This window comes from Gopherus evgoodei, chromosome 1, assembly GCF_007399415.2.
Source record: "Gopherus evgoodei ecotype Sinaloan lineage chromosome 1, rGopEvg1_v1.p, whole genome shotgun sequence".
NCBI classification, from domain to species: Eukaryota; Metazoa; Chordata; order Testudines; family Testudinidae; genus Gopherus; species Gopherus evgoodei.
The window spans coordinates 308,609,343-308,753,521 of record NC_044322.1 but is presented as its reverse complement, the minus strand read 5'-3'; the positions used below and the strand labels follow the sequence as shown (position 1 = coordinate 308,753,521).

The following is a 144,179-nucleotide window of genomic DNA, read 5'->3' as shown; positions in this document are numbered from 1 at the left end:
TTATGGTTGTGAAATAAGTTGCTAAACGTGAACCAATTCCGTGCTGTCTTCCCAAGTCTGCAAGAAAACTCTTGTGTACACTTAAATATTATGTCAACATGGACCAGGGATGTGAAAAAAAACCACACCCCATAGCCCTCTAGCTGAACGAACACCCAGTGTGAATGCAACCATGTTGATGGAAGAATGCACCCATTGATCTAGCTACCATTGCTTGCGTACATGGTATTCCTACACCCTGGGAGCTGCCCAAGCAGTGGCTGCTCCGGCCACTCGCCAACCAGTGACCGGGGCTGCCCAGAATCCGTGACAGGCACAGAGCCCTACACACAATACAGAGAGCTCCATACGCGGCCACAATGGTAAATAGGTTGAGAACCGCTGAACTACACTAATAAGAAACCCAGTGGACATGGCCCAAGTGCATCTACCACACTTTCTGCAAAGCTATTGCACTCCCTCCCGTCCTCAGAGAAAATGAAACCTCTCTTGAGGGAGGATTAAAAAAAACAACACAAGATTGAGTGAAATAGAGCTTATTTTATTTAAAATTACACATCAAATTAATTGTTGGATAAATTATCTTTAAATATTTTCATACACTTGGAATGATTTCTTTAAAAATTCCAGTCTTCTCAAAATTTCCCATAGAATACTGAAGGTGAATTCTTCATAATGTATAATTTTCCATGTACCTCCAGACATCCTTGTAACAACTAAATATGGTGGTCTGTAACCAGACATATCCTGAGCAGAAATTACTTACTGCCTTTCTAAAACAAATGAATAGAAGTCTATGCTCAAAATGTATTGGTCTAAAAACACAATGAATATGAAGTCACATTTCTGATGCACACAGGTACCATGATAACCACTGCCCTATAAACGCAGATTGTGAAGACACTATATAAATATTAGATTAACATTCATCTAACAAGTTTCAATGTTTAGTTTTAGACTAACGGGATACACTCCTAATACATTGCGCCTGAAAATGTTCAAGTAGTAAATAAAATGACAGTCCTGAGAACATTTGAAAAGTTTCTGAAGAAGTTTTGAATGAACTGGCTCTCAGCCTTAAAGATACCTCACACAAGAATAAAAATGGATGACTATGTTTACTTCTTTATAATGTCTAAAGGGTTTTGTTTCTTACTTTTAAGACCACTTGGGAGTAGGGATTTAGGGGAATTTTCTGTTTTAACACATACATACACAGGAAATTCAGATCTTGTCATCCTATTTTTTTCCTGGAAGACTATGTATATCCGGATAACTTTTAAGATAACATTACAAGTACCAAATGAGTGAAACCTGAGCCGCTGAAAAGGGAAGAACTTTTATTCAGGCTCTTTAAAAAAAATTGTGATGTGTATTAACAAAAACAAACAACTGAGAAGAAAGATATCTTTGCTAAAGATTTAACACTATGACCTCTTTAAGTAAAAGACTGTGGAAGCCCCCAATCCACTTCCAGGATCTCCTCCAAGGAGACGATCAGTAAAAAAAAAAGAAAGACAAAACTTGTTTCATGGTATTTCTAAGGTAAAAGACAAGTGGAAAAAGAATTTGAAAAATATTTTTCAAGGCTTCTTTATACTTCATAAAGCAACCAAAGAGGGCACAAACTAACTTTTGCATTTTTAGGCTTCCAAATATAACTTCACAAGAATTAGTACAAGATGAGTTAGAACACTTCATATCCCTACAAAATAAAATTCAAGTATATTTTAGTTAGTGATATTAATTTGTCATTTCATCTCAAGATCCTGATATTTTAATTAATGTTGCCAAGGTTATTACTTAGATATGAAGGGCTGGGCAGGTAAGAATTTACTCCACTCTTCGTCCTGACAGTAAGCTTGAACTCTTTTAGTGTATGTCTGTAATATAGCAGCATAGCCACAGCACTGCAGCAATAGCACAGACATTTCGTACATCGATGGGAGGGATTTTTCTGTTTCTGTTTCCACCTCTTCAGCCGACCTAGTTGCATCTACAAAGGCACTGGCAGTGAGGGGGAAAAAGTATGGCAGTCTGTCTAGGTCTGACAGGGTGTGAAATTTCTCGCAACTGTGAGCTATGCAGTTAAGATGACCTAAGTTTTAGGTGTAGGCATCAAACAGTACCACTTTGATAAAGGTTTGTCTACACTACCGCTTAAGCGATGCAAGTTACATTGCTCGGAGTGTGAAAAAGCCACTTCCCGAGTGACATAAGTTTCATCCACTTAAAGCAGTACCCTACACCATGCTATGTTGGTGGGAAATGCTCTCCTGCCTACAAAGCTTCCCTCTCTCATTTCTCCTGTGGGCATAGCAAGTCTTCGAGAGACACGCTAGAGCGGTGCAGCTGCACTGATGTGGCCCGGTAGTATATGTTTGCCCTAAGCTAGGTGTCTTTCCCTTAAAAGCTAAATCCCCTTAAGAAAAAGTTGTGTTAAAAGCCAAATGGATTAATGATCCCATGAATGATGCTGTGGTTGTGCAAAAAATAAAGGAGTTAGTCCCCTGGGCTCTTTTTAGACTTACTGAATATCAACTCACTGGTATAAAAGTCCTAAAAAGTTATAAAACTGATGAGAGAACCTTTAAATAAAGTTCTGTTGACTTTATATAATTTTTATCTTGACTTTATATAATTTTTATCTATCTTTAAAGTGAAACTGCGTAGAATATCACGGACACAATTCTGTAGTCAAATCAGATAATTAGAAGATAAAAGAAATACAATAATGCTATCTTATATTTAGGCGTTTACACAAAAAAGTTAGGAAATATGTAAGTTCTAGTTCCTTACAGGAACCACATTTAAGCTACTTATACACGTGATATATTTTCATTTCATGTTGCATATGCATTACACCAACAATAATGGATTATAAATTTATTTACATATGCAATTCTATACATGTAATTGGTTATTTCAGTGTGCAGATAACCAAGTATATGTATAAGCTAGCAAAACAATACTCCCAAGCGTTGCAGCTGAATCTGTGAGGATGTATATACAGGATCAGGGCTTTCATTACTAGTAAGAAAAGAGCCATACCATGTATGAGAGTTACACTAATTCTCTTCTCTGGCAAAAACACCAAGGAATCCTTGTGGCACCCCTTGTTGTTTTTGCTGATTCAGACTAACAAAGCTACCCTGCTGAAATCTCTCTTCTCTGGAGAATTCACTCCTCACTGAGTACTACACATACAAGGCTGAACTTCTAAAATGAAAAAGTTCAAAGAAAAAAAAGTTTCTGAAATTTGTTTTTTTTAAATGGTAAAAATCCCAAAACGATAAGAACCCAAAGGCTAATCTTTTCAGAAAGTCCCAAGAACCTAGAAAACAGCATAATATAAGTATTTTTCAACTTCAACTGTAAAGCAACTACTGGACTGCTATACCTGATATCAAAGTTTGCACTGTGCTACATTCCACTTAAAATTTCAGTTGAATCTTTAAATTTTAACTTAAATATAAAGTTTTATTGCTGCAATTAAGAATCTTATATTTAGCATAAAGCTTTAAGAAAAAAAGTCAAGTTGCACTGGACCCTCCATCCCAGATAATTCTTAGAAAGTAAACTCTTTGGGGGTAGGTGCTGTCATATATATCATATCTGTACAATGGCACCCAGCCTTTGGGCACTATAGTAATATAAATATTAATGACAATCTATATAAAGCACAAAAACCTGCATTCCAATAAGTAGTGAAGCAGTACAGAAAATAAATTCACAAACTATGTCTATTTATATTTTAAAAGAAGCTTCCTTACCAATTACATTAACACCACATAAGATTACCAAACACAAAAGAGTTACCTTGCTTTTCACTATTTACTTTCTGTATTTTGCTCTTCTTGGATATTTAGTTTCACAGCACTTGTAGTACAAACACTGCAGATTTTAAAGTCTCTGAAAATTACTCTCAATTCTAAATAAGTAGTGCTGTTACTTTTATTAATATGCAGAAATGTGAAATAGATATATATGTACATTTAAACCTGGGGCCTTTTCTGTCCAACAACATTCTTTTAATAGATATCAAGCAAAAAAAAAAAATAAAATATAGGACACTGGCTGACCATCACTACACTCCCTCCAAAATTTAAGAAGTCTCACTGATTTAAGGGTCAAATTTTCCTCTCACTACCATTTTTCCCCCAGTGTAATTCCAATAACAAATTACTCCTGATTTACTCCAGCATAAAGGCAATCAGACCTAGGCTAAATCCCATATCCCTCCCTTTAATTTTACTACAGTTTCAGGTTTTAATCTAATTCTTGGTGTCTGAATGCAATGTGCTGACATGTTGATGCCAATACAGAAAGCTTGTAGCCACAGTTTATTACAAAAGTGGTTTAAGTAAGATTTTGACCGACTCGAACGGGAGCAACGTTTAGCTCATGGCACGGGACTGCTGTACACAAGCATTTTAACAAACTTTGGTCCGTGCCTATCTCGATTACGTATAGTAGGGATTTGTTTTGGTGGTTTGGTTTTGTGTAACAAAAGCTTTCCCCGGATGCTGGCGGAGCGGGGAGTAGGGACGACGACGAGAAGAAGTGCTCAGGGGCAGGCTCAGAGGCCGGCGCTGGCCCGGGGACTTGGGAGCTCAGTTATTCCAGCCGCTGGTTCCCTTTGTTTTCCCTCTTGCCCCGGGGAGATGCGCAGCCAGCCGGCAAGGGCCCAAGCAGCGCACCGCGCCCGAGCCCAGCGCCTGCGGGGCAACGGCCTGTCACGTTTGGGTTTAAACCCTCGATCCGATCGTCTCGCGTCAGTCTCCTGGCACGGGGCTAGGCACCAAATCCCGCCTGCGGCCCCGGCGAGGGGGAAGTAGAGACCGTAACTCTCCGGTGGGCTCCAAGTTGAGGTGAAGGCCCCGCGGAGCCAGGTTGCCGGCTCCGACACGGGACTGGGGAGTCGCCCCGCAGCCCCACCGGGAGGCCCGGCTCAAACTACTTTCACTTGTAACATGGGAGCTGCCGAGAGTCCCCCCCGCCTGCTCCCCAGGAAACGCGACACGGCCCAAGCGCTCCCCAGAGGGACCCCAAGAGGCCCCCAGCGCCTCCTCGGGCTGCCGCCCCCTGGGCGTACCTGGCGCCAAGGATCGGAGGTTCCGGCCGTAGAGGCCCCGCGTCCCCACAGGGCTCGGTCACTGCCGCGCTGCCAGCTTCCCCAACATGGAGGCTCCGCCTCGGGCTTCCGGGAGCCGCCGCCTAGGTCGCTTCTCCGCGGCTGAAGCCCGAAACGCGTCCCCGGCCTAAAGGCTCCGCGGGGGGAGGAGCGGGCTCCAAGCGCGCTGCGCCACCGCCGCCCGCTCCGCTCGCTCCTCAGCGGCTGCCCGGCCACATGTCAGTGCGCGGCAGCGACTGCGCAGCACTCACGGAAACCGCGCGGCGGCGCTGCCCAACCGCCTTTTGCGACGGAGGAACAGCGTGGCGGCGGGCGGCGCAACCTGACAACGAGACGCCTCTAGCCCGGCCCGCGCGCTGCGCCTACAAGGGCATTCTGGGAAAGGTCCTCCGGCTCCGAGCTCCGGAGGGCGGGGGGGATCAGATGCCGCCGCGATAGGAGGGCGCTAGCAGAGGAGCGAGGCCACTGAGCTGGGCTGAAACCTGCGGTGGGGGCGCTGGCCCTGCGCGTGGTGCCGAGCTGCGGGGGCATGAAGGGGCTGCAGTGACGCGGCTGGCAGCAGTGGCGAGAGGCGCGTGCTCGCCTCGTGCAGAACGTGAGCTGCTCCCAGCGCTGCGGGGTTGATGGCAACAGGTGCCCCCAGTGGAGCGGGGCGTTTCCCCCTTGGCCGTGGGCGCTGCTGACGGGGGCCCCGCAGCTGGTTCCATAGGGGCGCACAAAACGGCTGAGCGGCATGTGCAGGGCGGGCGGCCTCGCCTAGGGCGTTCGGGAGCCCGAACAGCGGTGTTCGTGCCAGTGAGTAGTTGTGGTGTTCGGCTGCTTCCCCTTGTGTGAGCAGCAGGGCTTGTGAGGAGAGATTTTACAAAGCAGATTGGACAGGGCAGAGGTTTACCCAGGTTCTTCGTTTCCAAGTTAAGAGAGGAGCCGTGTGATGATCTACTCCAGGGGTTCTCAGCCTTCATCATGCTGCAACCGCCTTCTGACAACAAAAATTACTATGTGACCCCAGGAAGGGGGACAGAAATATGAGCCAGCCTGAGCCTCACTGCCGCCTATGGTGTGGGGGGACCTAAGCCAAAGCCCAAGGGCTTCAGCCCCAGGCTTGTAACTTGAGCCCCACGACCTAGGATAGTGTGGAACAGGCTTTTGCCCTGGCTCCATGCCCCAGCCAGTCTAACACCAACCCTGGCAATCCAATTAAAATGGGGTTGTGACCCACTTTGGGGTCCTCACCCACAGTTTCAGAACCATTCCTCTACTCTCAACTCTTGTAATTAGAACACGGATCTCAAACTCAAATCACCACGACGACCATCTGAGGACTCGTACATTGGCCCAAGAGCTGCATCACTGACACTTCCCCCTAGTGGCCCCGCCCCAATTCCACCCCTTCCATAAGGCCCTGCTCCATTTCCATTCCAACCCCTTCCCCAAAGACCCCACACCAACTCTGCCCCTATTTCAACCCCTGCCCCACCTCTCCTCCGCCTCCTCCCCTGAGCAAGCGGCTCCCTGCTCCTCCCCACTCCATCCTGGAAAGTGTTAAGTGCCTGGAGGTAGGCAGAGGAGCGTGGACGTGGCACACTGGGGAGGAGGGGGTGGCGGGTGAGGGGAGCATGACCACTGCAGGAAATAACTCCACAGGCCATATGTTTTGAGACCCCTGCTTTAGAATTTCCCTTAAATAATTCCTGCAGCAGAGCTTTTAAAAAAAATCGCTTGATTTAAAAATTATGAGTGATGGAGGGTCCCCCACACACCTTACTCAGTTGTTTCAATGGTTAATTACTCTCACTGTTAAAAATATATGCCTTATTTCCAGTCTGAATTTGTCTAGTTTTAACTTCCAGCTGTTGGATTGTGTTGTACCTGTGTCTGCTAGTGTGAAGAGTCCATTACTAAATATTTCTTCCCCATACAGGTACTTATAGACTGTAATCACATCATTCTTAACTTTCTATTTGTTAAACGAAAGAGTTTGACCTCTTTGAATCTATCACTAAAAGGCATGTTTTCTAATTCTTTAATCATTCTTATGGCTCTTTTCTGAACTGTCATAAACAGATGGTTAAGGGTAAATGTTTCTTTTACCTGTAAAGGGTTAAGAAGCTCAGTAAACCTGGCTGACACCTGACCAGAGGACCAATAGGGGGACAAGATACTTTCAAATCTTGGTGGAGGGAAGTCTTTGTTTGTGCTTTTTGTTTTATTCGTTGTTCATTCTCAGGACTGAGAGGGACGGGACATCATTCCAGGCTTTCCCAATCTTTCTGAATCAGTCTTTCATGTTTCAAAATTGTAAGTAATAGCCAGGCAGGGCAGATTAGGCTTATGTTTGTTTTCTCCTCTTGTAAATGTGTCTTTTTGCTGGAAGGATTTTTACCTCTGTTTGCTGAAACTTTGAATCTAAGGCTGGGGGGTGAATCCCTCTGGTCTATATGAATCTGAATACCCTGTAAAGCATTTTCCATCCTGATTTTACAGTGATAATTTTTACTTTTTCTTTCTTTTATTAAAAGCTTTCTTTTTAAGAACCTGATTGATTTTTCCTTGTTTTAAGATCCAAGGAGTTTGGCTCTTTGTGAAGCCTCTCAAGGCAACCCAGAGAGGGGAAAGTCTGGGGGGAAAGGGAAGGGGATGGTTAATTTCTCCTTGTTTTAAGACCCAAAGGGTTTGGGTCTGGGTTCCCCAGGGAAGGCTTTGGGGGAACAGAAGGTGTGCCAGACACTAAATTCTGGCTGGTGGCAGCGTACCAGACCTAAGCTAGTTATTAAGCTTAGAAGTGTTCATGCAGGTCCCCACTTCTTGTACTCTAAAGTTCAAAGTGGGGAAAAGCCTTGACATGAACTCTCTCCAATTTATCAATGTCCTTCTTAAATTGTGGAGGCAGAACTGGAGGCAGTATTACAGCAATTGTTGCACCAGTGCCAAATATAGATTTAAAATAACCACTCTACTCCTACTTGAGATTTCCCTTTTTATGCATCTCCAGATCACTTTAGCTCTTTTGGCCACAGCATCACACTGAAAGCCCATGTTCAGCTGATTATCGACTGTGAGCCCCAAATCTTTTTCAGAGTCACTGCTTCCCAGAACAGAGTCACCCATCCTGTAAGTATGGCCCATATTCTTTGTTCCTATATGTATACATTTACATGTATCTATATTAAAAGGTAATATTATTTGCGTGCCTCCAGTTTGCCAAGTGATCCAGATGGCTCTGAATCAGAGATCTGTCCTTTTCATTATTTACCACTCCTCCAATTTTTGTGTCAGCTGCAAACTATATCAATGAACATTTGTTCCAGGTCACTGATGAAAATGTAAAATAGCATGGGTCCGAGCACCAATCCCTGCAGGACTCCACTGGAAACACACTGGCTTGATGGCGATTTCCTTTTTACAATTACATTTTGAGACCTATTAGCCAGTTTTTAATCGACTTAATGTGTGCCATGTTTATTTTATGTCATTCTAGTTTTTTAATCAAAATGTCAGTGTAATATCAAGTCAAATGGCTTACAGAAGTCTTAAGTATATTATGTTCACACTATTACCTTTTATTAACCAAACGTGTAATCACCTCAAAATAAGATATCAAGTTAGTTTGACAGGATCTATTTTCTACAAACCCATGTTGATTTCTATTAATTTACATTACTCTCCTTTACTTTATTAAATTTTATTCGGTTCCTGTGTGATTCCAATCCTCACAGTTTGCACAGCATAAGAATTTGCTGCAGATATAGGGACAAAGTCATAGCCAGCATTTTGGGCCTTGCAGAATTGGGCCTTAATAGTCTAGGAAACACACAAGAGTCTTAGTTATGTGCGCCTAACATATTTCCTCATTGTAACAATGTTTATTATTATATTATTTGTTGAGCACCAACAGTTAAGTGTGTGGTGCTTTGCAAGGTGTAAAAAAGACAGTTCCTGCTGCAAGGGGCTTACGGATTAAAAATACACGTAGAGTAATTGCACACACAAGACACCGAGAATTGTGCTAATTTGGGGAATTTTTTAGTTTGTTTAAAATGGAGTGGTGACATCAATTACTGGTTTGGGTTAATATTTGTGGGTCTTGTGGAAGAAGCAAGGTTTAGTCCATACCTGTGCTACAGGTACCCGGCTAGTTATACTGTCATCTGAACTGTTCACAATAAACATAAAGTTGGGGAATTCAACAGCTTTTTTTTTTCACAACACGTGCATTTTTGTCCATCTACACTGTGTTTTCGGGTGACCAGATGTTCCGATATTTTGGGCTTTTTCTTATATAGGCTCCTATTACCCCCCATCCCAATTTTTCACATTTGCTGTCTGGTTACCCTAGCTGTGTTTGAATCAGTTAATTTTGGGTAGCTTTTTCCATACTGCCTCGATAGGAGTGAAAGAGCTCAGAGGACATGCGTGCAGAGTGGTACCAACAGCACACATAGGGCAATGCACTCTGATGTAGCAAAGAGAGCTGGGAGTTAGGCCTCGCTATCCTAATTATAGAGACATGGTTGGGTCCTGACCCATGCAAAATGACTGTTACAACCATGGGCAATGGGTATAATAGGCCAGGGGAGGCTAAGCCTCCCCAAACAGCTTCTGACCCGGTGCCTTTGAGAGCACAGATGCCTGGGCCAGGGCCCCTCCTGTACTCCGTCCCAAAGCCTTGCTCCTGCTCTTCCCCTGTGACCCCACCCAAGCTGCGTCTCTTCCTGCCCCCGCTACTTCTCTTCCCCCCACCCCGGTCTGTCCTGGCTCCGCCCCTTCTTCCAAGCTCTCCCAACCTGCTGCTCACCAAGTTGCACCTCTCCTCCACTCCCCCACATGCACTCCCAAGGCCCCTCACTCACTCCTCTTCTCCTCCATGGAGGAGAGGAGCGATGGCAGGTGGGGGGCTGAGTGTGGGTTAGGGCCAAGTGAGGGTGGAACATGGGTGGGCTCTGGGATGGAGTGGGGGTGGAGTGAGAGCGGAGCCACAGGCCAGGCACAGGAGAGCTTCCGTTGCTCATGCCAGCCTCCCCAAATGCCGGAGCCATACGTTGCCCCTGGTTGCAACCTGGTTAGACTAAGACAACTATGTGCCAGCCTTGGCTGCTGGCAAGGGCAATGATACATCATAATGATACTAAGAGAGTATTAACTTGTGGTGTGTGGATACCAGCAGTTGTAACTGATCCCACTGTAGGGTGTTGCTGTGAGTAAGACTGGGATTTCTCAGCTTGGAAAAGAGATTATTAAGGGGAGACATGATAGAGGTCTATGAAAGGACTGGTGTGAGGAGTGTTATTTACTCTTTGTAACACAAGAACTAGGGGGCACCAAATGAAATTAATAGGCAGCAGGTTTAAAACAAACAAAAATAATTATTTCTTAACACAATGCACAGTCAACCTGTGGAACTCTTTGCCAGAGTATGTTGTGAAGGCTAAGACTAAATTCATGGAGGATAGGTCCATTATTGGCTGTTAGCTGTGATGGGCATGATGGTGTTCCTAGCCTCTCTTTGACAGAACTGAGAATGGGTGACAGGGGATGGATCATTTGATGATTACCTCTTCTGTTCATTCTCTCTGAAGCACCTCGCATTGGCCACTGTTGGAAGACTGGATACTGGTCTAGATGGACCTTTGGTCTGAGCTAGTATGGCTGTTCCTATGTTCCTATGAGTGTTGTGGTACCCACACATTTGGTAGTGTGTTTTGTGTACTGCATGCTTGTGGTAAGCTGGCCCAAATGCTTTCCAGGCTTTTACCTTCCCTGAATTCCCATAAACACTCACACACTTTGAATAACATAGGATTCCTTGGCTAGCTGCCAAAACTAAAAGGTGCAACTGCCCTAGGTACAGTGACTGCAAGGTACAATAAAAGATAAACCAGCAGTTCCTAATCCAGCTCCTAAGAGCAGTCCAGTACAGGAGTTTAAGGGTAACTGTCTTGTAACTCCTGCACACTGCCCTTCTGCCGGAAGATCACTGCCCTGTATTCTGCTGCTGTGGTTACTGCTGGCACACTGCTAGCAAAGGGGCATAATTGCCTGGATCTCACCCCCAGTACCCAGGCTTCCTGCTGCCCTGCCTTCCCTCTGCAGCCAACTCCCAGGCCTGTTGCCGACACAAAGTGCCTGAGGGGGTCAACAGTGGGGTTTGTCGCCCAGTGTGCACAGCACCAATGAACACACCAAGGTGGAGAAGCAAACAAAGTTTATTTGAGATCTCAAAGCGGTGCAAGGAGACTGATGCCTCAAATCAAGCACACCTACACAAGCGACTTTTCCCTTTTTATGTTTTTTTTCTCTTTCTTCTTTCTCCACCCCCTCCCCCTTCCTACCCCTGTAGCAGTTATGTAAGCGCAGGTGCATTAAGTAATCTTGGCCACGGCAGCTCGTTAGTAAGTTTTCCTTCTGCAAGTTATCTTGTCCTTCTGCTAAAGGTGCACAGGCCTTATCACTACTGCTTTAGACTGGTTTGAGCTGTGCTGCAACTGATAACTTACTGTTACACATTTAATTTCACAGCTGCTAGCTTTCTAGATCAAGTAGAGTTCAATATGGAGGAGCTTTGGTTCACTGAGGCCTAGATTTATGCCTAGTGACACCAACAGGCTGATACCTCCAGCCTGGTACTCCTGCTTCCCTGTATTCTTCCCTGTATCCCTCTGATCTCAGCATATATATTACTTCCTTTTCCTGTATGGTGGGGGGTTATGGAGCCCATCTACATGTTGAACTGGCTCAGAGTGATCTTCACTGGCTAGAAGGTACTCGGTAATGAGCTAGCAAGTGGATTATGTTAGTGGCCCAAGAGGAACTTAAATAAAGTGAGTATGGGTGCTTGTTGCACTGAGATAGGAAGGTGTTCCTGTTACAGGAGACAACATGGAAGAAGGGTGATACGTGAAATTAGTTTCACTGGCAGGGTGAAGGGAAATAGTGAGAAACAAGAGTAAAACCATAAGTGGGGGTGTAGTTGTGCATAGTCTTAAAAGTGAAGGAAATAATCTTAATTTAGAGCTTGACCCAAAGCTCATAGAGATCAATGGACTGTTGTGTCCTCAATGGGCTATGTCTCAGCCCTTATTACAGATAAGAGGAAACTATTGTTTGTATGAGTGTGTGGGAGGCAGCAGGCAATTAAAAGGTCCATGCAGTAGGTGAGGAAGATGATTGTCAGTGCTGCATTCTGAATAGGCTGCACTTTAGGAAAGAGAGAGGCCAGAAATGAGGATGCTGCGGTAGTCAGGATGGGAGATAATATGAAGAAAAAGCTGCTGCATGTTTGGCTGCCCAGCCTCCTAGGTGAAGCTTTACAACCTGCAGGGCACATTATAAAGTTATTTACTCTTCCTATATTATTGTGAGTCTTGCCATTTTAGATCATTATAATGCTCTTGTGATGCAATGCTGGGATAAATTTGTGGCAGTGTTGCCAACTCCCACAAATTTATGATAAGTAGTGCTATTGTGGCCTCTGATGAAACTAAGCTGCCAATAACTGAGAAACTCAAGTCCTCACAGATTTTCACCCCCGCCCAGGGGAGAACCCCTCCTCTGATTGGTTGCCTTCCCCACCTCCTGGGGGGAAGAGCAGCCAATCAGAACTGCAGCAGAAGGCAGACACAGCTCACCCCACACCACTCAGGATCCCAGGTGAGCTTTTGGGTAGGGGAGGATCAGAAAAAGGAGCAGACAGAACCATTTTTACATGATGGGAGTCTGGAGGGGGTGTGACAAAAGATTTTGCCTCAGTTGTCTGAATTGCCTTAAATTGAAGGTCTGCAGAAAAACCTCAGGAAGGAAAAATTATAACTTGCTTAATTGGATATAAAAGGAGTGGTGGCGGAGTCAGGACCCTTTGGGATGCTTAGACAGTGATTAGTTTTAAGAATAGAGCTTTGATTAAATAGAAATTAATAGTAGTTTGAATTAGAAAATCCAGAAATGGCAGCTATAAGGTGATGTAGTGGAAGAGTCCATTTCTAAGAAATATAGGGGTCCATTACCTATGATAAAATAATTTCACTTCCTGTGATGAAATGGTAAACTCCACTTCCTGTAGGAATGACTCAGCAAAATCCCATAGGGATACATTGTAGCCCATAGAAATACATATGGCTTCCAAATAGGATGTAACTAGGGGTCATCCACAGGTCACCTGAAAAAAAAAACCATAGGAATATATTGTGGCCCTTAGGAATACATAGGGACTTCCGGTGAGGAGGAGAGCTATTAGTCACATGTAGGTATATGTGACTGGGCAGAGACAGCAGAAAGCTCAAAGCTGATTGGCTGAGGCTGGGTGACCAGCCAGTGTATAAAGGCGACAGCTGACAGTCTAAACACTGTAGAGGGATCAGGACCTTGAAGAGAGAAGGAGCTGAAAGACAGCTGTCTAGGAAGAGGGTTCTTAGGCAGTTTTGGGTGGAGTCTTGTTAGGCTTTTGGATGGAGTTGCCTGGGGATTCTGAACAGCTGCTGCGCACAAGAGGCATCGAGACACAGCAAGTAAGACTAACTAGGTTTTGGGTGGAGTCCTATTAGAGTTTGGGGGGGACTTGCATTGGGGTGCCAGAAAATCTCTACCATTAAGAAGCAGAGCAGCAGATACCGAAAGATTCTAAGGTTGCCTGGACAATGGCAGAGGGCTACTGCAGCAGCTGCCCCAGGAGTGAGGCAGGCTACCACCTCTGCTACCTGAGAAGCTGTTTTACCTCCGGAGCAGGTGGCCACCCAACACAGCTACCAAAGCAGCCCATGGTTTATCATCAATGCACAATGCTCCGCACATTTGTGACAGAGCAGAAGGATCTTTTTAGACAGTCTCAGAGGGATTTTAAGGAAATCTTTGTAAGTTAAATATTACTTTTTACCCTTTTACTCCTAGAATATATGGGTTTTGTTTGTAAATAAACCTGGGTGTCTGTGGTGTGAGTGAGATCTTCCCCTACCCATCTAGGAGCTGCCTGACCAGCGCTTACTGGATGTTTAGTGCTAAGTATTGCTTGTTTAATTATTAGTCATCTAGTGATTATTGTTATAGAGATACATGTTATAGAGAGTTAAGTATATTGTTATATGTTATACAGTATTGAGTTTGTTTTGAGTCTGTATCTTTCATTTACCGTGCCACTTCATTCTTCTATTATTGTATTGCTTTCATTATTTCTAGCGGTGCCGCTTAGCTATGATAAGGCATCTCTATTCTTTTATTGCAACCACTCACTTCTATATAAATATTATTGCTGTTTTCAAAGCATTACTGCTTGTGTGGCTATTCTTGATCAGAGGGCTGTATCTGTGTCCTTTCAAGAAAAGAGCAAGCTAGCTGCAGTTTTCTCCAGCAATTCCTTTAGGGCAGCCCACAACCTTGGTTACCAGTTTAGATAGTTATAAAGGAAAAGCTTTTAAATTAAAAGCAGTGGTTTTTAGGCAGCATCATTGGTACAATGTAATTGAATACAAATCTTCCAGTAATGAGGGAGCTGAAAGAGCTCAGTTCCTCAAGATGGTTATGGACTGTCCTCCTCTCCTGTGAAGAATGGCTTATTCTGCTCCACCTTTAATGCACTCCACCCATGCAACAACAGGCCAGGGAAAGGGGAGAGGAGGTGAAGAAGCCATGGAGTTCCCCCTACCCCTTCTGCATTCCTGGGAAGGGGTAGAGGGAGTAAAAGACTCCTGGAATTGTTCTCTTCCTCCCCAGGACCAGAAAGGAGGAGACAGGAACCCCACTGCAGCTGCCTCCCAGTCTGGGGGGGGTGTGTGAAGAGCTCCTGGAGGAGCAGAGGTGCACTGAGGGGCAAGGGGCAGATGAGAGAGGTTGGGACAGAATTAATGTGGGAGCTGGTATGGTACATAATTAATTTAATGGGCTGGGGAATGGTCAGATGTGGGATGGAGGGGCACAGAATTTGTATAACAATTTTGGGGTTTGGGGAGAAGATGGAAACTCAGCACCATGAGGCAGCATTTTCTATAACTCTGTGTATTGTGAACCCAGTTGTGGCTTCCAGTGAAAAGAATCAACATATTACTCTAAAATCTCAAGATTTGGGGCTAATCTCACGTGGTTTTTTTTGTTTGTTTTTGTTTCTGAAGTTTGGGGTTGGTAATAGTGGGACTTGACGGAAGCTGCAGAGTGCCCTGAACTAAGATGGCCACTATTCCCATAAAATCCTTTGTAGAGGAGGTGAGACTGCCACCTGTAAAGATGGGTACTGTTTCCCATTGTTTCCAAAGGGACTAAATCGAGACCACCCTCAGATAAGATGGTGACTAGCTTGACCATCTCTCTCTTATTTTAAGGGATTATCCCTTATTTCATGGATTTGTCCCTCTAGGTGACCACTCATCCCTTATTTTAAAATTTATTGAAATACAATAAAACTGATAATCGTTTTAAACATTAAATTGAAGCTTATAGTAATTGTTTTATATATATGAGAGGAAAAAATACATGATGTACTAAGGGAAATGGTGTTTCCTTAAAATGTCCTTTAAAATAAAGCATTATCCCTTATTTTTCATGTGGTTTTCTCTTATTTCCATCCAACAAAGGTGGTGACCCCTCTGATCTTTGTGTGAGAACAGTAAGGAGACAAGATGGGACATGTGGAACTGTAGAGAATAGGACTGGAATCAGGTGGAACAGAGAAGCATGGGATAGGAGCAAGTAAGGAGACTGGGACAAAGGAAATGTGGAGGGCAACAATATGGGAGAGTGTGAAGGGGAGAGTTGGACAAAAAATTCTAGTTTGGAAATTGTTCAGTGAAAACCAGGGACAATTTTTTCAACAAGCTCTAATGGACAAGAGCAGAAGTAGATAGTCTGGGGGCAAAGGAATGTCTGAATTGCCTGCAACAGATATTCAGAGATCATCAGCCAGGCCCCTGAAAATCATGAGGTTGGCTTAAAACATCACAAGGTGTTTTTATTTAAAAAATAAAATAAAATTTGGGTTTTTTTAATTTGTCTTCTAGTCTGAGCCTTTAAGATGCATTCATATCACACTTTCAAACTTTTCTGTGCAACCATGAGGGCTAGAAACTTAATGGAAGCTGAGTTTCACACCTAATAATTTGTCTCCAGAAGCATCGTTTCCTGTAAAAGTTTAGATATCACAGACTTGAGATAAAATTGTGCAAGTTGGCTACACTGGAGTATGGAGGTGAGGCAGGGAAATGGAAAGACACAGAAAAGGAGATAATGGAAACATGGAAATATTAAACAGATAAGAAGAGGGGACTTGGAAATGTGACTGTAAAGAGGGTAGAGAAATGGAGAAACACTATCAGGCAGGACAGGATGGGAGACTGGGAAGGGGCTGGGGCAGCAGGTTTGTATCTTTTTTGGTGTTGCCCAGAATGGGTCCAACGCGCCCCTGCATAAGGCTCTGGGAGGGAGTTTGGGTGTGAGAGAGGTTTGGAGGGTTCTGGGACAGAGTTTGGGTGCAGGCTCTGGGCTGGGACAGGGGGTTGGGGTGCAGGAGGGTGTGTGCTCTGGGAGGGAGTTTGAGTGTGGACTCTGGGCTGGGACAGGGAGTTAGGGTATGGGCCTGGACCGGGGATGAGGAGTTTGGGGTGCAGCAGGCAGGCTGCCCTGGGACTGGGGGGCCAGAGATGAGGACTCCCCAATCCCCACCCTAGCCCTCTCCCTGCTGGCAGCAGTGAGCTCCAGGGGAGGAAGGGTGCTGGCATGACACTCACCCAAGCTCTCCAGACTGCTGCTCAGGAGGTCCAGCCAGGATAAGCCTCGCCCTCCATCCCAGAGTCAACTCAGAGTCCGCTGCCAGGGGAGAGGGGCTGCCATGTACCACCTCCCCTCGTTCCTCTGCAGGTGCAGCAGTTGCCTTAGCCTGCCTCTGGAGCCGGTCCCTTGTAGCTGGCAGTGGCTGGTGAGGGAGCGCAGCGCGGAGCTGCTTAGGGCAGCCATCCACTGCCCTTAGCAGGGCATCCAGGACAGGCAGGGATGCTCCGGGGAAGGCGCATGGGGCCAAGGGAGAGATCCATCCCTGAACGTTGGTGGAGCCAGGCACCATGGGCCCATACAGCTCACTGCCTCTGGGAAGGGGACATGAGGAGAGGGGAGGGCTGAAAAACATAGGAAAGGGGCAGGATAATGCTAAAGGGTGGAGAAGGACAAAATAACAGCCTTTCCCACCTCAAAGGTTAGGATAGTTTAAACTTTAGGCTCTGAGCAGTTGAGAGTGAGGGGATGGGGGAAGCCCATTTGTCTGTGCATTTAAATGTGAATCATCAACCTGAATTTATCACATTCAAATTGGGGTGGAGCTTCCCCAAAAAGGTCAACAAAAATTAGGAGACTGGCAAAAATGATTTTTTAACATGATTTCAAGGATCTGAATCACGATTTTTGGACTCTTGAGGCTAGCAGTATTGCACTGTGTCTTTTAGGAAGATACAGAAAAATACGCTTCAGAATACTGGGTAGTGCTTCCTAGAACAACAGTTGTGGAGTTGAGTGATGTTGACCACCAACTAATGTATCTATCAGCCAGTGAACAGAGGGACCATTCATGAATGATTTCTCTCCCCTCTCAATTTTTGCTACTTATTTAAGCAATGAACAATTAATCTATTTTTGCTGTTGGCATTTCTAATAGTCCTGAATGTCTTTAACTTCAAAATAATTTACATGTATTGGCAATGAACACTTCCAGGTTCAGCTTTGGCTTGTGTCTACATTTTAAACAAAAATTGAAACTCGCGCTCTATATGTTGTTTATAGCTATAGATCTAAAGATCTGAGACCTGATTTCTGCAGGCATTTGTGTAAGCATAGCTTTTTAGACAATTTTGAAGACCTAAAAGTTGTTTGCCAACATGCATGAGTAACTAGTCCTAGATTGTGAACTTTATATTCCAACCCATCTTGCACCGTATTAGTCAAATTATTTTAGAGTTAAAGCATTTTCCATAAGCTCCTCCTTTCATAAGTCCTTTGGTTGATAAAGAGATCATGGTATTTATTTTTGTGCAGCATGTCTTTGTTGGATATTTCATGATTTTAATAACTCAAAATTACTAATACGTGTTTGATGAACAAAAGTAAGTAGAGTTGCTAAGTCTGAGTCAACAGATATTCAAATGATGAGGAACGCAAGCATTGTGCTATTTAGGAGCAGCTAAGACCTGCATACAAGAATTTTGGTTAAAATGTGTGCAAAATATATTCCAAGACTAGAACCACCTCAGTGAACTGGTTTCTTCAGTTCTTGCAAATATTTTGATATGTGCTAATGGCTATGTTTCAGATGTTTAGTTGTAAATTGACAGTTTTCTTCTGCTTTGTCTCAGTGCTTTGTAAAAGCCCTCTCCAATCTCACCTCATCTTTTTTTGTCTTAGGACTTTTTTCCAGCAGAAACATTTCATTTTTATTTTTTCCTTGTGACTTATAAAAACACACTAGAAGATGCTCAGCTGCTACTTTGGGTACCTTGACATTGATTAAAACAACAGTACAATAGGGGAAAAAAAAAAGCCCTGTAACAAAACACCGGGAAAGCATCTGCAAAACTCCCAACTCCAATAGAATCAAATGGACAGGACCACCTCCACCAAAATTAGATCTCTTATAAATTGTTGCTTCCCTCTATTTCCAACCTCTTCACTGCCCTGGTGAAAAGATGCCCTTTTTCTAGGGTGACCAGATAGCAACTGTGGAAAAAAAATGGGACGGGGGTCAGGGGTAATAGGTGCCTATATAAGAAAAAGTCCCCTCAAAACAGGACTTTCCATATAAAAACAGGACATCTGGTCACCCTAGCATTTTCTGGTCTCTAGAAGTGCTTGTGTATGTAGTACAGATATTAACAAGCCAAGGGAAAAATGTTGAGAGAAGGAGTAAGGAAAACAAAGAGCTGTATTAAATATATACAGAGCAGCCTGCAAAAGTACTGTCAGCACCAATTTATGCTATAAGCTAAGTTGTGTCCAGGAATCAGATCTTAGTTACATTATTAGTAAAACAAGGAAAGAATTATATTTTCTATCTGGGGATCCAACAAATACTTAAGCATGATCTACTATTTCTCTCTTCTTCTGGAACAGTGTCATTCCTATTATTCATCTCCTGATTCTCCCTCCGCACATAGCATGACAATTTTCCTCTAGCTGGGAGGATGAAAGGCCGATCTCCATTCTAGTCTCCCCCTTTTTGTGCTGCAGATGAATCCAGCCTTACCCCCTTCCTGACCCCACTGGTCACAGGCAACACAAGCACTCCCCTCTAGGCCTCCGCAGGCTCTGCTGTCTCTCTACAGGCACACTCCAACCCCTGAGTCCTCCAGGCATCCCCTGGAGTGTTCAATCCCTGATCCACTGCACGCTCCCAAAGGAACAACATACCCCAGCTTACTAGTTACATCACAGATCACTGCCCTACTTAACTCACAGCCCTCAGATATGTTTATATTGAAATTCTGTATAAGATTATTTCACAAAGTATAAAAATGCAAGTGCAAATATTGGAAACAAATGGTTACATATAATTAAAACCATAACACTCATTCTGGCACCTAGACTTAGCTGGTTCCTGTCATGTCTTATAAAAAGCAGATCTGACTCCCAAATCCTTCCAATGTTTTACAGCCAGACTTGGCTGTGATTTTCTGTTCATGAGACAAGTCACACAGTTTGCCCCATCAGTGAAAAGATCTTGGATGTACCTCTGCATGCGCATTTATACCCCCCCAAACATCCATTGTCTTTACTCATAAACAGGATCCGCTCATGCTGTTTACAATGTGCAGTGGCAGTCAAAAAAGCTGTCAGAATGTTGGGAATCATTAGGAAAAAGATAAGACAGAAAATATATTGCCTCTGTATAAATCCATGGTACACCCACATCTTGAATACTGCGTGCAGATGTCATCGCCTCATCTCACAAAAGATATATTGGAAAAGGTACAGAAAAGGGCAACAAAAATGATTAGGGGTATGGAATGGCTGCCATTTGAGGAGAGATTCATAAAACTAGGATTTTTTTAAGCATAGAAAAGGGATGACTAAGGGGGGATATGATAGAGGTCTATAAAATCATAACTGGAGTGGAAAAAGCAAATAATGAAGTGTTATTTACTCCTCATAACATAAGAGCTAGGGGTCACCAAATGAAATTAATAGGCAGCAGGCTTAAAACAACAAAAGGAAGTATTTCTTCACACAACACGCAGTCTTTTAGAAAGACTAAACCCGCAAGGTAGGCTAGGCAATAACAGCTCTGGTCCTAGGGGCAGAGATACTTACCTGCATGCAAGGATAGCAGTCCATTGGCTGTTCTTAAGATCCGGAACACAGACACAGACAGACACCAACGCAGGGAACGAAGACTAGAGTGGGAGAAGACTGATATACCTGTTCAGAGCAACTGTCTTCATGAGGAAGGCCAGCCAGGGAAAGAGCAGCTACCTGTCTGTGGTCCTGTCTTCAGGATCCTGTTGCCTCCTGTCCTGCTGTGTCTGTGAGCATCCATCATCCCTGTCATCTGAAATGGTATAGTGACATTTTAGTAATTCTTGCCACTTACCTTTGTAATCAGGGTGGGTCTGAGATTCATGTTCTTGTTTATGTTAACTGCTGAGTCTGTTTATAATTGGTCCTGTAAGTTTGGGGGTCCTCTTCTATGTTAACTTACCTTAGTTTAATAAATCTTTTCAACTGTTTTTTACCTTACTCCCATTGTATGTTTTCATTTGGGACTGTAACAACCAGATGACAGATGCGGGATTAAGGGGACAAATTTTATCTTTTGCCAGGTGAATAATCTCAGCTGACCCCGTCCGCTGCCGGGACCCAGGAGCAGCAACATTTGAATTTTTAGGCATCCCTAAAATGCTGGTGCCCCATGGTCCATGCCTACTGTGCCTAATGGGAGATCTGACCCTGCATAACATGATTGTTTCTGGGTGTCAGGAAGAAACCTTTTCATTCTGTCCACCACAGAAAGGCACAGTTGTGAAGGTCCTTTCATTATAACCCTTTTTAACCTTTGAAGCATCAGCCTATTGGTCTGAAACAGAACGGTCACATCAGAAATAATAGCCAGCCTCATTCCAGCCTATACATGAAAATTTTGGATTGCACAGTTGAAATAATTGAGCACTCAACTGTCTAGTTTGCACCTGCAAATAACTTGTTTCAAAGTCCCTTTTCTTTCCCAAATAGGAAAAGTATAGGTATGACACCATTTTTTTTTTAGCCTACTCTATCCATAAGCACAGATTTCCCAAATAGCAAGTCAAAAGGTTAGCTTTAAAATTCACTTATGCTGTCACTTATTGAGGCACCCTTATTTGACTATTCAGTCAGGGTTAATGTCAGCTGCCTTTTTATACATCACAATCTACTTCCCACTGTAGTTTAAGAGGACAAATGTACAGTTTATCTACAATGCAGCCCCTTGATTGTTGACTTCAAAAAGGCCAAGGCCATATGGGAATTTGCTTCAGTAGTAGGCTATTACCTCAAATTCAACCCCCCCTCTCTCTGTCTATCTTAGGCACCCATCACTCTATTATCTAAATGCTAATGAGGCTTCATAGATATAACTGAGAGAAGGTTATGGTCTATGAGACCTTTTTTATTGGTGATAATGCCTGAGAGGGAAAGAATCCAGCTTGACGGTCAGTTTCTTGGGTGAGTCTGCAGGAGATGGCAGTTGTAAAAAGCAATGTTTTGCCTTGTGAGCTGAATAAATTTGATGTGGGGTAATGGAAAAACAATAAGGCTGAAGCAAACCCCACAATACTCTTTTACAGTGTTACTTTTCAGAGGAAATACAACTGCACTTTAATGGACAATGTTTGAATGAGCAATCAGGTCAGAGATAGGGTTGCCAACCATCCCGGTTTGGCTGGGAGTCTCCTGGGCTCGATTCCCGGAGACTATTGAAGCCAATCCAGGAGATTTTAGGCTGCTAAAAGTCCACCAGCGCAGTGGGGCTGAGGCAGGCTCCCTTCCTCCCCTAGCTCTGTGCCACCCCTGGTAGTGGCCAGCATGTCCATAAGTGGCTACTAGGCAGAGGCACGGCTACGGGGTCTGCATGCACTGTCCTCACCCTGAATGCTGACTCTGCAGCACCCATTGGCCAGCAACTGGGAGCTGCAGGGGCAGTGCCTGCAGGGAGGGGCAGCATGCAGTTCCACTTGGCTTCCCCTGAGACTAAGAGCTGCTGCCAGAAGAGATAAGCACTGCCTGGCTGGAGCCTGCACCCCAAACCTCATCTCACACCCCTGCCCTAGCCCAGTGAAAATGAGTGGGGGAGAGCGAGCGACGGAGGGATGGGGGCTGAAGTGAGCAGGGCCTCGGAGAAGGGCTGGGCAAGGGTGTTTAGGTTTGTGTGATGAGACAGTTCACAGCCCTAGTCAGAAAAGAGAAATTTCAGGTTCATAACATCTAGATTTCCTGGAACTAAAGTATCAATTCCTGGCAATCCTTCATATATTCAAAGTATACAAACTGTGTGGCAGGCTCTTAGATAAGACCATCAAAAATGAGACTCCCTCTGCTCTTTGTGAGTAGCAAAGTTCCTTTTATATAACGTTTTCATATGATCAGGGGACTTATGCAGTGGCCTTGGACGACATTTCTTTTATTCCTAACCAGGCTAGTTAGAGGCTGCATTCCAGTTGTGCTGAACGAATATAGTTCTGACTCCTTCAGGATGAAAGGCACTATAGAAATCAAAGATGCTATTAATAACGAGATTGAATATCATGGAGAAGAAAAGGGTTTTTCTGTCTTTAGAGCACAGGGGAAACAGGATGTGAGATAATTAACAATAATTTAGGTTATATAACCATGTTGTCTCCTCAGGAAGAAATGGGATTGGTGTCTGCATGAAGGGGTGACACCCTTCTCCAGTTATTTCCACAGGAGTTGCCATTAGCACTTTGGTGTTGTTCTAGCACTAAGCTAAGAGATATTACATTCATTTATAGTATACTAAAATTACAAGTACTAAAGGGGAAATGCTTGGAGCTTTTAACACTGATGGCCAGAATGTGCATAGTATGCAAATACTGAATACAAAAGCACTAGTTTTCTAAGTAGGAATACTCTGCACTCTTTTTCCCCCCATTTTCATATATTTATCCATTTTATATTTATTTACATTTATAAATATGTGCCTCATCAAGGCCCAACCTTTGATGCCTCAATTTCACGCTCCTTTGAAAATGTTTTTTGTATCCAGTTACAACTTATGCCTGTTGTTACAGATTCCGTTGGCTGATTTAGTGAACTATGGACTGAAATAAAACATTAGTTCATTAATGTTCCTCTTGGTGGCACCAAAGAAAAGCAGTGCTTGAATAATAGCAAATTGTGACATTAGTAGAATCTGGACATGGTAGGAAAAATTCTGTTTCCTCCTAGTGTATGTAAATGAAAATAATTTACATTTTTCTCCTGTGACCCCAATGAAAATACTGTTTTAAAAATGGCATGCCAGTTTTAAATGGCTGGTCCCTACAACAGTTCATTTAAAAAATCATAGAATCATAGAATATTAGGGCTGGAAGAGACATCAGGAGGTCATCTAGTCCAACCCCCTGCTCAAAGCAAGACCAACCCCAATTAAATCATCCCAGCCAGAGCTTTGTCAAGCCAGGCCTTAAAAACCTCTAAGGATGGAGATTTTGCCACTTCCCCAGGTAACCCATTCCTATGCTTCAACATCCTCCTCATGAAATAGTTTTTCTTAATATCCAATCTAGACCTCCCCCACTGCAACTTGAGACCATTTCTCCTTGTTCTGTCATCTTCCACCACTGAGAACAGCTGAGCTCCATCCTCTTTGGAACCTCCCCTCAGGTAGTTGAAGGCTGCTATCAAATCCCCGCTTACTCTTCTTTTCTGCAGACTAAATAAGCCCAGTTCCCTCAGCCTCTCCTCATAAGTTATGTGCTCCAGCCTCCTAATCATTTTTGTTGCCCTCCATTGGACTCTTTCCAATTTTTCCACACCCTTCTTGTAGTGTGGGGCCCAAAACTGGACACAGTACTCTAGATGAGGCCTCACCAATGCCGAATAGACGGGAATGATCATGTACCTCGATCTGCTGGCAATGCTCCTACTAATGCAGCCCAATATGCTGTTAGCCTTCTTGGCAACAAGTATCAGAGGGGTAGCTGTGTTAGTCTGGATCTGTAAAAGCAGCAAAGAATCCTGTGGCACCTTATAGACTAACAGACGTTTTGGAGCATGAGCTTTCGTGGGTGAATACCCACTTCTTCAGATGCATGTGGTGGAAATATCCAGGGGCAGGTATATATATGGTAGCAAGCAAGCTAGAGATAACGAGGTCAGTTCAATCAGGGAGGATGAGGCCCTGTTCTAGCAGTTGAGGTGTGAAAACCAAGAGAGGAGAAACTGGTTCTGTAGTTGGCAAGCCATTCACAGTCTTTGTTCAATCCTGAGCTGATGGTGTCAAATTTGCAGATGAACTGAAGCTCAGCGGTTTCTCTTTGAAGTCTGGTCCTGAAGCTTTTTGGTGCAGGATGGCCACCTTAAGGTCTGCTATAGTGTGGCCAGGGAGGTTGAAGTGCTCTCCTATAGGTTTTTGTATATTGCCATTCCTAATGTCTGATTTGCGTCCATTTATCCTTTTCCGTAGAGACTGTCCAGTTTGGCCGATGTACATAGCAGAGGGGCATTGCTGGCATATGATGGCGTATATTACATTGGTGGATGTGCAGGTGAATGAACCAGTGATGGTGTGGCTGATCAGGTTAGGTCCTGTGATGGTGTCGCTGGTGTAGATATGTGGGCAGAGTTGGCATCGAGGTTTGTTGCATGGATTGGTTCCTGAGCTAGAGTTATTATGGTGCGGTGTGCAGTTACTGGTGAGAATATGTTTCAGGTTGGCAGGTTGTCTGTGGGCAAGGACTGGCCTGCCACCCAAGGCCTGTGAAACTGTGGGATCATTGTCCAGGATGGGTTGTAGATCCTTGGTGATGCGTTGGAGGGGTTTTAGCTGGGGGCTGTATGTGATGGCCAGTGGAGTCCTGTTGGTTTCTTTCTTGGGTTTGTCTTCCAGTAGGAGGCTTCTGGGTACACGTCTGGCTCTGTTGATCTGTTTCCTTATTTCCTCGTGCGGGTATTGTAGTTTTGAAAATGCTTGGTGGAGATTTTGTAGGTGTTGGTCTCTGTCTGAGGGGTTAGAGCAGATGCGGTTGTACCTCAGTGCTTGGCTGTAGACAATGGATCGTGTGATGTGTCCGGGAAGGAATCTGGAGGCATGAAGGTAGGCATAGCGGTCGGTAGGTTTTCGATATAGGGTAGTGTTAATGTGACCATCACTTATTTGCACCGTGGTGTCAAGAACGTGGACCTCCCGTGTAGATTGGTCCAGGCTGAGGTTGATGGTGGGGTGGAAGCTGTTGAAATCATGGTGGAATTTTTCCAGAGTCTCCTTCCCATGGGTCCAGATGATGAAGATGTCATCAATATAGCGTAGGTAGAGAAGAGGCGTGAGTGGACGAGAGCTGAGGAAGCGTTGTTCCAGGTCGGCCATAAAGATATTGGCATATTGTGGGGCCATGCGGGTGCCCATAGCAGTGCCACTGATCTGGAGATATATATTGTCATCAAATTTGAAATAGTTGTGTGTAAGTATAAAGGCACAGAGCTCAGCAGCCAGTTGTGCTGTGGCATCATCAGGGATAGTGTTCCTGACAGCTTGTATTCCATCTGTATGTGGGATGTTTGTGTGGAGAGCCTCTACTTCCATGGTGGCTAGGATGGTGTTTTCTGGGAGGTGACCAATGCATTGTAGTTTCCTCAGGAAATCAGTGGTGTCACGGAGATAGCTGGGAGTGCTGGTGGCATAGGATCTGAGTAGAGAGTCCATATATCCAGACAGTCCTTCAGTGAGAGTGCCAATGCTCGAGATGATGGGGCGTCCAGGATTTCCAGGTTTGTGGATCTTGGGTAGTAGATAGAATAACCCTGGTCGGGGCTCTAGGGGTATATTGATTTCTTCTGGTGTTAGTGTAGGGAGTGTCCTGAGTAGATGCTGTAGTTTCTTAGTGTATTCCTCAGTGGGATCTGAGGGAAGTGGCCTGTAGAATTTGGTATTGGAGAGTTGTCTGGCGGCCTCCTTTTGGTAGTCAGACCTGTTCATGATGACAACGGCACCTCCTTTATCAGCCTCTTTGATGATAATGTCAGGGTGGTTTCTGAGGCTGTGGATGGCATTGCGTTCTGCATGACTTAGGTTGTGAGGCAAGCGATGTTGTTGTTCCACGATTTCTGCCTGTGCACGCCGGCGGAAGCATTCAATGTATAGGTCCAGACTGTCATTTCGACCCTCAGGAGGAGTCCATGTGGAGTTCTTCTTCTTGTGCTGTTGGTGGGAGGGCACCTGTGTATCAGTGCACTGTTCAGTGTTGTCCTGGAAGTATTCTTTGAGTCGGAGACGGCGAAAGTAGGCTTCCAGATCGCCACAGAACTGTATCATGTTGGTGGGGGTGGCAGGGCAAAAAAGAGAGTCCCCGAGATAGGACAGACTTTTCTTCTGGGCTGAGTGTGTAGTTGGATAGATTGACGATATTGCTGGGTGGGTTGGGGGTACCACGGTTGTGGCCCCATGTGGCAGGTAGGAGTTTAGACAGCTTACAGTCCTTTTTCCTTTGTAGAGAGGTGAAGTGAGTAATGTAGATCTCCTGTCTTATTCTAGTGAAGTCCGTTTGTATAGAAGTTTGGTTATTAATGAGAGTCTCCAGGTTGGAGAGCTCTTTTTTGATGTTTTCCTGTTTGCTGTATAGGATGCTGATCAGGTGGTTCCTCAGTTTTTTTGATAGAGTATGGCATAATCTCTCACTGTGGTCTGTGTAGTAAGTAGATAGCAGTGGATTTTTTACCTTTAGTCCATTTGGTATGATGTCCATCTGTTTGCATTTGGAAAGGAAGATGATATCTGTCTGTATTTGTGCAAGTTTCTTCATGAGGTTGATGGATTTCCACTCCATACGGCTAAATGCAGTGCCTTGCATGGTGTCAAGTATCAGAGGGGTAGCCGTGTTAGTCTGGATCTGTAAAAGCAGCAAAGAATCCTGTGGCACCTTATAGACTAACAGACGTTTTGGAGCATGAGCTTTCGTGGGTGAATACCCACTTCTTCAGATGCATGTGGTGGAAATATCCAGGGGCAGGTATATATATGCTAGCAAGCAAGCTAGAGATAATGAGGTCAGTTCAATCAGGGAGGATGAGGCCCTGTTCTAGCAGTTGAGGTGTGAAAACCAAGAGAGGAGAAACTGGTTCTGTAGTTGGCAACCAATCCATGCAACAAACCTCGATGCCAACTCTGCCCACATATCTACACCAGCGACACCATCACAGGACCTAACCTGATCAGCCACACCATCACTGGTTCATTCACCTGCACATCCACCAATGTAATATACGCCATCATATGCCAGCAATGCCCCTCTGCTATGTACATCGGCCAAACTGGACAGTCTCTACGGAAAAGGATAAATGGACGCAAATCAGACATTAGGAATGGCAATATACAAAAACCTGTAGGAGAGCACTTCAACCTCCCTGGCCACACTATAGCAGACCTTAAGGTGGCCATCCTGCAGCAAAAAAACTTCAGGACCAGACTTCAAAGAGAAACCGCTGAGCTTCAGTTCATCTGCAAATTTGACACCATCAGCTCAGGATTGAACAAAGACTGTGAATGGCTTGCCAACTACAGAACCAGTTTTTCTCCTCTCTTGGTTTTCACACCTCAACTGCTAGAACAGGGCCTCATCCTCCCTGATTGAACTGACCTCGTTATCTCTAGCTTGCTTGCTACCATATATATACCTACCCCTGGATATTTCCACCACATGCATCTGAAGAAGTGGGTATTCACCCACGAAAGCTCATGCTCCAAAACCTCTGTTAGTCTATAAGGTGCCACAGGATTCTTTGCTGCTTGGCAACAAGGGCACACTGTTGAATCATATCCAGCTTCTCATCCACTGTGATCCCTAGGTCCTTTTCTGCAGAACTGTTGCTTAGCCAGTCGGTCCCAAGACTCTAGCAGTGCATAGGATTCATCCATCCTAAGTGCAGGACTCTGCACTTGTCCTTGTTGAACCTCATCAGATATCTTTTGGCCCAATCCTCCAATTTGTCTAGGTGATTCTGAACACTATCCCTACCCTCCAGTGTATCTACCTCTCCCCTACATCTTAATGTCATCTGAAAACTTGCTGAGGTTGCAAACTATCCCACCATCCAGATCATAAATGAAGATGAACAAAACCGGCCCCAGGACTCACCCTTGGGTCACTCCACTTGATACTGGCTGCCAACTAGACATCGAGCCATTGATCACTGCCCGTGGAGCCCGACGAAGAAGTTGTGTTGTTTTTGATATAGAAATACACCTGTTTCAGTCTGGGCACTACTTGACCAGTGGTAGATAGATCCGTAAGTGGAAATCTACCTATTTTAAAGTAATTCAATTGGATAAAGTAGTTATTCTCTAGCCCTTGTCTCTATTACAGACATGGTAGAGATAATAAATTAGGCATGTCCAGAGGTTATAGTGGAAACGATGGAGTCCTGTGCAATTAATCCTTTATGAGGCCAGCTGGATTATAATAGTAGGTGAGAAGTTGACTACAAACACTTTTTTTTTTTGTGACAGGAGTTGTATCAGCTTGAGCCCCTGACTTTCATTGCTGTTTTGGTCCTTGTAGGATGGAACTGCTATAAAAATTAGAATGCAGCAGCCTCCTATATGAATATACTTTTAGAATGGAAACATCCCTTGCTTATCAAACATATGTCTTTTTTTTTTTAAGTGATGGACCAAAACATAATTGCTTACAATGGTTTTATGGCATTTTGAACCACTGGGGTAAACTATTGTAACACTGTAATGTAATTTAATAATATATCTTTTTTTCTTTTGAATCAATATTGGTTTATTCATCTGAGCGTCTAAAACAGTGGTTCTCAAACTTTGGGTCAGGACCCTAAAGTGGGTTGCTATTCCATTTTAATTGGGTCGCCAGGGCTGTCTTAGACTTGCTGGGGCCCGGGGCTGAAGCCTGAGCCCACCATGCAGGGCCGAAGTCCTGGGCAGTAGGGTTCAGGTTACAGACCCCCTGCTTGGGGCAGAAGCCCTTGTGCTTTGGGCCTCCCACCTGGGGTGATGGAGTGCAGGCAGGCTCAGGCTTTGGTCCCCCCTCCTAGGGTTGTGTAGTAATTTTGTTGTCAGGAGGGGTTGCGATGCAATGACGTTTGAGAACCTGTGGTCTGAAAGCTGATGTGCAGTGGATTTTTTTTAAATTTAGCTTTGTGCTCCTTTTTGACTTATAAAGTAGGCCAGAATGTTTTTTCTTCTTTTTTTCCAGTATTTTATTTCCTTAAAAATATTGGGAATTTAAAATTTGACCTTCTCTGATTTTACTCCAGGAATGCTTCTCACGCCTTATTTGAAGGGCTGGGAAGGCTGGATCTTTACAAAGACATCTTTTTTCCAAAACATTATTTAGTCATTGCAGTTAAATGGTATTAACAAAAAATGAAGTTTTAAACAGTCCAACTAAAAATCCCTCCCCATCTCCACTGATCAACATTCACTCTCTCGGTTCTTTTGAAGTCATCATCTCATGAGTTCTCCACTTACTACAACCCTTGTCTATGCTAGAGTTTTTTCTCAGACTTTCTTATTGTAATTCCACTACCAGCTGTGAAACTTTACTTCTAACTCGATCGGTTAGAAATAGCAGGCGCTGAAGTGCAAATAGGAATCACTGGCATTTTAATTACCTTATCATGTAGACCTGTTCTGAACCAGGTTGCACAACTTGGTAGTTAACTTAAGATGTCAGGAGTAGGTCCACTTTCACTGTTGTTAGCACCGGTGTAGCTGCAGAAGTGGTAATAACTGAGAGAGATTCTGCTAGAGTATTTCTCTATTTTTTTCAGCTTGTTTGTATATTTGGCAGGCCTATTTTTATCTAGTCAGTTTGACTGTTTCCCCTGTACAGTAAGTTTCTTCTATTATTTTTCTGAATCTTTTCTGAATGAAGAGTGGCAAAATATAGTTTTAAAACAAAACCCAAACAACAGGAAAATGTGATTGCTGATGTACAGCCATTATCTGGGGGACCCAAGGAGAGGCGTAGTGCCTAAAAGTACTTTTAACGTATATCTCTTTAAATGAATTAGATTTCAAGTTAAGTAGGCCACTTTAGATAAATATATAACAATAATTTCAGCACACATAGGGCCAAATCCCAGTTACAATGCGCAAAACTCCTAATGATTAGACCAGAGCCAAAAGTTGGCGATAATGTTAAATAAAAAATTGTTAAAGTCACACATCAACATGTTTTCATAAAAGCTCATGTGAGTTACATCAGAGCCAAAAACAGATTTTCCCTTTTGTAGGCAGTTTCTTCTAATTGTATTGTATTTTTATATTCAAATACAAGTTTAGATTGATGATGAACTTTGAATATCAACAAATTCACTGCAGCAAAACTTGGTTGCATTATTATAGTTCCTTGGCAATAATCCCTAAACAACCACACAATGATAGCTTTAGAGTCAACAGTGAGGTTGTTAGCTAATGGTCCAATGCAAAGTGAACTAATGTTAGTAATCTAACAAACTAATTTTCGTAGCAGTAATGACAGATTTACATGACACAAACATTCATCAGTGATTTATATAATCAATGGTATGTTTTTAGTGCCTAATAATCAGTCTCCTCTTTAACAAGAACTAAATATTCACTCCATTAAATTAAAAGTGTAATCCACTTAATATACTTTAAGAATTACAATACATTGTGTATTTGTCTGGTTAGAAAATAATTGTTGGCACAGACCCAAAAATATCATTTCAACAGGCCTCCTAAATTCATAAAAATACATTTGTCTCCTTGTTTGTATTTGTGTTGGCTTTATGGAGAAACCATGTGGGTAAAAGGATTGGAAATGAAACATGGTATGCATCCTGAATGTGTGCCCAATCCTAAAAAGACTTGTGCTTAACTTTACACACCATGAGTTCCAATGAAGCCACTGGGACTACTTGCAGTGCATGACAATGAAGCATGTAAATAATTGTTTCCTGTATTGGGGCCTATATTTGTGGGACTCAAAGCTTTTCTTGATTGTTTTATTTTGTTCTCTCTTGGCTAAATAATAATAAAAATCCCATTCAAGTGGACAATCAAGAATACTTTCCAATAGAGGCTCATAATTTTTCATTGTTTGAATTTCACCAGTATTGCTGAAAATTATTAGTACTATTTGATTTATTTAGATTTAAAATAATAAAAAGGACGTCTATCCAATGTCCTAGGTGCCCTGTCACATTAATTAATTATACAATACAGTGAAATCCCAGCGACATTAAAATAATAATTCCAGCAGGAATTCAGCCAGCCATAAGCCTATAGAAGCTCTTTCCCACCCTTTCATTGGTTTGGGAAGTACACTCCCAAGCTGTCATGGGATAAAAGGGAAGGTCCTTTCATGGATTGAGAACTGGTTAAAAGACAGGGAACAAAGTATAGGAATTAATGGTAAATTCTCAGAATGGAGAGGGGTAACTAGTGGTGTTCCCGAAGGGTCAGTCCTAGGACCAATCCTATTCAATTTATTCATAAATGATCTGGAGAAAGGGGTAAACAGTGAGGTGGCAAAGTTTGCAGATGATACTAAACTACTCAAGATAGTTAAGACCAAAGCAGATTGTGAAGAATGTCAAAAAGATCTCACAAAACTAAGTGATTGGGCAACAAAATGGCAAATGAAATTTAATGTGGATAAATGTAAAGTAATGCACATTGGAAAAAAAAACCCAACTATACATACAATATGATGGGGGCTAATTTAGCTGCAATGAGTCAGGAAAAAGATCTTGATGTCATCGTGGATAGTTCTCTGAAGATGTGCAGTGCACAGAGGTGGTCAAAAAAGCAAACAGGATGTTAGGAATCATTAAAAAGGGGATAGAGAATAAGACTGAGAATATATTATTGCTCTTATATAAATCCATAGTACGCCTCTGTGTACACACGAATACTGTGTACAAATGTGCTCTTCTCACCTCAAAAAAGTTATTTTAGCACTAGAAAAGGTTCAGAAAAGGGCAACTAAAATGATTAGGGGTTTGGAGAGGGTCCCATATGAGGAAAGATTAAAGAGGCTAGGCCTCTTCAGCTTGGAAAAGAGGAGACTAAGGGGCATATGATAGAGGTATATAAAATCATGAGTTATGTGGAGAAAGTCGATAAGGAAAAGTTATTTACTTATTCCCATAATACAAGAACTAGGGGTCACCAAGTGAAATTAAAAGGTAGCAGGTTTAAAACAAATATAAGGAAGTTCTTCACACAGCGCACAGTCAACTTGTGGAACTCCTTACCTGAGGAGGTTGTGAAGGCTGGGACTATAACAATGTTTAAAAGGAAACTGGATAAATTCATGGTGGCTAAGTCCATAAATGGCTATTAGCCAGGATGGGTAAAGAATGGTGTCCCTAGCCTCTGTTCATCAGAGGATGGAGATGGATGGCAGGAGAGAGATCACTTGATCATTGCCTGTTAGCTTCACTCCCTCTGGGGCACCTGGCATTGGCCACTGTCGGTAGACAGATACTGGGCTAGATGGACCTTTGGTCTGACCTGGTACGGCCATTCTTATGCTCACTCCCAGCTCTCTCCAAAAACCTCATCAAAAAAATGTATTATGCAGTAGCCCGGAATTCGACAGCTAATTCAGCATCATCAAATTCAGGCTATTTCTGACTCAGAGAGCAACACCTTGCCAGCCACCCTCTCTCTTTTGTAGTGAGGGGATCCAGCTCAGTCTCCCCTGCTGACTGCATTTTTGGCAGTAGGCAGAGGGTGAGATGCAGTCCTGAGGTAGGCCAGTCCCAGGTCATTTAGAGCATTATAGATCATAACCAACACCTTAAACTCTATCTTGAGACCAGTAGCAGCCAGTGCAGATCATGGAACACTAGGATTATATGATCCCAGAAGATGTCCTGCTCACAGTAGTGGATTATCCAATGGGCCAATGGGGCCCATGTGCAGGGGCCCTTGCTAATTGGTGGCCCCTGGAAAGGGAACTGCAGCCAATGGGAGCTGCGGGGACAGTGCCTGCAGATGGGGGAAGTGCACAAAGCCACCTGGCCACACTTCTGCCTAGGAGCCACCTTGAGGGACATGTTGGCTGCTTCCAGAAGCTCCCTGACTAAAGTGCTGCCTGGCTGGAGCCCTCAACCTGAATCCCCTCCTGCACCCCAACCTCCTGCTCCAGGTCAGAACCCCCTCCCACACTATAACTCCCTCACAGATCTCGCACCCCAACCCCAGCCCTGAGCCCCCTTCTGCACCCCTGCCCCAGCCTGGTGAAAGTGAATGAGGGTGGGGGAGAGTGAACAACGAAGGGAGAGGGGATGCAGTGAATGTGGGGCAGGGTCTCAGAAGAGTCGGGGAAAGGGTGTTTGGTTTTTTGTGATTAGAAGGTTGGCAACCCTATGGCGGAAGCCCCTGCGCACCAACCCCGGTCCCCAGCAAAAGCGCTGGGTGGTGGGGGAAGCCCCAGCACCCAGACCCCCGCTGCAGCCCTGGGACTGGAGGCACTCTCACTCCCTGCTGTGGCCTCAGGGCTGGGGGCCACAGCGAGGGGACAGAGCTTCTCTGGTCTTAGGGCCACAGTGGGAGGGTGGAATAGGGTGGGGCTGCAGGCGGAAGGGTCAGAACGGGGTGGGGCTGTAGGTGAAAGGGGTGGCGAGGGGCCCCCCACTTGCTCAGGGTCCCAGGAAACCTTAATCCACCTCTGCCTGCTCAATAATGATCTGCTGCATTCTGCACCAGCTTCAATCTCTGAATGGCTGTAAGGTATAGCCCCATGTAGAGCACATTGCAATAGTCCAATCTTGAGATAACAAAGGCATGGTTAAAGTGGCAAGGTGAACACCCCAAAGGAAAGTGTGCAACTTCCAAGCCAGATGCAAATTGTAAAAAGCTGATTGGGTCACTGTAATATGATTGTCAAACAGCATCTGCAGGTCTAAAATCATCTGTGAGTCATGAATCCAACCAACAAATAGTGGACATACTCCCTCAGTCAAAGGGACAGATATAACCTCCACCATCTCCTCTGATTGCTTCCCCCACTCCCACCATTATCAGTCTTCTCTGGGTTGAACTTCAGCCAGCTCGCTCTTATCCATGCTCCAGTTTTAACTAGACATTGGCTCAGGCACTGAACTAAGTTGGACGAGATGAAGACATAGAGCTGGTTGTCATCAGCATACTCTAAACCAGGGGTTGGCAACCTTTCAGCAGTGGTGTGCCGAGTCTTCATTTATTCACTCTAATTTAAGGCTTCGAGTGCTGGTAATACATTTTAACGCTTTTTAGAAGGTCTCTCTCTAAGTCTATAATATAGAACCAAACTACTGTTATATGTAAAGTGAACAAGGTTTTCAAAATGTTTCAGAAGCTTTATTTAAAATTAAATTAAAATGCAGATCTTATCAGTTTAATGTGATCCTTGTCCTTGCTTTTCCTTGCTGAGTTTTCCAATGTCTGGCACGTATTTGGATAGTTTAAGCTGCACACAGGCTTCTAAGTGATCAGTTGTTAACTGCTCCGAGAGGGACAGAGGACAGATTTCATGTGTGAAAATACCTATTCACACAGGTATGTGGAGCCAAATGCTGAAAGCATTGCAAACGCAATTTTCTTCAAACAGTTAAATTTCACTGGCAGGGACATCCAGCCGGTCAGAATAGAGGCCCCATGATCTCTCTCAGTAGCTTCAGGTGTGCTCTGCAGATCCACAAACTTTGATGATCACAATTCTGAGCTTTTTAACTGAATGAGTTGCATTTCAAAATCTTCAACACCCATCCACTGAAATATAGACAAATCCAAGTCACTTTCATTGAACTTTTCAGGTTTAATTAGAAAAGAAAGCATTGGGCCAAATTGCTGGCAATCTTGAAATCTATCAGAAAATTCTGATTCCAGTTCTTGCATGTACTTTCCAATCTCATCGACTTTGACAGTGCAATGTGTCAATAGCTCTTTTATGAGCTGGAAGTAGCGGAAAGTAGAAATTTGAATATCCCTGGAAAAAACTGCTAGTTTCACAACAAATGCTTTCCAGGCTTCATAAAGATCCAGAGCTGTTTGCACCCTGGAGACAGAGGCTGAGTTCGTTTAGGTGAGCGGTGATAATCAGTTAGGAACATGAGCTTACACAGCCATTTGTCATCATCCAGTTCGGGGTAGTTTTGTTCTTTTTCCAACAAAAAGGCCTTGATTGCATCAAAACAGTTTACAAAGCGCACCAAAACCTTGCCACGACTTAGTCACCGAATGTTGCTGTGAAGTGGAGTGTCATTATAAGCACTGTCCATCTCTTCTAGCAGTGCTTGAAATTGTCTGTGAGTCAAAGCAGATTGAGCAACAAGGAAATTCACAATTCAAATCACTGTATTCACCACATTATTAAGCTCTGAATTAGAAATTTTAGCACATAGGTTTTCTTGATGGATGATGCAGTGAAATTTGACTGTTGGACAGCCAATTTGATCTTCAAGTAACTTTACAAATCCCTTCTGTTTTCCGACCATGGCAGGAGCACCATCTGTTGTCACACAAAATATTTTTCTGATGTCAACTCATTCTTCAAAATGGTTTACAAAACTTTCCAATATATCTTCCCCCTTTGTTGTGCCATGCAGGGGTTTTAGGCAACAAAATTCCTCATGGATTTCATTGGAAGCACAATATCTTGTAACAACTGCCAAACGTGGAACGTTGTTTGTATCCTGCTCTCATCAACTGCAACACTAAACACTACTGTGTCTTTCAATGCAGTCATCTGCTTTTCCTTAATATTTTCTGCCATTTCACTTATGCGTCTCTCAACTGTTCTGGCAGATTTGGGCAGTTTTTTATTCTAGATATGATTGTATCTGTATTTGGCAAATCATTGAACAAAATCTCCGAACTGCTGAGAACAGCTTCTTTTATGTATTCCCCATCTGTAAATGGCTTTCCATTTTTTTGCAATGCACTGCGCAATCTTGTAACTTCCTTCTGTAGCTTGATTTTTACTTACATTTAAGCTTTTAAAAACACTGCTTTGATTCTCATAGGCTGCTACTGCCTTTTTGATTGATTCAGTCTTGTCTGCTTCGCCAAGAAAGGTTTTCTCATGCTTTGTTTCAAAATGTCATCGAACGCATGATGTGTGCCAAACAACACTTTCATAACAGAAAGCACAAATAGCACGGTCCTTCTTTTCAATAAATCCAAATGTGTCTGTCCAAGCAGGCTGAAATGATCGGACGTCTATCTTCACTTTCTTAGGAGCTGCCATTTTGTCAAATGTTCCCTTCAACTCTCAGTGGGGAAAAAAACGGTGATAGAAGGCAGGCACAAGGTCAAATGCAGTGTGGTCTGATATAAGCAATTTTAAGATGAAGGTGCTGAGCCGCATCCCCTCTTGCCTCATGTGCAACCCTCGCTGTCCCAGGCTGGGGACAGTGGGCTGCAGCAGGGAGGCTGCAGAGCACTGATCCAAGGCCAGGAGCAGAGCCCAGGGTGGCCTGCTGGGACTCCAGGCTGGAAAGCAGGCTGAGCAAGGATGGAGATCCAGACCCCGGCTGGCAGGAGGTCAGCGGCTGGAACCCCAGATCGGCAGCTGAGGTGAGTGGAGCTGGTGGCTGGTAGGGCTGAGCAGGGCCGGAGGCCTGGACCCTGTCTGGCAGGGGGCCTGCACTGGAACTCCAACTGGAAGCAAGGTGAGTGGGGCTGCGGAGGTGGGGACCCCGGCTGGAAAGGTGCCAGCAGCAAGAACCCCAGAGCAATGAGTCAGCTGCTCAGCCTGCCGCCGCTCTGGGATTTTGGCCACTGGCTTCTGCAAGCTGGGGTCTCGGCCCGCTGCCAGCCTAGGGTCACTTCACCCAGGTCAGCAGCGGGCGCTGAGTGGGACCAGTGGTGGAATCCCAGCTGGCAGGAGCCAGCAGCAGAAACCCCAGAGCAGGGGCGGGCTGAGCGGCTAAGCCCACACCGCATACCATAAAAAATCAGCTCGCGTGCTACCTTTGCCATAGGTTGCCGACCCCTGCTCTAAACTTTGCACAGCATGCCTCCTTACTAACCCTCCTAACAGCCCCATACGCACATTAAATAGGCAGGGTGATAGAATGGCTATGACTTCATTTGTTGTACAGAATTAGAGTAAGCAATAAAAGGAAAAGAAAATAATAGGTGCATCTCTATAAAGTCCACAGCTGTAAGCTGGAGATATGGGTTGATAATATAAATGTCACCCCAATAAATTATGAAGTAGAAAATATAAAGTTTTAAAAAAATATAAAGCTGTGTTTCTGTGAAGTGAACATATATATTGTAGTCATTATTAATCACGGGTGCTGATTTTTGTTTTTGCCCATTCATCCTGGCCTCCATTTTGAGAAAATGCTATTGAAATGCTTTTCCAAGGAGCTATGGGCTTTTATACCTTTTCCCACAATTCCCTTGGATTCCTTGCAATTAAAACTGGTAGAAATATGCAAAATACTTTTAGCAAAAATGTACATTTTTAATCTAAATTTTTAATTTTCAAAAAAATTCAACTGCTCGTTAAGTTGACTGAAAAACAGCAATTATTTTCATGATGTCCAATATGGATTCAAAAATTTGTCAGTGATAGAGAATCGACTATGACTGTTGGTAAATTGTTCCAATAGTTTAAATAGGAAAAAAAATCAGCAGGTTATAAGTGATTAAAATGAGTGGGTTAAAATGCAAGCACTTATGTCACCTGAACCATTGGTGGTTGCTATTGCTCCAACTAGAACAAAAAAAAAATGAACAATCTTAATTTTTCTGGCTTGGCAGACACTTTAATTTAGTGGCATATTTCAGTACTGAAAATTTATTTCAGCTGGGTTAGGAAAGCCTAAATATAAGACAATAAAAAAATCTTACCCATAATAATAATTATATAAATAAAGAATATGATTAAACTGCACTATTGTGTGTTTTTATCTAAAGTGATTGCTAAATAACAACATTAATTTTCATTATGATAAAACTGGCTAAAACTGGTTTTATGCCTCAACGTTTTCATCTAGGTGAACTGATTAAAAAATCCTACAGATTATAGAGGAATTTTAGTTATGTTTGTTTTACCAATATTTCCTACAAATAGAAAGTATACACCTAGTCCTGCAATCCTTACTCAGGCAAGCTTCCCATTGATTTTAGGGCTCCAAGAGTCAGTCCTACATGAATGACTTTTGAAAACTGCAATTCTGCAGTATTATATGTAACCAGTAGATGGCAGCCCATCATTCTTTGATACAATAGGGATAGGCATTTTTGATACAGGTTGTTCTTCAGGTGCAATATTTATTTAGTTAAATTGGTAAATTGACCCCTTATAGCCCAACTCTGCATTAAAATAAGTATGTTTGCACAGGTGTGTAAATCGCTACAGAACCTGGCAATTTTTAATTACTATTACTAATATTTTTTTAAATTACAATAATATTTAATATATAATAATAGAACAATAATACTTTTTTCCTTTTAAAATTACTGTGGAACTATGAAACTGTTATCTGCTACTCATATTGTAACTTAATTCTGTTTGCTGAAGGCAGACCCATGGTACATTACCATTTTTGTACCATTTTGATTGGTAGCTGTCCTTTTGCTTTTGACTCAGTCATCTGTTGATTTTAAATAGCTTATTAATTACTTTACATGGTGCCATGTCTAAATAGACATGAGTGAGTTTGTAATTGGATGTTGGCAATCAAATTTTCTTCCATTGCAGAATAATTCTAGCCTCTTAAAATATTTACATAGGAAGCACCTATATGTTACAGGCATGAGGACTATAGAAAACCTGAAGATAGTTAGGTACACATAAATTCAGTAGGAGTGCCTTTAATTCTCAATAAGAGTTGGGGGTGCTGTGCTCATAATTGTGCAGCATTGAGCCCACTATGACCCTACATATTTAACATAAGTATCAAACTAGGATGAGCATATTTTCCAGCAATTGTAAAACATTTGGTGGAACTTTTGACATGTGACTAACAGTCTGTTATAGTTCTACACCCTCTGAAACACAAAAGGATAAGTAACGTCCCACCCACAAGGGTCAGTTACTTCTGACTATCTATGGCCTTAGTAAAGACAAGTTAAGAGACTTGGTTTACTTCAACAATGGCTTGTCTGCAATGTGATGTCACTGAATTTCTGGTCTTTGAGGAAGATGCCATGTTACTATGCCAGGTATATACTTCGATGTTGCAAAAGGAAGGAGGAGTAGACCACAAACAGAATTTAAGAGACATTATCAAAATATATACCAAAAAAACCCAACCTTGGGCCAGATCCTCAGCTGGTACAAATCATTCTAGCTCCACTGAAGACAATGGAACTACAGCATGTCGATTTACCCTCTCTGAGGGTCTCGCCTTATTTGTTTAAAAAAAGCAGATCCATTTCCTATACTTTATATTAAAACAGAAATCATTTTAATCTAATACTCTTTTAATAATGTCAGCTCTTTGCTTATTTTATCAGTTTCAGTCAGTTTAGATCAATAAACTAGATTGCTAACAGTTTGTTAGACTACCAGATTGCTTCAGTTTTACTATCTGGATCTCTTGTAGAAACACAATACTGTTCCACTGTAAATCTGTTTCCACTGGAACATTTAAAGGAATATTATAAGATTAGGGGGGAAAATAACACTGTTTGAATTCTTCTACATACTATTATTATAAATAGCACCAAAGGTTTCTATCACTGAAAGAGATCATAGAAAAAAGTAATCTCTCTATTTTTAATCTGTTTTATGCATTTGACAATCCTTTGGGTATAATCAGTTTCACTGTTTTTCCTGTATAATCAGTTCTTGATCTTGCAAACATTTAAGTGCGTGCATAACTTTACTCATGTGAATAGTCTCATTAACTTCACACTCTTAAAACAATAACGCTTTAAAATAATCTCATATTTTCACTGAAAATTAAAAATATTTTAAGAAATACATGAAAAGTAGACTGATACTGTCTAGACATCTGATAGCCGAAGCTAAATGTGTCAGTCAAATTCCTAGTGGATAGGTTTCCAAATTGCTATTCACAATAATGGGAATGGTTTTTGGTGCTTCAAAGAAGCCAGAAAAACTGAGTAGACAAGGACAATGAACTCGCCAAAATTTAATTCCTCCAGGCCAAGGATGAAGCACATTGCTAGGGCAGGTTGAGGAAGCTGATATTGCTCTCCTCATGCCATGTGTGTTGTGTAGACAGGTAGTTTTTTTAAATCTTCAGTTCTGTCAATCCATGACTTTTTAAAAACCACTGAAATTAACCATAAAATAGATTTTCTCCAAAAATACAACTGGAAAGAACTTGTATATCACTGCATAGAACTGATCACCTCTTCATTTAAATGCCTCATGAAAACTCACTTCAGCACAGTGCACAAATGTTAACCCATTTCAACTTAAATGGGGGCATTCAGCCTGCATGAAAAATCAACAGCAAAAAAACTTAGACTTCATTCTGGATCTTTCGTTATGTCTAATTTGAGTTGTCTGTTCATTCACACTATATACATGCACACAATATTTTAAAATTCTGCAAATTTTGTTTGTCAAATGTGGAGGCTCCAGAATGGCATTGGGGAGCACAGACCACTGGCTGCCCAGAGGTGGGAGATTGCTGTGCAGCTTCCCACCCTCTGCCAGACATGGTCTCAGCGGTGAGGCTCAAGGACCAGGCCTGCCCCAGAAACACCCCAGGGCCCTGCCCCTGTGTGCCAGGTTCACTAGGTGTGGGTAGGCAGGCAGGCTCAGCAAGGCAGAATCCAAGTGTGGAGGGGCTTAGTGAGGGGGTTCAAATGTACGCTGAGAGGATTCTTTGTGGGGCAATATGGGTGCAGGCAAGATCAGTGGTGGATCCAGGCTTGTGGGGATTTGGATGCACAGGGGCTTGTTGGGGGTCTAGGTGGAACGGTAATGGGACTCTGCAGAGGGGGGGCAGGTGAAGATGGGTGAGGCTTGGGGGGGTCTGAGTTGGCAGGGGGTCGAGCTCAGCGGGGGAGACTTTGTATGGGGCACTCAGTGGGGGATCCATATGCTGGGGGAGTGAGGCTCAGTGAGGTGATGATCCAGGTGCAGCTGGTTGGGGCTTGGTGGGGGGAGGATCAAGATGTGGGGGGCTCATCGAGGTGGTCCAGGTGCAGGGAGAGTGTGACTGGGGCTTGGTCTGGGGGGGAGTTCTGGGTATGGGGGGAGTGAGGCTTGGTGGAAGGGTTTGGGTTTGAAGGGGTCTGGATGCATGGGGGTTGGGCAGGTGAGGAAGCAGTTCCCTGTACAGTGATCCCTCCCCCTGCAGCTGAGGAGCAACGGGTGCAGGAAGCATTGGGGGGGGGGGAATTTGCAGAGCTTCCTACAGCCAGGGGAGAAATCTGGGGTGGGTCTGACCTGGCCCTGGATGCCATGCAGGGGAAGAGGAAGTCCTGTCCTCCCCAGCCCAGCCGGGACTAGTAGCTGAGCCTGGCGCAGGGTAGGACCTACCAGCCAGGTCTTCCCTCTCCCGCCCCCTGCCCCACAGTGATTTCCCTCTCTGCTGACTGCCCTGGGCACCCAAAACATACTGCTGGGAGGGGCTCATGACAACTCTTGTGGCTTCCCTTTGCTTCCCTGTCAGAAAGTCATTTTTCTGCAGGGAAGCAAAGAAATCTGCAGGGGACATAGATTCTGCACATGTGCAGTGGTGCAGAATTCCCCCAGGAGTGGTGTGTGCTTGTGTGTGTGTGTGTTTTCACAGACACACACACACACAGTCTTTATTGAGTTATTGCAAAAGGCTACACTGTATTTTTAAAACAACATGATAACTGCTTCTTGAAGCAGTTCTATTGGAAATACTGGTAACTGCACATAAATTTGCATTTTAGTGTCTATACCCCATTTTATCTTTATTAATTATTATTATTTAATTTGTAATACAGCAGAACCTGGAGTCCTCATATGAGATTAGGGCCTCATTGTGTAAGTTCCTGTACATAGACAGAGTAACAGACAGTCCCTGTGTCAAAGATCTTACAATCTCAGCAGACAATGTAGACAAATGAAGAATTATTATTGTCATTGGAAACAGGCACAGACTGAATGACTTTCCCAAGGGAACAGAGAGAATAATTGAAGTGAGCTCTCCAAAGTCTCTGTTCAGTGATTTAACCAGAAGACTAACTTTCCTCTCAGCCTTTTCCCCATTTCTGAACTTGCTTTACTACTGCGTGTAAATCATTCCTATTTCTCGATATTGGAGGACTAGTATATGCAGCTGGAGAACCATATCTTACTACAAGTGAAGCTTATTAAAGTAATTCCAGAGAAAAAGCTGGACAATTAAAATATATTCACAGCTATCTGGAAGTGTTGTGCCAAAGAGAGGAAGGGGTAGGAAGGCTGTTGTCTTAGTGAGCTGTCAGGTAATCCTGAGGTCAGAGAGTGGCAAATGTACATTCTGAAGTTGGAGGAGAGAAGGGATGGATCAGTACAAAATTAAAATGAGTCTAAATTTGTTCACAAATGATTGTGCTGCCCTACTTACATAAACCGCTTAATCCTATTTGGCAGTGGTATAAATCACATCCAATAGTCCGGAATTTATCCTGATGATCAAGATGAAAAGAAAATCCTGTTACAGATCAGTGGTGGAAGTGATACATAACAGAAAGTAGAGAAAATTATAATTAAAAGCTCTGGTTCAATTGTGTGTTCTTAATTGTATAGGCTCTGTCACAAGCTTCCTGTATGTGATCTTAGGGTCAGATTTTCAAAAGTGCTCAGCTCCTGTGTAGGCATCAAAAATAAATGGCTAGAATTTCCAAAGAGCCCGCTATGTTGGGCACTGATGTCTCTGAAAAATCTGCCCATAAATGTCCCAATGGGCTTTGCTGGATGTTGAGGACCTTGGATAATCTAGCTCTCATTTAGGTGTCTAAACAGGAGCTGAGCTCTTCTGAAAATCACCTTGTCGTTGGTGCTGAGCACTGGAAAATCTGGCCTGAGTAGGGTGACCAGACAGCAAATGTGAAAAATCAGGATAGGTGGTAGGAGGTAATAGGAGCCTATGTAAGAAAAAGACCCAAAAATTAGGACTGTCCCTACAAAATTGGGACATCGGGTCACCCTAGACCTGAGTGACTTCACTCTGAATTCAGTGCGTGCAGCTGTGGGATCTTTCTGTGCTTTTGATTCTTCATGTGTAAAATGAGGATAGTAATATTCATATATCAGGGATGCTCAGAGGGATAGCTCAGTGGTTTGAGCATTGGCCTGCTAAACCCAGGGTTGTGAGCTCAATCCTTGAGGGGGCCACTTAAGGATCTGGGGCAAAAATTGGTCCTGCTAGTGAAGGCACAGGGAGCTGGACTTGATGACCTTTCAAGGTCCCTTCCAGTTCTAGGAGATTGGTATATCTCCAGTTATTACCTTTAACTGTCAGGTGTGGGGCAGGCAGTTAAAAGAAGGCCAAGCTCAGTTTGGGGCTGAAAGCCTGGTTTCAGCCAAGAACTGGAGATAGCTTGCTACTTGGACAAGCCTTCCAGTGGATGAGGTGACTGGGCCCAAGACTGACTAAAGGGACTAGCTGCATGAAGACAAGCTCTGCTTAGAAGAGCAGGGTCCTGCCAAAGACTGTTCAAACTACCCTGTTTTGAATTAAACATTTTCCTTTATTTTTGGATTTTAATACCTCAGAAGGGGTGGGTCTCAAGTGTGCACTCAATCCATAAGAGGTGGCAACTGACTGTCAGAGACACTTCAGCCAGGGAAGTATTGCCCCCTTGGGCCAGAAACAGGCACCATAGAGTCAGACCCTGTCACAGTGCCATAAAGCCATCATCCCTTACCCTTCTTGCACCAAGTATCGTTCTTTGCCAATGACCTGCATCAAGCACAGCTCAGACAGAGCCAAGGAATGGGCCCATTGTTCCAGCTGGAATGGTGAAAATGCCCTCAGGATGCTTGCAACCCAAGCTCTTCTTATTAGCATTGATTAGACACCCCTGTGTTTTTCAGCAACAGCAAAATGAGTGCAGTTAGGAAGGCCACATGAAATCAGTTACTGTTTAATTGTTCATTGTACATCGCTTTGCTATAGTCAGGAAATAATTTAAAATCCTGCACTACCTTACCACTTTTAGTTGCTTTCTTTAAGGTGTGCTTTTTGATTCTATGTCAATTGCTACTGTAAATATAAAACTATTTATAAACTATCTGACAACAGGCCATATGCTCCCCATTTTGACTAAAAATGCAGAGAAGGAGCTGAAAAAATCCTGCAAAATAGAGGTATAATAAATTGATACGTCCCATACCATCTGCTTCCATGAGAAACTGATGTTATAACAAACTTCAGGAGGCCTGACTAAAAAAACCTATTATAAAGAGCCAAACCCCATTGTGCTGTTTGGAGATCTTTTGCCAATCTTTTGCGTGGTACCAATTTTCTATTGTATTCTTCTGTGGCAATATACCAAGTAGGACATATTGGGCAGCTTATAGGGCTTTTAAGGCCGGATTTTTAACAACTAGCAATGATTTTCTCTTTGTATTACCATTCAGTGAACACTCCAGTATTTGACTCCAGGTGCTCTGATCTTGCTAGACTTATGAATCATTCTTTAAAAAAAATACTAAAAAAGGGTGACCAGACTAAAGTTGAAATGCCACTGACACCATTCCTCTTTTAGAACAAGTAAAACAGTGAGAAACTGCTGCTGAACTTGTTCTCATTAGCTAAAATATTTTCTGTATCTGCCCAAAACCTGTAATACCTTTGCTTGAGCAGATATTTGGTTGGTACTTAGGTTAGTTCTATGTGGAGAAGAGAAGTTATTAAATAATTGTTTAATATCAATTGCAAGTACATGTATCATGCAGTTGGCTTATTTATTAATAGGAACATGCCCCATTACATATTTTGCTTGGATTTCAGATGTCTTACACTAATCCTTCAAAGGTACAAAGGAAAGGACTGAAAAATTCCCTTTAAAAGCTCAGTTTTATTGTTACAAAGTCTACACTGGGGATTAGATTGACTTAACTATGTTGCTCCTATTCACACCCCATGTGAAGTAGCTGGGTCAACATAACCTTTTAGTGTAGACCAGGCCTTTGTTATTGCTACTGATTTTATGTGGAATGTGCTCAGATAGTACAGAGATAGGCAGAAGTTTAAGACAAACAGACAGCAGCTGGTAACTAAAAGCAAAAGTGCAACTCATCAGAGGGTCCCTATTTTAATATCAGTAGCTTTATGACCTACCTTCAGTCTTTACTCCAGCTAATATTACGGTTATCTCTACTAGATCTGTTTTCTCTTTGGCCTACTTTTGTGCATACTATGAGAGATGCTATGTGTGTTATTCAGACAGAGCTCACTTGTAAACCTTCATTACTGGAAAAGACTAATTTTTTCCATTTATTATTAGAAGCTTACAGTGTAAAGTAACACATAAGTGTCTAAAGTGTGCAGATGCTAAATGATGTAAGGTGGAAATATTGTTTGTGTGACCTGGTTTTATTAGGGCCAGGTATAGATCTACATTATCTAGTATGGAGTATTTAACTGCAACTCCCCCTGTGAATCTGTGTGGCTTAGTTTAGTGCAAAAAAACTAGCGCCTTTGACAAAAGCCCCATGTTGACATGTTTGAATTGCCCTTTTATCTCAGGAAGGACAGTTAATTTGTGTCAGGGATTAGATGTACAACAAGCGTGGAAGAGAAAGTCACATGGAAGGTTTTGTTGTTATTTTTGCCTGACAGATCAAAGAGAAGAAAGAAGAAGAAGTGACAACAAAAATGGCACTTAGAAGCATGGGATACACTTGAGATGATGTTAACTAAAAACCATAAAAACCTTTGAGGCCCAATCTTGTAATTCCCATGCATTTCAGTGGGCGTTTTGCCTAATGGGGTACAGCATAGGTAGCTATATTCAAACAATCCCTTCACATTTCTATCAATACTGATCTGGGGAACTTTATGCTCAGTCATTTCCTGGCCTCTCTTCTGAGTCTGTCAGAATGACTGTAAGCTATAAGGGAGTTTTTGTATTGCGGACACATAAAATTAAATTAAGGTCATAAGCCTTTTTCACACCACACCCTAAATAGCCACCACTAACTAGTTGTTACTGCTCACCTGGGCTTGACTTTAATTTTATTTTTCCCCAGTTTGAGCTTTGGTGGAAAATAGACATAAACAACCCAGAACTACTGTGGAAGTTTTTTCTTTGCTATAACCACAAAGCAGCAGTTTTTTCCCTTGTTTTCCATAATAGAGTAACCTTCCTCTTCATTGCTTTTTATGTCCCTGCTTGCTTGTTGATTCTCCATTTCTGTTGCAAAGGCAGCTTAGTTAATTTTTCATTTCTTTCAAAGGCTTGCACCAGTGAAGTACTAATTCTCTAGTAATGATAAAATGGAGCAAGAGTTGAAAGCTTCCAGATATTGCCTTCAAAATAATACACAAAGGAAATCATGAGCAGGTTTGCTGTTTCACTTCAAACACATAGGCCAGATCCTCAGGTAGTATGAATAAAGTTATTAAATGGAACTATGCCAATTTGCACCAGCTGAGGGTCTGGCCCTTCAGCTTTTCCATAGATCAGCGTTACCATTCCTGCATTAGAAAGTTTGAGGCACTGCATAGTGCTTTTCCCCCAATGCTTTTAGGGCTTGGAGCAGTTTGGGGGACTGCTAATTGGTACTAGCATTTTATCTCTGATTCACTAGTTTATCTCAGGTGCAGGCCAGTAAAGACTGAAAGTTCTAACCAGTTGATGGCTATTTAGTGTCCTATGTGAAATAAGTTTGTTGCCCCAGACCAAGTTGTTACTGGATAATTTTCCACACTTAAAAAAATCCAACACCCCAACTGGCACCCTTGTTAGCTGTGGGTTAGCCCATGTGTTTTCAAAATGCAGCATATTTGTATACAAACACATGGTTAGCTAATTTGGTTTACAGTTACAGGGCTAGATTCATGGAAAGTGTATACTGGTTTCTGCTGGACATAGAATGCCCCCAAGACAGAAAATTTGCTAGTGGGAGGTTTCACCCCCACTGAAATGTTCTTTGCACCTTGGGGCGATAGGGGGTGCATGCAGCCCCCAAAAGCAGGATTCTGACCAGGAAGGGTGGCTGGGGAGTGCAGTGGTTCAGTGTCTCTGTGCATGGAACTCTGATAGAGCGCTGAGGAGAGTCCACAGCTGCTGCCCTCCGGGGGATCTCCAAGGAGGGGTAATGGTGGAATCACTGCATGGCCCTCCTCTGGGTAAATGCCCCTGTGTTGCACGGAGCCTCACCGGCACAGGATGGTGCAATGTTCACCTCTCTGTGGCTGCTTCAGTGAATATTGTTGGATTGCACTGACCACAGTGTATTCACGGCTGTCAGGAAAGTATAAAGAAAAACATTATGGCCAAAGCTCTTTTCTAGTTCAGTTTGGAATGATTTTGTTTACTAGATCTGAACTATTTCATAAGATACCTATAGCCAAGAGTCTTCCCTTCTTAGATAACTGCCCTGAGTCTAGCTGGTATCCAGATTCCCTGAAGGGAATTGCTGGTTATTTCTAACTCTGGCAAACAGGGCGGACTCTGTGTCCCTGTAGCGAGGCGCCCTGGCTCCCCGCCGTGCCTGAGAAGGACAGGCCAGAACTGAGGCCGGAGTGGGCGGAGCCACTGCCACCTGTCCCCGTCCCCTGGAAGTCCAGGGGCGGGACAGGAAGTATAAAGGCCCGGCAGACGCTGGTGCTCGAGCTCCCGCTGGGCCCAGCCTGCCCCGTGCTCGCTACCCTGAGGAGCGGCCGGAGCTTCCCTACGCCCGGTACCCAGAGGAGCTGCCTGAGCTTCCCTACGACCAGTATCCTGAGGAGCCCATGGATTGGGACCCACCAGACGACGCCAGCGAGAGACAGGTACCCAGAGAGGGGGAGGTCAGAAGTGGCCCGGGGGTAGCCGACACTGGTTTGGCTCCCGAAGAGCCTGAACCCATGTCAGTGTGTTGCGGCCAGGATCCCCACTGACAGCAGCGTGCCTTTGCCGCGGCTAGGGCCCCGGGCTGGAACGCAGTGGAGTGGGAGGGCCTGCGTTCCCCCTACCACTCTTCGAAGGGTGGCAGACTCCCCCTCTCCCTGGCGTGAGGCGGCCTTCTTTGTAGACTTACTGTGGGAACTGCTGCTCAGCCCCTGCCTGAGGGTCTGAGCCCTGTGCCTGTTGGTTGCCCTGCCTTGAGCCAGGGCTTGGGCTCTAGAGACTTCCTCGTTGAACTGCTGCTCAGCCTGCTGAAAGGCCTGAGCCCTGACTGCTTACTGCCCCGCCCTGCCCAAGGGCCTTGGCTCCTAGAGACCATTTGTTTGCTCAGCCCCTGCTGATAGGTCTAGGCCCTGGACGGATTGCTGCCTGTAGCGAGGCGCCCTGGTTCCTCACCGTGCTTGAGAAGGACGAGCCCCAGCACCGGACCCTTACAGTCCCATACAGAGAGCATTGAACCAACACACTGGTGTGTACCTATTTGAAGAGGTTTAATGTTTTGCATAGGACGATTAAAGAATCTACAGAATAGAGTCTTCCTGTTCTACGCAGATCCAAGGTTTGTCTGGTTCATTTTGGTTCCACACAACTGGTACTGTAGTTTTTGTTGCCCAGCTGGGTTTGGCCGTCCCTTTAGGATGTCTCCTTAGCTGTGCAGAGTTCATGCTCAGTGTAGTTGAGAAGAGGTGAGAAGGAGAGATGGCGGTAAGCTTCCTTTTGGTTCACTGGTCCTGCAGCTGGCCAGCAGCTGAAACAACCCCTGCTGTAATTTAGCCTGAGCTAAAATAGAAAATTAGGTCACTTTAACTATGTCAGTCAGAGGTGTGAAAAATCCACAATCCTGAGTGACTTAGTTAAACCAACTGAAATCCCCAGTGAAGATTTTTTCCATCAATCTAGCTACCGCTTCTTGGGGAGGTAGATTATCTATGCTGACAGGAGAACCCCTCCTGTTGGTGTGTCTACACTGAAGTGGTACAGCAGTGCAGTTGCCTGCTGTAGCATTTTAAATGTAGATATACTCTTAGAATAGGCAAAGTTAAACTGGAGCACTGTACGAAAGGAAGATGGACAGGTGGCATAGATCCCTCTATGTCAGCTTTATGCTGCCCAAGGATTCCTCTACATCAAGGATGTGCTTAACTGTCCTTACAGCCTGCAGGGCAGCTTTCAAGTTGTTTTGTGCTGCTTGACGTTCATAAGAATCCATTTCTGTCTATAACAAACAGATGATTTAATTGCAAGAGATATATAATTCTTTGTTATGCCTGTGAAGCCATTTCCTCAGCATCTGATACTTTTCCGATGATCTATACACAGCATTGGAGAATTACTAGGAGCATTAGCTTTAGCATAAAAGTACTACTGGGAACCATTGCATATCTCGATCTACAAAAGTCTTGGTGCTCTGCAAAAGCCAGCGCCATCAGTGAACATATAATTTTCTTACATCATAGTAAATTACAAGCTTTGGTTATGGTTTCAAAAAATGTGTTCTACAAATGTCCTGACATCTGTATTCTGCTGCTTTTACTGTGGTCCATGTGCAAGTCATTAATCTGATCTGACATGGAAAAAAATCTCTGCATCCTCTCTAAGTTTCTTTGTTACACATTGTAACACTTTGCAGTATTTTGGCTCCTGGCAGCATCATATTCCTTTCTAATTGCCTTAGATAAAACAACAACTTTGTGCTATTTAACATGCTTTGCTCTCTCAAACGATGTTATAGATGCCCTATTTTTCTCATTTATGTGGTAAATTGAACAGCTAGGAACACACATGGCCAACAGACTCTTTGCTCTTGACCTGCTTTGAGATCTTGGTAGCACAGAAGTCTGTTCCTACTGAGAAATGGAGATTTCTTCGAGTGGTTGTTCATGTCCATTCAAAGGTGTGTGAGTGCTGCGTGCACACCAGCCGGAAGATTTTCCCCTAGCAGAGTCTGTAGGGTCGGCCCGGCGCCCCCTGGAGTGGCGCCACCACGGCACCCTATAAAGGGGCCCGCCTACCCCCTCAGTTCCTTCTTATCGCCGGTGACGGCTAGCTGGAACTTCTCTTGTGTAGCATTTTGGCAGTGTCCTATCCTTACTGTTGAGTCCGTGTATACAGTTATTTTATAGTTAGTTAGATAGATCTTTGTATATAGTTTTTGTAGTTGGGGGCTTCCCCCCCCCCCAGAGTCTTCGTCGCTCGCTGGGTCATGCCCGGGTCCCCCGGGTTCAAACTCTGTGAGAACTGTGGGAAATTCATGCCCAAGAGTGACCCGCACTCTGCGTGTTTGAGGTGCCTCAGAGAGAGCCACCAAAAGGACCGGTGCTCTATCTGTAGAGGCTTCCGCCCGCAAACTCTTAAGGACAGGGCTTAAAGACTTAGAGTCCTCCTGATGGAGGCGGCCCTACGACCTCAGACCCAGAACCGGCCGAGGCGGGGCCCAGCATGTCGTCCTTGGTGCGGAGTGCCCCGGCACCGGGACTTAGGGCCCAGCCCAAGTCGTCGAAAACCCAGCACCGGACGGAGTCGGGTCATAGGAAGTCGGCCTCAGTGCGGCACTGCCCACCTTCGCCAGTGCCTGCCAAGAGAAGGAAGCCAATGAAGGATCAGTCACCCCACCAGGATCTGAGGCTGATGCTGTCCGCAGGTGTAAGTGGACAGGCTGGGCTGCAGCCCTCGGCGATTCCATCAACTCCCGCACCGCAGAGGGTGGTTGAGTCTGGACCAGCCTAATTCCCTGGACCTCAGCGGAGACATACGCCCCCCGTCAACGCTGGAGGCGTTCAAGGCGGTGGGAGGCCTAATGGGTCTCCCGGCACTGGCCTCCCCGCATCATAGGGAGTTGCCTACTGTGGCCTGTCCACCAGTGCAATCTAGAGGCAAGCCGGCCATGCTGTTGCCTTCCTCCCTGCACCGTGCTGTGAAGGCGGCACAGGACCAGATGAGAGGCTCCCCGCTGCCTCGGGACACTCTCCTTTGGCACCGGGTCCTGCTCCCCCCAGGTCCTCGTACTCAGAGACCTCAGACTCAGAGGCAGACTCCTATCGCTCCAGCCGATTGCGGAGCAGGAGATCGGTGTCTGGGGTGAGCCACCAACGTTACCTGCAGTGGCAGCAACAATGGCAGCTGCCCTCGCAGTGGCCATTCTGGACTTCCTGGGCCTACCATCGGTCGGTAGGCCAGGCGTGTGGCCCTCGGTCACGGTCAGCTTCGGTGTCCTCGACGTTGGTGGCCCCGGCGCAGCTGCCTCCCCCCACCATTACTGGGCAGGGGTGTGCCATCGTCAAGTTCAGCACCCCCTAACCGGGCAGCGGCACCGGCTTTTGTTCGGGCTCCGCCGGCACCGCATGATACGCCAAGTCGCTCACTGGCAACCCCGGTACCAGCCGCGGTGCCGCATTTAGACTCGGAACCGGCACCGCAACCTCAATACCATGTGCCACAAGACTCAGAGGGGCTGCATGCACCGGAGGAAGGGCCGCTCCATGTAATCTCCTCGTCCTCCTCCCTGGACGAGGCGGTCTCGGGCACGCTGCAGCACTGGCCCTAGAGGACACTCGAATCCTCCAACAATTGCTTTGGCGAACAGCTCAAAGTCTCACAATCCAAGCAGAGGAGATTGAGGTGGACATGGACCCTGTAGTGGACATTCTGGCCTCCTCAGGGCCATCCAGGGTGGCCCTCCTGCTGATAAAGACTATAGCTGATACGTCCCGCACCCTATGGCAAACACCAGCCTCATTGGCCCCTACCGCCAAGAGGATGGAGCGGCGCTACTTTGTCCCTCTAAAGGGCATGAACACCTGTACACCCACCCTTCCCCGGACTCCCTGGTAATAGATGTGGCTAACTAGCGGGAGCGTCAAGGTTTTCAGGGGTCAACACCAAAGAGCAGGGACGCAAAAAGACTTGAGCTCTTTGGTAGAAAGGTGTACTCCACGGGGGGACTCCAGCTCCGCATTGCCAATCAACAGGCCGCAGTAAGCCGATATGGCCACAACACATGTTCGGCCACGTTGAAGTTTGCGGAGCTTCTTCCCCAGGACTCGAGATCAGAGTTTTCGGCCCTAGTGGAGGAGGGCAAACTGATCTCTCAAGCCTCCCTCCAGGCCGCCTTAGATGCAGCGGACTCAGCCTGGCGCACCCTGGCAACAGGCCTGGTCATGCTGTGGGGGCCTGGTTCCAGGTCTCGGGCCTGCCCTATGAGGTCCAGCAGACGATTCAAGACCTCCCCTTCGAAAGGCAGATGCTGTTTTCGGAGAAAACAGACAAACGTCTCCATAGCCAAGGACTCGAGGGCTACACTTCACTTGCTGGGCTTCATACCCCCGCGACCCAGCGCAGACAATTTAGGCCGCAGGCGGCCCCTCATCCATACCAGCCACAGACTTGCCAGGAGCTGAGGCACAGGCGGGGCAGAAATGGCAGGAAGCGTCACCAGCACCACCGCTCCGGCCAGACATCTGGCCAATCAAGACCACCATCTGGGCCTAGACCCCCTATTTGATGGTACAGTCAAGGGCGACCTACCAATTGAGACTCTGGATCCTTCCACCCCTACCTTTTGGGTCACGTCTATCCCACTTCTGCTGTGCCTGGTCCCGAATTACGTTGGACAAATGGGTGCTCCGCACGGTAGCGAGGGGATATTCTATCCAGTTCTTCTCCCTTCCGCCCCACCAACCTCCCTCCCTGTCCCTCTTCAGGGACCCTTCTCACGAGCAACTTCTAATTCAAGAAGTGAAGTCCCTCACGGAGGCAGGGGCGGTGGAGGAAGTCCCGCGGGAGCTCAGGGGCAAAGGCTTCTACTCCTAGTATTTTCTCATACAGAAGGCAAAAGGGGGCCTGAGACCCATCCTAGACTTGCGGCGGCTGAACAAGTTTGTGAGGAAACTCAAGTTCCGCATGGTCTCCCTGTCCTCGATCATCCCCTCCCTGGATCCAGGAGATTGGTATGCTGCCCTCGACTTAAAGAACGCCTATTTCCACATTGCCGTGGAATTATGGCATCGTCGGTACCTCAGGTTCATCGTGGCCAACGTCCATCTGCAGTTCACGGTGCTCCCGTTTGTCCTGTCAGCTGCTCCCAGGGTCTTCACGAAGTGCATGGCGGTCGCGGCGGCCTTCCCGCGCAGGCGGGGCATCCAAGCATTCCCCTACCTGGACGACTGGCTCATAAAGGGCCGCCCCAAGGAGCAGATAGAGACCCAGGTGTGCTTCATCAGGCGGACCTTTCTCAATCTTGGCCTCCTCTTGAACGAAGCCAAATCCACCCTGTCTCCGACGCAACAAATAGAATTCATAGGAGCGGTTCTGGACTCCACACACGCCAAAGCTTATCTGCCGGAGTCCAGGTTCCGTGCAATTTCCGAGCTCATCCTCGGACTGCACTGCTCCTCGGTCACCACGGTGCGAGTTTGCCTCCGGCTGCTGGGCCACATGGCGCATGCACCTATGTGGTGGTCCATGCCAGACTCCAGCTTTGCCCGCTGCAGTCCTGGTTGGTGACAGTTTATCGCCTGGGCAGGGACCCCCTGGACTCAGTGGTGTCCGTTCCCCGCTTGGTGCTGAGCTCGCTACAGTGGTAGCTTGACCCACCGGAAGTCTGCATGGGTGTCCCCTTCACTGCCTCGCAGCCCTCCCTCTCCCTGGTGACAGACGCCTCGGATCGAGGTTGGGGAGCGCACCTGGGACGCCTCAGGATGCAGGACTTGTGGTCGCCGGAGGACCTCAAGTTGCATATCAATGTCAGGGAGCTGAGAGCGGTCTCACCTGGCCGGCAGGTGTGTTTCAGTCCTTTCGGACAACACAGCTGCAGTCTTTTATATCAACAAACGGGGGTGCATGCTCCTCTCCCTTCTGCAGGGAAGCCCTCGCGCTGTGGGATTTCTTCGTTCACAATGCCACTCACCTGACGGCATTCTATCTTCCAGGGGAGCAGAACGGTTTGGCGGACACCCTCAGCCGCTTGTTCCAAGGTCACGAGTGGTCCTTCCGATGGGATGTGGTGCGCTCAATTTTCCAGCTCTGGGGCTTTCCCTGGTTAGACTTGTTTGCTTCAAGGGAAAACAGGAAGCGCCGATGGTTTTGCTCCCTCCTGGGCCGCAGTCGGGGGGGTCTCTGTCGGACGCCTTCCTTCAGCCATGGGAGGACGGTCTGCTCTATGCCTTCCCTCCGTTCCCCCTGATACACAGGGTGCTTTTAAAGGTTCGCAGGGATCACGCCAGGGTAATCCTGATAGCTCCAGCGTGGCCACACCAGCATTGGTACACGTCAGTCCTGCACATGTCCATTCAGGCGCCCCTGACGCTGCCCCTTCTCCCGGACCTGATCACGCAGGACCGGGGCTCCCTCCACCATCCGAACCTCGAGTCCCTTCACCTCACAGCCTGGATGCTCCATGGCTGAACCTGGTGGAGTTGCAGTGCTCCCAGCAGGTCAGGCAAGTGCTGCTGGGTAGCAGGAAGCCATCAACTAGGGTCACCTATCTGGCTAAATGGAAGCGCTTCTCCATATGGTTGGGTCAGCGGGGTCTCGACCTGCTGGGGGTACCAATTCCTGCTGTCCTTGACTATTTGCTTCACCTAAGACAACTGGGCCTCTCCCTTTCCTCCATTCACATTCACTTGGCGGCCATATCTCTTTTCATCCGGGAGAGGGGGGTGCCTCGGTGTTAGCAAACCTGCTGGTTGGGTGTTTCCTCAAGGGTATGGACAGGCTCTTCCCACATGTGCGTCAGCCGACCCCTGCTTGAGACCTAAATCTGGTCCTCTCCGTCCTCTCAGGGCCTCCCTTCAAGCCTCTGGCTTCATGTTCCCTGCTGTACCTGTTGTACAAGACCGGGCGATAACCTCGGCCTGACGGGTGTCGGAGCTTCAAGCGTTAACATCTGAGCCCCCGTACACAGTTTTCTGCAAGGACAAGGTCCAACTGAGGCCTCATCTGGCTTTCCTACCCAAGGTCGTTTCACAGTTCCACATGGGCCAAGATATCTTTCTCCCAGTGTTTTATCCGAAACCACACACCTCCAGCGAAGAGCGGAGGCTACACTCCCTGGATGTCCGCAGGGCCCTGGCCTTTTTCGTAGAGCGTACCAAGCCGTTCAGACGCTCAACCCAGCTCTTCATCGCAGTAGCAGAAAGGATGAAGGGGCTCCCAGTCTCCTCTCAGCGAATCTCTTAGTGGATCGCAACTTGCAGCCAGGAATGCTACCATATAGCTAAGACCCCTGTCCCTCCAGTCATGGCCCACTCCACTAGGGCGCAGGCCTGCTCTGCTGCGTTCCTGGCTCAGGTTCCGACTCGGGAGATTTGTAGAGCGGCCACGTGGTCCTCCATCCACATGTTCTCGTCTCACTATGCCATCACGTACCAGGCTAGGCATGACGCAGCCTTTGGTCGCGCAGTACGCCAGTCAGCAGTGATTTCCGACCCCATCTCCTAAGGTTAGGCTTGTGAGTCACCTACTTTGAATGGATATGAACAACCACTCGAAGAAGAAAAAATGGTTACCCACCTTTTTAGTAACTGTTGTTCTTCGAGATGTGGTGTTCATGTCTATTCCAACACCCACCCTCCTGCCCCTCTGTCGGAGTGCCGGCAAGAAGGAACTGAGGGGGTGAGGGGTCAGCGGGCCCCTTTATATGGCACTGTGGTGGCGCCACTCCAGGGGGCGCCTGGGCCAACCCTACGGATGCTGCTAGGGGAAAATCTTCCGGCTGGCGTGCACGCAGCGCGCGCGCACCTACTTTGAATGGACATGAACAACACATCTCGAAAAACAACAGTTACTAAAAGGTGGGTAACCGTTTTTTCCTATGTGTGTCATTCTACTAATCATTTATGGGAAAATAAGGGCTATAGACATACATATGAAAGGCCTCCATGGAGTTACTCTGTGACATCAGTGTAACTGAGAGCAGCATTTGGCTCTGCAAACAGTTGTACTTAAGTTTTTCTTCAGCTACCATTGTATCAGACATATCCAGAATGGTGAGAGTGAGCTAAGGATCCCTTAGATGAGCATACACAAAATACACCTTTTGGTTCATTTACTGTTACCAAACTTGCATGTGCTATTTAAATGGCACTAGTTGCATATGTTGAGATTCCCAGTGTGCTGTATAGGAATAATGCTGTTAGTGATCATTCTCCCATTTCTCAAGGGAAGTGCTTAGCAAGGGTCATGAAACTGCTGATTTTCATTGGGAGGGGGAGCACATGACCCACAAGACAGTAATGTATTGACTCCGTATAGAGGTATTGGATTTTGTCAGCCAAAGCCTTTTAGTAGCTTTCTGTATCCTCCTTGCTAATAGTGAACCAAAGTGAGATTTGTTTCTATAGAAACAAGAGGGGAAATGCTGAGAGAGAGTGTCAGAGGCCCACAAAGGCTTTTACAATCTTTCATTTGGTTCTTTTACTAACATCTCAATATTGGAAGAATAACTGCTACCAACACTGGTGAGCAGAGTATTTTAAATCTGGCTTCTATTAACAGAAATCCTGTGGTCAAAGTGAGAATTGCAGAAGGCTCCACCAGCAGCATAAATGGGGCTGTTCCACTGCATGGGGATGGAGAGAAGGGCAGGCTGTAGAGTGTTGTAAGGAATCCACATCCTGTGTGTCATGGCGCTGTGAACTGAGAGGCTTGAAGTGGAGATGTCAATTCTGATCCTCCTGGCACAACCCTCTGTCCCCTCTCCCACTGGAAGAGGGCAGGGAGACAGCCGCTATGAAGACTACTGCAGCCTGATGACTTGTGTCCATCCGCACCCGCCTCCCTGCTCAAAGCCAATTGAACAGGGGAGGGCTGAGTTCATCATGTTTAGTTCAGAGAAGCACTTACACAGTAGCTAGAGGAATTTTATTTAATTAGAGATTTACTTACAAAGAAGCTGTGAACTTCTGAAGGACCAGCAGCTGCAGATGTGGGGATGTATTCTCCCCCAGGTACATCTGTACAATCCCACTGACTTTATGGGGTTAAACATGTGACTTCAGTGGGGCTGAACAGAGGGAACAATGTAGTTCATGGTTTTTCACACCTTACATGTCACTTTCTGTACATGCTAGTAAAATATTTAATGAGCTAGGAAAACAGGCCAAGATTTTCAAAAGCAACTAATGACTTTGGCTACCTCAGTGTTTGGGTGGCTAACTTGAGACACCCATAGGGGTCTGATTTTTTCCAGAGGCTTTTTCTGAAAATCAAGTCTCACTGTATGTTTCAAATCAGGAACCCAAACCCTGAGGCAGCCAAAATCACTGGTCACTTCTGAAAGTCTTGGCCAAAGCTTGCACATAAAATTGAAAAAATAAATTACAATTTTAGAGCTTGGTTCTGCGTTTCTTACACAAGTAAAACTTCCATTGACTGTGAGGCACCCGAGGAAATAGATGCAGACTTACTGGACTGGACCCAGGGCTGTCCCTAGCCATTTTAGTGCCCTATACAGCCCCCATGCGGGAGGGATGTGTGGGGCTGCCCCGAGGCCTCCACATAATTGGGGGGGACTGGCCCCAGGCCTCCATGTGGGGGGATGGCTTGGGAGGCAGGGAGGAACCACCCCCCAGCATGAGCAGGCAGAGCAGAGTGGGTTGGGGCCGGGTTGCTCCACTTCCTGGTGAGTGCAGGGCAGGCCTGACCCCGCACTCATGGGGCTGCGGGGAGTGGAGTGACCCAGCCCCAGCCTGCTCCACTCCTCTGGCTCCCAGCCACGCCGCTGGTGAGTGTTGGGGCGCAGTTCCCCTCCTGCTCAGCCTTGGGGTATGGTGGGCAGTCCTCAGGAGAGTGGGGGAGGGGCTGGGGCAGAGCAGGGGCCGGGGCCATAGGGAAGAGGCGAAGCAGGGGCTGGAGTAGCTGCATACTTTGCATATGGGTAGGGACAGCCCTGACTGGACCATGTGGAAGCTGACCCCAATAATCAGTGTACACAGAGAGCTGTTCGCACAAAATATAGTGTGTACAGGGTATGGGTCTTCAGAGATTATATATGAAGCTATTTACTTGTGTCTTATCCAGATGCAGCCACAAATTCCTTGAATGGTTAAAAATAAATTGCTCCTGCTGCTATGATTCTGAGTGGTATATTCACACAGTTCCATTCTGGCTTGAAATTACAGTGTATTTACTTCAAGGTGCTTCTCTTGAACTGTATTAAAACCCGTTTGAGTTCTGTCTGCTCACACCTTCCACACTACAGCTTGGTTGAGCTCTCATGCTAGCCTCAGTGCCTGGCAGTACCTTCTGTCACCTCTTTGGAATGCTGTCTCACAGGTGATTATTTTCTTGATGGCCGTTTCTATGGTGCTGCAAACTATAAAGTTGTTTTCTGTCAGGGGCGAGGGAAGGGAGGCCTCATTAATTTTGCTGCAGTTCAGTGTCAGTTCCTGCAACAAAACTGGCAAGCTTGTGGGATGTTTTATTTGAAGATTTTGCTGTTTCTGTGGCATTTGTAAGAGGCACCTATAAAATGCACAATTGGTTGCAGTACTCCTAAGAACCTGGAAATATTCTACCCGTGTGTTATATAGGAAATATAGAATGGTCTGCTATAAAGGTTCTTTCAGCATGAATTTGAGCTGGATGCATTATTCATCAGTGGCAAAACCACAAATGAGTTATATAGGTCATGCCAATGAGTCCCAGTGGACCCTTCATGCCAAACCACACCATTGGGACTATTCTCTGTATCCCCCCACCAATAAAGCTAGTACCAAGCCTTAGTACCATGGCCAATATTTTCTAAAGTTTTAGTGGGTGCATGTAGCAAGCCATGCTGGTAAAATGGCAGCTTTGAGACACATTTTCAAAAAGGGTCTGTTAGCTGAACACAAGTCCCCTGCATGTGAGAGAGGAAATCAGATGGGTAGGGGCAAGTGTAGCCTGGAGCACTCAAGATGGATTTTCAGAAGGGCACAAAACCTGTCCATACATCTGACCTGGTGCTGCTCTAGTCATGACAGGGCCATGACTAACTCACCAGGCTGAAGTTAACGTGCACCAGCAAGTCACTGTCCAAGATGGACGATGGATGCTAGGGGAACACACTCCTAAATGAAGAGTCGAGAGAGAGTTGGAAACAGGTAGGTAGGTAGCTAACACTTTCCTACTGGGCTTGGGATATAGAGTTGAGCAGAGAAAAGTGGCAGGGCATAATCCAGGAGTGAGGGGGTTCTTGGGGCTATATAATCTTGGAATGTTGTTTCTGCAGTATGAGACATTCCAGTTTTATTTTCTAATGAAGTGAAGATGCCGTGTGTGGTCATGGTTATGGAGGAAGGGGTGGTCTTCCTGGTAGCAAGGGCCAATAGCCAGCAGGTCTTGGAAAATCAGTTCAGTGAAGTTCTTAAGTGGACTCTGATCAATAAGGAACCAAGTCAGGCCTGTAAAGCTGCCTTGCTCAGTGGACTGGATTGCACAGTGGCCTTCCTCAGGAGTAGCTCTTACTCCTGCCTATTCCAATTTATTTCTTTGCCATCTTATCTAAATCTAACTCAAGCAACACATTTTTTCTGAGCATTCTGGTAATCCCCTATTTTTTAAGCAATAAATCCTGATGAGCTGAAAGTCAAGGACCATTAAACCAGTAAGAAGACTGCCGTTCCTAGCCAAAGCTATGGCATTTATAAATTTATTATTTTCTCTAAATTGAAACAGAAAGATAAGGTGTTTGATTTTAATACTTATGATGAATGTCAGACTAAAAGCTTCTGTTTAACAATTCTGTAACCCATGATACACCCTCCAGGAGGCTCTGCTTTTGCCACAAAGCCCTCTAGCACAAATCCCATGGTCTGAGTGGGGACTGCTGGCAGTTTTGAATTATGCAGCACAACTGATGCTGCTCCACTGCGTGGTAATGGGGGAAGAGGACAGGTTATACGACAACAGGGAATCAAAATCCTGTGTCATGGAGCCGTGCTTGGAAGTCCTTATCACTCATCCTTATTGCTCCCAACCCCCAGTACCTCTTACAAGCTCTCTTGCAGTTGTCTTAACATATACTACAGCCTGAGGAGCAAGAGGGAATATCTTCCTGCCCTGGGCTCTCCAAATGAGGAAAGAAAGGGGATGGGAGAGAAAATTGCTTCTCTGTTTAAGTTTCCAGTTTCACCAATTCACACTCCCCTACCCAGTAATGTATGGAGCAAAGATGGTAATTAAGAATGCCCTCTGAAAGTGGAAATGGTGCAGTTCTGCCAAACGAGGGGGGCTGGGTTAGCAGATGCTGAATAGAGGGATGCATGTTGCATGGAGCCCTGCTCCATGAGGGCTTCCTAGGCTAATGTGCATGGAGAGGGATTGGAGGCATGGCAGAGGTTGGTCAAGGATGTTTTTGATGCATGGCTCCTCTGGCTCCTTTCCCTCCCTCCTGAGGTGGATGAATGGGTGCTAGGAAAAGATTCCTTTTTATTTTAAACCCCCCCCCCCCACATAGTACCCTTTCATTCAGTTGAGTTATTCAGGGAGAAGATTTTAGACCGAAGGTGGGATTGTAGCCACTAATTCATTCCACGAGCACTGTTCACCATGACCGGAGCTATAGTTTATACTAGTGACTTAAAGGTGAAAAAGAATTTTTTCCCAAAGCACCTAGGTGTCAATGGAAGTCCGTGAGATTCAGCTGACTTTGAAAATGTTATCCAATCCCACTTATCAATTCCCTGAGAGTCTAGTACACCTGGTACCCAGGGCTGCAAGCCTTGAGTTCAGTGGGATTACTTGCATAAATACTACTCCACATGAGTAAGAGCTGCTAGCTCATGCTGTTTAAGAGATTGTAACAAACACATATTTGTCCCCTTGAAAGAATGAATGTAACATTCTCATTATTTTTGATCACATTTTTAATGTTTAAAAACTATATTGGTAACAGATTACAGAACTTATTTATTTACACACAAACTGGGAAACACTGTAATCTATTTGCTTATGTTTAACATGAACAGCACAAAGTATAGTGACATTAGCAGGAGCAAAAGATCACCCATGAGTCAAGACATATTTGCAAACCCCATTGGAAATTACCTGGCATCAAGTGTACATCACACTGTAGTGTTTGTACTGCAGCTGGGCGAACCTTAACTTACATAGGGACTCTAGAAAATGGATTTAGTATAAACAATCTAAAGTTCAAGTCTTATGAAAAAATACCTTTTACCGTCTGTATCTTGGCTGAAACACTGTATACATGCAGCAGTTTGAAAAGCTCTGTAAAAGCAACTAATACATTTTCCTTCAAATTTGTGCTCATGTTTAAAACAAATATTACTGCAAGACTTGTTCTTATCCTAGACTACAAAGCAAGCTTGGAAAATAACTATTTATTTAGACCCGTTTCTCAACTTTTATTTTTCATAAATACTGAATACTATATTGTACAGTGTTAACATGGTATGGAATATGCTCGATCACTTTGTCTCTAGCTCCTATTTCTAAAGCATGATTATTTTAGTGGGTGAAATTCACCTGGTGCAGCAAGGCCTGTTCAAGATACTAGTGCTACTTGATTACTACCAACAATCTAGGAGGTGACTAGGCATTGTGTGGGTCCTTTGCACAGGGAGTAATTTCACCCATCATGAGCATTGTTTGAATAATTTGCTATTGAGAAAATATGAATACAGGCATTAGCATTGAATTCTAATAAATTCATTGGACTATATTGAAAAAATGCAGCCATTTTCTTGCTACATTCATCAATATAATTATAGTTTTAGGTTTAAAGTTTACTTGAGGCAACAATGATAAAGATAAAGGGGAGGGGATGTACATTTTGCTATGTGAGAAGCTAAAGTATTCATGTTTCTGTTCAAATTTGGATATAAACACCTATTTTTGTTAATACGCAGTGACTAACATCTATTTCATAGGGGATAAACAATAGCAAAAATATACAGCATCCTATTTATTTACAATATATATATATATACATACACACATAAAAATGAAACATTTCATACAATACCACACAGCTGCATAGATTCTTCTTTAGAAACAAACATGTGCACAGTGTGTGAATGTTCAGACCGTTTCAGCCCTGTACTTATTAATTTGATACCATTTTCACAGTTTCTAATGAAAGCCTTCCATTTTGATACAAATAAAACATTCTTTGTATATATTATAGGGAAAAGGTTTTCCTGATGCAAAGTGCTCTTGGGAACTTTTGCATGAGCTTCTTGGTAGCAGGAAAGAAGAGCCATTATTGGTATTGTTGATGGAATAGAATATACATTGTTGTGGGTTGGTCCTAAGGATACCAGTGTTAGGATTTGGAACTAGATTGGGGTCATTCAAAATCAGAAGGCTTTTTGCCAAGATGCTCTTTCGTCTTAATATAAGATTAAAGCAATTAGTCTTTGCAGATTTAGGATGGGCTATAGATACCATTATATATAATTAATTATTCATACAGCACCATAAATACGTATGGTGCTTCGTGTCATGAGGCAGATGTACAGATGAAACCCATGCTGTCCCCAAACATGTTTTCAGAGTTTCATTTAGATGTATGACCGATCAAAATAGAACACACACGTATCATTATTAAGCTCAGAAAATCAACTTTCTGGAGTAGATGGATATCCTGAAGGGTAGGAATTACCCTTCTGGCAAGGGGCCAGAACAAGGGTTGTGTACCACTGAGATCCCCCTTGCATCCTCAAATTAGGGCTTATGTGGCACATAGGTCTTGTGCAGACCCATCTGTCCACTTCATCCCAAAACAGTGTTACTTCCAAGATTCTAGGTCCAAAATTGTAATAAAGTTTACTTATTTATGTTTATAAACAGGCAGGAGGAGAGAAGGGAGAGATAGCTTCTTCATTTCTCTCCACAGCTCACTGTCAATGAAATGCTAGTCAAGATCAAAAGCAGAGGATTTTATGGGCCAGATCTGCAGCTGGTGTCAGTCAACATAACACTAGATCATGATCTACTCCTAAAACCTTATTAGGAACTCCTGCTTGGAACTACTCCCTCCCTCCTTCTCCCACCACTTTCCAGTAACCGTAACAGAACAGGTTAACTAGTTTCATGTCCAGTCTATGAATCTGCAGTGTCCACAATAGTGACAAGCTCTCTAGAAAAGGAAAGCATGCTGCCACCTACTAAGTAGATACAGTACTCTGGATCCTACTAATTTAACAGAGGAACTCCTATAGCATTTTACAGTGCTCTTAAAAGCCTAGCTAAAATGTGGGATTCATACTTTTGTTAGCTATAAGTTCACTATTTCAAACAAACTGAATAATAGCAGTACATTTTACAGATAACCTTATATAGTGATTTGACCGTTACAGCAGGGTCTATTGCATTCTGTTAAGAATGTATAAACCTGATGAGAAGATAAAGCATTATTTCACAGTCTGTACCACAGACATCTACATACATATTATTCCTTTGCATAAATAGCTATATATACACAAGTCCAGTAAATCAGTCTGAGTGAAATCCCCCCACCCCCAACCCCATGTACAGGGTCAGCACACAGCCTGTTTAAGGACTGAGCCCATCTTACACCCTTTCAGGGCAGAAATGATGATGGTCCTATGCCTAGTGGAAATTGCACTCAGTGCATAAATCCTACTAATTAAATTTATTTTATTCAGTAAGACTGCATTATGCAAATTGAAGGGGACAAAGTGGGTGAGGAAGAAGTAAAGAGGGAGAGTGCCCAACACCCATTGAATATCAGTGGGAGTTGGGCATCTAACTCATTTGTGCCTTTGAAAGTCCTCCTCAGTATCTCCTCTGTCACAGTCCCATCAACTCAGTTATTTCTACTGTCAGTAGTAGAAGGAAGGAAAAGGGAAGTAGGAGGACAACCCCAGAGTACTTGTGGGATAAAACAGTCACCTATGAAATTTTCACAGGTTAAAGTTAGTCTTTTAGGGTTTGTGTACACTACAAACCTAAGTTTACTTATATTAGGTCAGCTTACATCCATCACAGTAATTAATGTGGTGGTGCATGTCTACACTACCCTCTTTGGGTTGGTGGTGCATGGCCTCACTAGGAGCATTTCTGCTGACCTAATAGGGGGCAGCGTGGGGAGCTGAGAGCCTGGTCTCTTGAGCTCTGCTGGCAACTCCCTGCCTGGAGCCTAGCTGCCCCACAAGCTCCTAGCAGGCTGTCCCCCTTTGCTTCCCAGTCCTCGCTGAGAGTGGAACAAAGCTGTTTGAGGCTTTTCACCTCCATATTTCCCACAGGGAGCCGGGGGAAACCGCCTGGGGCTTCTCACCATTGGGGAGCAGCGTGCAGCTGCCTTGGCTTCTTGCCACTCCCCTCACCAAAAGCTTGCACGGGGCCGCTTAAGCTTCTCACCCTGACTCCAGCTGGGAGAAGGATCCAGCTGCCCATCTCTCCAGAACAGCAGGGCTCCTGTTGTGAAATTGACATGAAAGCTGATGTAAGAGATGCAGTGTCTACACAGACACTGCACTGCACTAACTACACTGACATAAACCTTATCCCTCTCGGGAAGGTGGAGTTATGATGTCGGCATAGTAGGGCACTTACATTGGCGGGACAAGGCTGTAGTATGTACACTGACATAATTAGGTTGACATAAGCTGCCTTATTTTGACCTGTGTAGCATAGACAGCCCATAGGGCTAGACCCTTACAGGTCCTGAGCACCTCCTGCAAGTTGCTAAGTGACCTCAACTCCCAGTGATTTTAAGCGATGTAAGGACAAGGCAATAGGAGTGAAGGCAATTCAGCAGCTCACAGGAAACTCAATTATCTTGAAGTATCAGGTCTGTACAAAGAAAAAACTGTAGTGACAAATAATATCTATAGATATGATTGCTAATCCTAGTCTCTTTTTCCTTATAGTGTGAGTATAAAATGAATCAACCACTGAAAATGAGTGATCACAAATTGGCAGATACACCTGAACTTATGAAGGGCATCATTCAACCCTGAATGTGCACCTGTACTCCTGTTAGCCATTAGTTCTATTGCTAGCGTAACCCTTCTGCCACGTGGAGCCAGCAGCAACAAGGGCCAGGTTCAGTATCTAGTGGTTCCTTTTCAACAGAAGGACACAAAACCGGCTTGAGTCCCCACCCAGTGACCTGGGACAATTACACACAACCCCTCTGGATGCCTCTAAGAGAGAACACTTCCTCTCTCACAAGCACAGAGTCTGAGTGTAGCAAAAACTTTTAATAAAAGGAGGGAAGTAACTCAGAATTAATTTGGGAAAACACTGCAACTAGGGTTCATAAACCCAAACCATGAGCAAAAGACCCACCCCAAGTAATTTGGGCAGTGTCCTTTCGCCTCAGGTTCTTAAGTCCAGCAACTCAAGTCCCTTCAACGTGCCTATCCCTTCTCTGTACCCCACTCACAGTTGCTGTCCTTGGCCAGTGCAGCCCCAGAGTTCAGAGGTTCATCTGCAGAGTTCACCTCCCACGCTGTGTGGAAGTGGGGGGTGTGGTATAAGGAGGCACCTTACATGCCCCAGTGGCCACTTGCCGCACCTCTCTGCAGGTCTCTGCTCTGGCCCTCTCCAACAGCCTCTCTGCCAGCCACCCGCCAAGATGTCTCTCACTGATTTCAACTGTTAGTGGAGGAGCCTCACTGCTGGTGCACACTGGCCAGTCTCTTGCATTAGAGACACTATCCCAAAGTAGGTCTAATACTTAGACCTGGGTATCAGTGATTTCAGCTCTGCAGCATGTAACAAGACTCTCAATTGAATCTAAATTAACTCTATTATACCATGGAGAGAGGAAGGGTCAAACAGTGTCTAAGACCCTTAAACAAGGCCCACCCTCTCTCTAGTCATTAGACTTTGGAACCCATGTCCTCTGCCTAGCAAGTGCCGTTCAGTTGAGCACCTCCTGCAAGTTGCTAAGTGACCTCAACTCCCAGTGATTTTAAGCGATGTAAGGACAAGGCAATAGGAGTGAAGGCAATTCAGCAGCTCACAGGAAACTAGGTCTAATACTTCCACTGGGGTATGCCAGGTACAGTTCTGCTGCCCTCGGTTCACACAACAAGGATAACAACGCTTTATTATTCCTGCCCCAATAACAAGGAGACTGGGGACCCAACTCCAACCATAAGTGATCATTTGGGCAGGCAATCCCATCATGCTGAACACCTAGGCAGGGTGGGTGTGTCCAGGCAAACGAGATCAGCTTCTGAAGTCTTTTTCCACAGCTCACCACTAGATGTCAAGGAAGAGCACATTCAGACTCTGTTTACACTAGGACAGGGATCGGCAACCTTTGGCACACGGCCCGCCAGGGTAAGCCCCCTGGCAGTCCAGACCGGTTTGTTTACCTTCTGCATCCACAGGTTCGGCCAATCGCAGCTCCCACTGGCTGTGGTTCACCACTCCAGGTCAATGGGGGCTGCAGGAGGCAGCAGCCAGCACATCCCTCAGCCCGCGTCACTTCCCGCAGCCCCCATTGGCCTGGAGTGACTAACTGCAGCTAGTGGGAGCTGCAATTGGCCGAACCTGCGGATGCAGAAGGTAAACAAACTGGCCCAGCCCACCGGGGGCTTACCCTGGCAGGCTGTGAGACAAAGGTTGCCGATCCTTGCACTAGCACCCTAGCACACATTTGACAGCAGAATTCAGACTCTAATTCACACATCAAGAACAATACAACATGAACAAATGTGTGTCCCTGGTAGTACATTATTACTAAAAATGATTCGGTGTGTGATGATAAAGATCACCTGCTTAGTACCTGAATCTCTAACCTGAGCCATTCTCCAAACTGACAATACGCCACAACATAATGCAAAGTTAGAGTGGCTCTGCAAATAATTTATAGCTATTTTTGTTTGATCCTGAAGAAACAGAAATAGGCTTTTTAAATATAAAAATGTGTTCTATTTAGAGATGTTAAAAAAATCTGGCTTGATTCCAATTAAGAATCCAGTTTTGCATAAGGACCTGATCCTGTTCCCACTGGAGTCAAAAACTCACATTGACTTCAATCGGAGGAGGGCTAACCCGAAAAGGTTAACTTAAACTTCTTTACAGGGTCAGCCTTAGGTATATGCAAAACTATCCTAAAGGAAAAGGCAGTAAGTATGACTAAAGGCGGTGTTTTTTGATATAACTGGAATTTTTCATTTTTTTCTTGAAAAGTGTAGATGTATTTAGTAAATATTGGTTTACATGGAAGAAAATCATATTTCTGAATCTTTCCTTTCACACAAAAATGAGCTCTGCCTTCTCCTGGTTGGTTTCAAATGTTCAGTGCTCTGTACCAAGTCTGTTTCTAGTCAGCTTCAAAAGGATTAGTGATATTTGATATTCCTCTTGGTCTAAGGTCACTCATGGTTGAGTATGTGTCTCTGTATGGTGATTTGATGTACTATCAGTTCAACCATTTGGACTGGCTGCTCCAATTACTTTTTTTTTTTTTTTTACACCACAAAGAGCAGCACCAATACAGGACATACTTTTATCTAACACCAGCTGATGCTTTCATGGTGCCCTTCATATAAACACTCCAGAATGCTACACTTACTAAATGAGGGGAAATGGTTTACAAAATAGTAATGAAAAGCCAGATTAAATGTATGCAATTTAAGAGTACAGTTTTGGTTAAAAAAAGATGGTGAGAGCTGAACATCATTTGTGAAAACGATTCTAGAATCTGGATTTGCAAAACAAAAAACAAATACAGGTCTTGCTCCAAGGGACTAAATATTATGGTTTGGAAGTTTTAGGACTAGTATTAGAACAATCTAATTCATGGCCAGAAGAGTAAAAATTAATTATGATTGGAAACAAGTAGCAAAGCCATGTAAACCCTTGCAGACAATCAACACAAACTTAACATTGATTTGATAACTCACTGGAATTGGAGAAACTGATATTGCTGTTGGGAAAATGGGCATTTTCTGCAAGCAAATACATCTATATCAGTATTTCATTATTTGGATTTGATTTGAGTAAACTCATAATGGATGGGATAGATAAAACAGAAGGGTGGTGATTCTGGTGAGTACCAAACAGGGATGTATCCTTTTCAGCATGTTGACTTCAGTTGCCTGCAGCACTGTCTCCTGAGTGCACCCAGTCATAGATAACCAAAGGAATGCTCACTAGGGAAAACAATATTCCTAATGCCATGAAAAGAGAAGCCTGAAAGAAAAAAGGAATGGAGCCTTTCAGCTAAGGTAACAGTTTTCTTAGAGAGACTTAAAAATTGATACTGGGATTCAAAATTACAAATGAAAACAAAGCTCTGAATTCCTTGTTAAGCACTGAGAATGAAAATTTCCTCCATCCTCAGTTCACAACCTCCGCCTTAAGTGCTCATTTCAGTGACTATCTGAAGAGGGCTGAATGGGTTCTCCTCTGGTACCCCTTGGCTCTGCTCTTTAACTAGCCAATGGGCTCATTGCAGAATGAAGTAAAGCACATGCACTGGGTCATCCCATGAGGGTTTACTTGCACAGCATTTCAGCCATTGTCGTCTTGGGGAGCTAATGAATTAACCCACATATGTAACCTAAGATTCTTGCATGCCAGTGCAGAGAAATAACTATATGGAATCACGAGCCTGGCCCAAATGAAGTTCTTGATTATGGAGTAATCAAATAAAATTAATCCAAATAACTACTGTAATATGAAAAAAACCCGAAGGCATGATAACAGAAGGGCTGGTTCTGGTAGTGCACTGAGTGCACCCTGCAAATCACAGGGACTATTCAGAATCTTACATGACTCTATTCACAGCTGGGAAATTAGCAGGATCTTTGACCTTCACCAAGAAAGTTTTTTATTCTAATCTCAGTATGGGAAGATTGTGACATTTTCTGGACTGTAAACCTCCCTTGACATGCAGTAAAAACTTGTAAGGCCCTGCTGAGATCAAGTTGTCACAGTCCTGTATGCTCACAAACGGTGAAGAGATGGCTCCTTTTGCAGGGGGCGCCCAAAATTTGACTGATCCCTTAAAACAAATGTGAAGTGCTGCAAACATGACACACTACCTGAAAGCGCCTGCAACGTGTTGCAGTGCAAAATAAGTTGTGGCTATCATGGCAGCTCCTCTGCTGCCAAACTTCAAGGGACTCAGAACCTTGCTAGGGATTACTATTGTTTAAACTGTGGTACTTCCGGACGGCCCCCAATTAGATTTGAGGCCCCAATCAGATCAAGGCCTCAGTGTGCTAGGTGCTGTACAAACGTAAGAAGGTAAGAGTCCCTGCACCAAAGGTCTTACAATCTAATTTAAGACAAAACACTACACAGGAGTGTGACAGAGGGAGGGAGGACAAGGGTAGCAGCAATAGGTTCACATATGTTCAGACAACAGTTTAGATCTGTTCTCAGCCTAATACATTTTAATGAGTAACAGGCAAAGCACTACATTGATCTACAGAAAAACATACCGAAATCCTCTGAGTAAATTTTTCTGTATCCTGATGTGTGATTTTTAAATACAGTGATGAAGGAAGAATGAAAATCAGCATATTGGCAGAAGTTACTCCTGTAACATTCAAATAAATATGTTAGTTATTGTGGAATTTCACATCTGCTAACAACAGCTATTTATTATTATATAAAACCAGAATACTGTACCTATAACACCAAAAATATCCTTCATTGAGGGGATAAAAATTACTAACATGTTGATGAAAATCAGGAGGACAAGAGTAACCAGAACATGATGGTATAAGACATATTTTGTTTTTTTAGCCATCTCAAATAAAGAAGAACGCACCTGTAGGAAAAGGAAGAGTTCTCTGTTAGGACGAGCATACAACTTTCAAGCCCATATACTAATTTTTATTGATACTGGGCATGACAATGAGATTTTCATAGATGCCCCAATGATTCTGGAAGACTCAAATGTACTGCCTTTGGAATAAGCCTTACATTTAATTCAAAATCTGAGAACTGGATTTCTATGTGTCTGTACAAGTGTATTTTCCCCCAGATTATACTTCTTGACAGAGGTCAGGGAGTATGTTAACATGTACACTTTAGTTCAAAATTAACTGCTGTTCTGCTAGGGTGAAGGCTTATGTAATCGGCTTTGTGTGTGGAACTAAACAGCGATGAGAAGGAATGGAATTCACCTACATCCAACTCTACAACATAGCCACTCTGTGGCTGCCATTCCAGCCTACACAGTAGGTTGGAATAATGTCACTCATGTGGGTGGGGAGGTATTGAATTGACTAGATCTGCATAATTGCGGATTCAGTGACTCCTTCCCCAACCTGCCCATAATGCCTCTTTCTGTATCAGACTCTTCAACTGTTGTACAGAGCTCCTTGATCCCTGCAACACACAGGGGAAGTGGAGGCTGCCCTCATGGTCAGTCCATCCGACCCCCTCATGAAGAGCCCTACTACAACAGGGTTACTGAAAGGGATTTCTGTGGTTCCTCTGTTCTTGGATTTATCCTTGATTCGGCCCCTATCGAGATCAATAGGATAGGATAAGGCCCTTACATATTTTCATTTTAAGTCAACACCTTCCAGTTCCATGAGAGATTAATTTATTTTAATTGTATGATAGCTTCTTATTCTCCCATCCAGAACTCCCAATGAAGTCAATGAGGAGTTTAATATGTGGAAAGACTGACTGCAGGATCAAGTACTCTCTAATCTGTCATTGATTCAGAAACCAGGCCTCACACACAAACCAGCCTTGCTTTGGGAGAGGGTACCTACTACAGATCTTAGCTGTTTCTAAATTGCAAGGAGCCTTATACTTACAGTGAAAAACAGCACTGGCACTGTGAGTATGACTGCAAAAATGACAGCCACCCGCACTGTCAGGATGAGGATGTCATCTCTACTCTGATAGTTGTGAAGCAGATCTGAGTGCACATTGTCTGCAGGGAAGACAATAACATAAATGTTCCAGCAAATAACCAATTAATATACAGAAACCGTCACTTAACAATGGCCTTCTTGAACAAATAAGTGATGTATCAGTAAACAAAAGGGCAGGGAATGAAACATTCTTGAGTTAAAATATGTTTTAAACCATACTCCAGTGATTCCATGTTTCAGGATTAACTCTTTGGGGCCCTGTTTCAGGAAAGCATCCCCTGTCAAGAAAGCACAAGGTTAACTCTAAGCTAAAGTCCATTGCAGGAAGACTACAGGGAGGCATAGCATAGCTACTGGGGATTTTTTGGCAGCTTAAACTTACATAAAAATAACCACATGCACTGTCCCTGCTGAATTTATACTAAATGATTAGATTGCACTAAATAAGTCCAAATAGCAAATAGAGTGCTAGGAGAAAACAGAACATCTTCTCTTGAAGAACAAATCCCTTTTTAGGTCAACCCTTTACCCATGAGGTTTCTCTGACCACACAAACTGCTATCCAGCTACTTCTGGTGGCTACCCCCCAGCTTCCATTTTCCCCCTTGGACCTACCCTCCTTCCTCAGCAACACTCAGCCCTTGCACCTCAATGACCACCTCCTGGAGGAAGTGATCCATTCTAAATGCTGCTGATATGGGTCACCAGGAGCGCCACATGTACTGACAATATTTTAACAAGGCCTCCCCACAAAAGCATCTCCCTTAACTAGTGAGAAATGCTGTGGACCAGGTGTGCACATGCTGGCAGACAGGAAGAATATAGTATTCATTTGTTTGTTTCCTCATCTTTAAAAAAACTCTCATAACTGTAACCAAAGGAAGCAAATGCACTGGCCACAAAAAAAAGTATATTAATCTGCCCTTTCCTGGAAGTGTTCAGACTTTGTTTCTGAAAGGTGTCCTGAGAAAACTGATAGTACAGAAGAGTAGTCAGCCTGTGTAATCTGATGTGGGGAGGCAAGAGGGTAAAGACCTTGCATGGGGCTCATTGGGGATATATAATTTTAAAATACCTGCCATTTGGTGCAATCTGGTCTATTCCTTAAGGCAAAAATATTACTTGTCAGAAAGATTTGACCCTAAAGGATAAACCCCCTCTGGCAAGAATCACTTATAAGTATACAGAAAAAGCCTGAAATCATCCCAAACTTCCCGTCAGTTTGCGGGTGCAATTTTAAAAGGGGGCTGGCATAGTCCCTTCTCATTCCTGGCTTATACCACGAGGCGCATTCTGCCATTACAAGCCCAGGTTGCTGCCTCTGTACCTCTGGTCTCCTACTCAGCATGACAGCGAAATACTATACAGCCCAAGCAAGTGACATTTACCAATACCTAATTTTTTGTAACTGTACTCCTGTAATGTACATATGGCAATAACTGCAACACCCTGAGCAAACAAACAAGTAGTGCTGGTTTAAAAAAGAGAAGGCCAAAATGAAAATGCTATTCTGGTCTATGAAAGGATGAGGGAAAGGGCTACAGAAAAAAAAATGCATTTAAAAAAGGCATGTTTCGGTCAGCCTCAAATGATGATTCATGGGGAAGGAGAAAAGTAATGCTGCCTTTTCACACCCCAATTCTGCAACTGATAGGGTGCAGGCAAACATCGGGACTGGGGGCTCTCACAGATTCAGCATTATCCACACACTATTAATATTCAGGCACATGATAAAGTAGGAAAGAATTATTGGGTTTCCTTTCCTCACAGATTCACGCAATCTGCAGGGTTACATTTGCCTCTTCTGTGGACTTGTCTCCAGGGTTCCTGCTCCAGGTCGCCCCCAGGACTTGGTCCCAGCACCACAGGCACCGACTTCTGCTCCCAACGGTGGGTGCTTGACCCCTTTCTGCCCTTTGCCCTGCCCCAACTCCATCCCTATGCCCGCATCCATTCCAACCCCTTCCCCAAAGTCTCTATGCCAACTCTGCCCCCCGCCCCTATTCCGACTCCTTCCCCAAATCCCCGCCCCCGCCTCACCTCCTCCCCTGAGCGCACCATGTTCCCTCTCCTCCCCCCTCCCTCCTGAAGCTTGGTACACCGCCAAACAGCTGTTTGGTGGTGGCAAGTGCTGGGAGGTAGGCGGAGGAGTGGGGACATGGCTGGCTGCCTGCTGGTGGATGCAGAGCACCCATTAATTTTTCCCTGTGGGTGCTGTGGTGTCTGGGAGTTTCAGCGCATTAGCCTGTCCTTTCCTCCTTTCTCTTTCATTTTTGAAGTTACATTGGCAAATGCTGCATATAGCTACTGTCTGTAGCCACTCAGAGCACCAGTAAAGAAGAGATTTGTGTCTTTACGGAAAACATTATGGAATTTTTTTATTTTTTTTTTGAAAATTCTAGTAAGGTAAATGAGTGGGATTCTTCTTTTTCAGTGGGTAAATGTTATTGATTTCAGCTGGATTTTTTCTGACCGATATGTTAGATCAGCAAAAGCTGCTTACTTACCATAGAAAGTGAAATAGCCAAAAACGGCAGTCATTAAATACATAATGAACATGGCAAAAAATGAGATATTGGAAACCATTTGCATTCTCTTCTGTGTGCGACTAGAAAATGAAGAAAACATAATGAATGGCTGCATTTTGTTTGAATAACTGTTCGTAGAAATGTATAAGCCTTCACACAAACAAAATTAACTAGCATTGGAAAGACTCCAGAGTGTGCCTTTCTTCATTTAAATCAGCGATCCCCAATAGCTGTACTGAAGGAGAATGACTGGGGGACTAAGTCTCCCAAAAGCCATTGGTAGCCTCCCAGTTTTGCTAGGGTTTTAAGTCAAGAGAACATAATGACCATTCTGTGAATACTGCCATCCCCAAATCCCAATGGGTGGCTATGGCCCCTAGCAGTAACCTCTATAGCAGAGAAAGTGTCAGCTTGGAACTGCTTCTATGTGCAAATTAAAGGACCAGTAAAACAGAATATTAACATCCTAAATGTTTGCAAAAAATGGTCTGTGTCCTCTGGTAAGGAGAACTGCTGTAGTTTAAAAAAAATTTGTTAAACAAACATTTCATTTTTTATACTAATTTTGAAATGCTTAAACCTGGGTGCCTCGTGTTGGGCTCTTAATCAATATTTTGATACCAAAATAGAAACACCCAAATTTATAGAAGAGCTGAGCACACAAAAATCCCACTGAAGTCAATGGAAGCTGAAAGTGCCCAACAGTTCCCAGTTAGACACCTTATTAAGTAGCCAGAATTTCAACAAACAGCAGATCCTTTGACAAGTATGGAAACTGCAGCAGGCTGAGCACTGCTGAAATTCCAGTAACTTGTTTTAGGTATTTAAATAGGAGCTGAACTCTTTGGCCGTGAAGCACTAATGCAAAGACATTAATATGGAGTAAAGAGAGAAAATGGCATACAGTCATTTAGGAGCAGATTTTGCTTCATGACAAAAAATGTTTTTATCTAAGGTATAAAAATATCAGTCCTGATTCTCCACTGGATCTGAGCTGTGCTGGAGGGAGCAGCTGCAAGGAGCCAGTTTCAGCTCCCTGATCATTGGCCGCTCAGCCTTGATGGATGTTAAAGCAGCAGAGCGCCTACTGTAACTTGCACCAGTGCAAATCAGGTCACCACACCTACTGCCTGCTCATGCCCCTTTGCTCCCCTTATGCGAGGGATAGAGGTACAGTTGTTGGTGTGAGAGGCTCATCTTCTTCATCTTTCTTACACAAAGAAAAGTTATTGGTGCCAGTCATATCGTTTAACTATACCGGATGTGGTTTAAAAATACATTGGGGTGAAAGCCTGTACATAAAAAGCATAGCTTCTTACTGTCACAGGCTTTTTGATACATTGGAATCAATGGCATTAGCTGAAGTACAAGACTCTAGCTTGTAAACTATAATAATTTGCACTGCTTGGCTCTCCAAAATCGCTGTGTCATGCTAAAGAAACCCCCTGGGATGTCATGTTACCCCATAGGGATTTACCTCGCTTCAAGCAGTGCTCCTTTGTTTTCTGATTTTATTAAACTACCTTTCCTTTGAATTACGAGGGTGATGTGGAGCAACTCTGCACTACCATTTTAGACTCTAAACAGTTCATTTTAAACAAACAAACAAACAAACAATAAAAAAATCTTACTCTTTAAGTTCACTGTAAATTGGAAGGACCGATGGGTGGCACACAAATGCAAACGCAAGGGTAGGCAAAGCATAAACAGTCTGTTTGAACATAATTGAAGAAAAGCCAGTTAGGAAAAATACATATTAAGAAATCAGTGTTTCAACTACCTCATCTCCCAACTTTCTAAACTCTTCAACTGAACATTGAGAGTCCTTGCAGGGAAGGCAGAGTGCCTGTCAAAAACATCAGGAACAATAACTTTTCAATGTGAGGACACAATCTATGTATTTTTCTTGCAAATATTTCTGACTCAGTTCAGAGACAGCAGTTGTGTAGCTGCTGCTACCACCAGGTTTATTCCCTTGAATAAGACACTTTCATATCTTCTTCATATTGTCTGGGGATGGGTCCTGCTTTGAGCAGGGGGTTGGACTGTATGACCTCCTGAGGGCCCCATCAACCCTAATATTCTATGATTCTACTATTGCTGCCAAACACACTCTTGTGCGAGAGGGGCAAATGTTTGATCTTTACATGCCATGAGGAGGATTATTATTTCAGTGCCATAGAATGGATGCTCAGAGGAGTCTGACCGTGATAAGATCAGAGCTTGACTGTGATATTTAGTCTCAGCCCATAGGAAGGAGCTGTGCAGAGGGTCACTGTCCCAGAAGGAGTACTGGGACACATTCTGTTTCAAGGAGGCAAATGCCTGCTGGAGCTCCCAGGCATTACAATCTCTGTGTATTGATTGATAGTGCAGTTCGTTCCCTCTTTGAAGCTGGCCAGATCTGCTGCCTGGTGCAAAGAGAGGCAAAGCCTCAACTCCTTAAAGTCCAATGGAACCTGCCCCTTACACAAGCTGAGGGAGAAGGTTCATTATGCCCTTCCCATAACAGTCCATCTGTGAAAGGGCCACGGAGACTCTGGATCTAAATGATGTGTCTCATTGACTAGGAATATGGAGTGTGATATCAAATTATCTGAATTAAAAATAAACATCATAGAAAGAAACATACCTTGGAATTAAAGGTAACATACTTTGGTTGACACATATCTTCATGTGCTGAGCTAACATTTGATATGATAGGTGATATTGCACTTGGCTCCAGGACTGGGCAGGAAAGTTGAACTTTCTTGAAGATAACCTGCAATAAAGTGCCACATGGTAAACTGTAAAAAATATTATTAAAATAAAAAATACCAAAGACACTATAGGGGCAACTCTAATCCAACCAAAACAGCAAGCAGAACTTACCACTATGAGGAAAAAAACCATGCAACCAAGGGAAAATCCACTAGTATATCCAAGATACCCTAAAAGAAATACAAAAGAAATCTAATCAATAGCTCATTTAATGGTCACATTTGTTTGTGTTTTTGTTCTTTTTATAGCTTCTTACTTTATAACATAGTTAAAGTTATTACACATTATACACGTAATATGCACCATGAACTTCAGGGTAGTATAAAAGTATCTCTCATTTTTCTGTCATTTCACAAGGTTGCTACATTTCAGACATATTAAAACTCTGTTCTGATATGTTTGACTCTCATTTAATATTCCTCTCCTGCCTCCTTGCAGATCTATATGGCAGCTTGACTAACTGCACTCTTGAGAATGACTTTCACAATGGACGTAAACTTGATAATAGGAGAATACTCTCCTCATATGCTGCAAATCATGAAGTGCTTAAATGTTAAAAATTACTATGGGATTAGATTTTCCAAGGGATTTCTTCTCCTCCCTAGGTGCTTTTGGAAATTCCAACAGGTGCCTATCAGCAGCTTTAGGCACTTAAATACCTTTGAAAATCTGGCCATATAGGGTGAGAGGCACTTTGTGGAATATTAGTAATATCCATGTCCATAGACACATTACCTAGACACAACTAGTAAAAAATTTTCAATGAGAATTGTTATTGAAATTTTGAATTTTTATGGAAAAAACTTTTGATAATTCTGTTGCAATTTAAAAAAAGTACTGGCTCTATGTAATATTACTTTACCTAAAGGAATAAATACCCAGGTGGTCATAAAATCTGTAATCAGTTGCCACAAGCAAATGGAAGAGCTAACAAACACAATATTTTGAATCAATTTAGTTATACTGTGCTACTTTGTCATGTTACTAGCTTTTAGTTTAGCCTGGCTTGTTCCAGGATGCCTAATACATAGCTTATTCCTGTGCTAAGGCCACTTTATTCATGACTGAGCACAGTCCTCTCCATTGTATCTGAGTGGCCAATATGACCTAGAGGGGAGCAAAATTTGTGTACTCCCATTTTATTCTAATGATATTTGCACTCTTACCTAAGTTCTTAAGAAGACACAGGGGGAGGATTATAGTAAATGTCACAGCTACAACAAGAATTCGCCCATCCACATACCATGCCCTGTAAAACATTTCAAAGATATAGTAAAATCTCCCCTTAAAGCACTATCACTGTTTTTTAACACTGGATCAGCCATCCAGAATTACAGCATTTTCTCTGGCTTCCATATGTTGTAAGCTCAAGTACAGGCAAAGACTAGGACAATTTTTGAACTTCTAGGGCACTGGTTACATGTGATAGTAAATGGAATATTTTATCAGTAATTGCTTAAAAAGTGGCACTCTTTGGAATCTGAGCCACAACACATTTTCATAGTCAGAAGGCAAAATGTTGCCCTTACTGATAGGAGTGGTGGCATGGGTGAAGGGATGGAGCAATACCAGCTGGCATTAGATAGAAGCTATCCTGCCAGCACAGGAAAAGACAGATCAAGTGGTCAGACATAATGCAGTGCAGCATATGCTGCAGACAGCAGTATACCCACTTAACCTGCTGAGGGCCTGGCCACATGCCCTAAATGACAGACCAAGCTACTGAGGGCTGGGATTCACTGGCCACCCCGGTCACTAGACACTTCCCATAGGCTGTGGTTAGAATCCTCTCCTGGTGGACTGCAGGGAAAGGGGAGAAATGCAGAATTGTTCTCTACAACATATTTTAAAGTGCTCTGTCCAGTCTTGTATGAAGCATCTCCAGGATGGTGTTCCCACATTTTAGCTAAGTTGCAAGACATCATATAACCTGATGTAACAAACAAGACATGTACCAATGTAAATAAATTACCCCTCTTTTTGTTTTGTTTAAGGCAATGGTAGATGCCATCAAGCAGTAACAAGTGGCAGAAATCTACCCTAGGTATTCCACTCCTGTCAAGTTTAGTATTGGGGCACTTCGCACTATGGCAGGGGTGGCTAAACGTGAGCACTTTTACAGTTAAAGTGCAATCTGCTGAGCCCCCCGCACCTCCCCCATTCTCCACCTACCAGATGGAGGTGTAGGGGGGAGAGCTCAGGACTTCTGCCTTACAGTGGGGTGGTGGGGTATAAGCTTCTCCCCAATGGGGAAGAGGGTTTCAGGGCTTCAGCCTCGTGGGGTGCACCTGCCAGAGCTTGGGGCTTCAGCAGGAGCAGGGCTGAAGCCCCAAGCACCATCAGGTGCCTCCCATGGGGCTGAAGCCCCAAGCCCCAGCAGGTGCGCCTCGGCCCTAGAACTTCTGAAGATTGTCACGTGGCTCGGAGGGTCAGTAAGTTTGGCCTCCCCTGCACTATGGGGACTTCTTTACAGATTGAATCCTACAAGGTGCTCAAAACTCCTGGAGGTGCTGAGTGCGTTCAATGCCCATTGGTTTCAATAGATGTTGAAGGTGTTTAATAGCCCCTGGCATTGATCAGCATATTGTGGGATCAGACCATAAGATAAGAATGTTGTAGAAATCATTCTTCTGAAGAAAAAATCTAGACAGTAATCACTAAAGGCTCATTTATTTTTTGTTTTCTCTCCCTCTCCCCCCACACTTTACAATCCCATTAGGGACCCTGCTGTGAAGATCTGACACTATCATGAGGAACAGGCAATAATTAGTGCTTTTATAAACCCATGCTCTAGCTTATCTACATGAAGTATAGACTCTGAAGTCAAGTAAGCAAAATAGTATTAAACTTACGAAAATGCTTCTTCTTTTCCCATAAGAAACTTTATGGCAGAAGGCAGCTCATTTTTTACTATGAAGAGATAGCTCAGCATTGCTGGGGAAAAATGAGACCATTTTAGAAAGTGGATGTGATACCTTGTGGAATGAACACGTAGAAGGATACTGAACCTGTTCTCATGCGAACCCTAAGAAAATACAAGCTGGTCTAAGGCAAAGAAGTTTAACTGATTCTAAACTACTGATCCAAGTTGGGTTTTCCCTGATATGTCATTTCAACAGACTACACAGAGAATACTAGTTTGAACTGCACAACAGAACATGAGGGCCCCCAAAACATCACTGGGAGAATGAGAAATCTGAGTGGCCGACAGGCATAAATGTGTGTGCATTCCTTTGTCTGCTCGTCTTTTATTCTTCCTTTACCTCCAGTATTCTGGAGAGAAGTGGATCCAAAAACAATCATTTTTCCTGGAGTGCCAAAGACCTGCTCGCCAAGCTTTTCATACACCATGCAGCCTGCATAAACCAATTGGAGGAGAAATCAGAAATCAGGGGTGACAAGCAACTGTCAGGTCAAAACATTTAAGATTCCTCTTCATTCAGCTAATTTCCCCATCCATGCTGCTATTTCTTCCCTTTTCACACAAATATGGGTCTCTACTGTAACTCACAGGAGTCGAGCAAACTTATTTGGAAATATCCTCCTCATGTTTTTAAATGTCAGGAGTGGCTACCAATCAGTTTTTGAAAGTTGGAACTCGCAATGAGATTATTATATCCCTTTAATAGGTTTACACCGACAGTCATCATGATATTTACAAACCTGGCATCCTGACATCTTAAGTTTGCTCCCTCAGTAGGAATAATATAAGATTTAATGGAAGATAATATTCAACACAGCAGGGATTTGCAAGCCAAGGCTCTGGCAGACAAGCTAGAGAGACACAACACAGCAATCCTGTAATTTTATACAGTTTAACTGACATAGATTAATGCAGAGAAGCCAGACTGTTCACTTAAAATTATTTTTATTTCCTTATAATACATTAAATTTATGAGTTCTCATTCTCCTAGAGTTCCTGCAAAAGGAGGAAAGTATGAGAACTATAATTAAATATTCCTTGTTTAAAGTCTGTTAAATTCAACTAGTAGCTAGACCCTCTATTAATTACAAGATGTTCCAGTTGAATTTAGCAATTTTTTCCCCCAGTTGTGGCTTGGGCTGACAGAAAAGCTACAGCATTAAGAACACAAGAGGGTATGCAATGAGAATGAAAGATAAGTATTTCAGGTGTTACGCTGCACAGATTATCCAAAAGAGGTGTCGCACAGTCTGGGTTCCTTACATTTTCTCCTGGTTGACATTTTCTCTTTAAAACTCACATGAACAAGAAGCAAAATTCAGTTTGAGCTTTAATGCAATGTCATCCCTTGCAGCCTGAAGCCCAGAACTAAATTTTTAGTGTTTCAGGACACAAATGTGTGTGCATCTGCATGTGTAATTTGAATATGCAATTGCTGCCATTGTATACACAGTCATGATAATTGTGTACACAAATTAGGTGTTCAAATGTGGAAGCATTCTCGTGCATGGGTAATTTTGAAAGTTTGGACTGAAAGGTTATAACCTCAGGACATTATTCTTAGCCTATGGAACCTATGGAGCCTATTCTTAGCCTAAAGAGTTTAACGTTACAATGGCATTTATACATGTATTTAGACATATATTGTGAGCTCCTCAGGGCAGAGTGTGGCTTTTTCTCTATATGGAAAGTACCTATTATTATACCATGAGTACTGTTGGGAACAACATCAACTCTATTTTAGTGATATCATCTTATCCCAGATAAGCTTCACTATACAGTTTCATTATAACTGGAATTGCAATCTTCAGATTGTAATGCAATAAAACAGTTTGAGTCTTTCCTTCTACTTCACTAAAGGGAGTTTCCCATATCAGAATTCACTGTGAATTGGCTTGACTATATCTTTTCTTTATAGCAATGGGCCAGATTCTGGTCTCACTTATACCAGTATAAATATAGAGTAACTCTGAGGGCTTCTGGCCCAGTCTCTCTCTTCTTTTTCAAACTGAGGAGAAAAAAAAAACCCCAGGCACCTTGCTTTATTCTGAACATCTTTCACCCCCTGTCCTTTTCCCTCCTACTAAATTGATACATTATGGTCTCAAATTACCTGTTTCCTTTGAACATATCAACAGGAGATTTATTGAATAAATAGACAGTAATGTCACTGAAGCCAAAAGAAACCTACAAGAGAGTGAAAAATAAAATGTATTATAATAAAAAAATTCCTTGGTGCTGCAATTTTGTACATATTGGGACAGATTCTCATTTACACTAAGCCACCTTCATAGTTTTCTGGCAGTGCAAAGGGGCCCTAAAGTATAAATATAACTGACATGCTTTATGGCTTCTTTACATTGCTATAGTGTAAAAAGGGGACCTAGTATAAATGAGGCTCTGGCCCATTAAGTCTTATATTGAAGGCCAGCCGTGATCAACTTGTGGTGCTCAAAGTTTATAGCCTATTAATTAGTAACCCCTCCCACTTTAAATCTAAACCAGAATAAAAATCTCCTTCCATCTAAGCAGGAAGATCTAGTCAGAGCAGCTGTGGGCCCTATAACTCCCAACTACTTAGTTATGATCTTTCTAAAATCTGAGGCACAGAATTTTATCTAAGTGTTTATATAAGGACACATCCTAATGTCCATATGAGGATCACATCCTAATGTTCTTTCCCAAGCCATGTTCCAGAGGATGTTGATGGTATCTCCTGATATTGTTGTGCCTGATTCTGCCAGTGACACTGGGAAAGTGGGGGCAGCACTGCCCCAAGTAGCCCTGCTAGCCTATTGTACAGGATGTAGTGTGATCTCTCCCAGTCTGTGCACCATTCCAGCTGCTCTGGAGCGGAAGGAGATGTAGTTCTTTGCCTTGCACTAGCATCCCTGTTGGCACTAGCTCACACTGTATGCTCCCCAGAGTAGTGGTCTCTGAGCTACAGATTTTGAGCAGGGGAGACAGCAGAGACACCTCCTCTGATGTACTGCATGGCACTGGCAACTCCAGTCCCTGTACTGCACTGAGAGAAGCAGAGGCAGAAGGGTTTGCTGCATCCTGCATTACGGTTGGTGTTTCCTGTGATGGGGCATCCATCATTTGACCCCTGCACTGTAATCACTGGTTTGCAGAAAAATTTGGAAACTAAAATGGGAATGAATGTTTAGTCAGTATTTGCCAGGGACTGAGCAGCACGCCTGATTACAAGGCAGTACCATGAGTCAAGTGCACAACACTACCTTTGCTCAGTGATCCATCTCCTGTAGACCAGGGCACAATTCAAGCACTGTGTTTTCCTTTTCTCTGTGTACAATTACATGGGCTGATTGACACATTTTCATGATATGTGTAAGGAGTATTAAAACAATCTGTTGGCACTTCTATCATTTTTATCAAGACAATGTGTCTTAGGACACCATGTAAACAAATCTAAAATTAAACAGAAAACAAGCTGCTACAATAGGTGCGCAGTTTAAAATGCCAAAAACAAGTCTTTTCACTGAAAGGAACATGCAGGAATGACAGTTAGAGAACAATGTTTTCTTCCTTAGACTAGATGTATTTAGGGGCCAAATTATAGCTGCTCTTGCCATGATTGCATGGCCTGAGGTGCGGGGTAGAGTGGAAAAGGGCACAAGAAGCCCCATTCTTCTCAGTGTAACTGTACAGAACATGCCACAGTGATGCAGACAAGCATTACTTGATCTTAAGGGGGCACCAAACAGCTGACACTGGCACTGCACTTCCCAAAGGAACTTGTCCACCCTGGCTGCATTGTACATTGTAATGCCTGGAGGGCAGTGATGGGAGAGCCCACACTGAACCTTTTCATAAGGTAGAGTAAGTGCTGCTGCTGAGCATGCTCCCACCAGAGACCACATGCACATTTTTGCACTATGTGGGCATAATGTCTCCAGCCACTATTGCTTAGCTGTTGAAGCTAGTCACTTTGCTAGTCATTGCTTGGCTGTTGAAGCAAGCTGTAACTGAGCCCTTAACATTAAACTCCTAATTTGCTGACACCAAGCAAAGGGCGTCTTCACGGAGGTAAAAATAACAGCTGCAAGCCAGCCAGGTGATGATCTGATCTGTTTCCTTACCTCCCCTCAGGAGTCTCACAAGTTGCTATAAGAAACTTGTCCTTTTTCATTAAAGCCATATGAAAAGCCTGTTTGTGTGAGGGTTGTGGTTTATGCAGACTAGTGCCAGTACCATCCCACAGAATGGAATGAAAATGTTAGTGCCCCTAGCTCTTTGCAAACTCAAAACATAAGCAGGGAAGCTTTGACAACTCAGTATCATCAAAATTGTTCTCATGCTTCACATTTTGTACAGTTTAAAAAAGTGCTGGCAACCACATAAGAAATCCGGGCAACATTCTCATCCCTAGTCCAAGCCAAGTGTATAGCTATATGCAGAGGACCGATGCAGGACTAGGGGGAACAGAATCCTACCACCCACACTGGGAAGATATGCTGTCTGTCCACAGCTGCTTCCTTCACTCATCAGCTGTAGCAACTACTGTGACCCACTGCATTGCAGAGGCCTGGGCTTTGTGACCTGGGGATCTGTAAAACTGGTGGACTAACAGGTCACACATCTTACTCTCCCAGCTCTGCCACACAAATCCCCTTGCATTCCACTGGGAATCAGCACACAGCAGAGCTCGGCTCAACAAGTGCCAAAGTTTGCAGAATCCTCCTCCTAAGGTCCCTCTGTGGACTGGCTCATGTGCAGACTTCCAAACATTCTGCAGCTGTGAGAATTTCTGCTCTATTGCGGATATGAAAGTCTTTCTATGGCATAGCTCATAGTTATTAGCCATATTAGACTGTAAGCACCTATGTGCTCTCATCTTATTTTACACCTGCAAAGCATCATACCTACCTATTGTGTTAAGTTACACAATATATAACAATAGTGTTTTTGTTGCTTTGTTAATTGTGAATTCAGTATGCAAAGACTATATAATCCTGATTCTGATCTCAGTTGTGTAGGGGTTAAATTTGATTCCACTGGAGTCAGTAGAGTCATGCTGGTAGAAACGCAGGCCCTTTTTTGCTTAATTAGTTTTTTAACATACAGATTTCCTTTTCCATCTTTGCATTTTACTTTTAGATTGCAGTGCATGTTTCTCTTCAGTAACCAAAATCTATCCAAACCAAAGAAGGCTTAGAAACATTTCAAATCTGTGTAATTTATAAGTAATGAATACAGGAAGACCCTCTGTTCAAAACGCAAAAATAATAATACTTGGTCTCTATCTTTAATCATTTATAAAGCAATGTGTGATAAAGATAGCACTATATATTTGTTGGAAAGATAAAAAAATTATTCTTGATCAACTGGATTCAACTCTCTGCATTGCAGGACATAGGAACATTTTAAACAGTGCTCTTTATTTGCCACAGAGTTCCAGAAGTCAGATTAGGGTTTAGTATCTCGAAGACTGGTTTGATGGCTCATTCCCTGCTAACTTGCCTCTCACTCTCTAACTTGTCACTAACTACTACATCTTTGGTCTTAATAGCTTTGTCTATGACATTGCTAACATGACTGAAAACCATTATGAAGCTAACAAAAGCATGGCTAATAAATATCTGCTATTAAATCTGCATAGTTAATTAAGTAGAGAATAATTCTGTTCTTTATAGGACAAAAAATTTACCCAGTATTCACCTTAGCTAAATACTTTGTACAACATGGGTAACTCCACAGATCTACCCAGTATTTGATTCACAACAAGTCCAACTACTATCAAATATCATTTTAAGCAGATCTAGGGTTCAGTATCATGTACACCTCTACCCCGATATAACGCGACCTGATATAACACAAATTTGAATATAACGCGGTAAAGCAGTGCTCCGGGGGGGAAGGGCTGTGCACTCCGGCGGATCAAAGCAAGTTTGATATAACGTGGTGTCACCTCTAACACGGTAAGATTTTTTGGCTCCCGAGGACAGTGTTATATCAGGGTAGAGGCGTATGTGATCTACTTCTGCTTTTATCTCGTTAATGTAAGCATTTAGGAGATACACACCTCTCAACGCCCCTGGAAACAGAATGCTTTACAGAATGTGGTGTTAGCTTCTTGTTAGTGCTAATGAGTTCAATAGCACTATGTGTGTTGAAGAGAGGAGCAGACAAGGCTGTGAGAGTTTACAAAGAACTAAAGTTTGAGTGGAATCAGAATGGAATTAGACTAATGCTTTGGACTGTTACAGTGACACAGATAGTTCCCATCTACACTGTAACTTTTAAAGCGTAACTGGACCAGGGGCTGATTCCTAATTTGGTTACAGTTGTAGGGTAGACAGGACCCTGAACTCTCCAAAGCAAGTCAATTCCTAGAGTGAAAGTCAGAATGATTTTCTCTTTTCAACGGGTTTCAGATTACAGGGCAATCTTGTACTGCACACACATAAGACAGACATTTGCAAACTGAATATAAAAAATTGAAGCACTGCTATAATTTTTAATTAGAAATCACTGATGTAGCAATAGCTCTGTCCACTTCCATTTTTAGTTTGACATATAAGCTAGTGAGTTTATTTTTAATTAAATATTTGTCAGTGCTGCAGTAGCAAAGCAGTTCAAAAAATCCTGAACTGATTTGTATCTTTTCATATTTTAAGTTTCAGATCTGTCTCTTGGTACCATGTGCTAGATCTCAGAAAGGAAAATAGACGATATAAATCTCATGTGCCTCCTACCCATCATTTTTTCCCCTACCTGTGCACAAAAAAGTATTAGGGCTTGTACACACTAGCGGTTACTTCAGCATAAGTTAAGTCACTCAGGGGTGTGGAAAAGCCATCCCCCTGGGGTGATGTAAGTTACACCGACCTAAGAGCCAGTGAGGACAGTGCTATATTGACAGAAGAAGCTCTCCCACCAACATAGTTACAGCTGCTCGGAGAGCAGGAGTAATTATGCCAATGGGAGAGCTCTCTCCCGTCAGCATAGACTGTATAAAAATTAAACATCTAAGCCTTGGGATTGCATTTGAACAACTGGAACTTTTTAGCTTTGTCTGTCCAAGTGTTCCTTACCCTGGTTTTAGGACAAATACTGAAGCAGCCAGGTGTCTGGGGCCAGATTGTGTTCTGCCTTGCCACTGGGGGTTATGCCTTGTGTGATCCACCTGAAGAATAGGCACAATAATGGCCTCTAAGAGTAGGGGCTACTTCCTCCCTCCACACTGCAGTAAATAAACCATGTTAAAGGAAGTAGGGACCAGGAGAAACCATGGTCATGCTTCTCATCACGCCAGCCAGTGGAACCTTATAGATAGGGCCCTACCAAATTCATGGCCATGAAAAATTCGTCACAGAACGTGAAATCTGGTCTCCTCCTGTGAAATCTGTTTTTTTCTGTGCTTTTATACTGTATTACATAGATTTCATGGAGGACACCAGCGGTTCTCAAATTGGAGGTCCTGACCCAAAAGGGAGCTGCGGGGTGTGTGTGTGTGTGTTTGCAAGGTTATTTTAAGGGGGGGGGGGAGGGGTGTGTGTCATGGTATTGCCGCACTTACCTGTGCGCTGACTTCAGAGCTAGGCAGCTGGAGAGCAGCGGCTATTGCCTGGGCATCCAGCTCTGCAAACAGTGGTGCAGAAGTGTGAGTGGCAATACCATACCATGCCATTCCTACTTCTGTGCTGCTGCTGGTAGCAGCACTGCCTTCCTAGGTAGTCTCCTGGCCAGCAGCCACTGCTGTCTGCCCAGCTCTGAAGTCAGTGCTGCCACCAGCAGCAGCGCAGAAGTAAGGGCAGCAGTACTGCAAACCTCATACAGTAACCTTGCAACACCCTCCGCCACAACTCCTTTTTGGGTCAGGACTCCTACAACACCACTGTGAAATTTCAGATTTAAATAGCTGAAATCATGAATTTTACTATTTTAAAAATCCTATGACCATGAAATTGACCAAAATGGACTGTGAATTTGGTAGGGCCCTACTTCTAGACAATGCCATGTGTAAATCCCTATACACGCCAGGCAGTTTTCAGAGAGATACAATTTGTCTTAGTGCTTCCCCTTGGGTGGAGCGGCTCTACACTGCCTCCAACAAGTCGTGCAAACTGCATAGCCTACCCTATTCTTCGTAAGTTACCATTATTATATTACACAGAGTGCTTATGCTGAAGGATTTTAATTTGCTTTGCGTTTCAGAAGTAGTTTCACACTATGTAATCGCTAAAATAATAAAAGTGTTTGGATTTGTGATTTGCTCCCAGTGAAGGCACTGGCAAAACTCTCATTGATTCATGGAGATCAGGACAGGTTCTTAATCACTGACATTTAGCTGTTCACATATTAAAAATACCTAAATATAGCCTGCTATTTGTCTCTTAATAAAAAACTACCCTTCTGCTCATCTTACCCAGGGAATTGGTAGAGAAAGTGAGTGAGATTCTGGACCAGGACATAGAACACCCAAAGATTCACCCAAGGGTGTGTGATTCTTTAAATTTTGTTTTTTAGAGCTCTGGGAGAAGTAGGATAACAAATTAGTGATTAAAATATAAATTGGGTAATCTATTCTCTTGTTTATAAACTAACATTTCTCATACCATTTCTTGTCCAAAAATGCTCTAATATTTATGCAGCTTGGAGACTCCAAGTGAAATCCTGGCCTCACTGAAGCCAATGGCTAAACTTTTATTGAATTCAACAGGTCCAAAATTACACCTCATGAATCACTGTGATACATTCATATCTGAAACCCATGACCAAAATGATCAAACTTGCATATTTAAGTCCATGTTTAGTTACCTAAATCAGAGGTCTAGGCATTAGCTGCTGCTACTGAAGCCAGCATCTCTGAAATCCCAGCTACTTATGTATGTAGCATACTTCATTTAGTAAAACTGCCCACTGCATTTTGAATGGTCTATAGACAACCACATTCTCTCTAAATGCAAACATTTTAAAATCAAAATGAAAGCGTGCCCAGTCCTGCTATTCACTGTGTGGATACTTACACAAAAAGGATGATTCCTGTGTTGGCTAATGCAAAGGCAAGACCTAAAATTCCACTACCCATAATGGCATTGCTGAGATTAAAGACAGACATTTGCAATGAGGTTGTTCCTGGAATCTGGACACAGGAAAAACAGACATATAAATAGTTTAGAGTTCATTATACAATGCACATACACTGTGAATTCCAAGTTTTATGTTATAGGAAATAAAAGTAATTACTGCTACAGCAATGTTACAGCAGAAAAATACAAAGCAAGATTTGAAAGAGAATAAATCCTAGTGAACCTTTTCACATGGACATTCCAATTACTGCCTAATGGAAGGGATAAATGCACTTAAAGAACAGAAATAGTGTGGGCAATATATATTGCTTTAAATATTTCCAGTATTTTTAAAAACGCCTTCCATTAATCATAGGAGCTGATTTTTAGAGGTGCTGAGAACATGCAGCTCTCCCGGCTCAGCTGGTGTTGTAGGTGCTTAGCACCTCTGAAGAGCGGATCTAAGGGTTGTATAGTTCACAATCAACAGTATATTGAGAGAGAGAAAAAGAAAGACTTACATATTCTTCACATTTCTTTTTTTCCAAGTGACTGTTTGTGAGACTTCTTCGGCTCTCCCGATCCGAAATAAATTTGCTGAAAAGAAGTCAGAGAATACATATTCTATCATGAGGATGTAAAGAATATGAATATACACTTTAATGCTATAAGCACAGCATGATTTTATACCTGCAAAAGGGGGTCAAATTTAGCTATTTAAAGGGTTATAACAAGCCTTATGTTCATTTACACTTATGTAAATCAGGAGTCAGTGGAGTTACAGTAGTGTGAGAACAGAACCAGACCTAACACAAAAAGAAAGCTATTCCTGGATCTTTAGTAAAAGAGAAGTACTGCTTCTGTAGACAGGATGGTAATTAATCTGCATACACCTTAACAGAACTTATTAGTCCAGATCCTCTAGCATGGTGTGCCTGCTAGTAGATCTTAGCCATAAAGACAACAAATCCAGCCATGGGAAGCTCATCCCACTGTAGGGGATCTTCTAGTGTTGTACAGCCACCTAATTTCTCTGCTCCTGGTACAAGGGGTACAGCTGAGGGAAATGAGCATGACTGGGATTTCCTTTGCCCTGTAGGCTGCCATACAGGAGCCAATAGCAGCTGGAGTTAAACTGTGGGACTGGCCTTGAATTTAACCAGCCCGGGGTGGGGGAGAGCACATCCCCCTCCTGAGCTGCACTGGGTACTCCATGGGTGTAGCCAAGAATCTGGCCTTTAGTATTTCCATCAAAGTCATCTTTTAGGGCCCTGGCAAAGCCAATGATTTAGCTCATTGTCCTGTAAAGTTCAATTTAGTTTAGCTTAGGAAAACACTAACAGAAGAGCTGCTCTTTAGAGTAACATAACTCTCTTCCTCCATACTCTTCACGCATGCTGTTTTGCTTTGTCATCACAATGTGCATATTAGAAATCTATTATCACTAGGACAACAAAAGCACCCTGCTATTTTTCTGTCTGTCCCCTGCCTTTGGGCTTCACCATCTTGGAGTTATATTTCTTGCATGTATTTTCTCCCACTTCTTTTCTCTGCTGAAATCTTTTAGATTGTGTAACCCTTGGCCTGGTTGTTTAGTTTTTGCAGAGTCCCTGATCTCCTTGTTAACTTACACATGGATCTCTGGGCCCTAGCTATTGCATCAACAATTATGCAACTTTCATTCCTAACCATGTGTTGCCACCCCTTTTCAAAGATCCCTTTTGCTTTAGATAATTTTAGGTGATTCTTTTAACAAACACCAAACCAAAAACACTCTGGGTGGCTTTACTTAAAAAATATCGTCCCCAACAATTTGCTACAATTTCAAGGCATTCGATGAGCTAACATCCTCAGGTCAGGGACATACAGTTCTAATTTAACTCTAAATATATAATAAACTCTGAATCAAACCATGTATTATAGCAATACATCAGAAAGTATTGTGGGCTATTTTTTGGGCTTTATCTTTTTCGGGGCTCATTTTTGGGGGGTTATTTTTAACAATTTGAGTTCTATGTACATGTCCAAAAACTGAGGTTTTTGGAGCGGTTTTTAATACTGTAATGAGAAGCTTTTTCAGGTACTTCCCAAAAGTAGTATTTTCATTTTTATTATATGTATAAAAATGAATAAACCTTTGCATCCTTGTTACTGAACCTTTGGTTTCGCATTTAGTGTTTGTTACCTGATGCATTTTAACATAGTACTGTTTCAAGCAGTGCTACATTAGAGCACACTAGGGAACCTTTAGTGCACACCAGCAGAGTCTACACAAACCAATTAATCTGTGCTTTAGAAATCACACTCCATGGTTTCAATTACTGCTCCACATAGACAGGCCCTTAAATACAAGCCAGGGAGCAGGGATATTGCCTATATAAACAAACTGCACAAGGGGTGAAATCAGCATGAATTGAGTAGCTATGTCTGGGGGTTTTCTGGTATCTATTGGATAAACACTGATTTCCTTTACTTATTCATTTTATTTATTTTTTTAGTATCGGGGGATGGGGGGGTGGGTTTGTCATAAACAGATAGTTAAGGGTTAATGTCTCTTTTACCTGTAAAGGGTTAAGAAGCTCAGTAAACCTGGCTGACACCTGACCAGAGGACCAATGGGGGGACAAGATACTTTCAAATCTTGGTGGAGGAAAGTCTTTTGTTTGTGCTCTTTGTTTGGGGGTTGTTCGCTCTTGGGACCAAGAGGGACCAGACATCAATCCAGGCTCTCCAAATCTTTCTGAATCAGTCTCTCATGTTTCAAATTTCTAAGTAACAGCCAGCAAGGCGTGTTAGTCTTACTTTTGTTTTCTCAACTTGTAAATGTTCCTTTTTGCTGAGAGGATTTTACCTCTGTTTGCTGTAACTTTGAACCTAAGGCTAGAGGGGGTTCCTCTGGGCTATATGAATCTGATTACCCTGTAAAGTATTTTCCATCCTGATTTTACAGAGATGATTTTTACCTTTCTTTCTTTAATTAAAAGCTTTCTTTTTAAGAACCTGATTGATTTTTCCTTGTTTTAAGATCCAAGGGGATTGGATCTGGACTCACCAGGAATTGGTGGGGGAAAGGAGGGAGGGATGGTTAAATTCTCCTTGTGTAAGATCCAATGGCTTGGATCGGTGTTCACCAGGAACTTGGTGAAAATGCCTCTCAAGGCTGCCCAGGGAGGGGAAGGTTTTGGGGGGACAGGAAGTGTTCCAGACACTGAAATTTCTGGATGGTGGCAGTGTTACCAGATCTAAGCTAGTAATTAAGCTTAGAAGTGTCCATGCAGGTCCCCACATCTGTACCCTAAAGTTCAGAGTGGGGGAGGAATCTGGACAAGGTTAATCAGTGTTTATTGGTTAAATCTTAAATCAGAAGCCTTAGCTATATTATACCCCTGCACCTTTCAATTTAAAGTTCTATTACACTTCTCACTACCCTGGCTATGACCTTATTACTGGCAATGCATGATGAGAATGTGGTGTTGTTTTGACTATGGGCCATATTCAGATGTCTGTATATCCACTGACTTCAGTGGTGTTAAATGAGGGATGCATTTAGTCTACTAACTTTACAGGTTCTCTTTAAAAATGATTTTCTGTGCTCTGTCTGTGGTTCCTCAAGGATACACTCTGATGGAAAATATCTTAAGAAGTCTTAGTCATCATCTCTCCTGTATAATTCCCTTTTAAGTTTATCCCTTAAACCAAGACAAACTTAGATACATATGTTGCTGTTAAAATGTACTTAATCTCATTGCTAGTTTTACAGATTTGCTTCACATCTATCAGATTGGTCTGACTTGGCTTATCTACATCCGAATTTCTCATACATTTTAAAAACTATTCATTTTCAGAAAGTTACAGCAAGTGAAAACAGAAAAACATTTGCAATGTCAATTTCAAGAGTCCTGAGATCTGTTGGGGGCAGACAACAGATTCCCCTTCCAGTTACATATGAGGTGCAAATCAGTCACCCTCTTTCTGAGGGAGAACTCACATTTTATTACTCACTATGCAGATTTTTTCTATTCATATAAAACAGAATTTGGCCCTGGGCTTCTAGTGAGTTGGAACTTGTATACTTTTGATGTCTTTTTTAAGTCATGTTGCTGAATGTAGGCTGTTAAATGGGAAGAGTTTACATGGCACTCAGGTGCTCTAGCTGAAAAACTCCGCATATGGTGTAATAAGGAGTACAGAGAGGAGCTTTGTTTCCAGCTCAAAAAAGCCCCAGAAACAGCCAGCCACTCTAGTACAACAGCAGATCCTTACCATAAATATGAAGACTATTCAAAACCTGAAAATTTAACTCTTTACTTTGCAATAAGGCTTGGAAGGGTTTATTATGATGGAAACAATATTGTTCTATTGTATTAAATTAACAAAAAGTGTATACAAAAATAAACGCTATAATAATTTTTAAGTAATCAATTAATAATTGTATTTTACTTTAATTGCTGAGCAGAGAATTTTTTTTTTTACATTTAAATTTGAACCTTAGTTATAAATCTGTCACTTTTTTCTAAAAGTGCATTTTCTATTAGGTTTTTGCTATTGCAAACTTAGGAGCAAAGGTTTGATATACATTCTCATTTGCTGAGAGTTTTAAACAGACAGGAAGATATGATCTACATTTCCTGTTAACAGCATGAGCTATCAATTCACAGAAGTCTAAAGAACATTTTTGCAACCATTGTGGTTACATACATCAGATTGTGAAACAGCCTTTATTGAAAATCCTATATTTGCCCAAAATGTTTGTTGGTTTAATGTTATTTATTTTATTTTTTGTATTGTATATGCAGATATTTTGAAATGTTAGCATTTTGCTACTCTGTATGTTTATGCATTTTATTAGACTCATCTGAAAAATTCAAAATGATGAATACATTGCTACTCTGTTTGCTTTATCTGCTGTTGCAGCCTATGCCCAACAGATGTCATATAAGAAATTCAAATTACATTTTCAAATGGAGCATGACTCAGTAATGAATAATTCAAGAGATATACTGAAAATTAGAATGCTGTTTTTAAACAGTGTGTTTCACAGGATAGACAGCATCAGTGGAAAAATACTCACCTATTTATCTGGCCATTTTCTACCTCTGTAAAATCATTTGAATCATTGCTGATGTTATCATCCTCAGGGACAGTCATATTCTGCAACTCAGTTAATTCTAATCCGCTTTTGAAAGGCATTCTGATCTACGAAGTATAAGTATCCAAATGTTTATGCAAATAAGTATATATTTTGTAGGTAGACAGTAGCCACAATGTGAGCTCGACAAACCTAAAATGCAGTAAGAAAAACAAGATGAAGTATTCTAATAAGGTTACAATGAAATCTGTACAAGAGAACACCTTTATCAAGAAGCAAACCAGATTATATCCCAAATGTACTGTACAGGTGGAGTAAAAGGCTCCTCCAGCTTAATTAGAAGAACACCTCCATTGCTTTATTTGTGCCAAGGCTCAGCTCAAGCACCTCTAGGCTTGGCAGTTCACAGCCTTGGCACCTCTGGGCTTGCCGCATCAGTTATGAAAGTAAATATTTTGCCTGAGCCCCAGCACCTAATTGTTTGAGCCCCAACACCTCTTTCATTACAAAGTAAGCACTGAACATCTCTGTTTAAGTAACTATATTTTGTCAATCCCATGAGTAGCTGTTTACCACAGATCTGGCTATGTTTACATTTATAAAATAGTGAACAAAATATCATATATACTCAATCATAAGCTGGTTCATTTATAAGCTGACCCCCCCCCTCCGCCCCAAGATGGATAAATAGAAATGGAAAAATTTTATAAACCGTTCATAAGCCGACCCTATAATTCAGGGTTCAGCAAACTTTGGCTCCCAGGCCATCAGGATAAGCCGCTGGTGGGCCGAGATGGTTTATTTACCTTGAGCATCCGCAGGCACAGAGGTAAACCTCAGTAAACAAAGTGTCCCAGCGCGCCAGCTGCTTACCCTTACGGGCTGGGACAGGAACTGGGAGGGAAATTTTTTTGAGGGTGTAGGGATCGGTCCTGGCTGGCAAACCACCAGAAACCGCCCCCTGCAAAACCCCCTTTTTGCCACAGAATGCTGATTTGTCTCAGAATGCTGACTCCATATTATCACAAGATTAGGAAAGTATAGCACGCTCTGCCCACATGCAGTGGGTGAGGGGAAAAGGGGAAGAAAAAGTCCTCCACCAATGCGAAACAAGTAAACAAGGCTGTAAGCTATGCATGACGCTGTAACTGAAAGAATAAAAAGGTTGCCACGCCTCACGGCGGGGCGCTCTCCTGAACACACAAGCTGTCTGCGTCTGGTTCCTTCCCGCATCTGGTGACCCCGACGTGATTCCAGCCCTCCGTACCCACCGGCCGGTCGAGCCGTGGTGCACCACAGTGCGTCTTTGCGCACTCCCTCGTGAGTATGGGGGGGGACTTGTCCGTGCAACAGAAGGCTCATGCGAAAGAGCTGGTTAAGTTACTCAAGGTAACTGGTCGCATAACAGCAGCACAGCAACATGTGGAGGGTTTACTCCATGTTATAGAGGTTAAGTGCCCTTGGTACCCCGAGAGAGGGTCTCTCGAGGTTTCTGACTGGCAAAAGATAGGCGAACGGCTTCGAAAAGAGCCACGAGCGCCCATCCAACACATCTTGCTGTGGCAACGCTGCGCAGAGGCAATCGGGCACTTGTGGAAGGAGGCGCCCCCGCTTGCCTCTCCCACCCCTACCCCAACTTCATCCCAGGTCACGGAACCTACAGCCCCTTGTCCTCCCCTTAGGGCGACGGCTCCCAGTCCTACCCTTTTTGATCCCCCATTACCGTCGCCTCTTTCTCCTTCCCCTTCGCCCTCGCCGACTCAGAGCGCGGTGCAAGCCGCTCTCCAGCAGGCAATAGCGACAGAAGCTTCCCCCTTGTTGGAGGAATGGGAGGGAGAATTCCCAGCCCTTTATCCAGTTACTTATAGCTTGAACGAGGCCGGACAAACACTTGCTACACATAACCCATTACCGTTCAAAGTTATTAGCGAACTGAATAACTGGATTCGCCAATCCGGCCTTAAGTCCTCTTATGTGGAGGGTCTTGTTGAGGCGCTAGGCACAATTTATACTATGATACCGACAGACTGGAAACACCTGTTCCGAATGATTTTATCTCCCGCCCAGTATTGTGTGTGGGACAGTGAGTTCCGGGCTGCAGCATTGGCCTGCTCCTCTGCAGAGAACATTCCTGACCAAATTTATGGGTCAGGACAGTTCGCGGAGGTGGATGCGCAACTGCAGCTCCCGAAAGAATCCTTCAAACGCACCGCACTCTCCGTCATGCGAGCGTTTCGTTGCGTTCCCGCGACTGGCAAGCCCTTGTCGTCATTCACTAGTATCAGACAAGGGTCTTCTGAGCCTTTTCATCAGTTTGTAGATAGATTAAAAGAAGCCATTGCCCGACAAATTGATAACCCAGAAGCCCAAGAAGAACTCATTTGTTGGCTGTCGGCAGAGCAAGCCAATGCCGATTGTCGCCGCATTCTCCAAACAGTCATTCACCGCGCGCAATACTCTTTGGCGGACATGATCCAGGCTTGTGCCGAGGTGGGGACACAGACCCACGCCATGGCATTGCTTGCCGGAGCCTTGCGCGCCGGCAACAAACCTCTGGGCAATTGTTTTAATTGTAACAAGCCGGGCCATTTTCGCCGGGAGTGCCGGGCGCCGGGGGGAGGAGCTAGCCACGAGCAGGGACAACCACCAGGAGGAGGGGGTGGAACCCGCCCGAACAAAAAATGCCCCAAGTGTAACAAAGGCTTCCATTGGGCTAATCAGTGCCGCTCTACCCCCTCGGGAAACTCCCAGTCGGGCTCCCCTCGGGCCCCGGTCTAACCGAGGGAGAGAGCGGTTTCCCTCCCCCTGCCACTTCTGGCAGTGCGGGCATCGATCTGGAAAACGCACAAGACATGAATTCTCAGCTCCCCGGGGAGGTACTCCTAATGCCCACTCAACTTCGGGGCCCCCTCCCTCCTGGAACGGTGGGGCTTGTGCTCCCCCGTTCTTCCGCTCACTATAAAGGCATTATGACAGTCCCAGGGGTCATCGATGCTGATTATACTGGCACGATCTATGCCCAATATTGGGGGCAGCTTCCGCTGTCCCTTAAGAAAGGGGAGTCCTGGTCCCAATTGTTATTGCTTCCTTACCATTGTCCCGCAGTTTCCCTACAGGAACGTACAGGGGGATTTGGCTCCACACGCGCTGACCCCCTGCAACCCACCACCGGCGAAAAGGTAACACCTGACTCAACTTACCACCCTCAGGTCGCCGCCGTGCTCCAACACATACACAATCGTAAGCCTACCTGTTCTTATCAGATCCACGGTAAGGTTTTGACGGGGCTCTTAGACACTGGGGCTGACGTCTCAGTAATAGCAGATAAGGAGTGGGACCCTTCCTGGCCCTCCGAAGTGGCCCCTTCGGTGTGGGGTGTTGGAGGTAGCCAAGCCTCCAAACGAAGTAGCAACTGGCTACCAGTGGTGGACCCTGCCACACAACTAACAGTGGCTCAAATTAAACCCTGTATCCTTCCCATTGGGTTCAACTTGTGGGGCCGAGATCTCCTTTCTCAGTTAGGAGCTACGCTTGTACTTCCTTAAACTTATGCACCCGTATCACAATCATTTTTACAACGAAAGCTGGCCTCCAACCAAAATTTATACGGCTCTTGTCAGCCCCCTCCTCAACACTGGCATACACTGTGATGACTCCAACCCAGCTGCACAAAATGCCTATAAAGTAATATGTGACCCCTCTTACCGTAACCGGTTGTTTGTCCGACGCTCTTATTCACAAACTTCCTGCCCTGCGGCCCTTCGCCCATTTCTGTATATTCGACAAATAGGAGGCCACTTTGAAGCATACTTTATAGCCACCAACCCGGCCGACCAACCGCCTGCGGCGTTTTATGAGGAGGAGTACGGCGAGGACCGTGACTGGTGCCTAGCCTTAAGTGCCCTACCTCCCGACTGGGAACAGTTGGACCACCTTTATCGTGAATTCTTTTTCTATTCACCCCTTTAGTTAAGGTAATTTTCTCTGCCTTCATATGGCAGCTACTTCCACCGCCTTAGCCCTCTCATGGAAACCTCATTCCCCTGTTTGGGTGGAACAGTGGCCTCTCCCCGCCGAAAAGCTGGCCGCACTCAATGCCTTAGTTCAAGAACAATGTACAGCCCGACACCTTGAACCCACCACCAGTCCCTATAATACCCCTGTTTTCGTGATAAAAAAGAAATCAGGAAAATGGCGGCTACTGCATGATTTGCGAGCCATTAATAAAATCCTAGAGCCCATGGGCCCCCTGCAATGCGGCTCCCCAAATCCAAATCTTATCCCCCAAGGTTTCCAGTTGGCTGTAATTGATTTAAAGGATTGTTTCTTCTCCATCCCACTCCAGAACCAAGATAAAAAGTATTTTGCTTTTACAGTTCCTGTCCTTAATAATTCTTGCCCAACCCAACGTTATCAGTGGACTGTTCTCCCTCAAGGCATGCTTAATAGCCCCATCTTGTGCCAGCATTATGTAAACACTGCCCTAACCCCCTTTCGGCAAAAGTTCCCCTCTCTCCTTGTTTACCATTATATGGATGACATCTTGGTTGCCGCCCCTGTCCTCCCGAAGGAGTGGCTTAGTCAATTAACCTCTTCTTTGCAGGGTTACGGGCTACAAATTGCCCCTGAAAAGGTTCAGATCCATGAACCCTTTCAATATTTGGGCCATAAGCTTCACGCCACCTACTCCGTACCAATCCTTCCTTCTCTTCACCTTCCCAACCCTGTCACTTATGTGGTTTTACAACAGCTTTTGGGAGCTATTAATTGGCTCCGCCCCTATTATCAAATTACCACTCAAACACTGCGTCCCCTCTTTATGGCCCTCACTCAAGGTAAACATCCCTCAGATCTTATTACCCTTTCTACCGAACAATTGGCTGTTTTAACTGCATTAAATCAGCTTTTAGCCCAACGCTGGGTGGATCGTGCCTGCGAGAATGTGCCACCAAAGTTAATCTGTCTCTGTGACACCCTGCAGCCCTGCGCCATTGTGGCTCAGGAGCCTGCTGCTGCCCCGCTACATATTCTTGAATGGCTTTACCTCCCACATTCTCCTCCTAATACCTTGTCCCCCTTGGAGCTCATGATCGCCCAGCTCATTACCAAAGGCCGACACCGTTGCCGCGCCCTTTTTGCATTAGATCCTGTGGAAATTGTCCTTCCTCTCCCATTGCGCAGCACCGAATCAGCCCTTGCTTTTTCTGATGCCCTCCAACTGGCTTTGGCAGGTTTTGTGGGTTCTCTTTCCTATCACACTAACAAAGATCCCCGCTTACATGCCATTCGTCACATTCCCACTATGTTTCGTAACCTTTGCCAGCACACCCCTATAGCTGATGCACTTACAGTTTTTACTGATGGCTGCCCCACCCGCGGCGTGGTTTCCTGGCGTTCTGCCGCACAATGGCATTCAAAATTTACTACTCCCCAAACCAGCCCTCAGCGAGCAGAACTTGCTGCTCTCTGCTTAGCCTTTTCTCACTTCCCCAATATTCCACTTAATGTTATTACAGACAGTCTTTATGTTGCAAATGTTGGCACTGCTATAGCCGGCAGTTATGTTACTCCACTCATGGAGCGGTCACTCCTTGCCCTTTTCCTTACCCTCCAGCAATTGTTACGTGCCCGAACCCATCCATTCTTCATTGCACATATCCGTAGCCACCTCCCCCTCCCCGGAACGTTATCTGAAGGCAACGCTTATGCTGATGCACAAGTGCGCATTTCCTGGGTTCACTCCCCTACCTCCAGCCACGCCTTTCATCATCAAAATGCTAAAGCGCTTGCGCAACAATTTTCCATCCCATTGGATGAAGCTAAGGCTGTTGTCCAACAATGCCCGCAGTGTTCCTCCCTTCATTCCTACCCTCCCACTGGCGTTAACCCCCGCGGCCTCGGCGCCAATCAGCTTTGGCAAATGGATGTCACACGTTTTCCCCCTTTTTCCCCTTGGAATTTTCTTCATGTTACTGTTGATACTTACTCAGGTTACCTTTGGGCCACACCCCATAAAGGAGAACGCGTTCGACACGTTATCAATCACTTTGTTCGTTGCTTTTCTGTTATGGGCATCCCAGCCAAGCTCAAAACAGATAATGGGCCTGCATACTGTTCTCAGCAATTCGCTGCATTTTGCTCCCGTTGGGGCGTTGTGCACACCTTTGGCATCCCCTACAACTCACAGGGCCAGGCCATTGTGGAGCGTGCCAACCGCACCTTAAAAACAGCTCTCCTCCAACAAAAAACAAAAGAGGGAATTCCGCCCACCTTGCCAGACAAGGAGGAGTGGTTAGCACACGTCTTATATACAATCAATCATTTAAATCTTGTTTTTGATGGTACCCATTATGTTTCCCGCTTACAAAAACACTTTAGGTGCAAGGAGGAACTCCCCGCCCCGAAAGTGACGTATCGGCAACTCCCCGGCACTACGTGGAGTGCCCCAGTTCCTTTGATAACCTGGGGGCGGGGATACGCGGCCGTCAGCACGCCACAAGGACCGGTGTGGGTCCCAGCTCGTTACATACGTCCGTGGAAGGAGGACCCCACCAGCGACCCACAGCATGGCGTGGCACCAGGGCCTTAACAACCCTATTCCCAACTTTAATTCGTTGGTGACCACAACAGTGACTCTGTCTCAAGAGCGATGCCGTGGTCCGCCCAATGCTCCAGTGACGTGGGGGCAAATAAAGTCTCTCTCCCAACAGGCTGACCACCTGCTAAAGCAACAAGATAAGGAGAAGTCCCCGGAGAATTTTTTACCTGCCCTCATTGCTTGTTTAAATGCTAATTCTTGTGTTTTATTGAGCATAATGATATTTGTTGTTTGTCTGCCCTTGGGGTCTGGGCAGCAATACATCCCCCCTATTCCCCAGCTACCAATGTATGGGAGGTTCTGGCTCTTTCTATTAATCGTACTGATTTTTGCCTTTCCCAGCAAACAGCAGTAGGACAGTTACTTGGTACATGCCTTATCCCAGTTTGCCATAATGCCAATGAGATAGAAAATAGTACCTGGTTTTATTCCAGCCTAGAAAGCAACACCACAATTAAAAATCTGGGCTTTTCAGCCTATCATAATTGGGGACCCCAGTCCCAACGCCTTCCAGATGGGGCTGTTCAGTTGCTTACCCCTTATGTTGCTGATTTAAATGCTAGCTGTGCACGTATGACCAATTGCACAGCGCACACCTGTGTTACTCTCCCTGCCACCCCCCTAAATTGTTCCAGGCCATATAATATTTCTTACCTTTACAAGCACATAAAGTTGCCCCCTGGATGGTTCTGGACATGCACTGACCGGACCTTTAATTATATCCCAGCTAATCTTACTGATGGCACCTATTGCTGCATCAGCCGTCTATCCCTCATTCTTATTCCCCGGTTTGAGCATACACCACGAGCAAAGCGTTCGTATACTCAGCTGTCAGCTGATTGCGATTCCAAAGTTGAGCTCCTGTCCAAAACTGAGTATGTGGCTCTGGCTGCTTCTTTAGTTGGTATACCTGGCTTAGCAATTAGTAATAGTAGAAATCTTAATCGATTGGCTTGTTTTGCAGTTAAAGCCCTTAATGCCACGTCTATTGCAGTGGCATTGCTTAATGAAGAGCAAATGCAGTTACGCCATGGTATTTTGCAAAATAGAGCTGCTATTGATTATCTTTTGCTTTTGCATCATTATGGCTGTGAAAAAGTTAATGATATGTGTTGTTTTAATATTTCTGATCACTCTCATGCTATTGACAATCAATTAGCCATTATTAAGAATCTTACTGCTCAAATCCAAATTAACAGTGACCCATTTTCATCCTGGTGGGACTGGCTATCTAGCTGGCTGCCAGGATGGGGTTGGCTACATCAGCTAATAACCTATGGAGGACTCTGCCTCTTATTCCTCGTGCTCGCCTGCTGTGGCATTCAGTGCATCCCCTCCTTAATTTCATTGTGCACCCAAGGGTGCCCATGGTCCAAACAAAAGCCTGCCTTTTCCTTTTAAAAGAAAAGGGGCAGATGTAGGGATCGGTCCTGGCTGGCAAACCACCAGAAACCGCCCCCTGCAAAACCCCCTTTTTGCCACAGAATGCTGATTTGTCTCAGAATGCTGACTCCATATTATCACAAGATTAGGAAAGTATAGCACGCTCTGCCCACATGCAGTGGGTGAGGGGAAAAGGGGAAGAAAAAGTCCTCCACCAATGCGAAACAAGTAAACAAGGCTGTAAGCTATGCATGACGCTGTAACTGAAAGAATAAAAAGGTTGCCACGCCTCACGGCGGGGCGCTCTCCTGAACACACAAGCTGTCTGCGTCTGGTTCCTTCCCGCATGAGGGGGAGAAGCTGAAAGTCAGGGGAGTAAACCCTGTGACCAACCCCCCACATGACCCAACCCCAAGCCCAGGACCTTCCCCCACCAATCCCATCCCCACCCACCTTATCTGGGGACCGCCAGGGAGGATGTCTCTGGCCTGGCTGGAGTTGCTCTGGCAGGCTGGGCAGCGCAGCTGCAGCCTGCTCCAGCAGGCCAGACCGGGCGGTGCGGCCGCAGCATGTTCCAGCAGGCTGGGCCAGGCGGCAAGGCCGCAGTGTGCTCTGGCGCCCAGATGGTGCAGCCACAGCCTGCTCTAGGGGGCGGGGCCGAGTGACATAGCTGCAGCCTGCCAGCCCCAGAGCTGCAGCTGCTTCGGAGGTTGGGGGGAAGAGCAGCGTGGTCAGAAGCAGAGAGACTCTGACCTCACCTCTTCCCTTTTGGCTCTGCTTCCTCTCCTTGCTCCCTCCGTTGGGAGGAGAGGCTGTGTCCCACTTTTCCCTCTCTATCCCATTCATAAGTCGACCCCCTTCTCCGGTGTGTCCCTTCTTTTTTGCTAAAAAAATTTGGCATATGAACGAGTATATATGGTAGTAACACACAACTTCAAAAAATAGGTTTACAACCTAGTAGTCAAGGAAAAAATTCTTAATGTGTTAGTTTGAGCCCCAGCTAGTTGTCACGCCTTTGTATTTTGTGTTTTTTTCATGTTGTCTCTCTCCTGCTTTTAATATACATATAAAATGTCCCATTCAATATAATTTTCATTATTAGTCTCCACGTTAGTACCAAATGAAGACAACACAGGGATATCATCATTGCAGTTTTCTTTTCATGAAATAGCTTCATTCCAGTTATTTGACTACGCTACTATCTGGAGATAAAGATTCAGACCACAAACACTCCTCTGATTGAGAAACCGAATCCCTACATTCATGGGCAGTCTGAAGAGAGAATAATGTGTGTCTTGTATCCAGCAACTGTTAAGCTATCAACTGTAAGAAATAAATTAGTCTCTCCCCTGGGAGAAGATGCAGCGCCTGAGACAACTAAAAATAACACCTGTGCAGAATTGGTCTAATCCACTGCGATAAAATACATTTCCTCATCAGAAATGTAGATAATTTGAAAGGTCATACTTTTGCTTCTATGGTTACGATTCATCACCCCAAGACCATATGTATTTAAGAATCAAAGAACTCTGGAACTCAACTGCCCCACAATCCCAACAAGCTTTTAAAGACAAAGTGTCATTAAGAAACAGTTTCTGTTAATGGTTGATGTGTGATACAACTTCTCTAAACCCAGCATTTTTTCTGTAATGCGAGGTTTCCAAAACTTTAAGGGAGAGTTTGAGCAGACTAACCTCAGGATATTGGGGGATCTCTCTGAAGCCCTCAGAGCTGCCTCAAAAAAACAACAACAAAAAAAACCCCTCAGAATATTCAGACATAACTAAGGAAGCAGGGCTGTCCCTAGTTTTTGCAGGGCCTCACATATTCATGCAGAGTCCTATTTCAATTCCTGTCCAACTATGATTGCCTCCTATCTATATCAAATAAACAGTACAGAATCCAAAACTGCTGCTTACCCCACATCCTCATTGCATTTGAAAACACTTAGCAGAAGTTGGCAGTTTCACTTTAAATAGTCTCTCAAAATCTCTTCAAAAGGTATAATAAAATCTTATATTGAGTTTCACATGTGTCGTTAAACAGATAATTTTCTGTCCTGGGGGTTTTGAAAATCCACCTCTTGAATTTTCAAGAGCAAAGTTTAAGATTAAAAAAAATGAGGAATTCCCCCTAATTCAAACAAACATCCTTGAAAAACAGCACTTGAAAAAGTAAAACGGGCCCAGCTTAAGTGGCTTTTGCTAATTTTAAAGAAAGACCCAGTCATCCCATGACATACAATGACACAGTAAAAACAATTTAAACATGAATTAGGGCTACTTAATAAATATAGTGCGATCTACCTATAAAAATTCCTGATAAAAAGACTAAAGCTAAAAGTTTCAAAAATGGGTCCCTAAAGTTAGGCTCCTAAATGCATTTACACACAAAAGTTGTACTGCTTTAATTATTCTGGTATATTAACACAACAGTACAACCCCCTCAGCGTGGACCTAAAGTTATATCAGTACAAGCTACTTTTAGCCCACGTCCAGACTACCCCGCTGTATCGGCGGGTTAAAATCGATTGCTCGGGGATCGATATATTGTGTCTAGTCTAGACGCGATATATCGATCCCCGAGCGCGCTTACATCGATTCCGGAACTCCATCAACCCGAACGGAGTTCCGGAATCAACACGGAGAGCCGCGGACATCGATCCCGCGCCGTCTGGACGGGTGAGTAATTCGATCGTAGATATTCGACTTCAGCTACGTTATTCACGTAGCTGAAGTTGCGTATCTAAGATCGATTTTCCTCCCCTAGTGTGGACGAGGCCTAATACTGGTATAGCTACAGAAAGCGGAATAAGCTATACCCGTAGGAAAAACTTTTTGTGAGTATAACTGCCTCCATACTAGGGGCTGTATTGGTATAAGTATCTCAGTTTAAAAACAGAAAAAGCAGCAAAGAGTCCTGTGGCACCTTACAGACTAACAGATGTTTTGGAGCATGAGCTTTAGTGGGTGAATGCCCACTTCGTCAGATGCATCCAGTATTCACCCACGAAAGCTCATGCTCCAAAATGTCTGTTAGTCTATAAGGTGCCACAGGACTCTTTGTTGCTTTTACAGATCCAGACTAACACAGCTACCCCTCTGATTAAAATAAAAAAAAAAAAAAAAAAAAGACACTCCTAAAAATATTGTTAGAAAGAAAGCATCTCAACTCCAGCTGAGTTGTTTTCTTAAGCCTGTCTACACAGGGAAATATACCAACACAATTATATCTCTGTAGTTACACAGGTATAACTCACCCTGTGGACATTCTTATAATTATACTTGTATCTATCGTAGGTACTTATATGGCTCCTGCCACCACAGTATCTGAGCACCTCACACTCCTTAATGTAGTTAACCTCAAAACACCTCTTTGAGGCAGTACTATTCCCATTTTACAGATAAGGAACTGAGATACACAGAGGTTAAGTGACACCCCTGGTCACCCATGAAATCGGTGGTTGAGCAGGGAATCAAACCAGAATCTTGCAAATCTGAGGGTGGTGCTCTTACCATTGAACCATCCTTCCTCTATTATAAATAGGCCAATAAATTTCCGTGTGTGTGAGCAAGTTGCATCAGTCAGAGCCTAAAGTGTAAATTTTAAGTGATGTACTTAAACTCATACAACCATGTGTGGACCCTTTTATTTTATTTATTAAACCAGGTTTCCCCTGCGTGTCCCCCCCATTTCACTGAAGTAGATTGGAAATTGGTTAATTTCATTTTAGTATAAACCTCTCTTAAAAAGGAGTTATTAATTGTTTGTATTATCATAGCATGTAGGAACCCCAGTAATGGATCAGGGCCCCAGTGTGTTAGGAGCTGCACAAAAACAGAAAAAAAAAAAGAGACTGTCCCCGCCCCAAAGACCTTACAATCCAAGGCCTCATCTACATTTGCAAGTTTCTGCACAGTAAAGCAGCTCTCTGCATTGTAACTCTCAAAGTGTACACACTGCCAAGCCACTTAGTGCGCAGAAATTGCGCAGCTGTAGTGCTGTAACAAAATCACCTCGACAAGAGGCGTACAGCTTTCTGTGCCAGGGCTACAGCGCTGGAGTACCAGTGTAGACACCCTAGTCAATTACAGTGCTGTGACTGGCCTCTGGGAGGTGTCCCACAATGCCTGTTCTTGCCTCTCTGGTCCTCAGTTTGAACTCTACTGGCCTGCCCTAAGGTGACCAACTGTCATTCCCACCCCTTAAATTCCTTGGGAATTTTGAAAGTCCCCTTCCTGTTTGCTCAGTGACACATGCAATGGCCTCCATGCACCTTTCCAGGTGACCATGCCTGCTCCATGCACCAAGCGATCCCCCACTTGAAGCAATGCTGAGCTGCTGGACCTCATCAGCATTTGACGAGAAGAGGCTGTCCAGTCTCTGCTGTGCTCCAGCCATAGGAATGATGATACCTACGGATGGATTTCACGATGCAGGACAGAAAGGCGCCATGACCGGGACACACTGCAGTGCAGGAGCTGTGAAACACGGTGTGGGAGGCAAACCGCCACTCCAGTGTTAAGCCCAAGAGCTGCCAGTTCTACAAAGAGCTGGATGTGAAACTTGATGGAAACCTCACCTCCACTGCAAAGGCTCCTGTGGATACTTCGGTGGCTCACGTGCCAGTCAAGAGTGGACTGAGCCAGGAACAGGAAATCTTGGACAAGGATAGGGAGGGGGACCAGAGGCAGAGAACGACTTGGAGGCCAGAGATGCATGCAGCCAGGAGCTCTTCTCTACCCCAGAGGAGACTAAACAGTCGCAGCAGTCAGATCTTGGCAAAGCGCAAACAGGAGAGAAGGCTCCCAGTAAGTGGCTTTGATTTGGGGAATCGCTAAGCGAGTTGTTGGGGGCAAGAGGGTGCAGAAAGCAGGGTTGTGTCTGTATGATGCACATACCACCACATGCCTAGTCTGAGCAGTAGAACAGGGTGTTGATTGACTCCTTCATTTCACAGGAATCTGCCACAGAGATCTCCACAGAACTCTCATGGGGATACTGGGCAATCCACTGCTGCGGGTTCTTTGGCAGAGCTGCTTTGTTTCTTGCCCCATTAAGTATAACTTTCCCACCCATGCCACTGTGCCATCACTGGGGGTGGGGGAGAACCATTGCTGCACACAGGCGAGCTGCATAAGAGCCAGGGCAGAAGCCGCAGTCTTGGAGAAGACCCGCCGTTGATTCACTGCTCACCCTCAGCAGAGAAGTGTCTTCCATAATGAACACAGCCTGTGGAAATGTGGGGACAGGAATGATTATAAGGTCCCCTCTACAGTACTGGCTCTCCCCAAGAGCCACATGCCCAGTGTACAGTACGGTCCTGGAACACTGATTTCCCCTGCCCCTGCGGTTACTCACCATTGGGGGGGGGGTGTCTTCATAGAATATCAAGGTTGGAAGGGACCTCAGGAGGTTATCTAGTCCAACCCCCTGCTCAAAGCAGGACCAATCCCCAGACAGATATTTACCCCAGTTCCCTAAATGGCCCCCTCAAGGATTGAGCTCAGAACCCTGGGTTTAGCAGGCCATTGCTCAAACTCCTGAGCTATCCCTCCCCTCACAAGGCTTGTGGCTCATATGTGCTTGCCTGGGGTCAGCCAGTTAGTAACAGGTATGTGAATACTGGCTGTGTGTTAAATCAGTGCTGTGTGTTGCAAACAATACTGCTTCTGTAAAATGTTGCATTTTGGCTTCACAGATATGACCTTGGGAGCCCAGCCTCAGCTGAACAGTTGCACAGAATTAGAAAGCGGTCACAAAGAACTAAAGACGTCTTTCTGCGTGAGGTCATTATGAACTCCGCGTCTGAAAAACAAGAACTGAAGGACTGGCGGGACAGCAAGAAGAGGGACTGAAAGGAGAACACGGCACGCCAGAATGAAGCCACAGAGTGGCTCTTAATTGTTACGGAGCACCAAGTGGACATGCTCCAGGCACTACTAGCACTGCAAACCGAGCAGCTCTGCGACCGCCCTGCCCTGCAGCTGCTGTCACAAAACTCTTTTCCATTCGCCCCACAGACACTGCCAACATACTTATCAATCTCCTGGTTCCAGTCTGTACCTGCTGCATTACACTCCTGCCCCGTCACAGTCCAGCCCTGCGGACTCCCAGTACCCACTGCACTCAACAACCGTCCCTCTGCAGTTTAGCCCTGCTGAAGTACATTACCTGCTGTACTGTACTCCAAAGGCAAAGGTTGGATATGATAAGTGGTCATACACAAATCTTTAACTGTCCCAGGATCTTACCTCCTCCTGGGACCCTCAATTCCCCCCTCCCCCTCAGTGCTGATGCGTTTTTTTGTTTGTCTCCTCCTGTTTTTTAATAAAATAATTGTTTTGGCTTGAAAGCAATCTTTATTCTATTAACTGAAAGCCAACAGAGCCCTGCAAAGCAATAGGCAATTTTCTTAAACCTTCAGAGTGCATCGTCTGCACCAATCACAATCACCTTCTAGCATTACAAGCACTGAACTCCTGAGCATAGCAACAAATATTAGTGGCTTTCTGCTTTAAATTGCTGTCTCAAGGCATCTCTGGTCCTTATGGCCCTGCGCTGCGCCCCTCTAATAGCCGTGGTCTCTGGCTGTTCAAATTCAGCCTCCAGGCACTGAGCTGCAGAGGTACAGCCCTGAGTGAAGCTTTCCCCCTTCCCTTAACAAACGTTATGGACCATACAGCACACAGCTATAAGCATAGGAATACTGCCATCGGCCAGGTCCAGCCTTCCATATAGGCAGCACCAGTAGGCGTTTAAATGGCCAAAAGCACACTCAGTCATTATGCACTTACTCAGCCTTTTGTTGAACCGCTCTGTGCTGCTGTCAAGAAGCCCAGGGAATGGCTTCATAAGCCATGGCATTAAGGGGTAGGCAGGGTCTCTCAGGATCACAATGGACATTTCAACTTCCCCTACAGTGATCTTCTGGTCCGGGAAGAGAGTTCCTGCATGCAGCTTCCTGAACAGGCCAGTGTTCCGAAAGATGCATGCGTCATGCACCTTTCCTGACCAGCCTGCATTAATATCCTTGAAAAGCCTACAGTGATCTACAAGCACCTGGAGAACCATACCCCTTCCGATTAATGTATTTGGTAGCTAGGTGGTCTGGTGCCAGAATTGGAATATGCATGCCACCTATCACCCCTCCGCAGTTAGGGAAGCCCATTTGTTCAAAGCCATCCAGAACATCATGCATGTTGCCCAGACTCACAGTCTTTCGGAGCAGGATGCAATTAATGGCCCTGTCAACACGAGTCCAGCGGTCAACTTTCCCACTCTGAACTGGTTAGCGACCGATTGGTAGCAGTCTGGAGTAGCCAGCTTCCACATTGCAATCACCATGTGCTTCTCCAACGGGAGGGCAGCTCTCATTCTTGTGTCCTTGTGCCATAGGGCTGGGGCAAGCTCACCACACAGTCCCATGAATGTAGCTTTCCTCATCCAAAAGTTCTGCAGCCACTGCTCATCATCCCAAACATGCATGACGATGTGATCCCATCACTCAGTACTTGTTTCCCTGAGCCCAAAAGTGGTGTCCCACTGTGGTCAGCACCTCCATGAATGCCACAAGCAATCTCATGTTGTAGCTACTACACGTGGTGAGATCAATATCGCACTCCTCTTGCCTTTGCAGTTTAAGGAATAACTCCACTGCCACTCATGACGTGTTAGTGAGAGCGAGCAGCATATTGATCAACAGTGCAGGATCCATTCCTGCGGACTGAAGAGGCAGAGTGTGCAGTACACAAACAATTGAAAGAAGGCGCCAAATGCGAATGGAAGCACAGGGATTGCTGGGATGCAAAGTAATGCATCACTGGGTATTGGGACAGGATCCAGGATGCCCTATGACTCTCCGCCTTCCCACAACTCTTAGCGGCAGAAGAAGAAGAGATGCTCTGTGGGATAGCTGCCCAGAGTGCACCGCTCCAAATACCACTGCAAGTGCTGTGAGTGTGAACACGCTATTGTGCGGGCAGCTGACAGTGTCAACACACAACAGCAGTTTCCCTTCAGCGCTCTCTGCGCGGTGCTGTAACTGTTGGCGCTGTAACTCTGCCAGTGTAGACATACCCTAAGGATAAAATAAGAGGCAACAGATGGAGACAGACAGGAAAGCACAAGGGACTAATGAGTCAGTATTGGTCAGCATGATAGACATTGGTCTCAGCACAACAGCATGAGTTTTGGTCAGAATCATGGCAAAGAAAAATGTTTAAGCAGGGATTTGAAGGAGAACAGTGAAGTGCTTTTCAGACATTTACAGGGATGTTTGTGGGTGGAGCAGCATGAGAGAAAGCATAAAGATGCTCATTTGAAAGTTTGACAAGTGGACAATGGAGATTGACATCCTTATTTCATGGGCTTACTGGAGGAAGGAGTCAAACTGTTGATACTGAATGAGAGATGACAGGTAGGGTAGGGATAGGCAATGAAGGTCTTGAAAGTGAAGAGTGTCCACAAAAAGGTTTGCCTCAGTTTGACTAAATCCGTTAAAAACTGATTTAAAATAAATGACCTTAAGGCCCATTCTGCAAATACTTGTTAACCAGTACAGACCACAATATCCTGATTAGTCCCACTGGAGCATTTGCAGAATTGCCTTTACATTGCCTGTGCTTAATAAAGTTAGCATTTACTAATCCCATCTAGGTGATGAAATTAACACTTCACTGAGGTAAAGCTCACACCCCTTGCTTCTGCTAGTGTTGATCTAAAGAGCTGCAAGTCGGGAATAACAGGGTAGAAGTGCACTGATTGATTTGTGAAGGTTCTCTTGGTAATGAAAAAGCTGAGAACCTTTTAAAAATGAATGTTTTGATCAGGGGTTGGAAACCTTTCAGAAGTGGTGTGCTGAGTCTTCGTTTATTCACTCTAATTTAAGGTTTTGCATGCCGGTAATACATTTTAACATTTTTAGAAGGTCTCTTTCTATAAGTCTATAATATATAACTAAACTATTGTTGTATGTAAAGTAAATAAAGGTTTTTAAAATGTTTAAGAAGCTTCATTTAAAATTAAATAAAAATGCAGAGCTCCCCAGCCTGGTGGCCAGGACCTGCGCAGTGAGAGTGCCATTGAAAATCAGCTCGCGTGCCACCTTTGACACTCGTGCCATAGGTTGCCTACCCCTGGTTTAGATTGTATGGAAAATTGATTTAACGATATAGGATTAAATTCTGGCCCCAATGAAATCAATTGACTTCAGAAGTGCCAGAATTTCACACAGAGACCCTAATCCTGCAACACTGTGTATATAGGCATATACTTGCACCTCACAGTGCTCCCCATGAGTGCAGGGTCCACCCCATGCTGTAACTTGCAGGATTGGGGCCATAATGCTTATAAGACCACAGTATCTCATCAAGAAATATATAAAAATTCACATTAACATCAACAAAATAACTTGACAGAAATAGCAGCAGAGTCCTGTGGCACCTTATAGACTAACAGACATATTGGAGCATGAGCTTTCGTGGGTGAAAGTGAGGTTCTCAATATCCTTGAGGAAGTAGGTATTCATCCGACGAAGTGGGTATTCACCCACGAAAGCTCATGCTCCAATACGTCTGTTAGTCTATAAGGTGCCACAGGACTCTCTGCTGCTTTCACAGAACCCGACTAATGCGGCTACTCCTCTGATATTTGACAGAAATAGTCATTCATTCCAACTCAGACAACGGGGTATTTCTTTCATAAGACCAAACAAATACATTAATTTTCAAACACGAGTTATGAGGCACTATGGACTCTAGAAGATAGAGACATGAACTGGAAGTCTGGAGGCCTGGATTCTTGGCCTGACTGCCATTAACTCATTGAGAGTCTTTGGGCAAGTGACAAGTATCTAATCCTTAGTATCTCTATCTTTACAAAGCTGAATAAGTGTTAGTATTTTCCTCATTTTAAAGTGCTTTGCAATCCACAGTTGAAAGATGCTATATAAGGGCAAAATAATATTATTCTCAAAAGCGAACTCCAGAACTTCCTTGTTTAATAGCCAAGGAAACGCAAGACTAGTCTACACTTAAAAAATTTGTGAGTGGTATAGCAATACCACTACAGTTATACTAGCAAAATCTTCCTAGGGTAGACATGGCTTATATCAGCAAAAAGTGTTTTTGATGGTATTTCTTACACTGGTTTGGAGAGTGAAATACTGGCAAAAATACTTTTATGCTGGTATAACCGCATCCACACTAGGACTTTTGCTAGCATACAAATATCCCCAAAACTCACACAGCTAATCAACATTGCTAAACTGGCATAAATGTCTAGTGTAGACCTGGCCTTTTTCTTAACTCTCACTCAAAGTTTCAAGGAAGCAATATAGATATGAACAATAGTCCAATTGGTAACTAAGCAATTCCAGTTCCCAATTCCAGCTATTACCTATGTTCCCACTCCATGCCTTACCTCCAAAAAGATAAAGCAATGTTCTAATTGGTACTAATTAAACCCACCTATAAAAAGAAAATTAGCCCAAGAAATAAGATTTCTTCCATTCACATGGCACTCTTCCACTCTGCTGGATAAAACAATCCTCTGTGGTGTAATTGCCCTTGAGAGAAAGTGTGAAAGGATTGGGTCCACTGGAGAAGGAGCTTCAAAAGTATGCGTTTAGTAGCTAATCTAGATCCTCTGTCCAGAAGAACAAGCAGGGATCACTCTCGTATCCTGCAGTCTCTATGTGATTGGACTGGAAGCTTGCCTTTGTCTTTAGACATCCCATGACATATCTTGAAAAACCTATTACAGATAATTTTCTTACACTTTGCTGCTCACAGAAGAACACCATTGCCTTGAATATTATAGGAAAGGATTACAATTTGTCAGATTTTAAAAGCAGGATTGACAGATGCGCATGAGTGGATATGCCCTTCTTTTTCCTCAAGAATATTGAGAACCTCACAGACTGTCAAAGCCTGTCAGGCAAAGAATCCAAGCCATTTTCTTTGTTGTCTTCTGAATTCTAATAGAATCCCTGCAACTCCAGTTTTCTGGATTGTCTAAATATCATAAATTAAGCCCATCTCTAGTGTTATCTGAAAAGTCTGGGTATTTGGAAAAACCCAAACCTGATATAAATAGTCCCATTGTATCTCACTACCCAATGGAAACATGAACCAGTCCTGGTGGTATTTCTAAATTATGTATTTCAGAAAATACTTCTCCTGAAAGTGGTATTTCTGGCATTAATGTCACCACAGCAAGAGGTAACAAGTGATTGCTTGATGCTGTGGCATCATTCACTGAAATACTCCTTTAATTTGACAGTTTTCCTCAAATAACATAATTCAAAATAGTGATCTCAGAGCCTATCTTCTCAGAAGCAGACAAGGTATTTGAGAGGTATCTGGGTGCAGCTGAATGGCTTGTGTGCTTTCACCACTGGACAGGACTTTCTTCACAGTGACATGGTCTTGCATAGATTCATTGTGGAGTTCCCAGTAATCAAATTGTCCTTCAGTGTTGTGGTAGGATGTTAAACCTCCAAGATACAATTAGTAGTTTTAACTACAGAGATAGTTTGCTTAAAAGCTGAAATTTGATTCAGTTTTCTGTTCATAGATATGGTTGGTAATCTTGTGAAGAATCCCTCTGTGACGTTTACTAAAGCTATCAGAACCCAGAGCTTGAGTTTCACACAGATTGCTTCCTGTACAAAAAGACTGAGATGTGATATGTGTTTTTACTTGGCTCATACCTTTGAGTGTTCTTTGAAAGGAACAGCAATATGACCAGTAAGAATCCAAGGATATAAATAATGAAACAATGAGTTTGAAATTGTGTGTATAAAAATATTCACTTAAAAGACAAATACAATAATGAGTCTTATAAATGGAATTTCATGTGAAAAGCCAGGAAGGTAACTACTTCCTTTAGCACTAGTGACACCAAGAACATCTGGAATATGAAGTGCAATTATGGTTACGATAGAAGAACATTGATAAATTGGAAAGATTAGAAAAAAGTAACTATGATAATAAAGGGTTTGGAAACTAAGACAACCTGTATGCAGAGTAGATGAAAGAAGTTAACATGCATAGCCTTCCAAAAACAAATAACTGAGGGAGGACATGATAACAAAGTTTGGAAAGAGATGCTATAATGAGGAACAGAGGAGTATACTATTCTTTGCCTGTGGCACATAATCATCTAGTCTCCCATGGACTATAATACCTTAGTCTAATTTCAGTTGTTGGGTTTAGTGTGGTGGTTCTGGTGGTGTAGGTAGCTTGTGATATACAGGTCAGACTAGGTGATCTGGTGGTCCTTTCTGGGCCTAAACTCTATGACTAATGAAGTGGTTCTCAACCTTTGCCACATTGTGACCTTGTGTTACAACAGGAAAATCTTTGTCTCCTGTTCCATTATTGCTGGATGAGAAGGAGGCATCCAAAAAATTAAGAAAGAGAGGATGGTCACAACTCCTTGAAGTCTGGTTGCAACCTTCCCACACCAAACTGAGAAACTATGGTCTGCAGATTTGAGCACAGGACTGTAACTAAAAAGAAATCACCAAGTTCTATTTCTGACTCTCTCACTGACTTATGGCTTGGCCTTAGGCAACTCACTTAAAGATAAAGCAAAAAAAGGGAAAATAGATTTAAGTTCAAATTAGTTCTGAGCCCTCAGCAATCAAGCTATAAGGAGCATTCAGCACAGAAATACATTAACTTTTTTCTCATTATTGTTTCCTGTGAAAGCCTCTTAATATTTACTATTTTGCTGAAGAGATCTTAGAATGCAACCTCACAAATCTCTAAAATCTCATTTCAAACCATGGATTTCCATAACAATTGTGAAATTACAGAATGATAAATTATGGGATACCACCAATAAAACATGAAGTAAGTACCAAGAGGATTCACAAAGGGGAAAAAGTTATTTAAAACTTAATTTGCTGCTAAATGTGCTAACAGACTCTTTAGTAAGACTATGTCTGCACAGAAATCTGTTCTTAATTAAATTTTAGGCCCTGCCCCTTCTCACTCCATCCCCCTCCTCCCTCCTTCACTCGCTCTCCCCCACTTTCACTGGGCTGGGGGGGGGGTTGGGGTGCGGGAGGGGGTGAGGGCTCTGACTGGCAGTGCAGGCTCTGGAGTGGAGCCAGAAATGAGCTCCACTCCAGAAAAGGGCTCTGGGCTGGGGCTGAGGAGTTCGGAGTGCTGGAGGGGGCTCAGGGCTTGGGGAGGGGATTGAGGTTTGGGCTCCAGCTGGGGGTGTGTGCCCTGGGGTGGGGCTGAGGATGAGGGGTTCAGAGTGTGGAAGGGAGCTCTGGCCTGGGGCAGGCTCTGGTTGGGGGTGTGGGCCCTGGGGTGGGGCTGGGGCATTTGGAGTGCTGGAGGGGGCTCAGGGCTGGGGCAGGGGGTTAGGGTGCAGGATGGGATGTGGGTTCCGGGAGAAAGTTTGGGTGTGGGAGGGAGCTCATGACTGGGGCAGGGAGCTGGGGTGCAGGACGGGGTTTGGAGTGCAGGTTCCAGCCAGGAGGTGCTTACCTCAGGAGGCTCCCGGAAGCAGCCGGCGTGTCCGGCTCCAAGGTGGAGGAGCCAAGGGACTCTGCACACTGCCTGTGCCACTCCCGCAGATTCCACTGGCCATGGTCCCTGGCCAGTGGGAGCTGTGGAGCCAGCATTGGTGCTCGGGGAAGGGGCAGTGTGTGGTGCCCCCATGGCCACCTCTGCACCTAGGAGCTGAATGTGCCTGCCACTTCCAGGAGCCACACGGAGCCAGGGCAGGCAGGGAGCTTGCCTTAGCCCCGATGACCAGATTTTTAGCGGACTGGTCAGCAGTGCTGATCGGAGCCGCTGAGGGCCCTTTTCAACCTGGTATTCCAGTTGAAAACCAGATGCCTGGCAACCCTACCCAACAGATCAAAGTTGCTTTCCATTCAGCTGATTCTTTGGTTCACAATACTGTTTTGTGTAAACTTGACTGAAGGTCAATCATGTGCAAGAGAGTCCCTTAATATTTAAAACACTTAAATTGTTTACATTTTTACTGAAAATAATGTTTTCCTGCATAATGTATATTTTAAAAGATCATATTTACTTAGGCTTGTATGCTAGCTTCTGCTGTGGAGGGATGAGCAAAACCACCTTAGAACTGCAAAAATGCGGTGAAAATGTGGTAACACAGGACAATCCCACTCTCTATTCAGTACCACTTTTCCCTATGGGAAAAAAGAAGTGAGGAAAAAAAAAAGGAGTGGCAAAGACACAGAATGGAGGAGTCAAGGAGCAACCCCTCTAAATGACTTGTTCCTCCTATGTGCATTAATGTCCTTATAAAAAAATAGGATTAAGTAATAAAGCATAAATCATCCTCCATGCTCTCTGACATCCAGAAGGGTTCTTTGAGGCATGTGGGATGATGGTTTTCTGCACTTCTTCTCAAGAGTTCATGGCGTCTTGCCCTTGGCTACCCACAGATTCCCAGGCGCTATTCAGTCTTGAGAGTCCCCTTTGTCCCATCCCCTTTGTCCCATCCAAAACTGGTCTACTGTACAGGAGAGAAAATGTCCTGGTTTCAGCCACTCTCCTTGGTGTGTAAGGGTTCAAGTGAGTGTTCCTTTCTCACATGTTTTTTCACAGAAAGCGTTTGAGTCAAATCAGAACTACTTAGTGGAACTGCACCACTTTACATCAAGGGTCCATTGCTCTCACTGAAGTGATTCCTGGGATGTAATGAAGTTCTCTCATTCAGTTTTAGTGAGAGGAACAAGCCCCAGGTCTTAATCAGATGCCTTTTGATTATTATTTATTTTTCATTGACAGATGACACTTCTTCACAGATTGTTTTGAAATTGGTAAAAGTTTGGGTTTATGATACAATGTTCTTTTTGCAAAAACATTTTTTTAATTTAAAAAATACTTCTGAGTTAAAAGGATTAATTAAGGGTGTCTCTCATTCTGATCAGTGCTTTAACATCAGAACAATGATAGGTTAATTTTATATTGGCTTTCAACCAATACTACCCCTCACAAAAAATGAATGAAGCACCATAAAGCAGCAGTTACTATAATTTGAAATATAGGTTAGTCAAAATGCCTAAGAGCAATATGACCACAGTGGGAATCTAATGATATCTGGCAGGTTCATACTGTATGACAATCACGCTAACAGCTGTCAAGGTTTTATTTCAGTTGTCCTTTCAATATCAGACAAACAAAGCACAAGTTTTTACATATACCACCTCTTTTTTTCAAGAAGGTGATAAATTATAATTACAGTTTGCTTTAATTTACAACCTCAACTTCAAAAACAAATGGAACAAAAACCTTTGGTCTAGAGGAAACCAATTACGTGATAAGAGAAAGTAGGCCAACACAATATAAACTAAGCTTCTCCCTTTTAATGGTTTTACATATAGCGGGCCCATCCTACATTCCTTGCCTAAACAAAACTCTCACTGAAACTAATAGTCTTAGGGCTTGTCTACATCAGAAAGTTGCAGCGCTGGTGAGGGAGTTACAGCGCTGCAACTTTGAAGATGTACACATCTGCAGGGCACCACCAGCGCTGCAACTCCCTGTTTGCAGCGCTGGCCGTACTCCCGTTTTGTCTCGGGTGTAGAGGATCCAGCGCTGGTGATCCAGCGCTGGTAATCCAATGTAGACAGTTACCAGCGCTTTTCTTGACCTCCGTGGAAGGAGGAAGCCTCTGGTAATCAAGCTGGTTTCCTTTCCCGGTTTGCTCTCTCGGTCCCGGAGCCACCCAGCAAACCGCAGGGAAGGAGACCTGCTTGCTCGGGGTTCCGGGACCGAGAGAGCAAACCGGGAAAGGAGACCAGCTTCGCCGCGGTTTGCTCTCGCGTTCCCGGAGCCAGCCAGCAAACCGCAGGGAAGGAGACCTGCTTGCTCGGGGTTCCGGGACCGAGAGAGCAAACCGGGAACGCCGCGGTTTGCTCTCTCGGTCCCGGAGCCACCCAGCAAACCGCAGGGAAGGAGACCTGCTTGCTCGGGGTTCCGGGACCGAGAGAGCAAACCGCGGCGAAGCTGGTTTCCTTTCTCGGTTTGCTCTCTCGGTCCCGGAACCCCGAGCAAGCAGGTCTCCTTCCCTGCGGTTTGCTGGCTGGCTCCGGGACCGAGAGAGCAAACCGCGGCGTTCCCGGTTTGCTCTCTCGGTCCCGGAACCCCGAGCAAGCAGGTCTCCTTCCCTGCGGTTTGCTGGGTGGCTCCGGGAACGCGAGAGCAAACCGCGGCGAAGCTGGTCTCCTTTCCCGGTTTGCTCTCTCGGTCCCGGAACCCCGAGCAAGCAGGTCTCCTTCCCTGCGGTTTGCTGGGTGGCTCCGGGACCGAGAGAGCAAACCGGGAAAGGAAACCAGCTTCGCCGCGGTTTGCTCTCTCGGTCCCGGAACCCCGAGCAAGCAGGTCTCCTTCCCTGCGGTTTGCTGGCTGGCTCCGGGACCGAGAGAGCAAACCGCGGCGTTCCCGGTTTGCTCTCTCGGTCCCGGAACCCCGAGCAAGCAGGTCTCCTTCCCTGCGGTTTGCTGGGTGGCTCCGGGACCGAGAGAGCAAACCGCGGGGAAGCTGGTTTCCTTTCCCGGTTTGCTCTCTCGTCCCGGAACCCCCCTTGAAGCCGCCCAACAGCGCTGCAGTGTGGCCACATCTAACACCACTTGCAGCGCTGGTTGCTGTAAGTGTGGCCACTCTGCAGCGCTGGCCCTATACAGCTGTACTAATACAGCTGTAACAACCAGCGCTGCAAAATTTTAGATGTAGACATGGCCTTAGTCTTATTGGGCATTTTTTAAATGCAGGATTAGACAAAAAGCCAGTAATTGTGGGTTCTGATTTATGCATATAAGTGTGTTTCAGATATACCAGACACACACACATTCACATCATATTTTTAGTTTCTTCCCCAGATGATTGATACTCATTTTTCCCCCCCAAGACTTTATTTTAAAATGTTATTGCTGCAATCTACCAGCAGCATTATTAATCAATGCCATATTTAAAAACAGAAAGTCTGCCTTATTGTTAAAGCATCATCCCTACCAGGGCATTGTACACTACTGCAATGGCTGTAACCAAAAGATAAAATCAACCCCTCCCCTCCCAATATTTCATTCAAAATGAACATCTAGCAGAATTAAAATGCAAATACTCACATTCCAACTGTCCCTGTCCAGGCAGGGAGAAGTCTCTAACTTTCAGGAGAATACTCTCTGTTTCTGCATCAAAATCTCCCCATGCCCAATGAATTTCAATAAGAATTAAAAGATTTTATCCTTATTTTACTACCACAATGGGCCTATTTATAGCTTTCAAATGTTGGCGGGTGTGGATAGAAACTGAAATCAGAACTCAAATTACAAATGAAAGCGGGGGGCGGGCAAGGGCCATTTGGGGGGGCCGCCTTTGTGCAGTGACGGGGGGGCGAAGAATGTCCGCCCCCTCGAAGGGCCCCTCCCCCGGACTGCATCTCTTCTCACCATTGTTCTTTTCATTTAAAAGCTACAGCCCGACCGGCTGGCGGGAAGAGGGAGAAAACGGAATGAGCGGGAAATGTGCTCACCACGTTCGCCTCCCACCCGCCCATTCAGACACCGCGGGGCGAGTCGCGGGATGGGAGACGTGCTCCTGTTTACTCCCTGTCTGCCGCCAGCCCCGCAGCAAACCCCAGCCCCGCCACTGCGGCGACGCAGACCCGGGACCACGCTGCTTGCCTCTGTCCACACGGGCTCCCCTACCGCAGGGCACTGAGTCCCAGCCATCCTCAGACCGACCCGTGGGCCAGATTCACGCTGGAAGGAGACCGGGGGGCCCACCCGTCCCCGCCGAGCAGTGCGCGCAGCAGCCACGCGTCTCACCTCCCCAGCCAGGATGGGCCTCGCCTTCAAGGTGTCCCCGCCGCCCCGCCTTGCCTGCCGCGCCGCCGGTGTCCTTCGTGGAAGGCGCTGGCCACCTCGGGCTCTGCCCTGCGGAGAAGCCCCGTGGGTTGTGTCCCGCCTGGGAGGAAGGGTCAAAGCGGCGCCTTTTCCTCACAGCGAGGCGGGCAAGGGGAGCGAGCGGGAGATGCTTAGACGCGACCTTCAGCAGCAGCGTGGACCAAAGCAGCTTCCCCTCCTCTTCCTCTTCCTCCTGCGTGCAGCAGCGCTGCCGAGCGGCTTGTATCAGAGCTGCGCGCCACGCACCAAATAACCCACCCACGCGGCCGAGCTGCGTGTGTCTGCAGACATCGTATTAAAAACGCGGCCCCTCTCGAGTCCAGCCGGCTGTAGACAGGGGCTAGGGCACCGGCTCCGCTCTGCTTGTGCGCAAGCTACTGCGGCTCAGAGGCACCTACCGCCGCCTCCTGCGGGCTGCTGCGCCCGATCCAAGAGCATCTCCTGCCCCAGGGGCCACGCGAAGAGAGCCGCAGCTGTGTGCTGGCTGAACGGAGAGGCAGCTTTTGTGTCTGTGCTCCCAGACCACAGGCGGTGTTAATTGCAGCCAGCAGCTGCACGTCTTAGACTCGAGGCAGAGAGAGCCACCCCCACCCCTCCAGGGGGGATGATGACACAGGTGGAAACTGCATTGTGGGATGATGATGGAAGCAACAGCCGGGCCTCGGAGCGAATTCAGGCTGCCTTTGTCTACCTCTGCAAGGAGTGAGTATATGGGCTGGATCTGTGCTTGTAGGGCTGCGCTGGCAGGTGGGCACTGTGGCTTAGCTCAGAGATGTAGCCTACTGTCCTGGCTCCAGTAGCACCCCACCATGTTCCGAAAAACAGACAAACCCTTCGTCTGGTTTCCACATCTTGGGACTTAATAATTGTAGCCCTTCCCGCTCCTCTGTAGAATTGATCCCACGGTACACCAGGTATAATACACAGAGATAAAGGAAATCTCCATGCTTCCATCCGTGTTTTTATTGGCTTCTACAAAATAAAAGAGTGTGTTGGGTAATAAACTGTAATACTGTTCATATCCAAATGTTCATACTAATTTCTAATACAGATAAGTGGGAGAGCATTTAATCTATGTATGTCATCTGGTTTAATTGACCTAGCTCTTCAGTAAAAGGCGGAAGATTTATACGATCTGAAGAGAAACCATACTACTTGAAAAATAACATCTTAAGTGAAAGCTATTCTTCCCAATGTGTTTTATGCTTTCTTTCTTTTCTTGAATTTTTAGTGCTGTGACAGTTTTGTTTCAGGGAGAACCCCTTATTGCAAGAAGAAACAAATTTATATAAAGGTTAGTTTCAAGTCCCCAAAATAGCTACAGAAAATTCAACATGTACTGAAACCAATTCCCCAACTCATTATACCAAACTACATACTAAAAGTTTCCATTTTCTTGAAATGCTAACACATTTAGGAGAAATAATGTGTACATTAAATATACAACTGGTACGACATACTTTGATACTTCACAGATGCTCTCTGTAAACTATTTTATCAGCTCATTTCAATCGTTTCTCAGCCTAAAAAAATACTTAAGGAATAAAGCAGAAGTAAAATTTCATCACCATTAACAAATGTAGACCCAGATCCTATATTCACTACAAGCATGCATAACTTTAAGCATGTTGTCCCATTGATTTCAGTGGGCCCACTCACAGGCTGGAAGTTAAGCTTATGTATAAGTGTTCATATGTAACCCATTCACATTACAGGTCCATCTCCACTGACTGCTATGCTCTTCCACAGAGGATCTGCGTTATTACAGCTACAGAGGCTTTGGCTCTTTAGCTCAGGCTGTAGCACCTCATGGTTTTAGTTTTGAAGGTCTTCAGTTTAACCCTGTGTGTGTCAGCTAAGATGGTGGCTGTAAAACTTTCAGGACTATGGCTTTAAAATACACCTCTAGCCCGATATAACGTGGTCATCCAGAGCCAAAAGAACTCACCACCTTATAGGTGAGACCGCGTTATATCAGGTTTGGTCCGATATGGCATACCGGCAAGAGCCGGTACTCCGTGCCGGACTGGACCAGCTTCCCAGGCAGTGATTTAAAGGGTCTGGTGCTCCAGCTGCGGCGGGGAGCCCCAGGCTCTTTGAATCACCACTGGAGCTCCGGCAGCGGGGCTCAGGCAGAGATTTAAAGGGCCCAGGGTTCCTCACAGTGGCGGGAGCCTCTGGCCCTTTAAATCACCGCCTGAGCCCAGCTGCCAGAGCCCTGGCGGGGATTTAAAAGGCCCGGTGCTCCAGCTGCTGTGGAGAGCCCTGGGCCCTTTAAATCACCACTGGAGCTCTGGTGGCGGGGCTCGGGTGGTGATTTAAAGGGCCTGGGCTCCACACGAATTCGGATTTAACACGGTAAAGCATCGGGGCTTGGGTGGTGCTTTAAAGAACCCGGGGCTCGGGTGGTGCTTTAAAGGACCCGGGGCACGCTGCTGCTTTACCGTGCTATATCCAAATTCGTGTTATATCGGGTTGTGTTCTATCAGGGTAGAGGTGTAATAATATTTTGTATGCATGTAACATTTTTCATCAATGAGGCCTAAACCGCTTTATATAAATTAAAAATAACACTTACTACTTTACCTCTGCAAAGTGCTTTACAAACATTCACTAATTAAGCCTCACAGTATCCTCTGACGGTTCCCATTTTACAGATAGGGAAACTGAGGCTAGACCATAAGTGGCTTGCTCAAAGTCACAAAACAAGGGGCCAGTCGAGAAGCCCTTATGTGAGTAACCTCACTCACTACTGTGATGACCTGCTGGAGTTCCCCTCAACCTCAGCAAGTGAAAATTTTACAAGTGCTGAGCTATGTGACAACTCCTTGACACACCAACTTGTCTGCCTTATCAGCAAACTCATCAGGACTCTACTAGTCCAAACCTAGCCTTGCAGGTAAGAATTGTGAATTTCTGGCACAAGGCTAACACGTTTTACCCTAGGAGAACAACTTCTTTATAAAACCTCACGTGAGCTTTGCCACAGACTCAGTTCTTTTCATAAGTTCAAGAAAACTAGTTATAAATGTCAGAATTCTTCCCATTAACCTTTAAACAGCATAATCAGGTATGGAGTTCCAGATACACATATCCACATGCAAGCCTAGATATACATAGTATGCTTGTTTGAATGCCTGATCTCATATCATGCCATAAATAGGGCCTCAGGGTCTCCACTCTATTCTTATTCTACTTAGAGTGGCCAGGTGCCCGATTTTTGACCGGAAAGTCTGGTCAAAAAGGGGACCTGACAGTACCCAGTCAGATCTATTGACTGGACACCCAAAGTCTGCTTACTGTGGGTGGGGGAGGCAGGGAGGCACTGGGTCATGACCTGCACCAGCCCCTACTCATCTGGGACTGCCTTGTACCTGCATTGGGTGGCTGCAGCTCCCAGCCCTGGCTCCACAGGTGAGTCCCTCCCAACCTGGGAGGGGGTGGGGGGAGGAAAAAAGCGAGCGACTAGGGGATAGGGGAAGAGGAGCGGATGGGGCAGGGCCTTGGGGGCAGGGGTGGGACCCTAGGGGAAGAAGCATGGTGGGGGCGAGGGCTCAGGAGAAGAGGTAGGGCAGGGGAGATTCCAGCACTCCTGCTGAAATGTCTAGTTTTCAAATATTACTAAGTTGTCAACCCTGATCCTACTTGATCTCTCTCATGTTTTTGACATTGTTAATCGTATTCTCCTTGATATTGTGTTAACTTTATCTTTTGTGACCAAACTCCTGGTTTTCTTAACTTTTGCTCATTCCTTCAGCTTTTCTTTCAATAAGGCCGCTTCTCTCCCACCTTCTCTTTGGCCCCACTCTTCTCTCTGTCTATATTCCTTTCTTGTATGATCTCATCCTCAAACGTGGCTTCATTATACTTATGATTCACAAATGTATCTCTCTACTCAAATCCTGTTTCCCCCACTCCAGTTCCATATCTAGGCCTGTCTCTCTCTGACATCTCCACTTGAATTCCAACCAATGATCAGTTTAAACTTTCCTAACTGTAACTGAACTTCTCATCTTTCCTCTGAAACATTTCCTACTCGCCATTCTTTGTCACTAATGACAACACTCCCATCTTTCCTGTTGTTGAACCCTAACCCTAATCTGAGGGTCATCTTTAGATCTGCCATATTTATATTTTATAAATGTGAGAAATTTAGCATCCAAATTAATTTCAGAGTTACACCCTGAAATACAATTGTTTTCCTCTCAGCTCCTAAAAATTCCTTTTAAAATTGGCTTTCAAAAGTTCACTTATCTGTCTATCTTATCTATCTAAAACTATACATGTATAATAAAAACTGTACTTTGAAAAATGAAAACATACTTTATAATTCTTTTGTTGGCTATGTTATCACAATACATTGCATTATTAAGTAAGACACTCTCATCTGGAAGATCAATTACATTATCAGAAAATCAACAATACTGACTCTTTAGTTTGAGGTATTGCTCTTTAATATGGAGTATTAAACTAAGGGCTGCCAGAACTGCACTTGCTACACTGATGTTAAAACACTGCTGTTGCTACCAGCATTTTAACATAAGTTTCTTGACTTTTATATATAAGGGTATTTGGTCTAACAGTGGAGTTATAAAAACATGCTTAATGGGGTGGTCTACAGCATGATTTGGCTAGTGTGGTTTTCTGAAAATATCTGCCCACATTCGTCAGCGAACCCATGAACCCTGATAACATCAACTGATTAGGCAAGCATTGGTGGATCCCCAGGGGTGCTTCACCAGTATCAATATGAGCAGGTTAAGGAAGGTACATGACACTCACATCTTTAAGAACACAGGACTGTTTAGAAAGCTTAAAGCAGGGATGTTCTTTTCTGACCAGCGGATTACCACGGTTTATGCTGATATTCCAGTAGTGATTCCAGGGGATCCAGCCTACTTCTGGCTCCCCTGGCTCATGAAACAATACACTGGCCACCTTGACAGCAGCAAGGAAAGATTCAGCTGCTGGCCAAGCAGGGGCTAAATGACTGTTGAATGTGCTTTTGGTAGATTGGAGGGATGCTTGTGGTGACTACTCACTAGATGGGATCTCAGTGAGAAAAATACTCCAGTGCTTGTTTTCTGAGTAATATGTGTGAGGTTAAGGGTGAAAAGCTGCTGCCAGAGTGGAGCGGCTGTCTGCTGACTTTGAACAGCCAGACATGAGGGCCAGTACAAGAGCTCAACGTGAAGCTATGCAGTTAGGTAGACTTTGAAAGAGCATTTTAATGCTCACTCACAGTAGTGTTCTGTTCCAGACTGTTCCCCAGGCCTGAAGCTTGTGTGCTGCTAGGTATTGTGTAGTGCTTGTTGTACATTTATAACTATGACTGAGTGTTTTCTTGAACCTATGAGTTTTGTGTTATTCTACATTTATAAGTATTGGGTGTTTTGAGTACTGCTATGCCTTCTGCAAATAGGTGGCGTGAACTAATGAAGATCATTTTATTTTTTAAAAAATAGAATTTTATTGAGTGGCAAAAAACAGTGCAGGAAAACAATGCAAAAACCCAGGCAACGTAATACAAATTTTAAAGATAAATTAACGGAATGAGATTTTGAAATTGGAAAGGCAGCAAATATTTATCTCCATTTCAGTGCACATACATAGTCTGTTGTGGCTACACATATACAACTGTGGCTCTCACAGGTCACTGCATGAGAAGCTGCAGTCTTCCACGGTGACCCATCGCATGGAATGGTAGGGGCATTGATGTAGCCCCTGGTGCCACATAGAATATTGGGGGCTATAGGGAGCTGCTACCGTGGAGTTCTCAAAGGAGAGCAAAGGGTGGAAAGTCTGGGATTTTTGGACCTATAGAGCAGCCAGGGCCTGCAGCGTTTGCATTTGCTGCCTGCGAAGACCCATTATGTCATGGTGAATCCCCCTCTTTTTCCTGGGTCTTTCTCCTGTCTGATTTTTCCCTCTCCATGCTGTCTGCTATGTTGACACTTCAGGCCCTATGTTTGCAGTCAGATGCAGCACAGGCTTGTAGTTTCTCAGTGAACATGTCCCCCCTACTCCTTTTCTTTCTCCTCCTCAGCAGGGTTAGACATTCTGCGGGTATGGAAGGGAACCATGGAAGGCTGTAACAGCAGCAGCTGTTAGTAAAAACAGACAGATGTATCATTGGATTTACAGTCACAACAGTAAGATGCACAACACAAGATGACTTTCTCCTCCCCCTCCTCACTGTTCACAGTAAGAGTCTTTGTCTCAGGCTCTTACAAGGTATCCATGATGGTTTCCAGGGTGCTGGTGGGGTGCAGCTTGTTGAAAAAGTGGCAGATCTGCCTGGCTCAGTTCCTTCACTTTCACACAGCACTACTGCTGATCCCTGTTGTATCCCTTTGGTTGAATCCCCATGCAAGCTTTTCGTAGATATCTGTGTTTCTATGACTGGTCTGTAGCTCTGCTTGCACAGCCACTTCTCCTCACAGGCCCAGGAGATCCAATACATCCCACTTACTCCAGGCAGGAGCATGTTTAGTGCGTGGAGCACAGCTGCCAACTTTCACGTGGTAAATAAGCACCCCGACTTTCACAATAAGCCAAAATAAGCCAAGCTAATCTCATTTCAAAGCAAGGCCAAAAGAAGACAGTCCCTAAGAACCCCAACACTCTATGTGACTAGATTTCCCCGACGTGCAGTCTGGGGCTGTGGTGGGCCCGCTGTGCACACCTGACTCTCCTCTCCCCTTGCCCCTGCTTGCTGGGAGCTGATAAAAAAAAAAAAAAAGCAACAAACTACAAGGCAAGAATTAGCCAACAAGCAACTCACAAGCCAATTACACCAAAAACAAGCCCAATTTTGGTTTTTGTGGGGTATTTTGCAGGTTTAGCATGTGTGGTGTGGAGCTGGCATGGTCAGTTGAGTAGTTTCACACAACAAGGAGAGTTGCTAGTATAACCCTTCTGCCCCTCTGAGTTGGCAGCAACAAGGGCCGGGTTCAGTATCGAGAGGTTCCATTTCAGTAACAATGCATAACCGGCTCGAGCCCCCACCCAGTGACCTGGGACACTCACATACCACACCCCCCTGGGCACCTATAAGAGGCAATACTTCCCCTCTCGCAAGCACGGAGTCTGAGTGTAGCAAAATCTTTTTAATAAAGGAAGGAATCAATGCGGCATCCCATTGGAGAAACACCACAAACAGGGTTATAATACAAACCATAAACAAAAACCCACCTCCAAGTACGTTTGGCACTGTCCTTTTTCCCCTTAGAGTTTTAAGTCCAATCACCCCAAAGTCCAACAATCCAAAAGTCTCTGGTCAATGCCACCCCAGAGTTTGAGAGTTTATCTGTAGAGGTCCCTCCCCCCAGCCTGGGTAGAAAGGGGCACCTTACGTGGTCCGGAGCCAACTGCCCTGCCTCTCCGTGGGTTCTGCTTCCGCCTTCTCCACGAACTGCTCCGCTTTACCAGCCGCTCCACTCTGCTCCTCCAGCCGTCCTCAGAAACTGATCCGCTCCACCAGCTGCTCTGCTCCATGAGCTGCTCCAGTTCTCCCTGCAAACTGCTCGGCTCCGCTCGCTCTGCTCGGCTCCGCTCGCTCCGTCCCACAGCTACTCCGCTCTGCCAGCCGCTCCGCTGCCACCAGCTGTCCCGTGATCCGCTCCAGCCGTCCCAACAACCGCTCCACTCCGCCAGCTGCTCTGTCCACAGTATATCTTCAGGCTCCCACACTAGTTAGCACAGTACTCAGTGCTCTCAGCTCAGTAATTTCAGTTCTTTAGTGATTTCAACTCTTAGTGATCTCAGCTCTTAGTAGGGGAGCCCCAGTGCTAGTGCACCATTAGCCCAAAGTGAGTTCAGCTCAGTAACCTGTATTTAGATTCTTGAGGGAATAAAAAAATCAACTCTGACATTCCACAGTGGAGAAAGGAGGGGGTGGAACTGGTGCTTCTGGCTCCACAAGGAGACTGCACCACCAGGCACAGATACCTGTCCCCAGCCCCTCTCAATTCACTGGGTTTTGGAACCCATGTCCCTTGTCTAGCAAGTACCGCTCAACTGAGGTTGAGTCATTTCTGTCACAAAGCAGTCCCACAGCTCGGCAGCATGGGATGGGGTCGGCGTGCCTATGCAAATACACTCTCTGAAATTCTTTCCACCAGATGTCAGGGTAGAGCTCATCCTGACTCTGCTTACACTAGGTGTGCTCACCAAGGCAGGCAATCAGAAAAATGTATTTCAAAAATGGGGGTTGGGTTTAAAGGAGAGAAGTCTTCTGGTCTCCATGACCCCTGAACAGAGGAGTTTATGAGTGTGGCCCAAACAGTCACTGTTTCAAGGAATGGGGCATTATAGGACAGCAGCTAGGTCACTATTAGGGTCCACACAGGTTGCACAGTGTCTACACTTTCAGTGCTTTGATCTGAGTAGATCAACCACAGCTTCCCGCTGTTCGGAGAGGTGGTTTTACAGCATCACTGTGATAGGGCACTTACATCAGACAAATTTTAGCTTAGACACATGCACAAATACGTTGACGCAAGGCGAATTACATTGACTTAACTTTGTCAGATTCCTCTGAATTTTGGTATACCTCAGGTGGGTGCAGAGTGGGATTAGTGACCCAAATGTGGACTCATTGGAGTTAGGGGTTGTAGAGATATATGTCCTCTAACCCAAAATAGCCATTTTCAAAGAAGTTTCTAGGGTTGTTGTAGTTGTCGATTGTTTTTAAAGCAGAGCTAGAAATCAAATTATTGATGTGATATGGGTCAAAATGGTCTCATTCTGTCAAGTTTTACCTGCTAAATCTTTGGGAAATCCAAATGAGAATAGTATTAAGAACATGCTCACTTCTTTGCTTGTGTAGATGTGCCATCTGGAAGGATTACAGTGCACATGCACCAATAAAGTAAAAAAAATGAGAGAGTTTCTATGCAGCCACTTTATAATTGCCTGAGTAGTTCAAGGGAATGTACCAACACCATTACCCCTGGTGAACACCTTGCCACTGATGTTTCTAGTCTGAATCTTTGTGTACCTGTGCAATAAAGATTTAATAGCTCATGTTGCTTTCATCAAGTTGTCTTTGTTAGAATATAACGTTTTTATTTTGTGGGTAGGTTTACTGTGAACACAGCAGATTAGTCAGCAGGTGTTCTAGCCACAGTCTTGTTATTTTGAGTGCAGAGGAATCAAAGAACAGAACGTTGTGTGTGTTGGAGGAACAGGGACTTGAAGAAGGGTTACAGCTGTGGAGGGTATGGGAAATGAGGACAGGTGGTAGGCAAGCCTTTCATTTGTTGTTTGTTGTGTTTTACTAGCCTCTGCAGAAATGGGATGGGCAGGAGAGGGGGAAATAGAATGGCTAATTCTTGATTTTGGGGCAGATGAATGTGATGTTTCCAAAGGTGCCTCGGATGGAGATTTGGAACTGACAGTTCAGGTACTGTGACCACTGATGGAAAAGGAATATGTGTGCCCAGTGTTGCCAATCTGTGGATTTTGAGCGATTCCTGGATCATGAGGTTGCCGAAGTGTGCAGGAGAGCAAGGAATACATCATGACATGGGGATTTTGACTACAGGCTGATTTGGGTACAGAGAGGTGGCTTGTGTTGACATCATGCTTTGCCCACTCAGCAGCATCTAAGTGATGACTTAAAAGGTTGTGATCTACTGAATATTGTGGTGATTCACTTTGATGGAAATGATCTGGGCCATATTCATGGTGTGCACTTCATACAAAGTCTGAGAGCAGATTTGGACCACTTCAGAGATTTGTGTCCAAGAGCTGCGATAGTTTTCTCTGATTTGTCTGCATATCTGCATAATTGCTAAAGCAACAATATGAAAACTATTAATAAGTGTTGGAAGAACATTAGTCTGGCGATTGAAGGGTTCATGGCTCCTCAGAAAATGTATACTGTATGGCACAGAAAATTATAAGCTCTGACACCTCACGGTTTCTCAGAGATGGGATACATCTATTGAACAGGGGTAAGAGGATGTTTCTCTCAAAAGTAAAACTAAGTGTTTTGGAACAGAAATCCAGCCTTGCCACAAACTCCACCATCCAACCATTATGAAACATGAGCAGGAACACCATTCCACTGTAACATAGTCATCCTTTGCTCCAGGCACTGCATGTGAGTCCAGTTATAGGAGGGAGGGAAGTAAGAGCAATAGAAATGTTTGTATAACAGGGAGCAAAGACTTCAGACGGATGCATGCCCTGCTGCAGTGTATGGGTGTGGGTGTGGGTGTGAGTGTCTTAATTTGCATGGGCAACCTTAACTGTGCATTTCCTGGTTTTCAGATGTTTGAGTTTTGCTCAACTCAACATTCTGCAAACATACCACCAAGCCACACTGACTCTGCACTAACGTAGGTTTTTGACACTGAATATGATTAAAAAAAAAGGTAGCCAAGCCAAGAAAACTGTTGCTGCCCCCGTGGGCTGATAACTAAGCAACAGATCACTTGGTGGGGGCCTTTGATCACCTGATGTAGCTGGTCTGGAGCTGGGACTGGAGGTTATAAAAGAAAGGATTCTCACTGGCTATTCTGTGGAAAGAGCAGAAGGAGAAGCTGGCTGCAGAACAAAAAGAGACATTGTATGATTTGGAGGAGATTTTTCACAGGGACAGCAAAAGACACATCTCTGCCACAAGGGATACTCCCCGGCCAAATTTTAAAACCTTGTTACAAAACATGGAGGTGCTAGAGTTTCTCGATGAAACAGGTGTAACAAGTTTTTTAGTTTAGGCAAACAAAGTATTTTCCCCCTAAGGTTGAGCTTGAAAATGGCTGAACTATTTTAGCAGAAACTTTAGGGGGAAAAATCAGCCTGAGGGTATGTCTACATCTAAAATTTTGCAGCGCTGGTTGTTACAGCTGTATTAGTACAGCTGTATAGGGCCAGCGCTGCAGAGTGGCCACACTTACAGCAACCAGCGCTGCAAGTGGTGTTAGATGTGGCCATACTGCAGCGCTGTTGGGCGGCTTCAAGGGGGGTTCGGGGAACGCGAGAGCAAACCGGGGAAGGAGACCAGCTTCGCCGCGGTTTGCTCTCGCGTTCCCCGAACCACCCTGCAAACCGCAGGGAAGGAGACCTGCTTGCTCGGGGTTCGGGGAACGCGAGAGCAAACCGGGGAAGGAGACCAGCTTGATTACCAGAGGCTTCCTCAGGTATGCTGGGATACCTGCTTATTCCACGGAGGTCAAGAAAAGCGCTGGTAAGTGTCTACACTTGATTACCAGCGCTGGATCACCAGCGCTGGATCCTCTACACCCGAGACAAAACGGGAGTACGGCCAGCGCTGCAAACAGGGAGTTGCAGCGCTGGTGATGCCCTGCAGATGTGTACACCTCCTACGTTGCAGCACTGTAACCCCCTCACCAGCGCTGCAACTTTGTGATGTAGACAAGCCCTCAGACAGAAACCTGGCATGGAAAATTTCATCCTGAACAGTAAAAGTTATGCAGTTTTAGGGAACTGAAAATAGAACAATCAAATGGAAACCATGGACAACTTTAACTATACCTGTGTCACTTATAATAATGAGAAAAGCATCAACCATGTAACAGCAACAACAAAATAAGAAAATAAAAACTGGTTTAATCTTCTAATAGCTGTAAATCTTAAACCCACAAGTAGTACTTATGGCTGGATCATACAGCTTTCACTCTAGAAAATTTTATGAAAAAATGTACATATATTTAACCAGTTTCACCAGAGGTGGTAATAAAAACAAAACAAAACAAAGAAACCCTGACCCTACTCTTACTAAACCTTCTACAAGGGGATGTAATTGCCACAAATAATTTAAAAGGCCTGGAAGTCAGATATTTCCAACATTATGTAATTATTACAATCCAAGTATTTTTGTTTTATGCTGAGTATATAGTTGCTCTCAGTTGTACAGCTGATGGTTTTGCCAACATATGCATATGTAGCTTGTACAGATGTAGGAGTTCCACCCTACTTGTTTGCTTTTCATTTTTCCTGGAAGCAGGAATATGTGTTGCCAAAGTTGAATACAGTATTTCTATATCTGTTTACTTTTCTCCTTCATGTACAGCTGTTGTTAAACAGGAATTACTGCTTGTCAGTAATTGGTTAGCTTGTTACAAATACATTAATTAATTGTTACTACTTCCGCTAACAAATTCATGTGATTCATTGTGTCATATTGCAGAATTAGGTAACTAGTTATGTGGAAAAGCAGCAGCAATCTTATTTTACACACAGTGCAATAGAAAGAGAACCTGAAGAGATCCCTGCTAAAGACCTGGTTTTACAGTCCTTTCACAAGCAAAAATGCCTGTATAAGGACTTCCAAGACTGACCGTAAACAGAGAGTTTCTTCACATCTCTCCATTCTCCTGTAATTACTCCTTGGAACTTCCTAGTTTTTTCTTAACCCAGTGTTCTTTTCTTTGCTAAGGGCTAGATTGTACCGTTAGGCATAATCCTGAGCAAGGGTGAAGCGTAAACTGCACCAACACAAAAGTAGGCATAATTTTCTCCTTGTTTTCTCTTGCTTCAGGGCACCTCATACAATATATGAGAACAGATCTGGACCAAGAGCTGCAATAGTTTCTCTGATTTGTCTACATGTCTGAATAATTGTGCTGTCCAGTTTGTTAGGCAGGCAGAAGCAAAGGGTACGTCTGCACTACGGGATTATTCCAATTATACATAAACCGGTTTTACAAAACAGATTGTATAAAGTCGAGTGCACGCGGCCACACTAAGCACATTAATTCGGCGATGTGTGTCCATGGTCCGAGGCTAGCGCCGATTTCCAGAGCGTTGAACTGTGGGTAGCTATTCTGTAGCTATCCCATAGTTCCCGCAGTCTCCCCCGCCCCTTGGAATTCTGGGTTGAGATCCCAGTGCCTGATGGGGCAAAATTGTTGTCACAGGTGGTTCTAGGTAAATGTCGTCACTCATTCCTTCCTCCGGGAAAGCAATGGCAGACAATCATTTTGCGCCCTTTTTCCCTGGATTGCCCTGGCAGACACCATAGCACGGCAACCATGGAGCCCGTTCAGCTTTTTTTTTACTGTCAGCGTATGTGTACTGGATGCTGCTAACAGAGACGTTATTGCAGCGCTACACAGCAGCATTCGTTTGCTTTTGCATGATAGCAGAGACGGTTATCAGTCGTTCTGTACCATCTGCTGCCATTGTAAATTGGCAGTAAGATGATGGTTATCTGTTGTTCTGTACTGTCTGCTGCTATCATGGGTGCCCCAGCTGAGGTCAGCCGAGGGCGCAAAGGCAAAACTGGGAATGACTCCCTGAGTCAATCCGTCCTTTATGGTTTCTAAAAATAGAGTCAGTCCTGCCTAGAATATGGGGCAATTGTGCTAGAGAACCAGTGTATCAGAGAGCATAGCTGCTCTGTGTCAGATCCTGCAGAAATGATGATCTACGTGCCATTCAAGGGGGGGTGTCCCTGCAACAACCCCACCTGTTGCTTCCCTCCTTCCCCAACCTTCCTGGGCTACCATGGCAGTGTCCCCCGCCATTTGTGTCATGAAGTTATAAAGAATGCAGGAATAAGAAACAGTGACTTGTCAGTGAGATAAAATGAGGGGGAGGCAGCCTCCCGGTGCTATGACAGTCCAGGCAGGACATTAAGCGATGCGGAGGAGAGGAGCCCAGCATCCTGCTGCTATGATAGTCCAGGCAGTACAGAATCTTTTCTTTACACAGGAAAGGGAGGGGACTGATGGAGCTCAGCCCCCAGTTGCTATGATGAGGATGGTTACCAGCCGTTCTGTATCATCTACTGGAATGACCAGGAATCATTCCTATTTTTACCCAGGCGCCCCCAGCTGACCTCACCTGAGGCAAGCCAGGAGCACTCACGGGCTGATGATGATGACGGATATCAGTCATATTGTACCATCTGCCACCAGGGAGGGGAGAGGAGCGGATACTGCTCTTCACTACTGCAGCATCGCATCTACCATTAGCATTCAGTAGACATAGGGTGACATTGAAAAAAGTCAAGAAACGATTTCTTTTCCTTTTCTTTCACGTGGTGGGGGGAGGGAGTAAATTGACGAGCTATACCCTGAACCACGCTGGACAATGTGTTTGAACCTATAGGCACTGGGATCTCAGCCAAGAATGCAAATAGTTTTCGGAGACTGCTGTGGACTGTGGGATAGCTGGAGTCCTCAGTACCCCCTTCCTCCCTCCATAAGCGTCCATTTGATTCTTTGGCTTTCCGTTACGCTTGTCACGCAGCATTGTGTAGCCTGGAGATTTTTTTCAAATGCTTTGACCTTTCATCTTCTGTAACGGAGCTCTGATAGAACAGATTTGTCTCCCCGTACAGCGATCAGATCCAGTATCTCCTGTACGGTCCATACTGGAGCTCTTTTTGGATTTGGGACTGCATAACCACCTGTGCTGATCAGAGCTCCACACTGGGCAAACAGGAAATGTAATTCAAAAGTTTGCGGGGCATTTCCTGTTTACCTGACCACTGCATCCAAGTTCAGATTGCTGTCCAGAGCAGTCACAGTGGTGCACTGTGGGATACCGCCTGGAGGCCAATACCGTCGATTTGTGGCCACACTAACCCTAATCCGATATGGTAATACCGATTTTAGTGCTACTTCTCTTGTTGGGTAGGAGTACAGAAACCGATTTAAAGAGCTCTTTATATCGATATAAAGGGCCTCGTAGTGTGGACAGGTGCGCAGTTAAATCGGTTTAATGCTGCTAAAATCGGTTTAAATGCGTAGTGTAGACCAGGCCAAAGTTCCAACCATAACATCTCATCTACCTGCTTGGGAGGGAAGAGTGGCATTTGTGCAGCACCCACTTAGCCCTGTGGGCCCAGACCCAAGATCTAGTGAGCTCACACGGGGTTATAAGCGGGGGCTCTTACTCTCTCTTACACTTCTTTGTAATTGTGGAGTCCAAGTTACAATCTAGCCTAAATGTTGTCTTTGGGAGAGTAAATTCAAATATATATGCATAGATTTGTGTGAGTGTGTGTTCACACACACACACACACACACACACACACACACACACATATAAATGCGGCAAAGAGTTCTGTGGCACCTTATAGACTAACAAACATATTGGAGCATGAGCTTTCGTGGGTGGTATTCATGTTTGTTAGTCTATAAGGTGCCACAGAACTCTTTGCCACTTTTACAGATCCAGACTAACACGGCTACCCCTCTGATATTTGACACATATATGTGTATATATTTGCATTGATTGAGCTATATAATCAATAGCTCTAGATAAAATTTAGTCCTGCCTTGAGTGCAGGGGACTGGACTAGATGACCTCTCAAGGTCCTTCCAGTCCTACATTTCCATGATTCTATGATCTATGTATGCATTGATTTATATGTAGAGAGAAATCAATGCATTCCTGAATATTTATTACTTAATTTGAATATACTGTTTATGATGTTTAACATTTTCACTGACTTTGTCTCTTACAGCACTATCCTAACTTTGGCATTCCTAATCTCAAAGTTATTATGTTACTAACAAAACTGGTTCCAGAACATTGAATTTACTGGGCAATATAAGATTTCAATAATATGCATTTTGCAGGTACCCTGTTTTGCATCACAGTACATCAGTTATAAAGAAATTCATTCTTGAGATTAAATTATTATTTATTTTCTCCTATACCAGGGATACGGAGTGGATTTCATAAATCACATCAGCATAAAGATAATTATATTTATATTTGAGTGTCAATATTTTTTGTGACTTAGGAATATCAAATCTTGTCCTGTGGCTTCTATGCATTCGGGTGATTGGAGTCCATATGTTACATAGAATGCCAATTAATACTGTGCGACACAATTCATGCTGGTAAATGGGATTTAGGAGATGTCAACAGACTTTAAGCACATACTGAATATGACATATTTTTGATGGCACATTCCAGTTTTTCATCCTATATGATGTAAAAATGAATAGTGTGAGAAAAAATATCCTTGTTCTGAAGTTCACTAAGGCAAGTTGCAAAATAAAATCATTGTTTCTCAAAAGGATCCTGCAGACTTCAGAATGGCCTTTTCTGCAAGCAGGGGACCCTATACTACACTGTAATTTTGAGGCAGTCTTGTTCAGGAGTTGCAGAAAGATGGTAGTTTTCAGGGCTTTTTCCCCTTCAAAATGAACATTCTGTTAGTGTACAGGGGAGTTTTCCGTATCAGTTTTGGTGTACATTCAATGTAACATGCATTCAGTTTTCCTTTTTTCCAGGAGATAATTATATACTTTTCAGGCAAACATAATGCTTTCATTTTTAATAATGATGTGTTATTTCAGTAACACTTTTGTGATACGGAGTTGTAATAGCTATCAAATATGTCTTTCTTCCAAGCCCAGAGTTAAGGAGGCTAGCACCAAAGTCTTGATGATCCCTATCTAGCCCCAATTCCACCCACTAATCCTAGTCATAAATCTAGATCTAAATATGATTACTGCATTTGTAGAGATTTTGCATATGAAAATTCATCTGAGAATCAAGCTCTGACAGGAAATGAAAAACAAGAAAATAACCCTGAAGTAGACTCTAATAAGACTAAAATTTGAATTTTTGATCTCTTTTCATTTGATCCTCTTTAATGCTTAATACTGCATGTCAAGACAGTATCTCCTATGTAGAAGAGAAAGTTAGCTGACAGAAAATGATAGTAAAAGGTTATATAATATTTTTAATCATATAGGAATGAAAAATGAACATAAATTTAGTGATTATTTTTTCATACTCATACTACTTAATACGATTATTCAGAAATTATTAAAATCTGTTCTGAGGTATGAATAGAAATACCCTAGTTGGCCACTGACTGTGAAGCCAAGCAGTAAGTAAGCACTGCAAGAGGCATTGTAAACATTATTCCATCATATGATTCCATTTTACACATAGCCCATGTTGAGTTATTCTTTATCAAATTATCCAGCTCCCCAGATCACTGTTGTCTGCATTCATGAAAGATATGGATTGTTAGTCCTGGAACTTGAGGTTCAGATAGATTGTAAACTCTTTGGGGCAAGGACTCTCTGTGTTCTGTATTTGTGCAGCACCAAGCATAATGGTATCCTCATCCATATCTTGGGCTCCTAAGCACCTTGATAATACAAATAAATCATAATAATCATAGTCTTACAGTCTTCCTGACACTATCCTGCCATTAAGGCTCATCCCCGTTCTGAATGCTCAACCTCTAAGAGTGAGAAGATGTTTCTATAGATATATTCATTTTGGTAATCTCGGAAGCAAATGTTCACTGTTAAAGACCATCTTGCAAGAAATTCTTTTACTGGCGCAGTTGGCGTAATGTCTGGTAATATTTGTAAGAGCCATTAAAAACTGAAAAGGCAGCTTGTTCTGAGAGGTTAGGTCACCCAGTCTCTGTTAAATGCATTCTATTGATTTAACAAGGTTTTCCATAGTTGGTCTCATCTGGCCAGTTGGAAGTTAGGTATACTGCGTGGATTAGCAGTTCTTTTAACCATGCTGTGATGCAACACACACACAGACACCACACACACACAGAGATCATTTTGGCCTTGAAAGTCTTTTGGTAATCATCCAGACATAATTCTGAAATAGTGTTAGGCAGGAGTAGTGGCCATGGAGTAGTGACCCACTACATTCTTTGAGGAAGCGTTCTTCCCCACCCTCACTTTCCCCTGTGGAGTTCTGCAGCAGCTAGCTGAGTACTTGCTAGGCACTGGAGGCATCACTTGGACCCTTGTTTTATAAAACTTTAACATACATTTCCTATATATGTGTGTATAAGATGACCTGAATAGAAGATGATCCCTAATTTAGGCCCTAGTCCAGCAAACACTTAAATACATGCATTGAAGTCAAAGGACTGCTCACCTGCTTAATGTTAAGCATGTGCTTATATGCTTTGCTAATTTGGAGCCTTAGAGCCTAAACCTGATGCAGTTGAAGTCAATGTGAATTTTGCCATTAATTTCAAAGGAGCAGGTTCAAGCATTGGTGACACTCATGTAAACTGAACTCCCCAAAACTTACTATGACAGGTGGTACAGACCCTTTGGGTCTCTCTTATGGTCCTGATATAACCCTATTACAGCTTTGATAATAAAGAGAGATCTCCTCAATGCAGATACTGACACAGGAGAGCTGTGGGGGAATCTTGGACGGAAGGAGTTTCTCACATAGCTCAGGGGAGTTGAGAAAGAAGACTTAAACATCCCTTTGGAGTCTGATTCACTTGGGGGGTTTATAAAGCACTGATCTAAATCTGACTGAATTTGTTGGAGTCTTCAAACTGACTTCAGTGGGCTTTGGCTCAGGTCCAAAGAGAAGGAAGCCTCTAATGGAGGAGGGACCTTCAGTGCATTTCACCAGGAAGTTAGAGGAGCCTTCTTGGGAAACATAATGAGGAAGCCCTATTCAATTGATGGTTATTTGCTTGTGTATACACTGTGTTGATTACCAGCCTGGAGGTAGGGTACAGGTTGTAGTTATTGGGGCTGCTCAATAATGGAGAACACCAAACCCCTAAGGTGCCAGTCATATTCCAGGTGTACCTGGACTTGGAGGCTAGCACTGTATGTGCTTCAGCAGCTATGTCTTGTAAGAGCTAGTCCTGCTGAGTCCCAATAACAACTCAATCTCCTGGCTAAATGAAAGGGTATTTTTGTGGGGCTGGCAGAAAAGGGAAAGGTTGCAAATACCTTAGATATGGAGGCTTAAACAGTTATAGTTCAAGTGAGCAATAGTGGTAAATGTTAGAGTCCCAGGGGCATTCCAGTTGAAAGTCAGGCCTAATGCCTGGTGTAACCTTTTAAGCCCAATTTCTATTCAAGCAAATAGAAGCTTGCAGGTTTCCAGATCAGATTCAGTTACTGTTTCTCATTGGGGCCTCTCTACACGGATTCCCTCCCCAACTGCTACTTCTCCCCCAAAAGTCCCACACAGACCTGCACTCAGCTGTAATATCAGTCAGTCACAGCCTGTTTCATATACGGCTCTGCGTACAGTTTGTGGAGAATCATTGCTGCCTCCAGATACTCTGGTGCTCCTGTCTAGGCATGCAGCCCCTGCATCCAGCTTCCCTGCTGCTCCTAGCTAGCTATGGATTTCCTGCATCCCAAAGCATGGCCACTTGCTGGTTCAGGACTAGAGTGACCAGATGTCCCGATTCTATAGGGACAGTCCCGATATTCGGGGCTGTGTCTTATTATGGGCACCTGTCATAAACAGATAGTTAAGGGTTAATAGAACAGGAGAACTTCATATCTCTTTTGCCTGTAAAGGGTTAACAAGTTCAGTGAGCCTGGCTGTCACCTGACCAGAGGACCAATCAGGGGACAGGATACTTTCAAATCTTGAGGGAGGGAAGTTTTTGTATGTGTTGTTAGTTTTGATTGTTGTTCACTCTGGAGACTCAGGGGGACCAGATGTTCAACCAGGTTTCTCTCCAATCTCTTTGATACAGTCTCTTATATGTCCAAAATAGTGAGTACTAGGTAAATAAGGCGAGTTAGGCTTATGTTTGTTTTCTTTATTTGCAAATGTGTATTTGGCTGGGAGGAATTCAAATGTGTATTTGGCTGGAAGGAGTTCAAATTTGTATTTTGCTGAAAGGATTTTACTTTGTACTTGTATACTTAGGCTGGGAGGTTATTCCCAGTGTCTATAGCTGAACGACCCTGTAACATATTCCATCTTAAATTTACAAAGATAATTTTTACTGTTTTTTCTTTCTTTAATTAAAAGCTTTTCTTGTTTAAGAACCTGATTGTTTTTTTTATTCTGGTGAGACCTCAGGGGACTGGGTCTGGATTCACCAGGGAATTGGTGGGGAGAAAGGAGGGAAGGGGGGGAGAGAGGTTAATTTTCTCTCTGTGTTAGGATTACTTTCTCTCTCAGGGAGAGTCTGGGAGGGGGAGAGAGAAGGAGGGGGGAAGGTGGATTTTCCTCTGTTTTAAGATTCAAGGAGTTTGAATCACAGTGATCTTCCAGGGTAACCCAGGGAGGGGAAGCCTGGGAAAGGCAATGGTGAGGGAAAGGGTTTACTTTCCGTGTGTTAAGATCCAGAGGGTCTGGGTCTTGGGGGTCCCTGGGCAAGGTTTTGAGGGGACCACAGTGTGTACCAGGCACTGGAATTCCTGGTTGGTGGCAGCGCTACAAGTACTAAGCTGGTAATTGAGCTTAGAGGAATTCATGCTGGTACCCCATCTTTTGGATGCTAAGGTTCAGAGTGGGGAATTATACCATGACAGCACCTATTACCCCCTACCCCCATCCTGATTTTTCACACTTGCTATCTGGTCACTGTGTTCATTACCTGCCCAGGGGAAGGAGAAGTACATTGGAGAGGCTGATTGGAGTTGTAGTCCCCAGCATAGCAAATCCATCACCAGGGCATTTGTGAGTCAATTCCTTTGGTCTTGTGATATCTACAACTAAGTGAGGTTGCTCTGGAGCCATGTCTTCACTGCAGAGACTACACTGGGCTCTTACTTGGATGTTGCCTCTAACTCGTCTCCTGTCCACACACAAAAACCACTCATAGTGGAGCTTTGAACCACCGTTGCCAACTTTCACGTGGTAAATAAGCACCCCAACTTTGACAATAAGCCAGAAATCAAGCTAATCCCATTTCAAAACAAGACCAAAACAACCTAGTCCTTAAGGACTCCAAGACTCTATGTGACTTGATCCCCCAGTGTGCAATCTGGGACTGTGGTGAGCCTGCTGTACACCCCTGACTCTCTCCCCCACTTGCCCCTGCTTGTCCCCCCTTTCTCTTGCTTGCCTGGAGCTGATCAAAAACAAAGAACAAGCTACAACAAGCTACAAAGCAAACAAGCAACAAGCTACAAGCCAAAAACTAGCCAACAAGCAACTCACAAGGCAATTAAGCCAAAAACAAACCCAGTTTCTGTTTTTTTCCTGTGGGTTTGGCATGTCTGCTTTGAATCTGGGTTAGCTGGCATAGCTGGGAGCATGGGTTATGGTTAGAGCCTGGGTCTGCTTTCACTGGGGCTAATATCCTGCCCATTTTGCAGTGAGGATGTAGGCTGAATCATTTGAGTTCTGATAGTCTCCAGTGCCTTCCCACAGTCCTCCGGGTATACCCAGAAAGCTGGACAAATTCTTCCCCAATTCACAGGAAAAGAATCATAGAGCAGCTCAGCTATCTGCAGCACAAAGAACCAGGGGATATGCCCCCAGAAGTCCTAGTGACACCCCTGAGTGAGCACCAGTGAAGAGACAGTAACTCGAGTACTGCTTTGTATTGTGACTGCTCACGCCTGAGACAGGCTAATCCTGGTGCTCAGGCCTGTGTGCAGATCACTCAAGTTACCCCTGCTGTGAAGACTTAGCCTAAGAATCAGGTTTATATTTCCTTTTGTTTGCTGTGGAGAAGCCTCTAGTGATTTGTAGTAGGAGATAGGAGATGGACCTGCCCACATTTGCTTAGATTTTTCCATCACAATCAACTGTACCGTTGAGACAAATATTTACATTGCAATAAAACAAGCTCAGACTGTAATAATGACACTTACAATAAGGGTATCTGACTTTTAGACTCTTTTAATAATCTACGGCCATTACTACTTCTCTGTGGAAAGTTTAATCAGAGTAGTATCAGTGTTTTATGGGTTTTTTATTGTCACTTCAGGTAGTACTGTAAAATATATGCCATTTTTAATAAAAATGATCGGAAGTGAAATATGTGTGGTCCAGCTAATGCGAAGATTAGACCATATAGCTACGCATTAGACAGAAAATGCCTCAGAGTGTAGGCAATCTCTGCTTTTGTGTCTTGTAAAGTACTGAACACACTTCCAACAACAATAGTAATCAATTTCTAAGGTGACACCAATTAATGATTGGAACATAAGAACTGGCATACTGGGTCAGACCAATGGTCTGTCTATCCCAGTCCCCTGTCTCCAACAGTGGCCAGTACCAGAGCTTCAAGGAGAGTCTACAAAACAGTACAATTTTGGAGAGCTCCACACCTGTCTTCCTGTATCTCAAAGCAACATCCTGTAACGCCTATATTCATCATTCATATATAATTATGATATATGTCATACAAAGCATGCCATGAAGGATATCATATGAAAGGTCATGATCTGCCAAAACACACTGTTCTGTCAAAATATGTATATCATTAGTGTGTATTGTGACAAAGTTCCTCCTCTACCTTGGTGGGTCCTGCACTTATTGGTGGATTTTGCTAGCTAAAGAGATCTTCCTGTGTTGGATCAGGAGTTGGGAGGTTTTGGGGGGAACCCAGGCCCACCCTCTACCCTGGGTTCCAGCCCAGGGCCCTGTGGATTGCAGCTGTCTAGAGTGTCTTCTGGAACAGCTACAATTCTCTGGGCTACTTTCCCATGACCTCCTCCCAACACCTTCTGTATCCTCACCACGGGACCTTCCTCCTGATGTCTGTTAACGCTTGTACTCCTCAGTCCTCCAGTAGCACATCCTCTCACTTCCAGCTCCTTACACACACACACACACCACTAACTGGAGTGAGAGCCTTTTTATACCCAGTGTCCTGATTAGCCTTAATTAATTCTAGTAACTTCCCAATTGGCTACAGGTGTCCTAATTAGCCTGCCTGCCTTAATTAGTTCTAAAAAGTTCCTGAGTGTTCTGGAATAGTCCCTGTTATCTTACCCAGGGAAAAGGGACCTACTTAACCTGGAGCTAATGTATCTTCCTTTGACCACTCTCTTGTAGCCATCTGGCCTGACACTGTCACAGTATGAAGTTATGATTTTTACTATATGGTTTTAGTGAAATATATTGTAAGTATGAGAGTTTCCACTACAAGTGTGGTGACCCCTGGCCAGGAGATTGTTAAATGACTGTTAATAAGCAAGGGAGTTGTTGTGCAAGCACCATACAATAGGAACTGCTCAACACTATGACTCAGTTGCACAAGACCACACCAGGAGGATTTCTCAACTCTGTGACTCAGCAAAGCCCACCAGAATGTGTCTAGGCTAGTATTTTCCCAGCACATGGACTGAGAGTATAAATTAAAGGACAGTGGCATCATGCTTTTGCCTTTCTTCTCCTCCATCTACAAAGGAAGCAACAAGAATGCTGGAAAGACAAAGACTTCAACTGAGGAGACTGGTCCCAGGCTGAAGGACATAAATCCACACCGTGTAGAGGTCAAGCATAGAAGTTTATTACACACAGCACTGGCAGAGTGTCACCTGGCTTATTAGGCTCAGAGACACTGCCTATCAATTGATTACAATAGAATATATAGATTTTCAATGGGCAGGGGAAAGTGCCGGAGTAGGCAGTTCCACACCCTGGGATACGTTTTGCAGCAAGACAAGATAGCACATTAGCCAATGGTTAAAAGGTTACATAATGTCTCCGCCCATGGTCTCAAGTTAGCAAGTTAACATTTAATTAATACTTTGATGAAATGTTATTAGTATAAAATATATATGTTGAATTCTGATTTGGGGTCCAAAAGAATGGAGCAACTCCTTTGATTGTCCAACAGGTACATTCCTAGGAGTTAAAGCAAAGAAACAGTGAAAGTATATTACAACAAAGATTGTCCCCTTCATATCTTAAGGCAGGGCATTGGTCTCTGGGAAGGGAGGTGGAAGGATGCCGTATCTTATACTGACATCTGCCCACTTTTCATAAACTCAAGGTTGGATCTGTGGGAAGAACGTTCCCTACAAAAGAGACTGACACAATAGGAACAGGGATCCTTTGTTCAGTTTGCAACTTTGAATAAGACACAATTATTTAGTTCTTGGCAATTTGCTGACCAGGCCTTTTTTAGCAAAAACAAGATTATCTGTTTACCCCAGCTTTCTCTTAGCTAATCACTATTTGCTAGGCCTCTGGTCTCCAGACCAAACTCTGGACTTTGGGTCTGAGAAAGAGCTGGCACAATCCACATACCAATGGAGTGGTTGTTATATAAAATGCACATGGATTTTAACCCTTCACAGGCTTAAGGGAGAAACCTGTGTATTAAGCACGATAACATCCACTGGGGTTAGAAAACTGCTTGATCCAAATACTGGCTAGTGTAATAAGGTTTAAGATTTAGACTGTGCACTTACCTTTTATTTCCTTTGGTAACTATCTCTGATCTTTTATGCCTACCACTGATAATCACTTAAAATCTATCTTTCTGTAGTTAATCCATCTGTTTTATATTTTACCTGGTTGAAGTGCTTGGGAAATCTCAGCTCAGTTTACAAAGGCTTGTATATTTCCTCTCCACATTGAGGGAGGGGAAGACTGGGTAATAAACTTACACTGGTTGAGCTTCTGACCAGGGCAGGACAGTTCAGTTCTGGGGTGCAAGGCTGGGGTTAGAGATTTTCTGGTGCCTTTCTCTGTGTGATTCATGAGTGGTTCTGGGAGCTTTCATGCAATCTAGCTGAGTGTGGGGTTCCACATGTTGTTATGCTGAGTGATGACAGCACCTGGAGGGGTTTGCTGCTTGTCACTAACAAAGCATTGTGAGAGACAGCCCAGGCTGGAGAGTTAAGGGGGCACAACAGTAACCCAATTCCATGTTGTAGCCCAGGGATCCTGTCACACTTCCCCTCCTGGTTTAGGATCACCCCAAACACGGTGTTACATCCCTGACCATCTTAAGAGCCATTGATGGACCTATCGTCTCTGAACTGATTAATTATTTTTTTAACCCAGTTATACATTTGGCCATCACAACATCCCATGGCAATGAGTTCCACAGGTTTATTGTGCATTGTATGAAAAAAGTACTTCCTCTTGCTTGTATCAAATCTGCTGCTTTTTAATTTCATTAGTTGACCCCTGGTTTTTGTATGGTAGAAAGGGGTAAATAACACTTCTCTATTCACTTTTCCCACACCATTCATGATTTTATAGATCTCTATCATATC

At 44.4% G+C, this 144,179-nt stretch overlaps 1 protein-coding gene and 1 long non-coding RNA gene across 7 annotated transcripts; one reads left to right on the top strand and one right to left on the bottom strand.

Moving 5' to 3' along the window:
- Positions 1-67,648: 67,648 nt before the first annotated feature.
- Positions 67,649-120,320, bottom strand: SLC38A1 (solute carrier family 38 member 1). Of its 6 annotated transcripts, none has more exons than XM_030548892.1 (16): positions 119,209-120,320; positions 93,383-93,592; positions 88,833-88,908; positions 88,270-88,385; positions 81,390-81,463; positions 79,617-79,709; positions 79,206-79,287; positions 77,520-77,602; positions 76,465-76,523; positions 76,226-76,354; positions 75,225-75,304; positions 73,573-73,673; positions 71,006-71,124; positions 69,861-70,002; positions 69,671-69,768; positions 67,649-68,414 (listed from the first exon to the last, which is right to left on the bottom strand). In XM_030548892.1, the coding sequence occupies exons 2-16, from the start codon at positions 93,499-93,501 to the stop codon at positions 68,313-68,315; spliced, it is 1,473 nt and encodes a 490-aa protein (XP_030404752.1). In that variant the 5' UTR covers positions 93,502-93,592; positions 119,209-120,320; the 3' UTR covers positions 67,649-68,312. The 6 variants fall into 6 exon arrangements, with proteins under 6 accessions (XP_030404752.1, XP_030404757.1, XP_030404758.1 ...); XM_030548897.1 differs by having other exon boundaries at positions 119,685-120,320; XM_030548898.1 differs by lacking the exon at positions 119,209-120,320 and adding an exon at positions 118,507-118,674.
- On the top strand, positions 106,187-125,951 carry LOC115644492. Its single transcript, XR_003998514.1, has 3 exons — positions 106,187-106,196; positions 114,267-114,274; positions 125,851-125,951. It is a non-coding gene; the product is annotated as an uncharacterized LOC115644492 (long non-coding RNA).
- The last annotated feature ends 18,228 nt before the right edge of the window (positions 125,952-144,179 follow it).

Bases quoted from the DNA above. Each gene is read 5' to 3' on its own strand.
- SLC38A1 (XM_030548892.1), bottom strand. From the start codon at position 93,501: ATGCCTTTCAAAAGCGGATTAGAATTAACTGAGTTGCAGAATATGACT. The intron at 76,355-76,464 runs GTAAGTTCTGCT...ACTTTATTGCAG, and splicing joins TGGTTTTTTTCCTCATAGTG to GTTATCTTCAAGAAAGTTCA. The intron at 69,769-69,860 runs GTACAGTATTCT...TGAATGTTACAG, and splicing joins GGATATTTTTGGTGTTATAG to GAGTAACTTCTGCCAATATG.